The following is a 127,094-nucleotide window of genomic DNA, read 5'->3' as shown; positions in this document are numbered from 1 at the left end:
TTTCTTCGATCTCCAGACCCTAAGCCCCCTTATTTTAGGGCTTTAGGGTGTAACTAGGGCCGGGCCACGCTCTCGCGCTTAGCGAAAGCGAAATGAAGGTGTTAGGAGAAATGTGGAACCAACTGAGAGATCCTCACGAAACCCTCGCGGCGCGGAGGGAGGGGCGCGGGGCAGGAGGGGCGGGGCTAGGAGGCGGAACGTGCCAATCAGACGCTGTGACTTGGCGCGCGCCGGCGGAGGGAGGGGCGGGTTGGGAGCGCTCCGGTTCCGTTCTGTGCCTCTCTACGGTGGCCGAGAAAGGTTTGGGGCTGAGAGGGGTTGTCTTCTCTTTACAGCCTCCTTCGTTTCAGGTCTGTGCCTTCCCACCTTAGACTTTTGGTTTTCGGGCCTTTATAGTGCAGTTTAAAGGCCAAAGGGAATGAGCTCAGTACCTCCAGCCATCCTTCCAAATTTGGGATGTGAGGACGCCCCAGACCTGCAAGAGAGTAGCAGCCTCCCAGGGAGCTAGGTAGCGAGCACCTTTAAGGTGTGGTTGGTGGCCCAGGTGGAGGCCAGGGCCTTCCCACTACACCCCTCAAAAAACTCAGCCCATTAATGGGGACCCAAGGCCTGCTCAGGTGGGATAGTAGCCAATAGCGCCACCTTTGCAAAAAGACCCTTACTCCTGTGCATGGGAAGAGGAGAGAGACAGACTCAAGCTATTACAAATGTACAGGACAACCTCACTGAAGGGGATGGGAGAATGAAATGTACTCACCTAAGGGACTTTGGAAATGATGGCGTCTATAGGACTAAATCAGAAATAACTGCACATAACCAGGGTGCTCTAGTTGATAAAGTTATTTCTCACAGAGGTACGGGTTAATAATTCTGACACTGCTGTACATGCACGTTGGAACTGAACAGTGAAGTAAACAGAGGATGGTTGATGGGAGCTGGGTTTCTCAATGTTGGAGTGGGGATTTGGGGATAAGCAAGGGGAGAGGAGTAGAATGATCCATGCGGTAATGGAGTGGAGTTAGAGATAGCAGCATGGACAGACACGTGGCTCCCCAGTGCATCTGCCAGAGTGAGCCCCAGTAGACATGGATGGTGCTCACCGGTGCTCAGATAACAATCGCAGATTGGCAGGCAAGGGAGAAAACACAAACCTGAGCTATATAGCACCACCTTCTGGAATACAAAAGAAAGGTTTCTAATAGCCAGCCTGTTGAACCAAAGAAGACAAATGCTTAGTTAGGGAGGTATCTGCTACGTCAAATGTGAAAGCAGAAGTGCCTACCTACAAACACTATTTTAAAAATCAAGGAAATAATGCTATCACAAAAATAAAATAATAATTTTCCAGCAACTGAACACAAAGGCATGGAATATTGCAATCTAACTGATAATTCAAAATAGCTGTTATGAAGAAATCCAATGAGCTACAAGAAAGCTCAGAAAGACAATTCAATGAACGCAGGAATAAAATTAATAAACAGAAGGAGTTCTTTACCAAAAAGACTGAAATGATTTAAAAAAAAAAAAAAAAAGAACCAAACAAATTCTGGAGCTGAAGAATGCAGTGGAGAGCAACGGTGACAGGACAGACCAGATGGAAAAGAATAAGGTACTTGGAGGATACGAATATAGAAATAATTCAGTTAGAAGAAAGAGAACTAAAATTTTTATAAAGTGGAGAAACCCTACAAAAGCTACTTGATTCAATCAGAAAGACAAATATAAGAATAACTGGTGTACCAGGAGGAGACAGGAAGAAGGGGATAGAAAGCTTGTTTGAAGAAATAAAAGCTGGGAGGCAGGGGTACAGCTCAGTGGTATAACTCAGCATGCACACAGTCCTGGGGTCAATTCCCTAGTACCTCCATTAAAAAAAAAAAAAAAAAGCAAGAAAAGCTGAGAACTTTCCAAATCTGGGGAAGGACTTGGACATACAAGTCTATGAAGCTAATAGGAAACCCTATTATCTCAATGCAAAAAGACCTCTCCAAGACCTATTAAAATGAAAACTGTCAAAAATCAATGACAAAGAAAGAATCTTAAAGGCAGCCAGGGAAAAAAAAAGAAAGTAACCTAGAGAGGAATCCCCATCAGGCTCAGCTGATTTCTCAGCGAAAACTCTACAGGGCAGGAGAGAGAAGAACGACACATTCAAAGTACTGGAAGATAAAAACTTCTAGCCAAGAATACATTATCCCGCAAAGTTATCCTTCAGACACAAAGAGAAATAAAGTCTTTTCCAGACAAACAAAAGCTGAAGAGTTCACCACCCCTAGGTCTGTCTTGATAGATGCTAAAAGGAGTTCTTCGAGTTATGCTAATCAGAGAGTGAAGACACTACATAACACTCTGGTAAAGGTGAAAATAGAGCCAGAAATAGAAGACTATTATGGATCTTAAGTTAAGGAACTTAACTTTTAGTACCCAAAACTAATGTAATCACAATTGTCTTCTAAATGTGGAAGACAGACAGAAGAGTTGGAGTCCGGGAGATGTTAGAAAATGCTACACTGCTGGTTTTGAGGATGGAAGAAAAGCCAGGAACCAACGAATGCAGGTGTCTACTGGAGAGCCAAATAGGAAAGAGATGCAGTCTCTCCCGGAACATCCAGAACATACCCAGTCCTACAGACACATTTTTCTCTTAGCCTAGTAAGATGCATTTCAGGTTACTAACTTCTAGAACTGTAAAAGCATGTATTTGATGTTTTAAGCAACTATTACAGTAATTTGTTATAGTAGTAGAGGGAATTGAATACAGACATCTGTGCAATAAAATTTTGTCTTACAGAACTGAATTTAAGCTCTCCACTCATTTATGTAGTTTCCTTTGGGTAAAGCATTTTGTGTTGAAATTCTACATTAATAGAAAAAAGGAAAATTAAAGTCAGTTTAGAGATATTTGGCCCCATGAGCTGGTACAGAGAATTTCCCATTGCCTGACAGTTGATGTTCTGACTTTGAGGCCTTTGAGGGCCATTAAGACAGGCAAAGTAATTGATTATAATGTTGTCACTCATTCTCCTGCAAGTTTTGTCCAAATCATTTCTACATTGTTAACTCAGAGTTCATCCTTTTTATTTCTTTCCTCTCCTACTTTCTTTCAAGGCTTCTTTCACCCCAACAGATGGGTCTATACATGAGCCCGTGCGTGTTCATATACATGTGTGCTTATTTGAAAGAAAGATGTATACAAACTCACACACGTATAAATACATACATTCCTTACTCTTGAACGCTTTCTTTGAACTCAACAAAGGAATTCCACATCTCATTTATTCCTCACAACATCTGTCTGAAGTGATTATTATTTTATTTATTATGCTAAATATCTGCAGTTTATTTTGCGTCATTATACTCTAATAAATTAATTAAAAGGAAAAAGTGAAATGATGCCGGACTCACTTTACGATCTTGACCACAGGTAACTGAGTCGCACTGAACAGATGTGTGGTAAATGCCTTCTAACTGGGAAAAAGGAAACTGTTATTTATGGCTCTATGTGCAAAGGAGTCCAATTAAAGCAACTCCCATTCTAAAAGCTCATTTTCTTGTAAACAAGATTAACCTGTTTGATCTTATCTGGGTTTAAGACAGACAACACTACAGCAATACACAGGTTCCTGGGTGAGTCTTAGAAACACAATGCAAGACTGACAGCAAATTACAGACTCATGAGAGCTCAAAACAACTCCCCACCACTGCATCTCATTCAACAAAACATCACGTTCAACCATTTTATTTTCACATTTCGCATGCAGCCATAGCTAAAGATACAACCATCAAAGTGAATTTAATGAAGGGCAATCATAATAATCTACTGCTTATTTTCGTCTTTTGTTTGAAGTATTTTGATTACTTTGTCATTCAAGTTTTTACCAGGTAACTGTATTAAAAATGACTACGTTGATATTCCTTCCCAAGTACTCAGGAGAGCTTGCAAGAACATGCGTGTTTCTGAAGAGAAACTGCTGACCCTGAATCATACGACTAGGCAGGAATTCAGGTTCTGTGATGAGTCAGTTTTGATTATAAAACTAAAAAAATTCCTTTCTATATAGGAGATATATAATGGATGATATTATCCATTCACTGTCTCTCTAGTGTTTATGATAAAATTTAGAAAAGAATGAGATATTTTATTTGAAACAATGGAAAAAGTCATATTTGTAGCATCGTTTTAAGTTTTCAAGCAGAAACAGTCAGAAAATTCAGTGAGAAAACATGAAACATGCTAACTCTTCATCCCAATGAATAAATTCCGTTACTCAATGACATTGGTATCTATACTTCAGTGAGGAGACATACAGCTTGAAAATAAATTTAATGTATAGACATACAAAGTCTATTTTTAGATTTTCTTCATGATATTAAATGTTATCTCTGATTCTAAGGCTATATTAAGTCAATCTATTTATTCACATTTCTGTTTCTGTGTAGACACCATTAGAAGAAATGTATTTGATAATCAGTTATGTCAGTGACAACGGTAGGCAATGTGGACTAGAGCCTGAAAAAGAGTACAGGATCTTAATAAGGAGAATAAAAGGCAATGACAATAAACTAGTGTGTTAAAGTCTACGCTGTCAAGAAGGTCAGTTAAGGTAGTTATATACATAGGAATGACAGACACAAAAGTGAAAACCTGTGGTCTCAGATTGTCCTCTCCTATAAAATTATAGAAATGGCATAGTTACAAAGTTTAGTTTTTCCCACTGCAGTGGCAAAACTCACCATCATTCTTCTAGTAAAAGTAAAGGCATATTACATGCGGTAATATTTGTCATTTGAAAAGAAATTATTCTTAAGAAATAATTGTTGAGGGGGGAGATAATTAGGTTTGTGTATTTATTTATTTATTAATGGAGGTACTGGGGATTGAACCCAGGACCTCATGCATGCTATGCTAGGCATGCACTCTACCATTCTGCTATACCCTTCCTCCCTCAGAATGGCCGTCATTTAAAATCTACAAATAATAAGTGCCAAAGAGAGTGTAGAGAAGAAGGAACCCTTCTACACTGTTGATGATGAGCAGGCAAACTGGTGCAGCCAGTATGGAAAACAGTATGGAGGTTCCTTAAAAAACTAAAAATAGAGTTACCATATGATCCAGCAATCCCACTCCTGTACATGTATCCAGAGAAAACTCTAACTCGAAAAGATACAAGCACTCCAATGGTCATAGCGGCATTATTTACACTAGGAGATTTTCTGGGGTAAATGGATACCCTGCAACAGAAAGAGCCTGAGTAAAGACCCTGAGGAAGGAGATTGATACCCAAGACTCCAAATGGGGCCAGTGTGATGAGGGAAAGCAAGAAGGAATGGGATGAAAAATGTCAAAGAATGTTGGGAAACAAGATGGCTTCCTTGCTACAGCTGAAGCTTCAAGATACAGGCAGTCCCTCATTCACAAGTTGTTCCTTGCACTTCATTAATTTTGTTTGCAAGGAATGATGTCGAGTAGTAACAATCCTCTTATTTCCATCTGTTGGTTAACATTCTGGCATCTATATTAGGGTCACATTTTGGAGTATATGAGCTGGGTACCACTGTACTGTGAACTGCTAATGCCCTACAAAATATAAGTGCACATGTACGATCAACACACAACACACATACACACACTGAGTGCATTATGACTTTATGACTTCCCGGGGCCATGTTACTGTCAGGATCTTCTCATCACAGCCATGACAATTAGGAAATAATTGATCCAAGGGAAGCTGTCAACATCAGATTATTTTTACCCTAAAGAATATAGAAATAGCAACCAACCAAGTTCCAGCTGGTAAGCCTCCCGTGGACATGAAAACATGGGATTCCATATTCGTATGACCATTTTGTGTCCTGTATTTTAAGGAAACATAAAAAGCATTTCAAAAACAGGGAGAGGGGAAAGTTAATAGACATGTGTGGGAAAAAGAGATCTAAAATGCTCAGGAGATTCTTGAGAGACAATGATGGGGAGAAAGCTTCCTTGGTTCTGGCAGCATTCCAACCCCAGTTATATCCCCTCAATGCCCAGAATAACTAATAAAGCAGCAAAAACCAACCTGTCCTCAAGGGAAGGAGTATCTTACAATTTTAATACACCTTATTGGTTGAACGTTCCACTAGAAAAATCAGCAAAGGGAATATACCCTCAATTTACAACACAAAATTACAACAAACAACAATAATGGGGATTTTTAAAAGATGAAATGATAAAAAGACTTTCTAAGTGACGTTAAATGTAAAACTTTCAGAATCAGGCAACCATGTTTTAAGTATCAGATCTATCACATGTTAACTGTTTGTCTATGGAGAGCCAACTGAATTATTCCAAATGTTAAAATCTTTACTCAAATGGTGGGGATAGTGGTATCTATGCCCTTAGGTAGTCAACAGATTTAGTCAATATATGCAAAAAGTTTAGCATAGTTCCTTCCTCTGGATGACGATGGTGGTGACATGAGGCCAGATTTTTTATTCTATCTCTCAAATGTCTCCATTGCTTCCCACGACCAGGTAATAAAATAATTGTACAGTAAAGCTCTTTAGCACACCCGTTTTTCATATTAAATACCAATTTTTCATGTGAATTTTCAACATGCGATATACTATTGTGAAACATTTTATCTCAAGAACTGCTATTGCAAAGTTATATCGACTTCTTTTGGTCTGGGATTTCTAATCAATACAGACATGCTCAAATATACTCTATATTAAACATATTTTTTTAAATGCCTTTAGTTCACCGCAGAGGCTTCCAAACCTAATACTCTATTTTGCTACTCCTCTTAACTGCAAAACTCTTCAGACATAATTTTACTGGAACCACTTTACGCCTTCGATTGCTTCTTTATTCCCATCCCAGAGGACTTGCATTCCCATCATTTAATGGTAACCATGATTCTTGTATTTCTGAGTCCAAAGGACACTTCTCCTTTTAACATACTAAATAAGTTAATTATAAATTCATCAGTCTACCTAGCAAACAATCTCATGGCTCTGGGCTAGGCTGGTTCTTCTCTCAGTTGATCTCAGGTAAAAATTCTCCACTTCCCATCTCTCTGAACCTTTCCCGAAGAACCTACTGAGCTCTCAGACTCACCTGGATGGGGTCTTTGAGAGGAAGGTCCCTGTGTCGAAGTCTGAATTCCTCTCTGGATGGTTGATGATGGAGACTGAGGCGCTCTCTCTTATAGAGAGGACGGCAGAAAGGAGTGAAACATTAGCTTCTGAGCCAGATTTAGGAATCTAAAAGCAACAACCATGTCCTCTCCCATTCAAGGTTGCACATGCTGAGGAACTGCAGCACAGAAGATATTTACAGCTTCTCATGTCTGCTCATTAGGCACTGTTTTTAGTATTTATTAGTCTACTTCTGAGCACATCATTTCCTACAGGACACTGATCTGGCCCAAGGGGAAAATCTCCTGCTGATTGTATATTCCCAACAGACCAGATCAGAAGTCAGGGGACTCCAGTTTTTATTACTTTTCCTCCAGGAACTCCCCTGCCTTCCAAAGGTCTAACTTCCTGGCACCTTCTCCCAATCTCAAGTTAATGTATTCTCCAAGTCTAAGACTGAGGGTCCTGTGTTAAGTAGGTGTCATGGGCCTTTAAAGTATTGATCTGTGTCAGGGGAACAGCTCCTGATAGCTCTAGAAAATTATACCTCCTCAATGAGGATAAGGGGTGTTTTCCTTGGACAGAAACAAGGGGTACTATAACTGTTAGCTTCATGATTCTTTTGACAAATCAATTAGGAGCTTTATGCTTTTAACACAAATTAGTAACTGTCACTTAGAAATTATAAGATATAATTGGATCTTTTTATGCATCATGAACTGAACTTAGATTTTTATATGGATTGTCTCATCTAATTTTACTAAAGTCCATTCTCTGAGGTCCCTACTATTATGAATATCATTCTATATTTGCAGAAACTGGGCTTAGAAGGGTGAAGTAATCTGCCCAAAATTATTAAATGACTAAAGGATGAGATTTGATTGGAACTCCATCAAGATAGTTACAGTTCTCATGCTTGAAGTCAGTAGTTCCCGACCAGGGGTGACTTTGCCTGTAGGGACACTTAGCATTTTCTGGAGAAATCTTCAGTTGTCACAACTGGGAAAATGCCACACATTGGGTTGAGGCAAGTTTGCTGCTCAACATCCTACGATGCACAGGGCATTCCCACCACAAAGGATTGTCCAAGACAAAAGTCAACAGAGTGAGAAATACTATTCTAGACCCAAAGTTCTCCAACATTAATGTGTATTTGAATCACTTGGGATCTTGTCCAAATGCAGATTCTGATTCAGCAGATCTAGGCTGGGCCGAGAGAGTTTGCATTTGAAACTAGTTCCCAGTTGATACTGATGCTGCAGGTCCTGGTCTGTGGACCACTCTGAATAATTTGTTAACCATATATAGGTGGGCCCATTTAAAGAACTGTTTTCCATTGGTTTCTATGTCTATCTTTACACTAAAACCACCATGTCTTGATTACTGTACCTTTTGAGTAAGTTTTGAAGTCAGGTAGTGTAAGACCTCCTTTTGTTCTCTTTCCAAACCCTTTTGGCTCTTGTAGGTTCTTTGAATTACTATGTAAATGTTACATAATTGTCAATTCCTATCAAAACAATCCTTACAGGAATTTTAATTTGGATTTCACTGCATCACCAGGTCAGTTTAGGCAAACTTGACTTCTTAACCATGCTGAATCTTCCCATTCATTCACATGATGCAATAAGCAGAATTATGAGATAGCTTCATGATTTCTGTTCCTAGTATGCACACCCTGAATACATCTCCTCTTAGTGTGGACTGGTGGATTAACTCTCATGAGTAGGATATATTTTATTAAAAATAAAGGAATTTTGCATATACAATTCAAGTCTCAATTCAGTTTCCTTTGACTTAATCGAAAGGGAGTTTATACTGGCTTGGTCTGACCTAATCAGGTGAGCCCCTACCAAAGAAAGAAATTCAACTATGGGAGAGATTTTATTTCTGGTCTTTAAACAGTAAGCTGTTACACTGCAAAAGAAATGCCTCGGCAGGTCAGGCTGCTATAATAAAAATATCATAAACTGGAGACTTATCCACAAATGATATTTATTTCTCACAGTTCTGGAGGCTGAAAATCTGAGCTCATTCTACCAGTAAGGTCTGAGTCTGATGAAGGCTCTCTTCCAGGCTGCAGGTGGCTGATTTTTCCTTGTGTACTCACATAGTAGAAAAAGAACAAGCAAGATCTCTGGACTCTTCTCATAATGGCACTAATCCCATTTATGAGGGCCCCACCCATGACCTAGTTATCTCCCAAAATTCCCACCCCCCAAATACCATCACATTTCAACATATGAATTTGGGGAGGGACAAAAAGCTTCTGTCCATAATGTCACATGACTAGAACCTGAGGACAGCCTCTAAGATCTGAGAGAGAGCTTCATCTATAGCCAGCAAGACAAATATGTCTCAAGCTTATAAATACAAGGATATAAATTCTGTCCACACCTGAATGAGGAAGAGGATCCTGAAATCTGGAGTCCAACACAGCAAGGCCATCATCTTGACATTAGCATTGTGAGACCCTGGACCGAGAAATCAGTCACATCTACTTTAGATCTGCAGAGAGGAAAGATAAGAAAAAGAAGATAAGAAAATGATGATAGCAAAATGGTGGGCTAGAATGTCCCAACACTTGTCTCTCCTACAAAAACAATAAACAAGTTGATTAAAATAACAGTGGGAAAGCTCTGGACTACAATAAAGAGAAAGCAAAATTTTGTACAGTTCAAAAATCAAGGCTAAATAAGGAAGCACAGAAAGCATTTTACCTATGTCACCCCATTCCTCAGTCCAGAGTCATTTGGCACCAATACAGATCCTCTTGGAGGGATTTCACCCAAGGGAAGAGGGGAACGGGAGGATCCTAGAAATCCTTGTCAATACCGTGGTTATCTGCAGCTTCTGCAACCAAAAGTCTTCATCTTCCCAGCTGATGGAGCCGTCCACAGACTCCACTGCTGTATCTCCTGCCCAGGGCTAAAGATATCACTGCAGGCAGACAGTTGGGACTACCTAGTAAAGTTGAACATCTTCATAACCTATGATCTAGAGATTCCAATGGAATCTGTACAGCCTAGAAACACTCTTTCACATGTGATTTATTTGCAGTAAAGAATGGTTATGGTGGCATTGTTCAGTACAGGTAAAAATTGGAAAAATGCAAATGTCTATCAACAATGAATAATATTCCATTCATACCATGAAATGCTATATAGTAGTGAAAAAATTTTAACTTTCTTTATATTGAAGAATAGTTCAGGCGTACAACATAGTCATTCGATATTTTTATTCATTATATTCCATTAAAAGTTATCATAAAATACTGGCTATATTCCCTGTGCTGTACATTATATCCTTGTATCTTATTTTATACCTAGCAATTTGTACCTCTTAATCCACTTGTCCTATCTTGTCCCTCCCCACAGGTAACCACTAATTTGTTCTCTGTATTTATGAGTCTGTTTCTGTTTTGTTATATTCATTTGTTTCATTTATTTTTATTTTTATTTTTCCTACAATGCACCCCAGTCCCCCGCCGAACCTCCCGCCGCATCCCTACAGGCAGCCCCTTCCTCTCACCATCACCACCACCACCAGTCTGGCACCACCACCCTCCCGCGCTTAGAGGCAGGAGACCTGGCGTCTGGGGCCACCGCTCCGCGCGGTCCCGCCCCGTCCCCCCGTCCCCACCCGGCTGTGCTCCCTTGTCCTGCCCCGCATGGACTCGACCCTTACCTGCAGGAGACTCACTTCGAGGGCCCGCCGCCGCCGCCACCGCCACGGCCGCCCTCTCACGCCGCCCAGGCCGGGGCTTGGCGGTGCGCACGCACCCGGGGGCGCACGCACGCTGCCGCTGCGGGGCTACGTGGCCCGCGCTACCCCGACAGCCGCCGCCTAGGACTGCCGCCCCGCGGGTCCACCCCGAGGGCACGGTGAGTACGGGCGGACGGGGGCCTGGGAGGAGGGGGCTGGGGGAACTGGGAACGCACTGGGGGCTGGTGGGATAGAGACCCAGAGCCAGGGGACCAGGCTGTTTTCTGGGGCCAAGGGAGAGGAGGGACGAGGGAAAGGCCTGAAGAGCGGGGAGGAGAGTGCCTGGTGGTCCGTTGGAGTCAAAGATCAGGGTCTGGGAGGGGAACAGCCTGCAAGTCCGGAGGAGGTTTGGAAGAAGAAAAGAGCCTTCTTTCTCTGCCAAACGTGGAAATTTGGTGGGCTCAGAGAGGGTAATAATGACGTCCTCTCCCCACGGCCTTCCTTCCACAGCCACTTGCAGGCAGGACCCCGGGGGTAACGCGAGTGAAGTCCTCACTCGGCCGGCCATCTCAGGGCCCAGGGCTGGCCCTGCTGGCCCCAGGCGGTGGTGACCACCATTCTGCCGCTTCTGGCCCACGGGCGTCATTGCCATCTTCCAGGCAGTGCAGGTGTGTGGGGAGCGGGGTGGGGGAGGGAATGGAGGCAGAATATGGAGAGGAAGGCTCACTAGGTTTTTCTTATTCCCAGGGTGTGCTGGATGTTTGGGGGAGCATCTAAGAGGGAGGCTGAGGCGTGAGGCGGAGGTAGCAGCTCTCTGATCAGATCTTCTTCCCTCTCCCCTGAAGGGGTAAGCATGGCCTTGGCCCCGCAGAGATCTGGTGTCAGCCGAGAGGCCCCTTCACTCAAGGCCTGCCTTCATCTCTCTGGCGGTGGGCATAGCCGTGGTGCTCTGTACCATCCTCACCGTGGTCATCATCATCACTCCGCAGCACCATGAGAACTACTGGGATCGGTAAGGATGCTCTCAGCCCGGCCCCACCCTGCGCGTCTCAACTCCCTAAGCTCGTTTTGCCGCCAAGCCGCGGACCCAGTGGACGCGCTGCACACCCTCTTCTTAGGCCATCAGACTTCGTTACATCCTAAACTAAGCCTCCACGGAAACTCTCGCCTTGCGAGCCTGCTCCAAATCCAGTTCCTCATGAACCCCGCCAAAACGCGCACTAACAAGGGTGCCTCTTCCTGGGATCCCCACCAAATACCAGGCCCTCAGTCGCTCCAGGCCCCCACCCCCTCTAAATGCAGCAGCCCCTGCTGAGCTCCCTTGGTCACTCTTTTATTTTTTAGATTCCATATGTAAATCTTTTCTCTTTCTGACTTATTTCTCTAAGCATAATGCCCTCCGGGTCCATCCATGTTTTTGCAAATGGCAAAAGTTTGTTCTTCTTTTTTTTTTTTTTTACAACTGAGTAATATTCCATTGTATATATACCGCATCTTCTTTATCCATTCATTGATGAACACTTAGATTGCTTCTGTATCTTGGTTATTGTAAATAGTACTGCTCTGAACATTGGAATGCATGTATCTTTTTGAATTAGTGTTTTCATTTTCTGCAGCTGTTTAGCCAGAAGTGGAATTGCTAAATCATCTGTTAGTTCCATTTTATTTTTTTGAGGAACAGCCATATGGTTTCCATAGTGGCTACACCAATTTAAATTCCTACCAACAGTGCAAGAGGGTTCCCTTTTCTTCACATCCTTGCCAGTATTTATTATTTGTTTTCTTTGGATGATAGCCATTCTAACAGGTGTGAGTTGTTATCTCATTGTGGATTTGCATTTCCTTGATGATTAGGGATGTTGAACATCTTTTCATGTGCTTGTTTACCGTCTCTATGTCTTCTTTGGAAAAATGTCTATTCAGATATTCTGCCCATTTTTTAAACAGGTTGTTTATTTCATTTTGTTTTGATACTGAGTTGTATGAGCTGTTAATATATTTTGGATAATAGCCCCTTATCAGACACATGGTTTGCAAATATTTTTTCCTATTCAGTAGGTTGTCTTTTGTTTTGTTGATGGTTTCCTTTGGTGTGCAAAAGCTTTTAAGATTAGGTCCTATTTATTTATTTTTGCTTTTGTTTCCCTTGCCTTTGAGATAGATTAAAAAAAATATTGCTAAGGCTTATGTCAAAGAGTGTACTGCCTATATTTTTTTCTAGGAGTTTTATGGTTTCCAGTCTTACATTTAAGTCTTTAATCCATTTTCAGTTTATTTTTGTATATGGTGTGAGAAAATGTTCTAATTTTGTTCTTTTACATGTAGCTGTCTGTTTTCTCAACACTGCTTATTGAAGACACTGTCTTTTTCCCATTGTATATTCTTGCTTCCTTTGTTGTAGTGAAATGAATTGCAAATCAATCAATGTGATACACCACATTAAAAAAACAAAGGATAAAAATCACATGATCATCTCAATAGATGCAGGAAAAGCATTTGAATCTATTCTATTATGTGTCTAAGTGTCTGTTTTTGCAGTAACACCATACTGTTTTATTTATTTATTTTCATACTGTTTTAATTACTGTACCTTTGTAGTATAGTCTGAAGTTACAGAGTGTGGTACTGCCAACTTTGTTCTTTTTTTCTCAAGATTTCTTTGGCTATTTGTGTTTCCATACAAATTCTTTATCTGGTAAATTATTTATTTCTGTTTCATTAGCTGTTTTTTCAGCATTGTTTTTTTTTTTCTTGTTCTTTTGTTTGAAACAAATTCCTCTGTCTTCCTATTTTGCTTTTCTTTCTCCATCTTTGTAAAGTTTGGTGAAACTCTTACCTATTCATGTCCTGAATAGCTTCTTTCAAATGACTGCGACTGGCTCTTGGAGCATGTGAGATTTAGTGTGTGCCCTTTAAGAGTGGAGTTTCTATTTCCCACAGCCCTCTGGCTCTCCCCAAAGTAAGCCCCACTGGCTTTCAAAACCAAATGTTCTGAGGCTCATCTTCTTGGTGTAGATGGGGGTGCTGAATGTGGGGCTTGGACCCCTCACTCCTTTGGAAGAACCTCTGTAATACCATCTCTAACCGGGGGTATGTGTCTGGACTATACCACATCCCTGCCCTTCCTACCTGACTCACTGTGGTTCTGTGGTTCCTTTATGTTTTTAAGTACAGAAGATCTTTTCTGCTAGTCTTTGGGTTGCTATCATGGATAGTTGCTTTGTAAATAGTTGCAATTTTAGTGTGCCCATGGGAGGAGGTGCACTGCATTCTCTGCCATCTTTAGTTTGCCATCAAGAACTCCTGATTCTTGCCATAAATATTAACAGTGTTCTGAAATGTCAAACCAATGCAATAAGACAAATGTGAAATAGGCTTCATAAATTAATATTCTTAGGATAAATACAATTTTGGAAAAATCTTAAAAATTAAGGGACAAATCCTGAAAACTAATACGATGCTTCATAAATACAAAAAAATCAAAAGGTTTCCTAATATAATAGCAGTATGAGAGATATAATGTGGGAAATACCTTCAAGGAATTAAACCTAAGATACATTAAAATATTGTTATCAATAAATTAGCATAACCTGCAAAACTACAGGAAAGCTTACCTCCCAAAAGGCTGAAATATCTGAAGGCAAATTCTTGTTATTAGAATGGGAATCTGAACATAATAAATATGTCAATTCTTTCCAAATTAAATTTTAACTTTAATGGAATAGCCAGTAAATTCCATAGTATTTTTCTTGCAACAAGGCTAGATCATTCTAAAATTTATCTGGAAGAGTAAGCTGGTACTTGAAATAAAATTATTGTAGACAGAAATACCACTTTCTCTACTCGATATTTAAGCATTTTATGAAGATAGATAAATAAAAATATGGCACAAAAATTTGACAGCATGCTCACTTGAACAGCATGAAAATCATGGAATAGATGATCATTTATAAGAATATGATCAAGGAAATATCTTAATCCTAAAGACTGAGCAAGGTATACTTAAAGATTATTCTAAGACAAAATACATAAAATTAAAATCAATCAACACAATATTGTCATAAAGAAAACTTAGAAAGAGAACAAATGTCCAGAAGTGGGCAAGTATTTAGAGACCCATTTCCATTTATTAGACTATTTTGATCTTCTGAGAATGAACAATGTTGGAAAATGTACATTAGACTTTCTTCTGAAGAGTTTGTATTTAGACTCTGTATTTAGAAATCCCATTTTTATTCAGTATGTGTACGAGAAAATGATAAGATAAAAAAATGTAAACAGTGGTTATTAATATCCCTTAGCTGAAGGAGCAGCAAAGGTCCTTCAGGTAGCTAACGTAGAAATAACACAGGCACAATGAAAGATTTACGATTTTTACATTTTTAAATGATTTTCAAATTTCTGAGTCAAAGCCTGGGGGACTCAGCTGACTTTGTCCAACCCTTTGCTTCAGGTCTATAATGATGCTTCACTTAAATATAAATGGGGCCTTCTGATAGCCTGCTCCCCACAGACAGCATCTAAGGGAATAATCCTGACACTGGTGAGGAGACATACACTGGGGAGGCATGACGCCAAAACCAAATCTACTTTTTTTTTAGCTGCTTAGCGTCTAGAGAATTACAGTCCTCAGAGAACAGAGTAACAGTGAAGCAGTTTACTTAATGAGGCACAGTGAGGATTCGATCCTGGAAACCTCAGATATTGTAGTGGTTTTCTTTTTCGTACATCTTTGGCAATTTGGTTTAATCAGTAACAGAGAAAGCACAACTGTATCTCCCCAAGATCTGATGAGTGACTCTGCCTTCCTGCCCTTTCTGGGGGCAGAGCTCCCGTCCTTAACAGCTGTTCACAAAAGAAGCACAACAAGAATCAGGGAAAGTTTATTCTTCAGTGATACCATCTTGGGAAGCCAGAACATCTTTGTAAGTGCAGAAAAAAATGAGATATGGAGGGACGGTCCCCTTTTAATGGCATTTACTCCAAGGTGCCTAACAGAGGTCAAGAGGTAAAAGTTCAACAGTGCCAAGTCCTTCCAGTTTTATGACTCTAGACTTGGAAATAGCTTTAGCATCACTTGTGGCCTATTGTTTTGCAATATGGGTTATTTGCTTTGGCTTTCAGTTCAGTAGCATGGGCTGCCCTTTCCCCTCCATTGTCTCCTGTTTGTTTTCCACATTCATTTTAGCCTTTCCTTTTGTTTCTCTGTTTCTCTTTCATTATTAACAATTTCTATTCAAACTCATTCAGGAAATAACTATCAGGGATTACTCTAAATTGAACAATTAACTGTGTTCTGGAATAAAGAAAGCTCTCTCTGGGGCCAAAGCAGTGATTGTGCTGGAGACATGTTAGCCTCCTGTGATTGCAGAGCGAGAGATGATGAGAGACCGCAGAGATGGGATATAAGCAGTGGGAAAATAATTGATGTGCTGAGAGATAAAATGCACAAGAGTAAGCCAGCATTGCCAAATATTTGTTCATAGTTGGGGAACCAGAATTCAAAATCAGGGATTGCTAAGTTCCTGTGCTCAGTGGTCAGTGTTGGACATCTGTGAACACTGGCTAAGTAACAATAGGTGTGTGTGTGTGTGTGTGTGTGTGTGTGTGTGTGTGTGCATGCCATCTGCAGGTCCTTCAGTATGGATCCTTAATCACTCTTCTTATTTAAAAATTCAGTGTGCCCAGAGTATGTTCAGACAGTCCCCCTCAAATGCATAGATCTTGTCCTGCGGGCTTTCTTTTCCTCCTACCTGGACTTGGTCCCCCTTCTGCAGGGAACAGGGCCAGGGCAGCATCAGAGCTCCAGTCTTCCACTTGGTAAAGGAGGAGAATATTAATCTTGCATGTTATGTGACCCTCGCAGTTTACTTCACATGTCTGGACCTCAGTATTTATTATTTATTATCAAAACATTTATTTAAATTAGAGTTTCTCACTGTGACACTCTGAACATTTGGGGATGGATTTTTCTTTATTATAGGGGGCTGCTGTGTTTATTGTAAAACGTTGAGCAGTATGCCTGGACTGTTTTAACAGTGACAACCCAAAACGTCTCTAGACGTTGCCATGTATCCCCCGGTGAAAATCATTGGTCTAAGTGACCTTAAGACTCTTTCAGGGGGGAGGGTATAGCTCAGGTGGTAGAGCGCATGCCTAGCATGCCTGAGGTACTGGGTTCAATCCCTAGTACCTCCACAGAAAAATCAAATAAATAAATAAACCTAATTACCTCCCCCCTGCAAAGAAAAAAAAAAAATAAAAGGAAAGAAAGAAAGAAAAAGAAAAAAAAATCAACTAAAAATTATTTCAGCTACTAAACTAATTCAGCAAAAAAGTAGAACAAAACATCAACAAACAAAGACTCTTTCATACCCCCACTGCTGATGATTCTGGGGCTTCTGGTGGCCTTGACACATGCAGGGGGTGCCAGAGGTAGCTTCTCAGCCATCGGTCACTCTGAGCAGTGAATGAGAAGTTGCATTGCTACCTACACTCCTAGATTTTTCCTGTGAGTGGTACCATTGTTCAGCCTTCCCAGAATAATACGGAAATGAGGGGTTTTCAACCAGTAGCCGCAGTCCCAGCAACTGCGACTTCAGAAGCGTTTGTGTTTTCTCTCTGACCTCCTTTGCCGTGGTTTTATGGTTCCCATGGTGACTTGGATTTCTAAGGATACTTGTATATTCCATCTGCTACCTTAGGAAAGTGGACAACAACTTTTGACACCCACTAGACCTTGAGTTGTCAGCATCCACCTATCATGGCTTTAGCTGCATGCCTTTATCCCAATGACCTCAGGATACTAAGTCACAGTGTATTAGTTTCCTATTGCTGTGGCACAAATTATCACAAACGTAGCAGTTTAAAACAGCACTCATGATCTCACAGTCCCGTAGGCTAGCACTCTGGGTGGGATTGACAAGGTTCTCTGCTCAGGGTCTCCCGAAGCTGAAATCCAGGTGTTGGCTGGCCGGAGTTCTCATCTTGAGGCTCCAGGGGACTTCCTTCCAAGTTCATTCATGTGGAAGGCAGAATTTAATTACATGCAGTTGTAGGACTGTGGTCCCAACATCCTTACTGGTTGTTGGCTTAGGGCTGCTCTTGGTTCCTGGAGACCACCCATGTTCCTCACTGCTTGGCCCCGCAATCTTCAAGCCAGCCACAGTGCATCCAGCCACCTTTAGAAGTGCCCTGATTTCCTTTTCTGTTACCAGTCACAAGTAACTGCTTTTAAAGGGCTCAAGTCATCAGTTCACACTCACTCAGATGTCTCTCTACCTTAACTGATAGTAACTTAAATAATATCCACAAAATCCTTGTTGTCATGTTATATGACTTAATCATGGCAGTAATGCTGGGAGGTGAAGGTCAGGGAGGCCACCTTGGAATTCTGCCAACCACACATATCTTATAAAAGGCTGATAATAAGCCCTTTCTCAGAGAAGTGCTATGAAATAAAGCATATATAGTTATTCTGTTTCAACCCCAACTGGCTGAACAATTCAAGTCTGCCACCAACCACCCAGAATTAGTGTCCGACTCCACAGGTTTAAAGGTACAGTCTCCCATGAGACTGTCCCTACTTCACATACAAGCCTCAGATTCAGGGGTTCCCTGGGCCACCTACATTTATGACCAACTAGCTACAAATTCTGGAAATCTCTAGAACTCATCAGGTTCAATAAGTCATGAAAACAACATACAGAACTCACGAAAACACTACCCTAATGATTATCGTTTTATTAAAAAGGATACAACGCAGCAAGAGTCAGATGAAGGGACACAGAGTGAAGTCTGAAAAGGTTCCAAATGCAGAGCTTTCCTGCCCTACCTATCATATCAGGGTGGGACACCCTCCTGGCTTTTCAGTGTGTTCACTAACCAGGAAGGTTTTCTGATCACTGGTGTCCAGAGATTTTATTGGGGTCTCATTACATAGGCATGCTTAATTAAATCATCGGCCATGTACTTGAACCCAGTCTCCAGCCTCCTTCACCTCCCTGGAAATTGTGATGGCTCAAAGCCCCAAGCGTCTAATTCTATGGATTTGTTGATGACCAGCCCCCATCCAGAAGCCATCCAAAGGCCCAACCTAAGTCACATCATTAGCATACTAGGACACTCCTATCAATTGTGGAACTATAAGGGTTTTTTGACGCTCCACCTTAGCAACCCATAACCATAACCAGACACGTTCTTTCTTATACAACAGTAGTGTTTAATAGTTTATGTTTATATCACTGTCATTTCTCATCTTTTCATGTCCATGTATATGCTCTATGTTTACTTTCCCTTCTGCATCATGCCTTCTGACAGGTTAAATAATGTCCCCCAAAGATATCCAGGTCCACATCCCCAGAACCTGTGAATATACCTTCTATGGCAAAAAAGCGTTTTGCAGATGTGACTATGTTAAGACTATGTCAAGAATTTTGAGATGGGGAGATTACTCTGGGTTGTCTGGGTGAGCCCAGTCTAATTGTAGTGTTCCTTATAAGGGAGGCAGGAGATCAAGGAGACAGAGGCCGTGAGATGATGGAAACAAGAGCTCAGAGGAATGTGAGTAAAAGTCCAAAGAATCTATAGACAGGCTCCAGAAACTGGAAAAGACAGATCCCCCGCCAGAGCCTCCAGAAGGAGCCAGCCATAGCAACAATTTGACTTTAGCTCAGAGAAACTAATTTCAAATTTCTGCGGAACTGTAAGGAAATATATTGCTGTTGTTTTAAACAACCAGCAACTGGTAATTTGTCTACCTTGTAGCACTATGAGCATCAAATGAATTGACAAACATAAGCTGATTAGAACCGTGGCTGCATTCTTATTATCCATAAGCTTTATGTAAGATTTCTTATATAATTCTGCATTTCTATCAAGTTTTCCAGATGATGCTGGGGCTGTGGTTCCGTGGGTGACTTTGAAGAGCAAGGAGCTAGATAATCCTATCTCAGAGAAATGGTAGAAATCATGCTGGTTTTGAGGGATAAGATATGACTAGGGCCCAGATTGTAAACTGGAGTGGGGATGGTGGCAGAAAGAGATTGGCTGCATTTTTTAATCCTCTGAATTTTTCAGCTAAACTAACCATGATCCATTGACAAAACACAGGGATGTATTTATTTTATGTGTAAACTGTAATATTAACATTTATTTATATAACATGAAAAATATAATCAATACTAATTCCGTTGGTTGATAATGTCTGTTTGTATTTTTTATTGCATCGTTCAAGACAGTCACACCAGCTATATGGAACAAGAAAATCACACACAGTTTTCAGAATTTATTCTCCTCGGACTGTCAGAAGAGGCAGAGATGCAGCCTCTCCTCTTTTGGCTTTTCCTCTTCATGTACCTGATTACTTTTGCTGGAAACCTGCTCATCATTCTCACCACCCTCTTTGACTCCCACCTCCACACGCCCATGTACTTCTTCCTCTCCAACTTGTATTTTTCAGACATCTGTTTCACCTCCACCACCATCCCAAAGATGCTGCTGAACATCCACATCCAGAACAAAAGCATCACCTACAAAGGCTGCCTCACCCAGATGTATTTTTTCATCCTTTTTGCAGAACTGGACATTTTCCTCCTCTCTGTGATGGCCTATGACCGGTTCGTAGCCATCTGCCATCCACTGCACTACACAGCCATTATGAACCCCCATCTCTGTGGCTTGCTCTTGCTGGCATCTTGGACATTGAGTGTCCTGGACGCTTTGCTACGTGGTTTACTGGTGTTGCGGCTTTCCTTTTGTACTGACTTGGAGATCCCCCATTTCTTCTGTGAAATCAATCAGGTTATCCAACTTGCCTGTTCTGACACTCTCCTCAATGTCATAGAGATGTATTTTGCCACTGGGCTGTTGGGCATTATCCCCCTTTCTGGCATTATTGTTTCTTATTCTCGTATTTTCTCCTCCATACTGAGAATTACATCAACAAGCGGGAAGTATAAGGCATTTTCCACCTGCGGGTCTCATCTTTCCATTGTTTCCTTGTGTTATGGCACAGGTCTTGGGGTGTACCTCAGTTCTGCCGCTACCCAAAATTCCAGAGCCAGTGCAATAGCCTCTGTGATGTACACTGTGGTCACTCCAATGCTGAATCCATTTATTTACTCTCTAAGGAACAAGGACATAAAGAGGGCTCTTAAAAGTCTTGTCAGCACTGTCACTTTCAATGAGTGACAGGAATGTTTGTTTGCCTTGAGGCTGGAGACGTTCTCAGGAGTAGCCAAGAACAAGACTGGCATCCAAAAATCCTGACCTTTCTGCTATCTTCAGATATCTTTCTTTCTTTCTTTCTTTATCCCTATGTCCCTTAAATCAATAATATCACACTTTATGTGTTTTCTAACATTGACTTTTTTAGATTGCTTTGATATATTTCTTTCTTCATTGTCTTCAAACTTTTTCACTATTTCAGGTTTTTCCTTTCCAACTTTGGAAGGGAAGTAATTTGGGAAAATCCACTTATTTCAATTGATGTCTATTTCTCCAAATACATCCTCTTCAATGATCTTCTTTTTCGTGGCAGATGAGGTGTATAAATTTCAAGTAGATGGCAAAGAGTTGGAACTTAAGTTTTAATGCATGTTTACATTATTTATTTGTCTTTTTTTGTTAACTTTGAGTCAGTATTTCCTTCCGTATCCCTCCCTACCTTCAATTCATTTCAAGTTCAATTCATGAAAGTTTAGACTGTGATATACTTAATTATTTTATAAGCGCAATGAGAGATTTTAGTTCCCTCACTGGGAACGCTGTTATACAGCATTGCCACCTTAACAGTAGTAACATGTTATTTCAAGTAAAATAGCACAAAAATAACATAAAATTTTATGAGATGCATCTACAGAAGTGCTCAGAAGAATATTTATGGCTTCAAAAGCCTGTAATAGAAATGAAATGTTTACATCAGTAGTCTAGAGTCTACCTTAAGAAGCTAGGAAAAAGAACAAAATAACCCAAAGTACATTGAAGAAGGGAAATAATAAAGGTAAGTGCAGAAAGATATAAGAAGCAACAACCAAAAAAGCCAACATTTAATTTCTTGAAAACATTAATATAAAATTAGCAAGAAATATTAAGTAGAAAAAAGGGAAAACCCCACAAATTACTAGCATCAGTGAGATCATCGTAAATGCTCAGATATTAAAAGAATAATAATGAGTTACTGTAAACAACATTATGTCAATACATTTGACAGGTTACATGAACATATTTCTTGAAAAACAAATCTTAGTAAAACTAACTCAATAAGAAAGAGAAATGATGAAGAGCCTGAGACCTGTATGATAATTGTATTTGTAGTAAAAAAAAAACTGCCCAGTGAAGAAAACCTCAGGCCAGATGGTTTTACTGGTTAATTCTATTAAAAATATAATAGTAAAATGCTAATCTTAGACAGCCTCCTTTAGAAATGAGAGTAGGAGGGAACTCTTCCCATCTCATTTTACAAATTTAAAATAATCCTAATACCAGAAGCCAAAAATGATGTTCCAAGAAAACAAAAGTTCAGACTAATATCCCTAATGAACAATAATCCTTAATAAAATGTTGACAGTAAGAACAAGGAATATATAAATGCAATCTTGGTTTAACATTCAAAAAACAATCAATGAACTAAATAAGAAAACCATATGATCATCTTAATATATGTCAAAATTCAACATTCACATTTCAACTTTGAGGAAACTACAAACGGAAGGGAACCCTCTCAGCCTGTACAAAAGTACGCACTTCATACATAATTGTGACAGACTGAATGCTTTCCCCTTAAATGGCAAAAATATCCACCTTATCGTCTAAGATTTTGGTAACTTTAGTTTTAACATATACTCCAAATATATAAGGCATAGTATTATCATCCAAAGGTTATCCCCAGTTCGCATTGTTCTCTGGCTCTAACTTTTGAAGTTTTATTCTAATATTAATTTTACAATGTCTGACATCAAAGCATGAGAGTTCTAATGAGAAATAATCTTTTATTGTAATAAAAGCTATCAAGAAATTATTATCAGTAGAATTTGGTAAGGAATATGAGCCTAAGGAAGTTGCTTTTTATAACATAACATTTTATGCTTATGACTCCCTGGGAAATCCTTTACTTCTGTTTAGATGTGAAAATATATATATATATATACTTCTGCACTGGAGCCACAAGTTGGGGTATATAGTAAAAGAATGTCCACAGCTCATCAGCACTTTTTACACTGTTCTATATATTTCTTTGATTTTTCCTTCATTTCAGCAAATATTGAGTGAGTGCCAATTCTCTGCTAGTCTTGTTCTAAACACTGAGGATACAGCATCTAACAAGATGGTCAAGGTAGCTGCTCTCAAGGAGTTCACAGTCTAATTGGGGAAAATACAGGATCGGCAAACAAATTTTAAAACTTAGCAAAACTGCAATCAGAGGTAAGTGCTATGAGGAACATCTCACAGAAAAATAGGCTGAAGACTTACAGAGCTCGACAACACGGAGAATGGCAAGAGAGGACTATTTCTTACGATCTTTGTCCTTCTTTGTATTGGTGCACACCTGAGTCTGCAGTGATCCAGAGGCAGTCTTCATTTTATAAAAATCTATGATTTCTTCTTCCAGTTGTCTTCTCTCCTCCTCAAGTTTCATTGTCTCCTCTTGTTGGATTCTTTTAAGATGCTCAAACTTGTCCTGAAGCTGTGAAACAAATCTGCAGTTGTGACTCAAAGCACACTATGGTGGCACAGTCCCAGGAACCCAGTTCTTTTTTTCTGGTAGAAATCATTAGAGTAGAGCCTGATCTTAATAACAGTCTCAAAAATTCATGTTTAAAGTAAAAATTCGTATATGAAGTTTCTCCCAATTTTAATTTTAACTGTATCCCCATTGAATCAAATGTAATAAAACTCACAGCTATAAGCAACATTCAATTGGTAAAACACTTTACTTTTCCTTATGAGGTATATTTTCTCACTTTACCTTTCCCCCCAAATTTCTTCAAATAAAATTTGATAGATCCTCAGTCACTAAAAATACATACATTAAAATATAGCATGGGTTGTGAAACATTTGTTGAGATTTCAATTGATAAAGACCTTTTGAAAGTCTAATAATTTCCATGTGAAGTGAAATTAGCATAATTATAGAAAGAAACCAAAAAACCCTTATTCAGTTACTTTTTTTATTTACTTGCAAATTTTTATTTAATCTGTGGGATTTAAACCAAAAAAACCCTGTAAAGGAGATAATATCACCTTAGATTCCATTAGAGACAGGCATGGGTCTTTGATGTGACATTCAGCCATATAAGGATTGCTTGTATTCATCAAAGGAGGTGTGTTTTTTTTTTAAAGCTATAGAGCTTATCTGCTGTAAAACTATAAAGAACAGGCTTATTTGCAGTTTAACCTTCTGAAAAACAAATAGGCTAGGGCCTTCTACTGCCACAATATTAATTAGCTGGCTTATTTGGCTGTAAAGAACTCAAGTGCAGTGTTAACACTGGTGGCTCTCAATCCTAGGTGCCCATTAGAATCACTCAGTGAGCTTGTAAATTTACCAGTGCTCAGGCTGCACACAGATCAATTACATCAGAATGTCTCGAGCTAAAACCTAGACTCTGTGCTTTAAAAATTCCCTAGATGATTTTAGTGTGCAGCAAAGGTTGAGGTACGTGGTTCCAAATAAACATAACTTTTATCTCTACTGGAGTCAGCTGTCTCTGGTAATTACATTTTTGGACCTAAGAAGCAAATGAGCATCTAGGTACAAAGGCAAGGAGAATGATTGGAGAGGCTGGCAATGTGAGAATGTGGTATTTATAAATGATGGCAAAATCATTGAGAAAATTTTTACTTAAAGATGGGAGCATGAGGGTAGAAATCAGAGAAAGCTAAACTTTATCTTACTACATAAACATGTTAAAAATTAACTACTCTAGTGAGAGACTAAAAGTTTTCCTGCAAATCGGTTTCAAGATAAAGCCGTCCCCCCTCACCACTCCCTTTCAACATTGTACTGGAAGTCCTTGCTAATGCAAAAAAAGCAAGAGAAGGAAAATAAAACATATACAGATTGGGAAGAAAGACATAAAACTGTCTTTGTTCACAGATAATGTAATCATCTACATAGAAAATCCAAAAGAATTGACAAAAACTCCTGGAACAAATTGGAGATTATAGCAAGATGGCAAGATACAAAGTTAATATACAAAGATTAATTGCTTTCCTATATACCAGCAATGAACAAGTAGAATTTGAAGTAAAAAAACACAATGCTAATTGCATTAGCACCCCAAAAAAGAAATACTTGTATAAATCTAACAAAATATATGCAAGATCCATATGAGGAAAACTATAAAAGCTTGATGAAAAAAATTAGAGAAGAAAGCTAACTAAAGATTTCATGCTTATGGATAGGAAGATAATGTTGTCAAGATGTCAACTCTTCTCAACTTGATCTATAGACTCATTGCCATCCTAATCAAAATCCCAGCAATTTATTTTATAGATATTGACAAACTGATTCTAACGTTTTATGGCAAAACAAAAGATCCAGGATAACCAACACAATATTGAAGGAAAAGAACAAAGTTGAAGGATAGGTGACTGCCAGGTACATGAAAAAATGCTCAATATCACTGATCATCAGGGAAATGCAAGTCAAATTCACAATGAGATATCTCCTCACACCCTTCAAAATGGCTATTATCAAAAAGACAACACTTAACAAGTTCACAAAGATGTGAAGAGAAGGGAACACCTGGGCAGTGTTGGTGGGAATGTAAATTGATACAGCCACTATGGAAAACAGGATGGAGATTCCTATAAAAAAATTAAAAATAAAACTACCATATGATCCAGTAATTCCTCTTCTGGTTACTTTTCTGAAGAAAACCAAAACACTTAATTTGAAAAGATATATGCACCCCTATGTTCATTGTAGCATTATTTACAATAGCCAAGACATGGAAGCAACATTAACCACCAATAGATGGATGGACAAAGAAAATGTGGTATATGTATACAATTAAATATTACTCAGCCAGAGAAAAGAATGAAATCTTGCCTTTTGCAACAACATGGATGGAACTGGAGCGTATTACACTAAGTGAAATAAGTCAGATAGAGAGAGACAAATACCATATGATTTCACATATACATGGAATCTAAGAAACAATTCAAATGAACAAACATAATAAAATAGAAACACACTCGTAGATACAGAGAACAAACTGGTGGCTGCCAGAAGAGAGTGGAGTTAGGGGATGAGTGAAATAGGTAAAGGAGATTAAGAGATACAAACTTAAAATAAATGTCAGGGGATTTAATGTACAGCATGAGGAACAGAGTGAAAAATACTGTAATAGCTTTGTATGGTGACAGACATTAACAAGGACATCATGGTGATCATTTTGTAATGTATAAAAATATTGAATCACTGTTATATACCTGAAACTAATATAATATTGTAAGTCAGTTATACTTCAACTTAAAAAAATAAAAAAGCAAATTATCCAAGTATTATAGAAAAAATGACATTATAGACTGTAATTTTTAAAGGCTGTATTCAAAACATATATGGTAAACAGCTACTTTTTGAAGAATAGCAAGTATCCTCCAAAAAAATCATCCAAACTCTTGAGCTTAAAACCCCCAACTCACCTAAACTTGAATGCAAATTATATCCAACTAGCAATATTTACCTCTTTTTCAGCTTCTTTAAATGCTGCTTCTTTCTCCTTTACTCGCTGCATAAATTTCTGTTTCAACTCTTCTTCTTCCCTCTGACACTGATCAAAGAACTCCTGCCTTTTGGCTTCATAGATCTCTTGAAAACTAAAAAGAAATTTGTATTACCAGTATATTAAAATGTTAATATAAATAAACGTGTAAAATATATATTGTATGTTAAGTCACATATGAGAACATTTATCAGTATTCTCTCACGTATAGAATGAAAATGTCCATATCATGAGATGTTAAAAAGTGAGGTACCATATTAAATATGACTATAGAGAGTGTATACATAGAACATACTTGAATTTTGAAGCACTGTGTCAGTGATTTCTTTCTCCTACCATTTTTCATTATATCATACTTCTTCACATCTTCTAACAGCAAAATTTGAGGAAACTTCTAATTTATGAGGTTCTCAAAATAATAAAAATAAGGGAGGCATTTTTCAAAATAGGATTCATTTAAGATAGCTGGTTCAATTTTGGTTGTCTTCAGAGTTCCATAACTAAATATAACTAGATTGTTCTACACTGTCATACTTTTGCAGCACAAATCCTATCTCTCCTCAGTATAGCTAAGTACACCTGCCCTCAAACTATTTTCACTTCACTTCCATTGAAATCCAGTCCCCCAAAAACCGAGTTCCTCTGCTGAGTTTACAATTGAACTCTCTATCCAAAATGTTATTCTCTTGCTTGTCCAACACCTGTTCCCCTCAGGATTGAGGGGTATCAAAGAAGAAAGGGGACTAAAACCGAGCAGAATGCTGTGGGCCCTCCCTGGCACAAAAGCCTTTCTGTGTCCCCCAGTTTCTTGTTTGTAGGGAAGAGGCTTTCAGCCTCCTAGACCTTCCCTGGGTTTCAAAGGGCAGATTCAAACAGTTACTAATAAGGTTTCATACAGATCTTTGAGTTCTTCTACAGGAACTAAGGACCCCACCCAGGTGGAAGATGATAACTTCAGGCTGAGCACAAGCATGTGGACCCCAGACTGATTGGAACTGATGATTGAACACCACCCTGTTTTCTCACCGCCAACCAATCAGAGGGGGGTTACACACCCTGCAGCCCTCCCCCCAAATTTTGCCTATAAAAACTTCCTCCTGAAACCCATCGGAGAGTTCAGGTCTTTTTGAGCACAAGCCACCTATTCTCCTTGCATGGCCCTTGCAGTAAATCCTCCTCTGCTCTAAACTCCAACTTTTTGGTTTGTTTGGCCTCAGTATTTGGCGCATGAACTTGGGTTCAGCAATACCATAATGTTACACTGCTGCCTTTCCTCTTTGCTTCATCCAATCCTCAATATCCTTTGCCATCCTTCTCAATATCCTTTGTCATCTTATGCCAGTTTTTACTAATATTTGCAAATCTCCTTCCTGAGCTTCTGTTTCATATAAAATTGAGTTTTTCTTTTGGATACACATTTCAGCATGCACACCTATTGGGTGCGTATAGATGAGCCTTTGCTCATTGTTACATTGCTCCTATTAACTCTCTCCATCTAAGTCTGAGGATGATTAAAGAACATAAAATTCAGGATGGCCCAGGATGTTAGAAGTACAGCTATTCTCATTCCCAAATAATTGCGTCTCAGGGTTGTAGGGGGTTTCTAAGTCACTCATCAGCTTGTTCTGGCAAGAACTCCACTCACCTAACAGGCTGGTTGTCTGGACCCACGTCAGGAAAGCCCATTTTCTGAAGTTTGCAGCACCTATAACGTTCATAGTGCTGAGTGTGGGTTTGTTCTTTCAAGTCTTCTGTATTTGTACAAAGAAGCATGTCCCGGAGCTTAACAAAGTCACAGTGATTTTCATTTTCCACTAGGCAGAAAAATAATAAAGCCACACTTTTTATCAATCCCTGTCACTCTGATTAAGTATTATTGAATGAATGCAGGCTTGAAAAAACACATTTCAAGTAACAGCTAAGAGATCATTCTGATTAATAGCTGTAATTCCTTTAACCATGTAACTATGGTCATATGGTATATACCAAATACACGTAGAGCTTATTTATAGACCAGGAAACTTCCTTTAAATTTACTAGAAAAAGAATAAATAAGAAACAATGAAATAACATGTTATATTAGAATGTGGCATACGTTTTCATTAATAATTATGTTAGTATTTTTCAAAGTAGTCTCAAGATATTTTACAGTGTGCTAACAAAGAATATAATTTCACTAAAGCAAATAACTTTATTAACGTAAATTCTGCTAATGTAAAGGCCTTAACAATTGTGCATGATTTAGTTACTAAATTCCATTTATACACCATATTTATTAGAACGAATTAGTCAATTTTCAAAATCACTCAGTGAATTTACATGGCTCTCTCCTTTGTTGGTCATATCCAAAAGACTGATCACACTATATTTTGTATTGTGTATAATATTGTAACCAAATGTAGTATTCATTAAAATATGTTGTTTTAAGTATATTTCATAAATTTTAAAATGTATAATATATTAATTGAAAATAGCACCTGGAAACTAGTACAGATAGAGATAATCCGGTCCCCAATAGTTATTATCACAAATATATGACCCAGACATAAAAGACTGCGATTACAATATTCCAACTCACTGTGATGCTAGGTACCTAATATAAATATCTAGGTATAGTTTATCCAGAGTTAAGTTGTATTTCTTTATTTTAAAAATAGTTTACCGTCCTTTTTTCTAGTGACCATTTAAAATACTTTATAAATTAGGTAGTAATTTATGTAACAGGTTTTAAGTACTAGTATTTGTGCTTCAGCGTTGTTCAAAGTTCTTTTGTTAAAAGCACTTTTCAACATTCTGAACGTGATGGTTTGTGCATAGAAAGATACGGCAGATGGAGGTAAATGAGGGGGTTCTGCCCAGTCTCTGAATTTTTGCCTGAAGCACCATCCAGAAAAGTCCTATTATAAATTATAGTCAAAATAAGCGTTAGCTTAAATGAAACAGAATCTGTGCTCCTTACTAGAAACTTGCTGTTTAGCAAAAGTTACCAATAATGACTCAAGTTAAAATTATATTTTCAAATATAGGTTATATAATTTATATAATTTTTGTAATTATATATATTATTTAAACATAATCATCCCAGAGCAAGGCTGCTTATCTTTGTTATACTTACCTTGTAAAACTCCCCAGGGGTACTGACGGCCTCTGACCATCCTTTTTCCAACTTTCACTTCATCCATACTTCCTACTACAGCAAAAGGTAAGAGCCCCTAGAAAATAAGAACAGTGTTAATCATCCTTCCTTATACCGATATGGCTTACTCTGTTACTCTTATTTCTGTTATGGAAATAACAGAGACAAGAATGTCATAATAAATTTATTCAAATGAGGGATCTATCCTGCCTAGGATTTTATGACTTGGCAGTAAATACGTGCAAATTGATTGCTGTAAGGGTCAGTGTCAGAACACACATACAGCTGAAAGCTATCTACTGACTGCTGTCTAAAAGCAAGGCATTTTGCTGTGGGGAATACAAAGACGAAAGTTTAGATAGACATATTATTCTTCTCACATTATCTTTACCCTGAAACGTAATATGCAAATCACTTTTAACTTCAGTTACTTTTAAAAGTAATAAAACTGTAACTATAATAATTAATCAAAATGTTGTATAAAGTATATTAATAAATAATTCTATATAGAAAAATGGAAATCAACATAAAAAAGAAACAAAAAGCATTCAAATCAGAAAGGAATAAGTAAAACTATCTGTTCACAGATGGCATTTTAAAAATATTTTTTTAAATTGAGATATAAGTAGCATATTAGTTTCTAGTGTACAACATGATTCAATATTTGTATATATTGTAGAATGATCACCACAATAAGTCTAGTTAACATCCATCACCACAGTTACAGTTTTTTTCTTGGGATGAGATCTTTTTGGATCTACTCTCTTAGTACCTTTCAACTATACAATACAGTATTATTAACTACAGTCACCATGCTGTACATTATATCCTTAGGACTTATTTGTCTTATAACTGGAAATTTGTGCCTTTTGACACCTTCACCCATTTTGCCCACTCTCCACCCCTGCCACTGGGAACCATCCACTTTATCTGTGAATTCAGATTTTTGTTTGTTTGTCTTTTAGATTCCAAATATAAGTGAGATCATATGGTATTTATCTTTCTCGAGTCTGACTTATTTCACATAAGGTCCATCCTTGTTGTCATAAATGGTGAGATTTCATTCTTTTTATAGTTGAATAATATTCTAGTGAGTACATAACACACATGCCAAATCTTCTTTATCCATTCATCCATTGATGGATGCTTAGATTCCTTCCATGTCTTGATTATTGTAAATAATGCTGCAATGCACAGGCAATGAACAGATATCTTTTTACATTGATGTTTTCAGTTTCTTTGGAGAAATACCCAGAAATGGAATTGCTGGATCATATGGCATTTCTGTTTTTAATTATTTGAGGAAACTCCATACTGTTTTCCATAGTGGCTCTATGAATTTCCACACCCATCAATAGTGCACAAGGGTTTCCTTTTCTCTACATCGTCGCCAACATTTGTTATTTCTTGTCTTTTCAATAGTAGTCATTTTAACAACTGCGAGGTGATATCTTATTGTGACTTTGATTTGCATTTCCCTGATGATTGATGACGTTGAGCAAGTTTTCATGTGTGTGTTGGCCATCTGGGTGTCTTCCTTGGAAAAATATCTGTTCAGTTGCTTTTCCATTATTTAATTGGATTTGTTTGCTTTTTTACTATGAGTCACATGAGTTCTTTAGATATTTTGGATATTAACCACTTATCAGATATATAATTTGCAAATATTCTTTCCCATTCCATACGTTACCCTTTCATCCTGTTGATAGTTTCCTGTTCTGTGCAGAGCTTATTAATTTGATGTAGTTCTACTTGTTTATTTTTGATGTCAAATTCAAAAAATCATCACCAAAAGGGGAGGGGAATAGCTCAGTGGTAGAGTGTATGCTTAGCATGCATGAGGTCCTAGGTTCTATCCCCAGTATCTCCATTAAAAAAAAAAAATCACCAAAACCAATGTCGAGGAACTTACTGCCTGTATTTTCTTCTAGGAGCTTTATGGTTTCAGGCCTTACATTCAAGTCTTTAATTCATTTTGAGTTAATTTTTGTATATCATGTAAGATAGTGGTCCAGTTTCATTCTTACACATGTGGCTGTCCAGTTTCCCCATCACGATTTATTGAAGAAACTGCTCTTTCCTCATTGTATATTCTTGGATCCTTTGTGTTAAATTAATTAAGCATATAAGCATGGGTTTACTTCTGGGCTCTATATTCTGTTCCATTTATCTCTGTGTCTGTTTTTATGCCAATACCACACTGTTTTCATTATGATAACTTTGTTATAATTTGAAATCAGGAAGCATGATACTCCAGCTTTGGTCTTCTTTCCTGAGATTGCTGTGGCTAATCAAGATCTTTATGGTTCCACATGAGCTTGAAGATTTTTCTATTTCTGTGAAAACTTCCATTGGAATTTTGATAGGGATTTCATTAAATCTGTATATTGATTTAGGTAGTAGGGACACCTAAAAAATATTAATTTTTCCAATCCATGAGAATGGAATATCTTCCCATTTATTTGTGTCTTTTTCGATTTCTTTCATTAATTTCTTACAGTTTTCAGTGTGCAAATTTTTCAACCCCTTGATTAAGTTTATTTCTGGTTATTTTAGTCCTTTTGATGCAATTGTAAATGGGATTGTTTTCTTAGTTTCTCTTTCTGGTAGGCCATTATTTGTGTATAGAAATGTAACACATTTCTGTATATTAATTTTGTATCCTGCAAATTTACGAAATTAATTTATTAGTTCTAGTGGTATTTTGGTGGAATCTTTAGGTCTTCCTTTATATAACATCATGTCATCTTCAAATAATGACTGTTTTACTTTTTCTTTTCAATTTGGAATCCTTTTCTTTCTTTTTCTTGTCTGTTTGCTCTGACTAGAACCTCCAATACAATGTTGAATAAACGTGGTGAGATTGGCCATTCTTGTCTTGTTCCTGATCTTAGAGGAAATGCTTTCAGCTTTTCACCATTGAATATGATGTTAGCTGCAGGCTTGTCATATATGACCTTTATTATGTTGAGGTATGTTCCTTCCATACCAACTTTGTTGAGAGTTTTTATCATGAATATATGTTGAATTTTTCCAAAAGCTTTTTTTCCATCTATTGAGATGACTATATACTTTTTATTCTTCATTTTGTTAATGTGGTGTGACATGGTATTACATGTAGAAAAACTCTAAAGATTTCACAAAAACACTGTTTAAAGTAATAAATTAATTCAATAAAGTTACAGGATACAAAATCGACTCATAAAAATCAGTTGCATTTTTATACACTACCTGATCAACACAGAAAGAAAATTAAGAAAACAATTACATTTGCAATAATATTAAAAATAATAAAATACTTAGGAATAAACCTAACCAAAGAGGGACTTAAATACTGAAAACAACACAATGTTGCTGAAAGAAATTAAAAGATAAACAAACAAATGGAAATACATCTCATATTCATGAATCAGAAGACCTAATATTGTTAAGATATTTTATTACCCAAAGTGATCTACGAACTTCATACAATTCTTATCTACATCCCAATGGCATGTTTTGAAGGAATATAAAAATCCATCCAAAAATTTCATGTGAAATCTCAAGAGACCTTAATAGTCAAAAACATTTTGAAAAAGAAGAACAAAGTTGGAGGTTTTACACTTCCTGAATTCAAAATATATTACAAATGTACAGTTATCAAAGCAGATTGGTACTAGCATAAAGAAGACATAGAGACCAGTGGAATTAACTGGTCTTAAGCCCAGAATTAATCCACATGTACTTGGTCAAATAATCTTCAACAAAAGTGCCAAGACAACTAAATTGGAAAAGGAAAATTTCTTCAACATATGTTGCTAGAGAAACTGATTATCAACAGGCAAAAAAAAAAAAAAAAAAATGAAGTTGGCACCTTATCTTACACCATATAAAAAATTAACTCACAGTCAATTAAAGACCCAAATTTTTGACTCAAAATTATAAAAATACTAGAAGAAAACAAAGAGATTGGATTTGGCAATGATTTCTTTAAGACAGCAAAAACACGGGCAACAAAAGCAAAAATAAACAAATGGTACTACATCAAACTTAAAAACTTTTGTACAATCAAAATACATAATCAGAGTAAAAAGTAAAAAACTTATGTAATGGGATACCATTTTCAAACCACATTGGTTAGGGATTTAATATCCAGAATATATAAATAATTCCTGTAACTCAACAAAAGTTAATAAACAAATTTTAAATGGGCAAAAAATTTGAATAGACAGTTGTCCAAAGATGAATACAAATGGTGAAACAAGCATGTGAAAATATGTTCAACATCACTAACCATTAGAGAAATACAAAACAAATCCACAATGAGATATAACTTCACATCCATTAAGATAGCTTCTATTTTTTTTTTGACTTTAACAAGTGTCGGCAAAGGTGTAGAAGAAATGAAACCATTGTGCACTGATGGTGGAACTGTAAAATGGTGCAACTATTATAGAAAACAGTATTATTGTTCCTCAAAAAATTAAAAATGGAATTACCACATGATCCAACAATTAATTCTCCTTCCAGAAATATATCTGAAGAAATCAAAAGCAGGGTCTCAGAGAGATACTTGCACTCTGTGTTAACTGCAACATTATTCACAATAGCCAAGAGGTGGAAGCAAACCAAATGTCATGGACAAATGAACAGATAAACAATGGAATAAAACTTAGTCTTATAAAGGAAAGAAATCTTGTCAAACACTGCAATATGGATGAACCACCAAAGTTACTGGGCACATGCAGACTGCATAGGGATGACCCCACATAAGAACACCTCTTCAAGACCAGAATAAGTAACTGTTTCCCCTAAGTTAATAGAAACAGAGAAAGTTAAACAAAATGAAAAGACTGGAATTTGTTTCAAACAAAAGAACAAGAAAACAACCCTGAAAAAAACAACGAATGAAACAGAGATAAATAATTTACTGGATAAAGAATTCAAAGCATTAGTAATAAGAATGATAACTGAACTGGGGAAAAGAATAGATGAACACAATAAGAATTTTAACAAGGAGCTAGAAAAAAAATTTTTTTTAAAAAAAAGAGCCAATCAGACTTGAAGAATATAATAACTGAAATGAAAAACACACTAGGAGGAATTGACAGCAGATTAGGTGATATAGAAGAACATATAAGTGATATGGAACATAGAATAATGGAAATCACCCAATCAGAATAGCAAAAAGAAAAACAATTTAAAAAATGAGAACAGTTTAAGGGACCTGTGCAGCAACATGAGGTGTACTAACATTCACATTAAAGGGATCCCAGAAGAAGAGAGAGAAAAGAGTTGAAAATGTATCTGACAAAATTATGGCTGAAAACTTCCCAAACCTGAAGAAGGAAACAGATACCTAGGTACAGGAAGCACAGAGTCCCAAACAAGAGAACCCTAAAGAGACCCACAGCAATACATATCATAATTAAAATGGCAAAACTTGAATAAAAAGAGATAATTCTGAAGGCAGCAAAAGAAAACCAAATAGTCTCATACAAGGGAACCACCATAAGGCTATCAGCTGATTTTTCTACAGAAGCTTTGCAGGCCAGAAGGAAGTGGCAAAATATATTTAAAGCACTGAGGGGTAAAACCTACAACCTAGGATATTCTACCCAGAATGGTTACCATTCAAATTCAATGAGAGATAAAGAACATCTAAAACAAGCAAAAACTAAGAGTTAACCAATGCTAAACTGACCCTAAAAGAAGTGTTAGAGGGTCTTCTCTAAGTGGAAAAGAAAGGCTATAAGAGAAAATAAGAATCTATAGGAAAGGAAAAATCCTACTAGTAAAGGCAAATATATAGTAAGGGCTGTGGATCCATCATGTAAATAAGTTAGTATTAAGACTGAGATAAAAATTATAAAATTAACTATAACTGCAATAAACAATTAAGGGATAAGCATGAAGACATAAAATATAACATCAAACACAAAATGTGGGGGAGGGGAGAAAAATGTAGATCTTTTATAATGTGTTTGAACATAAATGACTACTAGTTTAAAACAAGTAGATCTAGTTATAGGTCCACATATATGAACCCCATGGTAACCACAAATCAAAAACCTACAATAAATACACAAAAACTAGAGAGAAGGAACACAGGGATACCACTGTAGAATGTCAGCAAACCACAAGGGAAAAGACTAAAAGAAAAAAGAACAGAGAGAGAAAAACCCATAAAACAAGTAACAAAATGGCAATAAGTACATACCTATCAATAATCACTTTAAGTGTCAGTGGACTGAATGGCTCCAATCAAAAGACATAGGGTGGCTGATTGGATAAAAGCAAGAAGACCCATCTATATACTGCCTACAAGAGACTCACTTCAGAGCTAAGAACACATACAGACTGAAAGTGAGGGGATGCAAATGGAAATGAAAAGAAAGCTGGGCTATCAATACTCACATAGACAAAGTCTATAACAAAAGACAAAGAAGGGCATTATATAATGATAAAGAAATCAATACAAGAAGAGGATATGATGTTTCTAAACAAATGTGCACTAAGTACATATAAAGATATAAAGCAAGTATTAACAGATATAAAGGGAGAAATTGACAATAATACAGTAATAGTAGTGATGTTAACATACCACTTACATCAACGGGCAGGTAAATCCAGACAGAATATTAACAAGGAAACAGTGGCCTTAAATAACACATTAGATCAATTGGACTTAATAGATATCTACAAGACTGTGCATCCAAAAACAGCAAAATCACATTCTTTTCAAGTGCACATGAGACATTATCCAGGATGGATCACCTGATAGACCACAAAACAAATCTTAACAAATTTAGGAGGATATAAACTATATCAAGCATGTTTTCTGACCACAGTGGTACAAAACTAGAAATCAACTACAGAAAGAAAAATAGGAAAAGGACAAAGATATGGAGACTATACAACATGTGACTAAAAACCAATGGGTCAATGATGAAATTAAAGAAGAAACCAGAAAATACCTTGAGACAATGAAAATGAAAATGCAACTTTCCAAAAATCTACAGGATGCAGCAAAAGATATTCTAAGAGGAAAGGTTATGGTGATACAGGTCTTCCTGAAAAAACAAGAAAAATACTCAAACCACTTAACCTACCAATTATACGGATTAGAAAAAGAAGAACAAACAAAGCCCGAAGTCAGCAGAAGAAAGGAATAATAAAGATCAGAGAGGAAATAAATGAAATAGAGACAAAAAAGATAAATGAAATCAACAGCTGGTTTTCTGAAAAGATAAACAAAATTGACAAGCCTTTAGACAGGCTCATTAAAAAAAGAGAGAGGACTCAAGTAAGCAAAATAAGAAGTGCAAGAGGAGAAACTACAATGAATAGTGCAGAGATACAAAAAAAATCATAAAAGAAAACCATGAATAGTTAAGCCAACAAATTGGACAACCTAGAAAAAATTGATAAATTCCTAGAAATATACAATCTTCCAAAACTGAATCAGAAGGAAATAGGTAATCTGATCAGACAAATCTCTAGGAGTGAAATTGAATCGGTGATCAAAAAACCCCTAGCAAACAGAAATTCAAGACTGGATAGCTTCAAAGGGTAATTCTACCAAACATACAAAGAAGAGCTAATACCAATCCTTCTCAAACTACTCCAAAAAATTGAAGAGGAGGGAGCACTCCCAAGTTCATTATGAGGCCACTGTCAGCCTGATAGTAAAACCAGACAGAGACACTACAAAAGAAGAAAATTACAGGGCAATATCTCAGACGAATATAAATGCAAAAATCCTCAAAAAGTATTAGGGAACTAAATTCAACAATATATAAAAAGAATCATAAACCATGATCAAATGGAATCCATCCCAGGGATGCAAGGATGGTTCGCTATCTGAAAAGCAATCAAAATGACACATCACATTAAAAAAATGAAGGATACAAATCTCATGATCATCTCAATAACCACAGAAATTGAAACCACAATGGATACCACCTCACATCTATTAAGGTAAGCTACTATTTTTAAAAAAGGGAACAAGTGTTGGCATGAATGTGGATAAACTGAAATCCTTGTGCACTTTTGGTGGGAATGTAAAATAATGCAGCCACTATGGAAAAACAGTATGGTGATCCTCAAGAAATTAAACATAGAATTACCATACAATCTGGCAATTCCACTTCTTGGCATATACCCAAGGGAACTGAAAGTAGGAATTCAAAGAGATATTTGCACAGACATAAAAAGACAAATACTATATAATTTCATTTAGTAGAAGTATCTTAAGTAATCAAATTCATAAGGACAGAAAGTACAATATGGTGGCCAGGGGCTGAGGGGAAGAGTAATGAGGAATTGTTTATTACAGAGTTTTAGTTTTGCAAGATGAAAAGAGTTCTGTGGATAGAAGGTGGTGATGATTGTAGCACAACATTTGTGAAGGTATAATGCCACTGGACTGTATCATTTAAAAGGTTTAAGATGGCAAATTTCTTGTTACGTGTATTTTACCACAATTTTTAAAACTCTTAGAAGAAAACTTGTAAGTAAACCTTTATTACTTTAGATTTGACAAAATATTCTTAGAAATGACATCAAAAGCACAAGCAACAACAAAAATAGATAAATTGGACTTCATCAATATTAAAAAGCTTATGTTTCAAAGAACATGAAAAATAAAGTGAAAATATGACAAACAGATTGGGAGAAAATATTTGCAAATCACATATCTCATAAGGAACTTGTATCCAGAGTATATAAAGAACTCTTACAATTCAATAATAAAAAGGCAAAAGCTCAACAAAAAATGGACAAAAGGTCTGAGTAAATGCTCCTCTTGGGAAGACATACTAATAGCCAGTAAAACCATGGAAACATGACCAAATGTTGTGTAATTTCATTCATATGATATATCTAGTGCAGAGGAATCTGAAGAGAGAGAAGTTGATTAGTGGTTTCCTAGGGTAGGTAGACAGGAGGGCTGACAGGTAGTAGGGGAGAGAAGCTAAAGAGTATGGAGTTTCTTTTCAAGATAATAAAAATATCCTAAATTTGTTTGTGGGGATGGTTGCACATATCTGTGAACAGACTAAATCGTATACTTAAATGGGTGAATCATATACTATGTAAACTATATCTCAACAAAACTATTTTTAAAAGCATTGATTCTCAGCAAACATTTTTCAAAATTGAGAAAGAAAAACATTCTCCCACACAGCATTTTGGAGAAAAATACCTTATTTATAGTGTCTTTGTTAGATACAAGTGACAATATATTACTCATATTGTTACTCATAAATTCTGTTTTCATTTCCACATGTAAAACAATTGACATTCAGTCGTTAGGAGCTTACATTCATTGAGGAGTTCACCTGAGCAGAAGTTTCATCATCTGTTGGGAACTGGTATATCTGGATGCCATTACTAACCAATTCACTCATGATCCTACACTTAAATTTCTGTAAATCGTTTTTAGAAATTGCATCTGCTTTGGCAATCAGTGGTACAATGTTCACCTATTAAGAAGGAAGCAAACAAAATATTACTATTGAGAATTTGTTATTAGTCCTGGAATTTTTACAGTCAAAACCTCACAATTTCTGACAACAAATTTTCATAACTAGATAATCACTATCACTAATCACTATCATGACTTCTTCACAAAATTGCTTTCCAAAATCGATTGGTACTTTTGAAGATTAATCGTTAATCAGAATTCAGGTTTAGAAGTCTTAATTTTCTTTCTCTTCTCAAATGTTCTTACACTTTCAACACATCTGGAGTTAGTAAAATGTAAACAGTAGAATGAGGTAGTCTATTTAATTCACTATCAGTTTTATTTCTTATTAAACTGAATGTTAAAAAAGTCAAAAGAGATCTTTCATCAAAATTGTAGAGCAGATTAATTCTTTCTACCTGTCATTCATTTGCAGCACCTTCTCTGTAAATCCATCTTAATCAATATCCAATTTTAACAGATCCTTATCCTATCTAGATGTCTTTGCAGATAGCTCTACTTGTATTTGCAAAAAAACACCTAAAAATAATGGACTTTTTTGTTACTATACTCGAAAGGCTGTGTGTGTGTATATGTGTGTAGCACCTAACAAAAAATGTTCACTTGTAATTTGTACAAAGAAATTATTTCTATATTGCATATTTGAGGTTGAATTTTGTGCTTTAAAGGATAACAGAGGGGAAAAGATGCATATGCATATTACAAAGTAACAGATTCATGTGTTCAGATGCCTTCAAGATTTGGATGATCTCAAAAGAAGTATCAAATCTTGATAGGTTGATGGATTTACCAGACACACCTTACTATCAATGTTCTTCATGGTCAATACATCAAGGGACTTCAGAGAATGTCCTGTAGGTGAAATGAAGTAAAGGCACACGTGGACACGGGAATCATGGTAGTCAGCGAAGGAACGTTTAATTTTCAGTTCTTCTTGAAGATAGGCCTCAAATTGAGCATCTATGTAGTTAACAATTGGCTGATAGCTGAAAAAAAATGATCATTTAAATATTTAGCTTAATAGATTAATAACATCTGAAATCTGCATTTTTACCACTTAATATGTATGTAATATGTGTACTCACTAGTTTGCCACAGTGATTAAAAATGTGTATAACATGTCCACACAAAGATAACAATTACAAACCAATTACAATTACAAACCAATAAAAAAGGCCCGTGCTTTATATTGTTTATAGAAATGGCAAAATGAGTTATCGGTTCAATGCAATCCCAATCAGAAACCAAATTTTTATATGTGTACATATGTGTAAATACAAAGAACCGAGAATGCTCAAGACATACTGAAAAACCAAGGAGATATATTCTTCATATATCAGGTCTTATTGTGAAGCTAAAATACTTAATACAGCATGGGATCAGCACAAGGATAAATAGATTAAGGCTGTTCTATGTCATGCGACTGACAAGGGCTTGATTTCCAGACTATATAAACAGCTCATACAACTCAAATAACAAAAACAAACAAACAAACAACTCAATCAAAAAATGGGCAGAAGACCTAAATAAACATTTCTCCAGTGAAGACATACAAATGGCCAATAGGCACAGGAAAAAATGCTCGATATCACTAATTATCAGAGAAATGCAAATCAAAATTACAATGAGGTATCACCTCACACTGGTCAAGATGGCCATCATTCAAAAGTCCACAAATGATAAATGCTGTAGAGAGTGTGGAGAAAAGGGAACCCTTGTCTGTTGGTGGGAATGTAGTTTGATGTAGTTGGGAAGTAGTATGGCGATTCCTTAAAAATCTAAAAATAGACTTACCATATGTTCCAGTAATCACCCTTCTGGGCATATATCCAGAGGAAACTCTAACTAGAAAAGATACATGCACCCCAATGTTCATAGCAGCACTATTTACAATAGCTAAGACAGATGTCTATTGACAGATGATTGGATAAAGAAGATATATATATATATAATCTCCAGATCCATCCATGTTGCTGCAAATGGCATTATTTTATTCTTTTTTATGACTGAGTAGTATTCCATTATATAAATATATCACAGCTTCTTATCCAGTCCTCTGTCTATGGACATTTAGGTTGTTTCCATGTCTTGTCTATTGTATATAGTGCTGCTCAGTCTGGCTAGAGGTTCAAAATTACTAATCTTTTCAAAGAACATGCTTTTGGTTTTACTGATTTTCTGACTTTTTTTCTGTTTTCGTAAATTTCTGCTCTACTGTAATTTTTCTTTTCTTTTTCTTGATTTAGGGTTAATTTGTTCTTATTTGTCTGGTTTAACATGGAAACCTACATCACTGATTAGTTCTTCCCTAATATAAGGATTTCATGCTATAAAAATGTACATGCTAAGCAGTACTTTTGCAGTATCCTATAGTTTTTTTTAAACTATGGGTCACCTAGCAGGAGATCTATTCTTATAACAAAATTTTAATTGTACAATAAAGTACTGTTAAATATAGGCACTAGGTTGTACAGAAGTTCTCCAGTTATCTCGCATAGCTGAAATTTTATACCCATTGAACAGTAATTCCCCATTTCTCCTTCCAACCACCACTGGCAACCAACATTTTATTCTGCTTCTGTGAATCTGACTAGTGGTTGTTATCTAAAAATGGAAATGTTCAACACCTGTGAGAAGCAGGTTATAACTTGAATAGAAAGAAGTTTACCTAGGACATTTGTTTTGGAATATCTATTAACTTGACCATAAATGTTTTATGTATTTCTTTATTATACATGATATATTTTAAAGAAATTTTCTCTGTGTTATTTCAAATGTATTTCAATTATTTCAAAAATTGAACGACTACATGGGATAAGGTCTGAGAGGACACCTACCAAACTCACAATAGGGGATATTTTTGGGAAAAGAAATGGTGCAAAGTGCTTAGGTTTGGCTAAGTGGGTTTTCATTTCATCTGGATTATTTAATTTTTTACAGAAATATATCCATATATGACTTGAATAGCTGATAGCAAACAAGCAACCCAACAAGTAAATAAATGGGAAAAATCCATTAAAAACATATGAGAAGCAACCCTATCATATAAAGGGTCTGTCATGGGTTGAATGGTAATCCCCAAAAGGATATGTCCGCATCCTAATCCTTAGAATCTGTAAATGTGATCTTGTTTGAAAAAAAGTCTTAAAAATATAATTAAGAAATTCAATACGAGATAACCCTGGATTAACTGAGTCCACCTTAAATTCAATAGCAAATGTCCTTAAAAGAGATGCATAGAGAGCAGAGAAGGCTATGTGAAGATGGAGGCAGAGATTGGACTGATGTAGCCAGAGGGAATGTCAACTACAAAAGCAAAGAAAGAGTCTCTCCTAGAGCTTGCTGAGAGTGTGGCCCTGCTAGTCCTTGATTTTTGACTTCTGGCCTCCTGAAAAGCCACTCAGTTTAAGGTAACTTCTTACGACAGACTCAGGAAATTAATAGAGAGGGCACCACCTCAGTCCACAATACAATGAAATGCATACAGTACATTAAGCATATCGACCCTAGGCTTAATCCTATATTAAAAAATACTTTCAGAAGTATTGACTATTAGTACTATAATAATATTCATTTTCTATATATTAATATTTAAAGCAATGTATCATTTGCCTTTGCTTCAAGTCTTTTCTCAGCTGTCTATTCTTTATATACAAGTGTCACACAAATTATTTTCATACTTGTTAGAACTTACATGTTTAAAAGGCTGTCTTTAACCAGTGGTGTGCTAGTGGTGTCTTTAACCAGTGGTGAATGTTTAAAACACAGCCCTCTAGGAGGGAAAAGAAAACTGATTTGTAGCATTTGCTGATCTCTGTGTTGTGAATACTCCCACCTTGGCTAATTTCAGACTACCCAAATGAGGTCATTAAATGTAGACTTGAGCACAACCTATTCTCAATAGCTTGTATGAACCAGTTTCAGCATATCACTACATATAACTAACCTAAGTCACACCAAAAAGGTCAATATATGGAAAAAAAAATTTTCACTCTAATGCTAACTTCAGTGAAGTAGAAAAGTATGATATATATTATCATGTATTATGATAATGAATATGCATCCATTTCACAAAAACTCTAAAGCTATTGCTATGTCACAGTTTATTTCCCTCTTACACAGATAGTTTAAATCTGACCCAAGAACTGTAAAAAGTCCCCATAGTACCAGAGGACAAGTAAGAAAATAAGTTAAAATGAACAGAAACCACATCAACAAATTTTTGTTATAATTGGTTAATTCCAAAATCTTGTAAGGAAATCAGAAAATTGGATTAAGAATCAATTTCATAATAAGATAATATTACTTAATTAGGAAATAATTAATATCTGGGAGAAAAAGTTTCAGTTGCCTTAGAAGAATATTACATCTTGACAGTAAATTCTTGAAATAAGGATAACTTTTAAATTAAAATAAGAGAGCACTCACCTGGCTTCCTTGTTCATTTGATCACCATATCCCACTGTTTTCACAACAGTTAATTTCAACTGAACATGGCTTTCCTGAAGTTCATAGGTCTGAACTTTAAGTCCAACATTTGAGTAGAAATGTGAGGATTTTTTGTCTTTCAAATTAGTATTGAACAATGTGTCAACCAATGTTGATTTTCCAATTCCAGTTTCCCCTGTATAAATACAGACACATCATAGGGACATAAGATGTCTGAGAAGAAGTAACACTCTGAACCCCTAGCGTGATTTAAAAGGTCCCAGATACTTCAAAGACTGGAATGTCCTTGAAAGTATACATACTACTCCTGACTCCTTCAGCCATTAACATAATATAGAAAGATAATATACAGAAAACTGTATCGGATCTAGAAGAGCACTGAAACATTTAAAGAAAAAATATCTAGGTAACATGACTAAGAAAATGAAAATACAAACATAGAGGTGTGGTCTTAAATTAACAGCACCAGTTATGTTGCTTAAGGAAAGTTGAAATAAGCATTTAGGAAAATTAAGAAATAATTCATGCGAGGGGTTTGGCACTTACCCACACAGAGAATATTAAAAGAAAATCCTTGTTGAACAGATTTGTTCACCAACTGATGAGGCAAACAATCAAAACCAAAATGACCAAGCATAGTTAAGCAGCGGGTATTATCTTCTTTTTGCTTGAAGAAAAAAATATGTATATATTTTTAATTAGAATAAGAAATATCATTTGAAAATATGATTATAATAACATATCAAAGAAATGGAATTGATTATCATTTCATAATCATACCTCAGACAAAATGCAAATGAAGTAAATTTGTCAGAAGAGAAATCTTTGTCCAGACACACAGATTTTGTCATCATTTTTATAGTGACTCTATCCTTGATCACACTCAAATAGACTATATTTCTAAATTTAAAAGTAAGAAATTAAAGAAATACCACAAGAAAACCCAGTGTGTTACTCTAAAATAATAAATTATTTTTTATAGAAAAAAGGAAACAACATTCTTTCATTCTGTTTCAGTGTAGCATTTTCAGGAAACCCAATATATGTTAATATATGTAAGAAAACCAAAGTTAATTTGAGTTTTTTAAAAAGCAACTAAAAAATTTGACTTCAAACTTGTTATATGCTCTCTGAGAACTTGTGTTACATCAAATTGTTAAAGGGATACACTGGTAATAACACCAGCCTAGAAAACTAGATATCCATCAATATTATACATACATTTACCAATCGATTATTTTTAAAAGAGGGAAAAAATAATTCAAAAAAGGCTTAACAATTTATATTAATCTTACCCTTGGAAATCTCTCCCAAATCACTAGAAAATTTCATAAATGCTTTATACAGAGAAGTGTTCAGTGTAGTCCTCTAACAACCAAATATATGACTCCCTGAAACAGAATGTCTAAGTAAATGATAATATATTTATTCAGGCACATACTGGAGCATTCTTAAGTCTCTAAAGATATTTATAAAGAATGCTTTAATAAATTGAAAAATGGTTACATGAAAATATTAAGTTAAAATGTAAGACATAAAATCGTGTGTACATTCTCAGCTTTTAGTGATATCAGAGTAACACAGCATTTTACCTTTCCTTACATTAACAATTAGAAAGAACTATTTGAAGCACTGGAATGGAAAGAAAAGGAAGCAGAAACAGGACTAAATCAAATTCTGGGAGTAAGGTTAAAATAATAGGTGAACTAGGTTTGTCCATGTATGCTCTTGAGGCTCCTCCCCTGTGAATGAGAAGCTTGGGAAGCAGAGCGCAGGCAAAGACTGACAATCCTGAGCTGTGAAGTCTAAGGTCAAAAGTTGGGGCTGACAAAATACTAGGATATTGAGAGAGAAATCCTGAAAGAGCAAGCCACAGAGCAGGGAGATCCAAATCTGCAAACTTAAGAATACTTGGCTGAATCTAACTCTGCACATGCAGGCATGACTACAAAAAATTGAGAGGGGCTGGCATTCCGAAAGTGCTGAGCTGGTATTTCAGCAGTGGTCCTGGGAAGACCTAAGGAGACAGAGTTTGGAGTTTAAATGTCTTCCAAGTTATATGTTTGGTAAACACTTAACTTAAAGTTTAAAAGGATTTGCTATAGGATTCAGGATTATGCTTTAAGTCAAAGGATTACTTGCAAGTAGAAGGGTATAACTAAGGTAAATCCATCTTTACAAAGAGTATCATGACTTGACAGGGTCCAAATGACCTGCCAGTAATCTAACTGCCTGCTAAAACAAAATTCAATACTTTTTAGAGAAATAAAATAATAGAACTCAGACTTTCTACCATACACCATACGTAATGCTCAATGCATAATGAAAATTACCAGATATGAAGAAGCAGAAAAAAATCTGTCCCATGAGCCAAGGAAAAACACAATCAATGGAAATAGCCAGACAATGAGGATACTGGAATTGATAAACACTGTAAGATAACTACTGTGAGTATATTTAAGAATCCACAGAAAAAAATGGATATAATGGGTGAAATGATAGATTATTTTAGATACACAAAAGGTAATGATACAGGAGTCAAAGCATACCACCAAAAAAAGTCATCAAACCACAAAAGAACATAGCAAGATAACACATAAAGAACAAAACAATTACAAAACAGAAACAATTAACAAAATAGCAGTAGTAAGTCCTTGCCTACCAAGACTTGCTTTAAATGTAAGTGGATTAATTCTCCAATAAAAAATCATAGAAGGCTGAATAGATTTTTTAAAAATTAAATGATATGCTGCCTACATGAGAGTAACTTTAGTTTTAGGAACACAATAGAAGGAGTAAAGTGACGGAAAAAGATATTTCAAGCAAATGGTTACCAAAAGAAAGTGAAAGCAGCTATACTTATTTCAAACAAAATAAACTAAATTATAATGATAAAGAGGACAATCCATCAAGAATATGTAATTATTATAAATATGCACTCAACATTGGGGCACTTAAATATACAAAGCAATTACTATCAGAACTAAAAGGAGAAAGAGAGACCAATGTAGTAGTAGTCAGGGACTCGAACACCCAACTCTCAACAATGGATAGACAGATCATCCAGACAGAGAACCAAAAAGGAAACAGATTTGAACAAAGCAATAGACCAAAGGGACCTAACAGGCATATAAAGTTCCATGTAACAGCTATCTAATACACATTTTTCTCAGATGCACACAAAACATTTTCTAGGATAGATCATACATTAAGCCACAGAACAAGTCTCAATGAATTCAAAATGACAGAAATAATATCAAGTATTATAGAGATATGTAAGACATTCACAGAAAACCACAAAACAATGATGAGCATGATTAAGGTAGAACTACATAAACAGAAACATGTATCATGTTTACATATTGGAAAAACTATTAGTACGAAGATGTCCTTTCTCCCCATATATATTAAAATACAATTTATAAAGCACAGGAGAATCTGTTTAAATGGCACCTGCTATCCAAATGTTGCATATTTGAGCATCAAAACTATTAATTGGATTATTGTTCTTCATATTCTAATTTCATATTCCTTTGTGCATTCCTACCACTTTCTGAATCACCCTGCTATGCGGCTGTTAATTAAGTTCAGCAGTAAGAGTAAAATAGATTCACTAAATCACATTTTTAGCATAAGTATTTTGAATAGTGTGGTCAACAATATGAAATTATTTAAAATTTTTTTCTTAACCAAGAAATCATAGAGTTAGTAGTCCTAAATAAGAGTATGCTTCCAAGATTTTGTTTGTTTTGTTTTGGGGAGGGTAATTAGGTTTGTTTGTTTGTTTGTTTGTTTTAGGTTTATTTATTTTTTAATGGAGGTACTGGAGATTGAACCCAGGACCTCATGCATGCTAAGCAAGCAGTCTACCAGCTGAGCTATATCCTCTCCCATTAAGATTTTTTGTAAAACATTCTTTGCATAGAAAATAAAATTATGCTATTTCTTTTTCCATAAGCATTCTAATATAGTAGGCATAGTGGATATAAGGAAACATTTATATTCAATGAACAGTTTCACTATGGTTAATATTAAAATTAATTTAATTCTCTTAATCAAAATAAGAGGTTAAATTTCAAACAGTTTACATCATGATTTACCCTAAGACAGAGTTCAACACACTTTGAGCTCTTTGAGATAGAATTTTGTTCATTTTACATTGTTAATTCCTAGCTCACAGCAGGTTCTCAATAGTCGCTAGTTGAATTAGTCTATGTTCAACGAACAGTTAATGATAGGGATGGGACCAACCAGGAATTCAGGAGTCAACAAAGAATTAATTTATAAAAAATTAATTAATAAATTAATAAAAAAATAAAATAATAATAATCAATAAAAATTAATAAAAATGGGGATTTTTTAATTTAGAGAGAGCATAGTTAGTAATACTAAATTGGAAGTACAATCAAATAAAAAATAAGAAAAAAATATTCAATTTCTTACTCTTTGTGCTCTTGGAAGAGAGGGTTTAATATATGTTGTAAATTCTGAGTTCTCTACTTACGAAGAGAACGTTCTGATCCATCTAATCTGAAGATTATATGTAATGTAACAATAATAGATTTTGACATTCCACCATTCCCTCTCTCCCAGACTCCCTTTTGACAGGCTTCCCTCATTTTTAAAACTAGATCAGGGAGGTACCAGATCAAAGTACTTTGTGTGTCCATAGAACAAAATATTGCCCATTTTCTTATCAGGAAAGGACCAGAAACCTTGGCCTCATTAACACTGAGTTTTCACCCAAAGAGCAAAAAGAACAAGTAGGGGTTTCCATAGTGTCATCACTCTTACTTAACAAATGTCTTCTGATGAGCCAAAAGTTCTTTCTTATGGTATGTATTTTTATAAAATGCCAATATAATCTATGTAGAACACTTAAATATTTCAGATTCTATTAATCTGGAATTTGTGATCATTCAGATCTTGTTCTTGAATTCACCTTTGCACCATCCACAAATAAAGCAAATTAAGAAGTAAACAAGGTAGGTATATAAAAATGTAAGGTATATAAAGATATATCTATATAAAATACAATATCATACTATTAAAGGATTATTTCATACACATTCACATGAAACTGAGGTGTTAATCATATACTATCTTAATCCCTCATGATAGCAAAGACACACAGACTATATCTGGCAAACAGGATAACGTAGCAGATGGGATTAAGTTATAGTCTGTAAATTATAAAGCACTCTACAAACTCTGACAAGCCTGCTTATCCTGTACTCACTGGACTCTTTTCCAGTGGCAAGGGAAGTCAGCTGAATAAGAAATTCACTTGTCATAGGGAACCTTTTGGACAGTCACTGGTGCCTGTTTTCCCTTGTGCAAAATGAAAACATTTGACCAAGTGAGCTTAAAATTCTTTCACGTGCTAATGTTCTACAAGTCAAGAGTCTTATTTATGAAGAGCCTACAATTTCAATGAAGTTCAATGAAACCATGTAGAAAAAATTAAAATCAATTAACATCATACTAATACCAAAATTATAGAAAAGTCAATAAATAATATAGGAATTCAGGGGGAGGGTACTTCAGTGATAGAGTGCATGCTTAGTATACATGAGGTCCTGGGTTCAATCCCCAGTATATCCGTTAAAAATGTTTAAAAATAAAATAAATAAATAAAATTACCTGCACTCCCCCCCAAAAAGCTTTAAAAATTAAGTGGAAATTTAAAAAAATAAAACTGTTAACAAAAACATTTACTTTTAGAAAAAGATAATATAAGAATTTGGAAGAAGGATAAATGACTGTGGTATGGCGTAGTGAAAGATGATTTAAAAAGACAGCAGATTGGCCCTTGAAGACAGGATAAGGTTTGTGTGGATGAGGTAAGTATTATGAACAAGAGGCAAATATGGCAACAGGCTTAGAGGTAGAATTATGGACTATGTGCTCTTGTGCCATAAGGAACTTGCCTATCTAAAGGGAAAGATTTAAATTGGGAAACTGAAGGAGGGAAAATTAGAAAGATAAAAAGGACCCCAGAAATAGAGAGTTTTGAATATGAGGCTAAGGAATATAGATTTTATCTAAATGGTGAAGGGCAGTAGCTGGAGATTTGAGCCAGAGAACAGCAGAAGGAAGAAGCATTTCAAACAGATGAATGGGGCACTTAGCATGCAGAGTGGCCTGGAAAGGAAACCAGGGCCAGAAGATAAGTTGTGAAGCCCCTTCCCTGATGAATGTGAGTGGTACTAAAACTATTGGTGTGAGTGGAAAAATAGTGAGATGAGTGAGACATTTTGAAAAAAAAGAATCAAAAGAACTTAATAACTAATGAGATACCGTGACCAGTTATAAGAAAGGCAGAAGAAAAAGCTAGTGTTTTTTTTATGAGAGCAAGATAAGTTTGAGTTTTGAAATTTTAGTTTTAAAGAAAGTATAGAAATACCCTGAATGCAGTTATAGTCATTTGAGCACAGTGGAGGCTTGAAGGAAGATAACATTTTAAAAATTAAAAAAACTAAAAAAAAAAAAAAAAAAGGCCTAAGAATAAGACAAGAATGACTCTCAGGAGGTGAAAAGAGATGCCTGAAAAGAAGATGAAGAGTGACCAGACAGGGAAACAGAAAAAAGTATCAACATACACTGTCAACTATAAAAACACTGTGACGAATGAGAAAACTACAGAAAATCTAAAAGAATTAAACATCTCATGTCGCATTTACAGCCCATGGCTTAATGGCAAGTGAATCTTAATAAAAACATAAAGAGAAAAAGGCGGCAAGAAACTTAGGTTGATTATAAGCGTAAAGATTTAATACTGTAATGTAACTGTAGAGGGAGAAAACCTATGGTGGTCAGTGTATCCAGATAAAGGATGGGCAGTCTGAACTTATCTCTGCTGGTTCAAACTTTCTTGGAAATTCATCTTGAACTCTAAGGACACTAGAACACTATACATCATCTCACATTTTGCATAGTTTCCAGATATGCTACTCTCTCTTTTAGTTTAAAATTTTCTATGAATTTCTATGTTTTCCATAGTAGAGGCTCACCTTAAAATGGAACTTGGTACAAGCTCCCACTCAGTAAGGTAATAAAAAAGCAGCCACTGGCCACTTCCTAAAATAACTTCATTTAAAAGTTATTTATTATCAGCACATAATGTTCCACAAGCATATGCATCAAAGTAGCATTATTCTTCTCACCTACTGGAGGTTCTGGAGTTTTCATTTGTAATTCTTTGGTGTTAAATAGGAACAGTCTTTTGCGCTATTAAAAGTGCCTGGAGACTCAAGAAACATGCGACATCGTTGACATTTAACTCTGATCAGTATAAAAGTTAATTCATGTGCAACCATAACAAACATGAGCCTTTATCATCTAGCTCTGAGTCAGTCAGTTTACTGAGTCAATATTCTGAAGCTACACAGTCTTACTGAAGTACAAAATGGAAAGTTCTCTTTGAAAGATATACTCAACTGTATCCTCATCATCCAGTGTTTGTGTAGACATACGCCTTGGTTTTTCTGCCATGTTAGACTGAAGAAGCTGAAAACAAAGAAACAAAAACCTTTAAAAGATTACTGTCAAGGGCTACATTCCTACAATATAATTTAGATCAATAAGGAAATCTAGTATAGACATTATCCCAGGTTTTGGCCTTCAGTCCACACTACTGACCTGTTTTAAATTGTGGCTATTTTGCTAGTCAGGCTTCTATATAATAAATAATATATAATATTCAACTTACAATGTCCAGTAATACATTTAATCATAAACACACAAAAAGCATCTAAAGAAAGGTAAGCTCCTTTTTGAAATCAAAAGGACAAAGAGCATTCTTCTTTAAAGAATTCTCTGGCCATGAGAAAGGGAAATAGGGAATTTTGCTTTTCTTTTTCTTTCTTTCTTTTTATTTTTGTGGTGAAGTATAGTTGATTTACAATATTAGTTTCAGGTGTACAACATAGTAATTCAGTATTTTTTTATAGATTGTACTCCATTTAAAACTGTTACAAAATAATGGCTATATTTCCCCATGCTGTACAATATATCCTTGCTGCTTATTTATTTCATACATAGTAGTTTGTGTCTCTGAATCGTATACCTCTATCTCGCCCCCTCTTCCCTCTTAAAAAGTGCTTAAAAAAAAAAAAAACAGAAAGACATTTATGATTACTTAACTTTCCAGAGTAACTTATCAGGTGGTCTTAGAATATACCTATTGAAGGAGAATTGGGAAAGCAGAGCTTATAAAAATCTAAATAATGCCCTTAGACACAGAACCAAATTCATGATAGTTGTCATTCAGGAAGCACTTACTACGCACCTCGCATTGTGCTGCGTGCTTATGTGCTTTACCTCCTTCGGTCCTCTCAGTAGATGTGATACACATATTTTCATTGCCATATGCCGTAAGAGAAAACTCAGAATCAGAAAAATTAAGTACTTACTTGCCCAAGATTTGAGCTATGCAGCAGATGCAGGTCTGAGCTGACTCCAAAGCTGGTGCTCTTTCTTCTGTCCCCAGTTGTGGACCAAATATTCACTGTGTTTGCAACAGTTTGGAACAAGGGAGGAGAGATACAAGAGAGTATGCTGTGCTGATTTCTAAGCAGCATCGCCTGAGAAGGACACGCTACCCTACTTTTGAGTACAACACAAAGACACTGAGACTGAGGCTAATGGTAAATAGTATTTTCTAACACAGACAGTGTTTTGTTTTATGGTATGGTTTACTCTAGTCTAATATATATGAAGGTTCTATGTTATTTAGCAGAACATTAATGCTGGTTAATGCAATGATTCCCAGGCTATCATTGCAATCAACAGTGAACACTTAAACCACTGAAAAAGGGTTGTCTCTTAACTTCTCATACTTATCCTATCTCATAATTTGAAGTAAGTTACTATAAAGTTGACTCTCAAGTTTGTTATGCAGATGAAAAAACTCTAGAGATCTAATGTACAGCATGGTGACTATAATTAATAGTACTGTATAGTACACTTAAAATTTGCTGAACGAATAGTCTCTCCCCAGCACACGCACACAAACCCCAGTGGTATCTATGTGAAATGATGGATATGTTAGCTTGATTGTGGTAAACATTTCACAATATATATGTATAGCAAAACATCACATTGTACACTTTAAATATATACAATTTTTATTTGTCAATTATATCTCAATAAAGCTGGGAAAAAAGAGAATTATTTTTTAAAAATATCTCTGTGTATCTGCTGACTTTTTGGCAAGTCTGCAGAAGACAGTTTGAAAACTAGAGATACAATTACCTTGTATTTTAAAACCTAATTAATGGTGCCTTAAACACACAGGGATTTGCTTCCCTCACGTAAATGTAGAACAGAGGTTTACAAAGTATGGTCCTTGGGCCCCTGGGGATCCCTGACACTGTTTCAGGGGGCCCATAGGGTCACTTTTTTTCTAATAATACTAAGTTTGTTTTTTCCACTGTGTTGATATTTGCACTGAAGCAATGGTGGGTAAAACTGCTGCTCCTTCAATCAAGGCAGTGAGTACCCATTTCGCACGTACACCACATACAAGTGTGATGGGTCTCTTGAGTAAAACAAGTTATGTGATTGTGAGAAATAGTAACTCCTTATTTTATGGCACACCAATTTCAACTGCAAAAACAACTAACAAATACTAGCTTTTTAGGCTTGCTTATTTCTAAGATAGTTTCTTGAAAATGATTGAAGTGTGCTTTGTAACATGAAGGAAAATAACTGAAAAATATGTTGTAAATGATACAATTTGAGCTTTCTTGGAGAACTTGTATCCACCATCATGATCTTGACAGCTCCCTAATACAAACTTTCCCAGAAAGATTAGTGACGATATTAACAAACATAAAATTTTTGTATTGTATAATGAAATATGTCAGCATTAAATAAACTAGGGTCTTCCAACCTCAAATTTATTGACATTTGGGGCTGTGTAGTCTTTTGTTGTGGAAGGCTGTTCTGTGCGTTGTAAGATGTTTAGCAGGATCTCTGGCCTCTACCCAGTGGATGTCAGTAGCAATCCCGGAATGTGACAACCAAACCTCTTTCTAGACTTTGCCAAATATTTCCTGGAGGGTGAAATCACACCCAGCTGAGAACCACTGAGTTAGATAACTCAGAAAACAGATATTTTCCAAATGGCCAGCATGTGACATTACAAAGTCATACATGACACTGTACACCTGAAACTAACATTGTAAGTCAACTACACTTAAATTAAAAAAAAAAAACAAAACAGTCATACGTGAGTTCAAGATCCATTTGGAAAGTAAGATAGACCAACAGATTTTAATGCAATAAAACAAAAAGTGTATAAACATGTTTTCGGAATCTATCTTGCAACTAATCTTGTCAAGTTTTGGTGGCATATTGAAGAATATTCACAATTATGCGAGAAGACTTATTAAAGGATTCCTTTTCCCAACTACATATCTAAATGAAGCCAGATTTTCTTCAGAAACATCAACCAAGACAATACACTTCAAAAGTTTGAATGTAGAAACAGATATAAGAAGTCAGCTGTTTTATTAATTGTTTTGAAAAACACGTAACATAAAATTTACCACCTTAATTTCAGTGGTATTCAATACATTCACATTGTTGGACGACCATAAGCACCATCTACCTCTAGAACTCTTTTCATTGTCTCAAGTTGACATTTTATAGTTGTTAAACAGTAGCTGGCTCTCTCCATCCCACCTCCAGCCCCTGGCAACAATTGTAATTTCTGTCAATGTCAGAATTTAACTACTCTAGGTATCTCATATAAGTGGAATCATACAGTATTTGTCCTCTTGTGACTGAATTATTTCACTCAGCATAATGTCTTCAAGGTTCATCCATGTTGTAGCATGTTTCAGAATTTCCTTCCTTTTTAAGGCTGAATGATATTCCATGGTATGTATACATATACCACATTTTGCTTATTCATTCATCTGTCAATGAACGGTGGGTTTCTCCTACTTTTGTCTATTGTGAATAATGCTGCAAAAAATAGGGGGATGCAAACATCTCTTTGAGACCCTGTTTTCAATTCTCTTGACTATCTACCCAGAAGTGGAATTGCTGGATCATATTGTAATTCTATGTTTAATTTTTTGAAAAATTCCACGGCAGCCGTACCATTTTACATTTCCACCAGTAGCACACAAAGATTCCAGTCATTCCACATCATTGCCAACACTTACACTTTCTGTTTTTTTAATAGTAGCCATCCTAGTGGGTGTGAATTGGCATCTCTTGTGGTTTTTGACTTGCATTTCCCTAATGATTAGTGATGCTGAACATCTTTTCATGTGCTTATTGGTCATCTGTATACCTTGTTAGAAGAAACGTCTATTCACTTCCTTTGCCCATATTAAAATCTGGTTGTCTGTTTATTTGTTGTTGATTTGTAGGATTTTTTTTATATATTCTGGATATTAAACCCTTATTGGATATATGATTTGTAAATATTTTCTCCCATTTTGTGGATTGCCTTTTTACTCTATTACTACCGTCCTTTGGTATACAAAACTGTTTATTTAAGTTAAGTTTATTTATTTTTTCTTTTATTGCCTGTGCTTTTCATGTCACATAGAAGAAATAATCGCCAAGAACAATGTCATGAAGTTTCACTCCTATGTTTTTTCTAAGAGTTTTATAATTTTAGTTCTCACGTTTAGGATTTTGATTCATTTTGAATTAATTTTTGTATTTCGTGTAAGGCTAGGGTCCAGTTTCACTCTCTGTATATGAATATCCAGTTTTCCCAACACTATCTTTTGAAAGGTGTCTCCTTTCCCCATTGAAGGCTAGCAGTAACAGATGAACCTTTGCAATGGATTTTGGTGAATCCCAAATAAGCAAAATGTTATCCCCATTAAAAGAATTCCGTTCTCCTCATCAGTAGCCCCACATTACCAAAAAAAAAATTATATCCAATTATTACTATTATAGCTCGAGTTTCGTCAGTATAAAATCGGGGAGAGGGCGGTATTTCAGGACTGAGGAGAGCGACGGCTTGCGTGGTCACCTTGGGGACGGAGCAGTGACACCGCCCGGGAGCCAGGCAATCCAACGTTTCCGATTGGCAGAGGCTATGGGAGGGTCCTCAGCCCTCTGAGAACTCGCAGTTCTGTGAGCGCTGGGATGGGGGCCCGGGCCTCCGGGGTTAGCGCGGCCCAGGAGAGAAGCAGACCCGGGGAGCGGGTGGGAGTCCGGAGTCCGGCGTGTGGGAAGCGGTCGGCAGGGCGCCGCTGACGCATGCGTATCGGGGAGCCCAAGCCAGCGCGGCGCGGCCGCCATTGCTGGGAGGCTTTCGTCAGAGTCCGCCTGGCCCCGGCGGCTGGTCCAGCCTCAGGGGCCCAGTCACTGGGCGTCATTGGCTCAGACATCGGGCCCTCGTCACCCTCTCCCGCCTCGGTCGGGACAGGCGGCGGCGGCTGCAGCGGCGGCGGCGCGTAAGGGGGCGGAGCCGCCCGCGGCGCCCTTTGTCCGTGGAGGCGGGTGAGTGCGGCGCCCGCGGGCCCGGCGGCGGGCGAGGGGGCAGGGCGGGCGGCGGCCCGGGGGTCCCGACACGGAGACCCCCCGCGGTGCCCTCTGGCTTCTTGGAGACCCCGTGCCCCTGCTTCGATGGGAAGGCCTCCCCCATTCCCAAGATTACAATACAAACCTCTTTTTTTCTATTTCCTTCTGCAATTTATTTTTGCATAGGCATGGGTGGGTCTTAGTTTTTGAAGTTTTCCCCCATTTCAAGAGTATTAAAACATTCACCTTTATTTTCTTCTAATACTTTTACAGAATTTTAAACAGCTTCCCCCCCCCCTTTTTTTTTTACATTTAACCTATATTTTATTGGGCATTAATTTCGTGATAAGGTGTTAGGTAGTAATACGCCTTTCCGCCCCATGGTCTTGCCATCGTCTGTTCTCCCACTGAATTGATATGACACTTTTATTCTACTCTTGAGACGTGTGTATACTTGGGTTCGTTTCTAGGCTGTTTCACTGTTCTCAGTTTCTGCATTGATACCATTTTGTTTCCGTTTAAAATATGTTTTAATCTGGGGGCAGAGTAAGTCCTCTTTAAATATGTATAATGAGCTTTCTATTTCTTTTACTTGCTTTAGATTGTGGGGAATGTAACAGGTACAAAAATGATCATTTTCTAAGAGACAGAATAGATCCCAGCACTTAGTAGGTGCTCTTATTAAATGAAGAATGTTGAAAGTCACTCTGTTGCTGAAAAGTTTTATACCCTTCCCTGCTGCCATCGGGACAATGTTTTAGTTTCTTAGCAATGCCCTCAAAGCCCTTTACGACCCTGGTATTGCATACTGCTTTGCCTTCCATCCTTGCACTTCATGCTCTCACCATACCGAACAGGACACAGAACCCTCTGGGGAAAATTCGTTAATTTAATTATATCAGAATTTTAAAATTTTGTATTTGAAACAAAGGGCTAAAAACAAGAGACGTGAAGGAAATGTTTGCAACATGTGTTAGAGAAAAAGGATTAGTGTCCATAATATGTAAAGAGACTTGCTTTTTAAAAAAAGAAAATATGGCAAAGGATATGCACAGCAATTTATAGAAGAAATACAGGAAACCAATAAACAAAAAACGTGCTTAACCTCATAAGTAACCCTAGAATGCAAATGAAGACAAAGATTTTTTCACCCATTAGACTGGCAAAATATTAAAATATCAGTGATACAGTGTTGAAAAAAGTGCAGGGGGGAAGGGCACGGGTTGTACACCGGTTGTACAGTTGAAGTATTTTGAATGGCAATTTGACTATACCTTCCAAAATGTTAAATGAGCTCACTCAGTGGCTCAGAAATTCTGTTCTAAGATCTGTCGTGCAGAAATACTTGCACAGGTACCGAAGGATGTATGTACAAAGATGTTTATTATAATATTGTTTGTAATTTGAGAAATGGATACAGCTTAAATGTTCACTTTGGATATGGTTAAATATATTGTGGTAGATTGGTACAGTGGAATATAATGGTACTATAAAACAATAAGTTTATTGTGAAGTTAACAGACGGGGAAAGATCTCTAGGACATTTAGTGAATAAAGGATGTTGCAGAACAATGCATATGGTATGGTGTGCATTGCTGGTTACTGTCTGTGTTCAGAGATCCCCAGGACCACCCTCGTGTTTAGTGATGTTCTAGAAGGACTCAAAGAACTCAGCAAAACTGTTATACTCACAGTAAGATGAGTATCACAGTGAAAGGATATAGATTAAAACCAGCAATGAAAAAAGACGTGTAGGGCAGGGTCCAGGAGAGACCAGGTGCGAGCTTCCAGCTGTCCTCTGTCAATGGCCTGGTGCAGCTAGTGCTTAATTATCCCAGCAATGACATGTGGTCGTATGTAGGCAGTATTGCCAAGCAGGAAAGCTCATTCAAACCTGGGTGTCCAGAGTATTTATTGGAAGTTGGTCATGTAGGCATGGCTGAGCACCCATTTTGCTGACCTCCAGTCTCCAGCTCCTCCAGTGGGCAAGCTGATATCACATTGCCCGAAGTTCCCACCATAAATCTCATTGGTCAGGTAGACAGGATGTTTCAGGGGCTTATAGATTATCTACCAGGAGCCAGGTCAGGGTTAAACCTTTCTGTGGAATGTGCAGAGTTTGGACCATCCAGACCGGCTCAGTTAATCCTTCACTGCACACTATACTCTGTAATAAAGAACTCTTGCAAATCAATAAGAAAAACATAACATGGTAGAAAAGTGGACTAGTAACACCAAAGAGTAATTTATAAAAGAAAAAATACAAAAACTAAAAATATTAAAGCTCTACCTCACATGTTATCTAACAATTGCATATTAAAGCAGCAATTAAATACTATTTGTGTATTATATTTTAAAAGAATGATACCTAACATTGGCCAGTGTCACTGTCATACATTGTTGAAGAGTATGTAAAATGGTACAACCTTCTGGAACACCTTTTGCCTCGTTTCCTTTTTACTCAGCAGTTCCACTTCTAGGAATTTATCCTCAGGAAATAGGCAAAATTTTGCCAAAACTGTACAGTTTTGCTGTTGTCTGTATCCAGAAAGAAAGAAGGAAATAGAGGGAGGGAGGGAGGAAAGAAAAAAGGAAGCTAAATGTCTATTAATAATAAAACTTTAATAAATTTTGGGTATTACACACAATGAAATGCACTATGAATCCTTTTTTTAAATGAATATTTTGATTTTTGTTTTCTATCATGAAGTGATATACACAATATTATCAATTAAACTCCAGGTTTCAAGATAGAAAATTACATGCGTAATAATAACACATGCCATATTATAAAGTGTGTGTGTGTGTGTGTGTGTGTGTTTGCATAGAAAAAGCCTGAAAGGATATATCCTCAAAATAATAACTGGTTATCTCTGGGTGATGACATTGTAAGTGATTTTCTTTATGCTTTTCTATATTTGCTAAAATTTTTGTTTTACTGTTTGTCAGAAAATAAAATGAAGGTACTTCCCTGGTAGAGAAGGGGTGTGGAGAGAGATGTGTCTGGCTGCAGCGTGAGGAAAATGTTGGACTAAAATCAAGGACCAGTTAGACGGGGGTGGCAGTAATCAAAGTGAGAGGTGATAGTGGTCTGAATCAAGGTAGTGGGAGTGAAGCTGAAACATTCGCTACAGGTTTTAGGAGGTAAATTTACCAGGATTTGACTTTTGATTGGGGAGAGAGACTAAGGGAAAGAAAGAGAAGTCAGGAATGGCGTTCAGCTTTCAGGCTTGGTTGTACTATTCATTGAGTTAGGGAATATATTAGAATAAGAATAATATGTGAAATATATAAATACTGCTAACTATGTGCTGTTTATGTCCTAAATATTTACAAATACGTAGTCCCTTAATTCTCACAACAAACCTGCGAGGTAGGTACTATTATCCATAGTTTTACAGATGAGGAAGTGCAGGCATAGGGAGGTCGAGTAACTTACCCAACCAGCCTCACACAGCTAGTAAGCTGTGGAGCTGGGAGTCAAGCCAGTCAGTGTGGCTATAGGGTCAAGTGTTCTGACATACTTTACTCAATAGCAAATATATGGCAAGAGGCTGAAGAAGAATGAGTTTTGGACATGGTAGGCTTGAGAAATCTGAGGGACATTTACATGAGGATGTCTGGTAAGATGGTTGGGCATATATGTGGTTATGTAGCTCAGAAAAGATGGTCAGTGAAACCATGGAGGGAACAAGAGTAGATTTTGGGAAACCCTAAGGGCCAACAATATAGGGATGATAGGCAGCGGAGAAGGGATTAGAGCACAGCCCACTGAAAGACCATGGAAGTAAAGCAAGGCACAGCTGTCAGCAGTATCAGATACCGTCAGAGCTCAGGAAAGTACGAAGTAATGAGGCCCATTGCATGAACTATAAAGGGGGTTTTGCTGTTCTTTGACCAGAGCAATTTCAGTGGAGTGCTGATGGCAGAACAGAAGTAAGATTACAGAGAACTGAAAAATACATGGGTAATGAGAAGTAAAGACAAGTATTGACAATCCTTTGAGGAGTTCTGGCCTTGAAAACAGAAAGGATGGTAGTTGCAAAGGGGTGTAAAGCCAGTGAAAGTTTTTAATGTTGGGAGAGACATTAAATGATTTCAAATGATGAGAGGAAGGAATCAATAAAAGTGAAAGATAAAGTTGAAGATACAGGAATGAAAAGATACGCGCTAGATTCAGGCTTGCAGGGAGGCTGGAGAGAATGTACTGATTCCAGGGAAGAAATACTTTATAGTGCAAATTCCTGGGCCAGTATTACCTCCAGAGGTGCTATTTCAAATTAGATCTAGGATAGGACCAGCGAATCTGCTTTTCAACAAATACCATGATTCAAGTGATCTTCAGACTACACTTTAAAGAACGCTGCTCTTTTTTCTATTTTCTCCCCATCTATTAAGCCACTACTCCTGCCTTCACTTTCTTCCCCATCCAGTCTAGAACCTAGGTCTCCTGATTTGCAGTCTAGTGTTTTGTAAGGTAAAAAAGATTTCAGAAGTGGTTCGGCCCTGAAATTGGGTGACTGAAGTAGAATGAGGATGGAAATCATTGGAATTGAGGGCGTAAAGGAAATGAAAAGCTCTGATAGTCGTTCTGAGTTCTTGGCTTGCATCAAAATCTCCTGTAGGGCATTTTAAAAATATGTGGATACCAGGATTCATCTCAACAGATTCTGATTTAGTAGCTTTTAGATTGAGCCTGGCTAAATACATCTGCTGACTCTGGTGCCTCTTGTTACAGGTGCTCAACCTGAAACTGTATCTTACAAGATCCCTGCCAGGAGACAGATTTGAATATCATAGTGAAGTCTGTACCCGAAGGATTGATGCCTTTAGGGGGAAAAAACAGCGCAATAGCCATCTTCAGGAGCCTCTGCATCTCAACTCTACATGAACAAGGCAAGATTCTGAGGGTGGCTGCCCCTGGGAAGCAGAAATCATTCTTGTGGATATCCATTGGCTCCTGACACTCTAATGAGATGAAGCGCCTGTAATACCTGGGAGCGACTGTTTCCCATAAGGCACTGGAAAATCAGCCTTCAAGGACTGACAATATGGAAGCTGTTAGTACTGGTCTGTCTCCTGACTGTCATGCTGGAAGAGAACAAGGCTTTGGTGACACAACAGCTTAAGAACCGCAAAGAGGTGTAGTCATCCTGGTGGAGGGCTGAATCCAGGTACTCAAAAAGGAAGGTGAGCATTCAGAAAAATGAAAAGAGTGAAATCTCCTTCATCTGTTAGAAGGATCATCTTAAAGAGAGTAGAGGAGAGAGATCTCTGGAGTTTGAATTTGGGGATAATTACACAGTAAGAATTGGTCCTAAACATATGTTCCCTCCATCACCTCGTCTCAGCCGTTCTCATCTCCCACTCAGAATCACTTGGAAACGTCAGAATTTAAAATGCTGTTACCTAGGCGTACCCCAGACCATTAAATCCAAATCTCTGGGAACAAACGCTAAGCATTGGCATCTTTGAAAAATTCCCCAAGTGTGTAGCTACACTACTCAGTTCTCTTGAGCTTCCCATATGTCACAACCACTGGGGTTGTACCACAGAGGGGAGAAAGTCCTGCTTTAAATTCCTCAATGTGATAGAGGAACAAGGATGTCACAGTTAGGTCACCCAGCCTTTAAGTTTATATCTTAGAGGCTTCTCTCTAAACTGTCTGCCTTCTTAATGCAAAGCAAAAGCTCCAAGGTTTAGGTTCAGCCTTAATATTGTCTATTGACAAGATGCTTCCTTTCTCTTTTTCCCAGTGATGCCTTCTCAGAATGCTCTGCTTCCCCAAGAAGGAAACATGGAGGAGAAGGAAATGATTGTTGGGTCACAGATAGTCAGTTCTCAGGTAAGCTCATTTTCCTCCTCTGAAATGCTGTTGCAGTTCTCAGAATGTGGTTCTTCTATTTTTCAACCCTCAGAAGTGCTAAGCCCCCCAAATCCAGAGCCCTTGAGACTCTTCTGACTCTTCTAATCTCTCCAGGGTGTTTCCCATTCACCTTATGTGCCCCTTCATAGCTCTTCTCTCCTGTCAGCATTTTTACCAGATCACAGACTCATGTCTGTGCTAGATGTTGTAAAGGCAACACAGGAAGCTACAGACCATCTTTTAATCACCCTTCCCTTAAACAGCTCACTAGAATTTAAACAACACTTGTCATTCTGTCTGTAAGCAATGAATGATGCCCATGTCACTGTGACTGCTTGGAGATAATGGGATTATTAATATACCTGAGGACATCTGTTGCCATAGGTTAATGCTTATCGAGGATCTGTTGTATCTCTTCCAAAACCTGTGCAAGCCTGTTGTTACTATTTGATTAAGTACTATGTAAACCAGTGAGGTATAAGTGTGACAAGAAGCTGTTTCTGTGAAAACTAGTTGAATGCTTTAGAAAGACTCAACAAATGCCAGTCACCTTATAAAATACTGCCATCAAATTAGGTGTGAGCAGAACTGTAAAACATTGAAGGAAAATCATAAAAATATCAGAGGATTCTACACCTATATTATTTCCTAAGAGTCGTTTGCTTGTTCTGCTTTAACCAAGCAGAAACTGATGCTTTATGGATATGGGCACTCGGTCACTTAGATCGCTTTCATAGGAAAGTGATATCAAAAGATAAGGGAATAAATGTACGTTCATGTGTTTTAAGTTTTAAAAAGTTTAAAATACCTTTTATAGATCTCCACTTGAACCAGCTCTTTTGCTTACACACTAGATACCAGTCTTGATTGCTTCTGAAAGGAGGACTGTTCCATATTATATGAGATAATCATTATCCGTAGGTAGCAAATAAACTCATTGGAGGAGATTTTTAAAAGCCGGCATCACCCAGTTAATATTCAGAAAAGTGTAATGTAAGATGCTGTTATGAATGCCAAAGACAGCAAATACAGCAGGTGCTCAGAGAGGGGAGGAATCGATTAAGACTGGAAGGGTAAGGGAAGACTTCATGAAGAAGGGGGAATTTGAATTTGTGCTGATGTCAGGTAGGGCTTGGAGGTTAGAGAAGACAGGAAATAAAACTTGAGCAAGAGCAGGGACGATAAGGCGACTGTCAGCTGGAGCGGAGCTTTTTTTGGTATGTCAGTGCTTTGGGATCTTTGGGCTACAAGGAATAGAGTCATTCGGTTTACTCTTAATTGTAAGGCTCCCCACAGACAGAGATAGAAAGACGTAGAGGACTCAGGTAGCATATCTGCTTCTTGGTGTTCTAGCCAGAGGAGTTTGCTTTAATTTCCAAGAACCATTTATTGTATTCAGAAGGGAGGTGATTCCTTCATTCAGCAAACATTTTTTGGGCAGTTGCTATGTGCCAGAAATTGTGCATGACATCAGATGGACATCCGTGAGTGAGCAAAACAGACATGGTCCTAAACCCAAGTTCTTTAGTCTAGCAGAGACAGACATTCAGCAAATATACTAAGAAATTGCAGATTGAGATGTTTATTATATACACAGTAAGAATAAGGTGCTGTGAATAGACATTAGGGTATTAGACAAGAACTCTGGGGAAGCAAAATTTAAGATGAGAGGTGAAGGAGAATATAGGAGTTATAAAAAGTAGGTGGAAAAGAGCATTTTAGACATATGCTAAAAATCATGTGCAAAAACTGTGGGTATATTTGAGAAATCAGAAGGAGTGGAGGGAGAGAGGGACTTGGAGGAAGCTTGGAGAAGTATGCAGGAGCTAAGTACACAGGGTTTTATGGCCATGAAAAGAAGTTTGGGTTTTATTCTAGGTGCAGTGGAAAGCCTTTTGGGGGAATTTAAGCAATGTAGTAACATAATAAGTAACTGAATTCCACTTTAAACATCACCCTGGTGCATGCTACATAGTAAGTGAATTTATGAGACGCAAGAATGAAAAGGGGAGAGAACCCTTAGAAACCTATTGCAGTATTCTAGATGATGGAAAGTAATATCTTAAAACTAGAAGGTGGAAAAAACTAGGTGGCTTTGAGTGCTTTGCTTTGAACAGCAGAGGATTTGAGTGTTTTGCTTTAGGAAACAGCAGAGATTAGCAAGAGGGATAAAGACAAAGGAGGAAAAAAGATGACTTCAGAAAATGTAGCCCAGGAAATACCCAGGTAACAGTAAATCAGATCATGTCATTCCTCTGCTCAAAATGCATGGCTCCCATTTCACTCAGGGTAAAAGCCAAACTCCTTATGATGGCCTCAACAGTCCTGCAGAATCTGGACCTGTTACCTCTCTGACTTCATCAGTTATTTCTCCCCCTCGCTCATTCCACTCCAGCTTCGTTGGCCACCTTCTTCTTCCTTGAACATGCCAAACACACCCTTGCCTTTGCACCATTAACTTTTCAAGTCTTTTCTCAATTGTCACCTCTTAAATGACATCTTTCCTGACCACTTTATGTAAAATCACAACTGCTTCACCTCCACATTCTCAAACCCTCTTTACTCTTTTTTCTTAAAACATATTGCGTAATTTACCCAGTTTTCATGTTTATTGTCTACTTTCCCCTACTAGAATGTAAGTGTAATAGGGAAGATAATTTTAGTCTCTTTTGTTCTCTAGTGTATCCCAAGCACCATAGTTGGCACATAGAAAGCACTGAGTAAATACCTGTTGAACAGATAGGAATTTAGCATATGATAAAGGTCACATCTCAGACCAGTGGTGAAAAGATGATTTATTCAATAACTGATGTTGGTATTTCTGGGAAGCCTTCTGGAAAAAGATAAAGGTGAATTCATACCTTATACTTTACATCAGAATAGTCTTTAAAAAATTGATCAAAGATTTAAATGTGAAAAATTAAGCCATAGAAGTTACACAAGAAAAAAATGGGAGACTTCCTTTATAACCTTCACTGAGTAAAGACTTCTAATTACAACTGAGAATCCAAAAGCCATAAAAGATTGATGGGTTCAACTCTTTTAAAATACCCAAAAATCTGTATAAGAAAAAAAAAACTACAAGCAAAGTAAAAAGACATGTCAAATTGAGAAATATTTTTGCTACTCAAATTGCAGTGGGATAGTCTCTCTGATATATAAAACACTCCTCTAAATCAGCTAAGAGATTAGGAGTGCAGTAGAAAACTGTACAAACAACATAAAAAGACAGTTCACAGGAAGGAAAATTCAGGTGCATCTTTAACAGGAAAAATGTTCATCTGTACTTGTAACAAGAGAAAATTTAAATTAGAACTAGAGAAGGCTTGCCCTTTTATCACTATCTCTGTATTTCCCATGAGTTTGATATTTTCCACAAGCTCGGCAAAGTTGTGGGGGAGACAGGCTCTCTTACATTGCTGGTGTAAGTGTGTGGAGATTGCGCTTTCAGAAAAAAGACCAAATGTCTCCCATCCAAGATGCTTCCTTTATAATGTGACTTTTTTTTTTTTTTAAATTTTTGGCCAGTGTAATTAGGTTGGTTCCTTCCTTCCTTCCTTCCTTCCCTTCTTTCTGTCTGTCTTTCTGTCTTTCTTTCCAGTGGAGGTACTGGGAACTGAACCCAGGACCTCATGCATGCCAAGCACATACTCTACCACTGAGCTATACCCTCTTCCTACAGTATGACTTTGACATTCATCCCATCAAGATACATACCAAGGTCTGTTCCCTCCATTGAATCTGTGCAAACTTGTGACCCATAAAAGTGAAAGTATGTGACTTTCAAGGCAGGTCATAAAAGGCAGTAAGACTTCCACCTCATTCTCTTGGGACGCTTGCTCTAAATCCAGCCACCTTGCCATGGAAAATAAACCCCACAAAACAAAAAAGAGCTCATTGAGAAGCCTGCATGGAGAGAAACCAAGGCACACAGCCCTGGCTGAGCTCTCAGGTAAAAGCCAGTACCAACTTGCCAGCCGTGAGAGCGAGCCATCTTGAAAGTGGATTCTCTAATCTGCAGTCAAGCCCTCCCAGCTGATGCCACGTAGAGCAGAGGCAAGCTGACCCACTAAGCTATGCCCAAACTGCAGGTTTGTGAGCAAAATCAATGATAGTTGCTGTTTTGATCCCCCAGGTTTTGAAGTGGTTTGTTATGAAGCAATAGATAAATAACTTTACAGATTTTGTTACCTGGAAGTGGTGTGCTGCCAAAACAGACACAGACCGTATGGCATTGGCTTTGCAACAGAGCCAGTTGAGCAATGAGCAGAAGACGGAAAGGAAAAGGTCATTAGTGAAATCATAAAGGGCCTCAGGGAGAGTTAATGGAGGCCCCAGAGGACCTTTCACAGGGCTTAAAGGATAATTAGGAAAATACTGTTATGAACCGGAGGAAAGGGGACACTCAAAGAAAGAATTTTGGTCAACGTCACCTTCAGTAACAAGAAAAATAGGAAATATACTTAATCAGACTCAATGATCTATTTAAGGGGATTTTCAGGTAGAAGATTGAAAGTGCCGGCTGGCAGCTTCTGGCTGCCTAGAGTAAAATGTAAGAGGAAAAAGATAAGCTAAATAAAGAACTGTTAAATATAAAGGAGCCAGACATGAGAAGGTGCTCAGCATTGCTAACCATCAGGGAAGTGCATATCAGTCTCACAGTGAGAGATCACCTCACACTGTCAGAGTGGGTATCATCGAAAAGAACAAATAACAAATCTTGGTGAGGATGTGGAGAAAAGGGAACCCTTCTACACTGTTGATGGGAATGTAAATTGGTGCAGTCATTGTGGAAAACAGTATAGAGGTTTCTAAAAAAACTAAAAATAGAACTGTCATATGACCAGCAATTCCACTTCTGGGTACATATCCAGAAAAAAAAAAAAACACAGAAACACTAATTCAAAAAGATACATGCACCCCAATGTTCATAGCACCATTAATTACAATTGCCGAGATATGAAAGCAACCTATGTCCATCAACGGATGAATGGATGAAGAAGTGGCATATATACATACACACACACACACACACACACACACACACTCACACACACTCACAGTGAAATAGTACTCAGCCATAAAAAAGAATTAAATTTTGCCATTTGCAGCAACACGGATGGACTTGGAGGATATTATGCTGAGTGAGGTAAGAAAGAAAAAGACAAATACTGTATGATCCCACTTAAGTGTGGAATTTTAAAAATACAACAAACTAATTAATGAATACAACAAAAAAGAAGCAGACTCACTGATACAGAGAACAAACTAGTAGTTACTGATGGGGAGGGGCAATATAGGGGTAGAGGAATAAGAGGTACAAATTATTATGTATAAAATAGGCTATAAGGATATGTTGTACAACACAGGGGATGTAACCAGTATTTTATAGTAACTGTAAGTGGGCTATAACCTTTAAAATTTGCAAATCACTATATTGTACACCTGTAACTTATATATATAATATTGCATATCAGCTATACTTCAATTTCTAAAAGTCAAAAAAAAAAAAAGGAACCAGGAATTACTGAGTTTGAAAATAAAACTGTTTCTCATTTACACCTCTCAATATATACCCAGCTCAGGTACATTTTAAGATTGCTATGTACTGCTGTTTACTTGAATGGGAGAGACTCTGATGGGTATTTCTATGCCTCTCCCACCATTTTGAGTTTGTGAAGGATAGAGGGTGGGGCCAAATAACTATTTCTTTAGTTTACAGAAGGAAAAAAAGAGGGAAAGCTTGCAAAGAACCATTTCTAAGAAACTACACTCCAACAACCTCATCTGCATGTGGACCTGATTTATGTGACAAGATCCTGGACTTCAAACTAATGCCAAATGGGATGAAATGTGGGGGTCGTGGGGAAGAAGATGAGCATATTTTACATGTGGGAGGAATGTGAGTTTTTATGTTCACATTGTATTTTCTGAAAATGGCACAGTTTCTCACATTACATAGGCTCCTCTCATACTATGATTTAAATACACTTTCTATCAAGAGATGTGAGACTGTTCCTTCCCCTTGGATCTTGGCAGGCTTGTGACTGTGGTGGAACTGAAACTGTGATTCTTGAGGCTGAGTGATGAAAGGTTGGGAATTTTGCATTTGGGGTCCAACTATGATGAAGCCCAAGCAGCCTATGGAGAGGCCTCTCTGGAGAGAACCTGAGGCCCTTGGCTGAGCTCCCAGCCAGCAGCCAGCACCAACTTGTCAGCCATATAAATGAAGCCATCTTAAAAGTGAATCCTACAGCCCAAAGTTGAGCCACCCCGGCTGAAACAAAATGGAATAAAGATAAGCTAGTCCCGCTAAATCCTGCCCATGTTACAGATTCTGTGAGCAAAATAAATGGTTGTTGTTGATTTGAGCTACTAAATTTTGGGGTGATTTGTTATATAGCAATAGTTAATTACAGAGTATAAGTAGATACAACCCCGATGGAGATCAACTTGACAATATTTATCAAAATTGCAGATTCATATACTCTTTTACCAGACATCCTATTTGGGGGATGGATTCTGTAGATAGACTTACCTGCAACTGCAAAATAACATACATACAAGATAATTCATTGCAGCATTATTTGTAGTAGCAGAAGAGTAGAAAGCAGCTAAAATGTCTATAATAGATGAGTTAAATTATGGAACATTCACACAGAATACCATGCAGCTATAAAAAAAATAAGGAAGATATCTATGAACTGATGTGGAGGGATTTCCAGGATAAACTGTTCAGTGAAAAAAACAGTGCAAAAGAGTATCTGTAATTTGCTACTTTTGTGTAAGAAAGAAGAGGAAATAAAAATATGCATATAAATGTGTCTACTCCTTTGAGCAAAAAGATACTGGAAGGATAAACTTGAGTCTAATGAGATTGGTTACTTGCAGGGCTTGGCTGAGGATGGGGTGAAAAAGACAGGAAATGGAGGGTCAGTACGGGAGGAGGGCTTAAAATGAATACAAACAGAACCAAGTGAATCCAACTGTATTTCAAATTACTGATAGAGCCACACTAAAAATGAGTCAACTTTTGAACCTAAATGTTTATACCCTGTATCCTCAGGCTAAAAGCAAAACAGTTCTAAATACTGAACTCTCATTTGTAGGCTTCTTTCCTATAGGAGCATGTGTTAGCAACTCTGGAACCACTTTCTTTACATTCTAGGGTTGAACAAACAAGTAAATAAAGTGTGCATAATGAGAGCCAGGTTTCTCCCCGTCAGAGAAAGGAGTTACAGATACGAAAAGAGAGAAGGATAGAATGAACGCTGCTATGTTGGATTAGAATTAGAAGTATCAGTGTGGTCTCACAGGTTTTAATACACGTAGCTACATACAGAATTGGATATGGAGTTGTGTGTGTATGCACGCATATACACGTACACGTATGCATTCATCATTTTATATATCTTTCCCAGTTACAAACTCTGAGAAGGCCTAGAAGCAATGATACTCCAGTAGCATTGAGCACATCTAGTGCATGGATCTTGGTTTCTAAATGCCATTCTCCATTAAAAGGAACCAGACATAGCCACTCAGTATTTGACAACAGAGCAGGATGTGACAGACTGTGACCCTGTAGATCCTCTGGTGGGAAGCAGAGCTGCTCAGTATTTGACCATTAGAAGGAATCAAGGATCCTTGGAGAAGTGGCTGATTTCAGGCTTGAGGCAGGAAAAGCACAAGATGAACACTGAAAGAAATCTTTCTGTCCCAAAGAGTAAAGAAGTACTCAAAGAATGATAGGTACGTTTCAGAAGGACACAGAAGCCAGTTTCAAGAGGCTTCCACTGGCTAAATCCAGGGCAATCTGAGCATTAAAATAGTGATAGTAAATGATTATAACTTACTGAATAAGTAAATAAACCTACCTCATATAAATTAATGAGTGAATGAGAAGGTAAACCTCTTCAGCACAGTAGAAAGCCAACTAATAGTGTCCAAGAGTAATGGCATTAGAAAAGTATCATTTGGCAACCGTTATAATTACAGTTGATTCAGGCAAGAATTATGGTAAAAGCTAAAACAAGTGGGTGAAAGTTTGAGGAGGAACAAGATATTTACACAGTCTCAGAGTATCTTCCCCACAAGAAACTTAGTAATTACAGAATTCAACAGTAATCTTCCAGTGGAAATTACTGGTAAATAACCACCATAACCAAGGTAATCAAAGTCTGCATTACCAGTAATGGAACTAGACAACAGTGTGTGCTTCCTGAAAACAATTCACTGAGAAGAGCCCGGCGTCGTTCCTGGACTATTCCTGCTGTAAGTGCATGGTGCCCATCACTCATGACGAGACATTCGATAAGCCCAAATTGAGGCTTAGCCTACAAAATAACTAGCCTGTACTTTCAAAATGCCAGTGTTCTGAAATACAGAGAAAGGCTGGGAAACTGCTGCAGATTAAAGGAGCCAAGAGATACAAGAGAACCAAAAATCTTGAATTTTCTTTTGTTGGGACATTTAGTGAAATCTGAACAAATACATAGTTTAGACAACAGCACTGTATCGGTGTTAATTTCCATAATTTTGACCACCGTACTATTGTTATGTAAGAGAATTCCTTGTTTTTAGAAAATAAACACCAATTTTTTTAGGGGTTAGGGGGCATCACCTCTGCAGCTTACTCTAAAACAGTCCAGAAAAAATTACAGAGAGAGAGAAGAAGGGAGAGGAGAGGGAGGAGTTTGTTTAATTATTCTTGCAACTTTTCTTTAAGTCTGAAATGATACAAAAGAATTTTTAAGTTTAAAAACAATAATGAGGACATTCTCTATTTCCTAATATGTCTAAGATGGAAAGCTTTCCAGCATTAATTGTTAAGTTAAAAAGCAATGTATAAAATATGCACTTTGGAGGTTAAAAAAAGTAGGAGGAAATTAGAATCATACTCATATTTGCATTAAGAATTCTGGGGAAATATACTAAAAGCTGTAAATTGTGATCATTGGGAGTAGGAGCTGGACAAGAAGGAAAGAAGCATGGAGAGAATCTTTTTTTTTTTTTTTACTAAATATTCTTTTGTGTGTTTTTGTTTCTAAACCATATTATTATCTACCTAAAAATAGAATTCAAATAAGAATATGCAAAAAAAGAAGAAAATAAAAAAGAAACAGGTAACCAATTGCAAGATCATCATTAGAAGGTTTAGAAGGAAAGGGAAGTTGTAGGCAAGGAACTGATTAAAACAGCCCAAAAGAACTGCAGATGTGGACAGTAAAGAATGTAGGCTGTAATTCATAGTTTTCCACATCCCTGTGCTATATTCATGAAGCATGCGGAAAACTGAATGGAAGTTAAATATCGCAAGAGGGAAGATATTCTTAGAAGCGGAAAAGACATCCCTGTGGTCTGATGGAAAGAGCACAGGCTTTAGAATAAGATTTAAGATGAAATTCTGTTGCTCCCATCTACCAGCTGTATGTCCTTGGATAAATTACTTAATTTCGTCTAGCCTCGGTGACTCATCTCTGCACATTGCCTATGTCAATTGAAATGTATTTTAGAAAGATATATTAATCAAGGCATGAAAATTAATTTAAATAAAATGCCAATACCATACTTAAATATTGAATTTTAACTTACGGGAAAAAGCATTTATTCGGAACACCACACTCCTGAAGAATTGAGTTATTGTAGTATGAAGTGAGTGATATTTTGTTGGGGGTGTAGGGGGTGTAAAAAGCCTACAAGGAAGCATTATTCCATGCATGTTTTTATATTTTATCTTGAAAGTTTATAGAAAGGTACTCATTGTCCAAGTTTTGACCTGGATTAATCAGAGCCCTGAAGACTCAGCATAATGGTTTAGACATCCTAACCTTTGCCTACTGCTGCACTTTTGCCTCTTCCCATAAGAGCCCCTGTAAGAAAACAGTTTCTGGCTGAGCAGGGATTTCCTTTGTGTTTCAGGAATCACTGACATTCCAGGATGTGGCTGTGAATTTCACCAGAGAGGAGTGGGACCAGCTGTACCCTGCTCAGAAGAACCTCTACCGAGACGTGATGCTGGAGAACTATAGGAATCTGGTTGCTCTGGGTAAGGACAGCATCCCTGTAAACCTGGAAATCATTATACACAGGTTTATTTCCCTAAGTAGTGAAAACGTTCAGAGCTTTTGTGACTGTAGTTTAGAAGGGCAGGGTGGAAGAATGCTAATCAGTCTTGGAGACAGACCTCTGTTTCCTACTTTCTCCTCGGGTGAGAGGTCTTGACTCTGAAATGAGTAGCTTTACTTTGCTGTTGAAACCTCCCCCTTCCGAATCCAGATGCTGTAAAGATTTAAAAGGTCGGAAATGAGTTCTGAGAGAGATTTTTGTTCCCAGTATAAAATTCTAAGACATACATTTTCCCAATGAATAGGGCATCAGCTTTATAAGCCTGAAGTGATCACTCAGTTGGAGCAAGAGGAGCAGTGGATGATGGAAAGAGACAGCCCACTGGACACACACCCAGGTAAGAAGCCAGTATTCAGGTATTTGCTGCTCAGGGAAGGAAAATAGTCGCTTTTGAAATAGTTTACTGAGTGTGCTCTAAATGTCTCCCTCTGGGATTTAAAGCATACTGAAGCCTTTTTTAAAAATTCAGTTTATATTTGACATCTTTCCAAAGTGGACATGACTCTTATTTTTTCTGGTGAAACAGGTAACATGTACTTACTATTAAAAAATTTATACAACACCGAAGTTATTTTGAAGGTATTAGTTTAAATATCCATAAATACCTTAATGTTGTGAATCTCTATGTAGCATTCTCTTTCTCTTGTTTACTTATACATCCTCTTGATATTCTTTAAAGCTTTCCTTTCCATATCAAAAATCCTCTGCCATTTTTACCTATTTTTCATTCTCTCTTTTTCTTTTTATTATCAAACTCTGTAAACTTGTCTAAAACCCATAACCTCAGTTCTAATTCTCTTGCTCACCTTTGTGGTATAACCCTTACCCTACCTGTATTACTAAAATTGTTTTCTTGGAGATTAGCACTACCTTTCTTCCAGTCAAATGCAGTGGCTAAAAACCCAGTTATTGTCTCTTATGATCATGTTGCATTTGACTGTTTTGACTTTACTTTCTTAAAATTTTCTTCCACCCTGGCTTGTGATACACACTGTTCTTATCTCTTCCAGCCTCTCCCGTCTGTTCCTTTACTACCTTCTCTCCCTCTTGTTCTTCTAAAGGCATGTCTTCCTGTGGACTTGGTGTTTACTCTGTACAGCGCTTTTAAGTAGCCTTTCTGTGTCATTTTCCCATTTCTACATTTCTGACCTTAGCACTTCACCCACATTGTCTGCCCAGATTTTCAGCCATATTTTTGTTTATGACTGTCATGCTATCATTTTAATTAAGTATCTCAAAACCTGGATCTGATGACTTTCTACTCTCTTCTTTAAAGCAACTCACTAAATATGAGACTTCTTTTTTTTTTAATGGGGGTAGGTAATTAGATTGATTGATTAATTGATTTTTCAAACAAGGGTACTGGGAATTGAACCCAGGACCTCATGAATGCTAGGCATGCACTCTACCACAGAGCTATACCCTCCCCCCAAATATGAGACTTCTTGACCAAGAAAAAACCCCAAAACCAAAAACCTTAGCTCTCTTTTGTTGGCATACCATGTACAATGCTCTTCCTGGTTATATTATTAGCAAACAGTTGGCTGATAAATATATGCCAGATACTGAGTTGGTCATTTTCCATTCTGGTCTATTAAGCCAGGTTAACCTACCTCATCTCTATCTAGTTCCACCGCTGAGTCTTTGCTCTCACACCTTGTTTCATCATTTAGACTTGGTTTTCGGTCATTCAGACTTTAGTTTTTTCAAGTTGACTTTCACTTGGCCATCCTTGTTTTTAGTGCTCTAGGTTACCTTAGGTAGGAAACTTTGTTCCTATTTCAGCCTCACTGAACCTGAATTTTGACCTGACCGCTGCTGGCTTTCCAGTGCGCTAAGCCCATTTAGAGGCTGATTATTAAAACATTTTGTCCAGAACCCCTAGCACTTTCCCTGACAACACTGGGTAACATTATTTCCATGAGCCTTCGCACTCTGGAAACTGGGGAGTAGGAAACTAAAGAGGAAAATGAAAAACTCCCTTTCCAGGTGAGTCACCAGGTAGGTACCTACAACAGAAAGCAGAGCTGTTCTTTCCCGTAGGTACCTATGCTGCCGTGTATAGGATCCACACTGTCTTCCGTTATGTCCCTACCCACAGACCCCCAACTAGAGAAAATAATTGCTAACTTAAGGAAATTTCCAGACTTCATTATGCAACAATATGTGGATGTCCAAGGCTTTTGTTTCAAAGATCAGCTTGAACAAGTGATTTCTTCATATCCTCGTCAGAGCAGGCAACCTAGCAGTATCCTTCAAGGAGACTGCTTGCATTTTTGCATTATCCTGTGAGTCACAATCAACGGCTCCTCTTATGAGGATGTGGTAGAACATTTCTGTTGACTGAGGGACTGAGATAGAATGATATGGCTTGTGCGACCTAATTCTGGTGTGCCCTCTGGGGTATGGCTGTCTCATTGTTATTAACATCTGCTGATGTCTATTTATCTAGAAATTCTCTTCTTAGCTAAGATGAGATATGGAAAATGTCCAATGGATTTAGCAACAAAAAGGTTAGGAATGTTATTAATGAGAGAAATGACAGAGCAGTGATTAGCAGAACAATCAGTTTCTACATTATTGAATGAACAGGAGGCAAAAAAGTGGAGCTAGTACGCATACGTATGCAGTACCCCTGCAAGAAGCTAGACTGAGAAGGGGAGACACTAAGGAGGATAATCGCCAGAACAGGAGGTAGTGGCAAAAGAGGGTCGTTCTGAGCAGGAATGATTTCAGCTTATTTATGGTGCTGAAAGGAAGGAGCTGGTAGAGAAGGTAAGCAGAAAATAGATACAAAAGTTGGAGCCAGGTTCCAGAGAGAGAGGACTGGGGTTGGAGAGAAGGAGATTAGGGGGATTTTATATGCCTCAGGTTTGTTGGGGGAAGTTTAGGGGAGCTCACAATTGGTGATTTCTGGGTTTTGGTAAAGTAGGAAGCGAGGTCCTCTGTTGAATGTAAAAGCATTGGGAGGAGAAGTAGAGAACTCTGAGGAGCACTTGCTGTAGTTTGCTCAGGTCAGTGGAAGCAGACCAAAGATGAATAAAGGGCTGACCGAGCAGCTTTGAGGGTGCAAATGAGATTTTGCCCTACACACATGCGGTTTCTAATTTCCACGGGCATGCCGTTTCTCCTGTTATGTTCAGCACTGGAACGGACTTTAGAGCCCAGGCTGAGGGCCCATTAGACGGGTGGAACTAAAGGAGGAAAACTGACAGTTGATTCAAGTGATTTGCCATAAAGACCAAAAAAGTAAAGTAAGACCTGAAGAGGTCTGAAAACTGGAAGACAACAGAGGAGCCAAGGAAATGGAGGTCTAGATAGGTCAGAAAGTAACTGAATACAAACATGAGTCCACTCATTGGGCAAAAGTGTGACACTGAGTTTGAGATTCCTTATGTGGAGTGCAGTTCAGTTACCACAGTATAGCCAGGTATATAGATTGTTGAAGTGGAGTGAAGGTCAAGGCACAGACAACTACCAGTTAGAAAATAAGATGGAAAAGAAGAGCCTCTTTAACAACAAGTAAAAAGATAAAACATCCAGAAACAAACTTACAATGAGAAATGTGCAGCACCTGCATGAGGACAACTTTAGAACACTTCTGACAGACGCAAAAATAAACTTGAATAAATGGGCATACCAAGATGTCATTGTCCCTAAAACACTTGAACTCTCATAAAAAGTACCTATACACTTTTGGGAGGATCTAGATAAGCTCATTTGAAAGTTTATATGGAAAAGCCAAAACACAAAAATAATCAGGAAAACTCTGAAAGAGAAAACAATATGGGGAATTATCGCTACTAGGTAATATCAGTAAAATTTCCCTGGTTAAAATAAAGCAGAACAACTGAACAGAATAGAAAATCCAGAAGTAGACCCAGATAGATGCAGAAATTTGGTGTATGATAAAGGCATCATTTCAAATTAGGAGGGGAAGGGTGGACATCTTAATAAATGGTGGTGAGGCAACTGATACTTAAAAGGTAGACCTTTTAATAAATAGTGGATAGCCATCTGGAAAGAGACAAAATTGGATCTATAACTAACTCCTTAAACCAAGATAAACTCCAAAGGGGTCAGAAACTTAGATGTAAAACGTGAAACCGTAAAAGACCTGGAAGAAAATATAGGAGAAATCTTTTATAACCTAGAAGTGGGGAAGTGTTTTCAGAAGACTATGATTCAAAATCTAGAAGCCATGAAAGAAAAGATTCATACATTAAACATACACAAATCCCCATATTCTACTTAGTTTAGAATAATAAGCAAAGTAAAAAGGTAAGTAGCAATGGAGGAAGATATTTGCAACTTATATCAAAGGAGCTAATTTCCCATTAGTATGTAAAGGGCTCCTCTAATCAGTGAGGCAAACAGCCCAATAGAAAAATGCAGAAATATCAACAGGTCTTAGATAAAGGAGTGCAAACACCTTTAACATAGGAAAAAATGTTCAGTCTCACTCATGATAAGACAAACCCAAATTGAAACTACACCAGGTTGCCTTTTCTTGCCTGTCAGATTAGCAAGTCTAAAAGTTTAGTAACACACACTATTGATGAGTCCATAGGGAAGAAAGCGCTCTCATACAGTTGCTAGTATAAGATGAACCACCAGTCAACAAAAGGATGTCTTAGACTAATGAAGGCGCTCCCTTTCCAGATACTCTGTTTGGCACTGTAGATTCTTTGGATGAACAAAACTTAGATGAGACACACATTTTTGTAAAAGTAATTAAAACAGAAATGTATGGCCCACAAAACCTTAAATATTTACTATATGACCCTTTACTTTAAGAAAAAGCTTGCTAATGTCTGCTAAAGCAATAGTTCCTAATTATTTGTGTCCTCCACTCTCATTAAGATACGAATTTTTAAAGCAACCTGTTAAGATCGATATAATCTGTAAAACTGAAACTTTCCAAACGTTTACCCTTATCACTATGTCTGATGAACTCTGATATTTCCTGTTCCTTTTTTAGCCTATTCTGTTTCAGTTTTTATTCATTTCTACCCAGTGATTAATATCATAACCCACTATAAATTGTGGCACATTTTTTTAAATTAACAAAAGAGAACTGGAAACATCACAATGCTTTTGAAAGTAGAAAAGAAACTTTGAAAAATTTATTTTCTTCCCTACTTTTCTCCCTAATTTTTCCTTTTCTTCCACCTTCTTTCCCTCGCCGTCTCTGTTCTTCTTTCCTTTTGTGTTTCCTTCCTTCCTGCTTCCTGAATAATTCGTTCAAAAGGCATTGGGTAGGCCTGAGCAGGGTAAGGGCCTGCCTGGCGAGGCCTGCAGTGGTGCAGAAGGCCTTGGAGGGTGTTGTTCAGATCGCCCCGTGGTGTCACAATATGCTGACCAAAGGCGTGTCTAGAAGGTATCCTTTCTTAGATGCAAAGAAGGTCATACAGGCCCTAGAAATCTAATTTTATTAAAAGCCCGTAAGCCCCTAGGGTTGTTCCAGGAAGTGCAGAATCACTGGGGACAGATGGTAACCACACTGAGACTAGGGTAGTCTGTGTAAATCCCCTGTTTTTCTTTATGAAGACCCTTAGGCCCCTGCATATAACAGAAGCTTGATGAACTCCTGCCATAAGCTGGAGAGCCTTAGTCTCGAGCTGTGACAGAGATATTACACTCACGTAACCTAGGATTTGGGCACAAGATAGATTGCATGTCATTCTCACAATGTAGGCAGGGAAAGCTCTTCTGCTTCCATGTCTGAAAACACTTTCTTCCCAAGCAGCACTGTTGCCTGTGATCTCAGATGCCGGGGGGCTGGGCAGTGTAAGGCCGGATAGGAGAGGAGGCAGAAGTACGAAGTAGGGCTTGGAGGTTTCAGTGAATGACTGGGCTTCTAGACAGGTAAAGTCACACCAGGAAGGGAGTGGACAGTGGGTAATGCGTGAACAAGCACCTCTATGTGCTCTCACACACGTGCTTGATGGGGGTATTCATGCTTATCAGTGTCTACCCTCCTTTTAAGGTCAGTGGCAGTCATGTCTGCTAACGTGGGGGCTCAGGTTAGGTGAGGAGCTGGAGCAAAGGGACTAGAGTTTGTTCCTCAAAACTGCTTTAAAGCCCAAGATCATCGTCTCAATCTGGAGTCTAGACCCTGTCCCCTAGCGTCCCACTGGGATGTAGATAGGCAGCCCTGTGATTGAAGATCTGACGTGCCTTGAGGGTGTCCACAACTAGGAAGCAGTGCCTGCGAAGTCCTTGCACAGTCACTCCCCACAGTATGTCGATCGGGCTGCCCTGTTTCCGGGGATAAACAAAAGTTCTGGGAGCTGGGCCTCAGGGAATGAATGCCCTAAACTCTGCTTCTAGGCTGTAGGAGCCTAGAGTTCTATGCTTACCTGTGGTTCCAGGAGCCAGGTCAGCAGCCTGCAGATTTTGGTGCTAAGAGAATATGAAAGACAGTCTTCAGAGCTCCAGCCAATTATTCCAACCATTTTAGAGTCAAAGTCCCTGAGCAGACAAAAGCATTTCATCTGAAAATAAAGTGGTCCAGTTGATAACTTGGTTAAAATAATAATTTGGTTTAAAAATGAATCTTTTAAAACACTATTTTTTCCACATATAATTTAATTTCAGACCAGAGTAAGTTTATAACTTTCTGATTGGACTTTTTTTAAATTTCTATTGCCTGTTCAGCCAACTAATTCCTCTTGTTGTTCTGTCTGTGATAACAGGAAGTCCAATATAATCCAAATGTGAATTGACTTTGGTACATCCATAAAATTGGATATTTTACAGTCCTTTAAAAATTATATGGAAATGTGTTTGTTGGCATGGAAATGTGTTCATGATATGCAATAATGTAAAAAAAGTAAACTACAAAACAGAATTATAGCAGAATTCCATTTTATTTTCCCAGGACAGTTGCTGGCATAATTATTAACAGTGCCCCCTTTTACTGCCAGATGTCCTTGATGACAGTCACTTGTGCCAGCTTTGGTACCACCCATACAGCCCTGATACACATTCCCTGTGGTTGGAAGACCAAGACTAGTGCATGACTCACGTCTGAGAAAGCTAAAGCAGCCCAGGCCTGGCGACAGCTGCCTGATGAGCTGGCTTTGGTGGGTGAGTCATGAGAAGCTGTTGAGATAAGGTCAGTCTGCACTACCCCAGGTTTTGTTGGGACAAGGTCTTATGAGTGTTTTTCATGAGTCAGCTAACATGATCTTGGATCTTATCGAATAGGATTCATGCCCTAAGGCTGGTCCCAAGGGATTACCCAAAATAGAGATATCTGTCTAGATCATGGAAATGACAGGAGAGCGAGGGGTCCAGCTAGAACCTTCCAAGAATCATAAAAGTTCCCAAAAGTGAGTCTATTTTAAACATCCACCAAGATGAGAATGTGAAGCCACCCAGTCGTACAAAAACTGGCCCATCTCTTAACCCCTCCTCCCTCCACACAGCTCCTACCCTGCAACTCCTGTTAGAACGGAACTAAACAAGAGTTAGTAAAGGAAGAGGTGTGCAGGGAGATAGTTAAGGGGAGGAAGAAGTAGAGTAGAAGCAGGAAAAAGACTAGCAGGGAGGGAGTAGGGAGTGGGGACGAGGCAGGCAGGGAGAGAGGAGGAGGAATATGACTCTGTAACAGCCCAAGGAAGGGGAGAGGGACCAACTGTGAAGTTTTGACTATTACACGTGACTGAACATTTTGACTACTGAACAGAGACTGTGTTTGTGATTTATTGCAACAGTAGAAGTATGTTACCTAGGAATGAGGGGAAGAGCCATGGGATCTGCCCAGATCTTCATCCAGAAGCAAAGGATAAAGTTTAAAGAGGTGGTGGGGGACTGAAATAAAATTTTGTTTTTATCACAATCCATGCATCATGCTTGTTCAAAATATGTTTTACATTTATATTTGTGTGAATATAAAAGAAATCCGCAAGAGAGGCTTCAAACTGTCAACAATGATTACATTTAGGGGTTGGAATTCTAACTTTACACGTTTCCACATTACTTGAATAGATTTACTGTAAGCAAGTATTAGTTTTCTCTTTTTAAATAACAGATTAAAAATAGGAAGAAATACTTTTAAAATAAACAAGTGGTTGGAGTTACAATAGAATAATCTGCAGATGAGATTTAGAAAGTCTTAGACTTGGACCTGCCTAAGTACAGTCCTTCCTCTGATGTCTCCCGTCTCTGAACATAGATCTTACTCTGATACTTCATTTTCTCCTTTCCATTTCCTTTCAACTGTGGATACTCCTGAATGATCTCTTCTTTTTATGATTACCACACATATTTTAAAACTTCCCCCTGCTCATTGCTTCTTGTCATCCTTTTATAGTGTTTCCCCTTGTTACATGGCTGTATTTCAGAACTTTTAATGCCACATTTGGCATTTGGCAATTCATTATGTAATAATTTCTTTTACAAAATGTAGAATGCTGCAGAATACTTTTTGTGTGTTCTGAATTTCTTTTAGATGGGGAGAATAGACCAGAGATCAAAAAATCAACTCAAAACCAGAATATTTCTGATGAAAATCAAACCCATGACGTGATAATGGAGAGACTCACAGGAGATAGTTTCTGGTACTCCATCTTAGGTGGACTCTGGGATTTTGATTACCAGTTAGAATTTAACCGAGAAAACCAGCAGAGACATTTAGGACAAGTATCTTTCACCCACAAAAGGATCACACAAGAGAGAAGCCTTGAATGTAATCGATTTGGGGAAAACTATAATCTGAACTCAAACCTTATTGTTCATCAGAGAATTCCTTCAATTAAAATACCCCTTAATTCTGACACACAAAGAAATAGCATCAAACATCATTCAGACTTGATTTACTATCAGAGAAACTATGTAAGGGAGGATCCTTATGAGTATAATGAGTGTGGAAAAGTCTTCAATCAACATATTCTTCTTCCTAATCACGTTCATGCTAAAGGGAAACCCAGTGAATGTGGGAAGGCCTTCAGCCAAAACTCATCTCTTGCTCAACCTCAGATAGTCCTCACAGGAGAGAAGCCCTATAAGTGTGATGAATGTGGGAAAAGATTCAGCCAGAGGATACATCTTATTCAACATCAGAGGATTCACACGGGAGAAAAACCTTTTATATGCAATGAGTGTGGGAAAGCCTTCCGTCAGCATTCATCCTTCACTCAGCATCTGAGAATTCATACTGGAGAGAAGCCCTATAAATGCAATCAGTGTGGTAAAGCCTTTAGCCGTATCACATCCCTTACTGAGCATCATAGACTTCATACTGGAGAGAAGCCTTATGAATGTAGTTTCTGTGGGAAAGCCTTCAGCCAGAGGACACATCTTAATCAGCATGAGAGGACTCATACAGGAGAGAAGCCCTATAAATGTAATGAATGTGACAAAGCCTTCAGCCAGAGTGCACACCTTAATCAACACAGAAAAATCCATACTCGGGAGAAATTATGTGAATATAATAAATGTGAGAAAACTTTAAGCCACAATCCTTCACTTACTGAGCAGCACATAACTCAGAATTTTTAGCTTTGTCCTGGGCAGGGAGGGGGAATCATTTGAATATATAAAAGTAAGAAAATTTTGGTCAGAACTTTTCATCCCATTCAATATCAAATTATTCATGGTGGAGAGAAATCTTATAAATAAACTTTTGATGCATAGAAACCAAGTAAGTTTAGACCTTAAACTAGTAGCATATTATATTCCCAGGAAAGGTTATAAATAGTGAAAATAATTTATTTCGTAAACAAGGTTATATTAGTAGTCATGTTCCAAACTTTTTTTAATGACCAGAAATCCTGTAGGCAATAACCTACAATTATTCTCTGTGATTTTTATGGCATAAGGTTTTTAAATTGATTAATCAAGCCAATGATGTAATATAACCAGTCACATAAACTTGAAATAAACAGAAAAGAACAATGTTTCTCAAACTTCAGTCATTTATGGGCATTCTTTACAGATATTTACCATATTTAGTGTTTACTTAATATTTTTCTTTAAACAGATTCAGAATTTTGAGTCTTGTCCTGGAAAGTATTATTTATGGAATTATAAGTTTTATATGCTAATTGCATTCTAATTTCCATCAAAAATAAATATATAACTTTGAGATTGAAAATACCCAGTGGTTTACTACCTAAATCTTCTGTACCATTATTATAAAAGCAATGTGATAGGATATGGCAATATTATGTTATTTTTTGGAATCCTTGTATTATTTTCATCAAACAAGTCCTAGGATCTTTAAGAAGAGTCTAGGAGGAAACTGAAGGTCTTATTGATGAACTTTGAAAAGTGATTCAGAGAAGTCTGCTTTTCTAAGCTGGTATTGTAGTTTGAAATTTCCCTATAGCAAACATAGGTTTTTGGATTTAAATGGTTATTTCTGTTATATTTGCAGGTTTGAATAGAGAGGAGGTTTTATTTTATAATGACCTTAGGGGCTTTATAAGAATCCCTGCACCTCCCTGCATCACTGTGGAAGACAAGAAGTAGGGAACTATGCCAGAGCGAATGGTGGTGCCACGTTGAGGCTGAGAACCAGGGAAGAGCCTTATTGACTTATATAAACAGCTAAAGCAGTGTTACTAGTTAGCTTAATAATTCATCTTATTTATTGTAATGTATTTATGTAACACCTTTTTCCAAAAAAGAATTTAAGGTGGTTTAATTTGATTTTTATGATTACTGCCTTGTTTGACAGAAACCACATTTTGATGTTACAAAGCATTGTAAATATACACTGTCATAACCATGAATTGCTGCAGCTGTGGGCCTGCTTCTGTTTCTTGGCTTTCTGTTTTTCTCTCAGTCTTCCCAGGCATGGCTGAAGAAGCCATGAGGCTAAGGTAGGAATGCAGTCTCCTGCTTTCTCGCCTTTCTTCTAACATATCTCCCAGCTCAAGACTTCCCCAGTTTTTTTCCCTGTGAAGGACTAGATTTTATAGGTCTTAACTGAAAGCTAAAATTATTTAAAAATTTTTTTAATTAAAACACGAAAAACCAAGAAAGCAATGAAATGCACTCATTTCATCATGGAAGTAAAATTTTTCAAAGTACATTTAACGTCCCATCATTCAGTGGATGAAATAGTTACTAAAACCCTGGGTTACTGTAGTCAGGGAGGATTTCTAATAGTGTTTTGTGTTCAGAAATCTGTATAGTGGAGATCTATTTCCAGTTCTGGAAGTGTCTCTTCACTAAAAGGAGCTACATTTAACATTTATTTGCCCTAAGGAGGCAGAGTATAGAGCACTCAGGTTTCAGGAAGAGTGAGTGAGCCAAGATGAAGTCTCAGACTGCAGAGGTATGTATTAAAATAAGTAATGATTAATTACAAGTTGTGAAGCCTTTGATCAAAGTTTTAATTTTGCAACCAAGGAAAAAAAAAACAAACCCTGAGTAATCCACAAAGAGTGCTAAGGACTTCAATACAAGGCAGTGTGTCTCAGCACAGGTGAATAAGGAGAGCAGGATGGGGTTTTTGGAAGAGGATCAGCAGAATTTGGACAGTCCCAAAAAAGAGGAGTCTGGGATGAAGAAGACCACAGTTGGTCATGGATTTTCACCAATTCTTCATAAATAGGAATTGTAAAATTAAAAGTCTATTACATATACTTAGGGTCATAAATGATTATGCTTCTGTTAACTGTAAGCTATGTCATTCTGGTGTGAATTCATTCTCGTGTCCTTTGTTCTTGTCAAAATGTTCCAAGTTAAGTGGATACTAATTATGGTCATCACATCAAAATACTGGTGCTCAGAGCAGGGGAGGCACAGGAGTAGTAGTCATTCAGAAACCTGTTGCTATGACGTATTTCTGTTTAGGAGGCCGAGATGTTACCCTTTCACATATATTAGTTCATTTGGTCCATCCAACCAGGTGCTGTTGCCTTTCTCATGTCAAAAGAGATACTTAAGTTTAGACATAATAAGTGATTTATTATTTAGGGTCTCCTGGACTGAAATGTCACTAGAACATGGATCATCTTACTCCTAATCCAGTGGATACAAACAGTGCCTGGAACAATGTTTTATAACACTCTGAAAACATTTGATAAATATATTAAAATTGATAAATTGAGAGATTTAAAATTAATAGATTGAGAGATTGCTGCTCAACACCAAAATTGAGAGATTGCTGCTCAACACTCTCCTTCTCAGAACCTCAGAATATATTACAGTATCATCATGTTGATACATTCTTTTATGTCCAAAGGTCTTACAGGCTTAGAGAAAAATACTAATTTGGATTTTGATTAATGTTCAATTTATTAATTTAAGAAACCAACTGACATTCTTTAAGCAGCCAGCATTCCTCTAATTATTCATAGATGTGCAAATAATAAATAAAAACCTAAGAATTTCTAAAATTAGATACCCCTACTCTTTTAGACACTGACCAGATTTAAACACATTTAAACGTTTCATTATATAGTTTAAAAATGTGGGGGGAGGGTAGAGCTCAGTGGTAGAGTGTTGCTTAGCGTGCTTGAGGTCCTGGTTTCAATCCCCAGCCCCTCCATAAATAAATAAACTTAATTAACTCCCCTCCAAATGTTTTTAAAAATAAATAAAATAAATTGTACAAAAATTAAAATGTTAAAAAAAAAAAACCCAGGACTTTATAGAAAACCTTAAATACTCCACCAGAAAACTATTAGAGCTAATAAATGAATTCAGTAAAGTCACAGGATACAAGACTAATATACAGAAACCTGTTGCATTTCTAAACACTAATAATGAACTATCAGAAGGAGAAATAAAACAATAATCCCATTTACAATCACATCAAAAAGAATAAAATGCCCACGGAATAAATTTAACCAAGGAGGTGAAAGACTTACACTCTGTAAACTATAAGATATTGATGAAGGAAACTGAAAACTTTACAAATAAATGGAAAGATATTCCATGTTCATGGATTGGAAGAATTAATATGTTAAGATGTCCATACTACCCAAAGCAATCTATAGATTTAATGCACCCCCTCTATCAAAATAACCCATGACATTTTTCACTGGAACAAATAATCCTAAAATTTGTAGGGAACCACAAAAGACCCTGAGTAGCAAAAGAAGACTTGAGAAACAAGAACAAAGCCAGAGGTATCTGTCTCCCTGACTCTAGACTATACTACAAAGCTGCAGTACAAAACAGTGTGGTCCTGGCACAGAAACATACATACAAACTGATGGAATAGAGAATAGAGGGCCCAAAAATACACCCACACACTTATGGTCAATTAATCTATGAAAAATGTAGCAAGAATATACAATGGAGAAAAGGTAATCTCTTCAACGAGTGGTGCTGGAAAATTGGACAGCCACATGTAAAAATAAAAATGGATCATTTTCTCATACCTTATAAAAAATAAACTCAAAATGATTAAGGACCTCAACATAAGATCTGAAAACATAAAACTCCTAGAAGAAAACATAGGCAGAACACAGAAGAAAACATGACATAGGTCTTTGTGATTTTTTGGGGGGTGGGAATCTTTCTCTTCAGGCAACGGAAACAAAAGCAAAAATAAAAAATGGGAATCAAACTTGAAAGCTTCTGCATAACAAAGGAAACCATCAACAAAACAAAAAAGCAACCTATTAAATAGGAGAAGATGTTTGCAAATGATATGTGTGGTAAGGGGTTAATATCCAAAATATATAAAGAACTTATACAACTTGATATGTAAAAAAAAAAAAAAAATTTAAAAAAGGCAGAGGACCTGAATAGGCATTTTTCTATACAGATGGCCATACAAGAACATGAAAAATATGTTCAACATTACTAATCATCAGGGGAATGCACATCAAAATCACAATGAGATATCACCTCAAACCTGTCAAAATGACTATTATAAAAAAGTCTACAGATAACAAATGTTGGCCAGGATGTGGAGAAAAGGAAACCCTAGTACACTGTTGGTGAGAATGTAAATTGGTGCTGCCACTGTGAAAAAACTAAGGAGTTTCCTTAAAAAACTAAAAATAGAACTACCCTGTGATCCAGCAGTTCCACTTCTGGGTATATCTCTGAAGAAAATGAAAACAATAATTCAAAAAGATATATGCACTCCAGTTTTCTTTGCACCCAAATCATAAAGGAAGAAGTAGAATTGTTGTTATTTGTAGATGATATGATCTTATCCTTAAAGCTCCTAGAAGAAAACAAAGAGAAGAAGCTCCTTGACACTGGTCTTGGCTGTGACTATTTGGATATGTCACCAAAAGCAACAAAAGCAAAAGTCAACAAGCAAGGCTACATCAAACTAAAAAGCTTTTGCACAGCAAAAGAAACGGTCAACAAAATGAAAAGGCATCCTACGGAATTAGGGAAAATATTTGCAAACCATATATCATGTAAGAGGTTAATATCCAAAATATATAAAGAACTCATAAACTCAGTAGTGAAACAACAAACATTCCAGTTTAAAATGGGCAGGGGAACTAAATACACATTTTCAAATAAGACATTCAAAAGGCCAACCAGTACATGAAAAGATACCATCCCTAATTATCAGGGAAATGCAAATTAAAACCACAATGAACTATCACCTCACACCTGTTCCATTTGATGGAATGGCTACCATCAAATAGACAAGGGATAACAAATGCTGATGAGGATCTGGAGAAAAGAAAAACATGTTGCACTGTTGTTGAGAATGTAAATTGGCCCAACCACTATGGAAAAAAATAAAAATAGAACTACCACATGATCCAGCAATTCCATTTCCTGGTATGTATTCAAAGAAAACAAAAACACTAACTCAAAAAGATATATGCACCCCCATGTTCACTGCAGCACTATTTACAATAGCCAAGACATGGAATGGACAAAGAAAGGTGTGTTTTTGTGTCTATAGATACATAGTAGATCCTATTCAGCCATTAAAAAAAGATGGAATACTTGCCATTTGCTACAACATGGATGGACCTTGAGGGCACTATACTAAAGTGAAATAAGTCAGACAGAGAAAAACAAATACCATAGGATCTCACTTATATGTGGAATCTAAAACAAAACCAAAATCACAGATACAGAGAAAAGATTGGTGTTTGCCAGAGGCAGGGGTCAGGGGTGAGCAAAATGGGTTAAGGTGGTCAAAAGGTGCAAGTTTCAGTTATAAAATAAATAAGTCCTTGGGATGTAATGTACAGCCAGGTGCCTGTAGTTAATACTGTATTGTATATAACCATCCTTCATTGAGCTTCACAGATACTACATTCTTTTATAAATTGAAGGTTCATGGCAACCCTCCATTGTCAGATGATAGTTAGCACTTTTTAGCAACAAAGTATTTTAATGTATTTTTAGATTATATCTTTTTTTTATTAAAATATAGTCAGTTTACAATGTGTCAGTTTCTGGTGTACAGCATAATGTTTTAGTCATATATATACATACACATATTCTTTTTCATTATAGGTTACAAGATACTGAATATGGTTCCCTGTGCTATGCAATATAAACTTGATGTTTACCTATATTACAGTAGTTAGCATCTGCAAATCTCGAACTCCCAGTTTATCCCTTCCCACCTCCTTTTCCCCCAGTAACCATAAGTTTTCTTATCATTTGTCTTCTACGTCTGTGAGTCTGTTTCTGTTTTGTAAGTAAGTTCATTTGTGTCTTTTTTTTTTTTTTTAGATTCCACATGTAAGTGATATCATATGGTATTTTTCCTTCTCTTTCTGGCTTCACTTAGAATAATGATCTCCAGGTGCATCCATGCTGCTACAAATGACATTATTTTATTCTTTTTTATGGCTGAGTAGTATTCCATTGTAGACATATACTATGTTGGTTTCATGTCTTAGTTATTGTAAATAGTGCAGCTATGAACACTGGGGTCCATGTATCTTTCTAGTTAGAGTTCCTTCCAGATAAATGCCCAGGAGTGAGATTGCTGGATCATATGGTAAGTCTATTTTTTGTTTTTTGAGGAATCTCCATACTGTTTTCCATAATGGCTGCACCAAACTGCATTCCACCAACAGGTTAGGAGGGTTCCCTTTTCTCCACAGCCTCTCCAGCATTTATCATTTGTGGACTTTTTAATGATGGCCATTCTGACTGATGTGAGGTGATACCTCATTGTAGTTTTGATTTGCATTTCTCTGGTAATTAGAGATATTAAACATTTTTTCATGTGCCTATTGGCGATTTGTATGCCTTCATTGGAGAATTTCTTGTTTAGGCCTTCTGCCCATTTTTGGATTGGGTTGTTTGGTTTTTTTATTATTAAGTTGTATGAGCTGTTTGTATATTCTGGAAATTAAGCCCTTGTCAGTCTCATCATTTGCAAATGTATCCTCCCATTCCATAGGTTGTCTTTTCTTTTTGTTTATGGTTTCCTTTGCTGTGCAAAAGCTTATGAATTTAATTAGGTCTCATTTGTTTATTTTGCTTTTATTTCTATTGTCTATGTAGAGTGCCCTAGGAGAACATTGCTAAGATTTATGTCAGAAAATGTTTTGCCTATGTTTTCTTCTAGGAGGTTTATAATGTCTTATGTTTAAGTCTTTAAGCCATTTTGAGTTTATTTTTTGTGTATGGTGTGAGGGAGCATTCTAACTTCATTGATTTACATGTGGCTGTCCAGATTTCCCAACACCACTTGCTGAAGAGACTGTCTTTTCTCCATTGTATATTCTTGCCTCCTTTGTCAAAGATTAATTGACTGTAAGTGTGTGGGTTTAGAAGAAAGTACTTTTTAAAAAGATGCGTACATTGTTTTTTCAGACATAATGCCATTGCACACTTAATATACTGCAGTATAGTATAAGCATAACTTTTATATGCACTGGAAACCAAAAAATTCATGTGACTTGCATTATTGTGAACCCATAATATCTCAAGATATGCCTATATTTGAAAGTTGCTAAGGAGTAAATCTTAAAACTTCTCGTCAAAGAAAAAAGAAATTCTATGTGTGGTGTTGGATGTTAACTAGATTCATTGCGGTGATCGTTTCACAATATATACAAATATTGAATCATTGTGTTGTACACCTGAAACAAAAATAATGTTATATGTCAACTGTATCTCAAAAAACAAAAAAGATCACAAAAAAGTTACCATATGATCCAGCAATCCCACTTCTGGATATAGATCCAAAAGAAATGAAAACAAGATATCCTAAACATATCTGCATTTCCATGTTTATTGCAGCAGCATTCATAAAAGCCAAGATATGGAAACAACTTTAATGCCCATCCACTGATGAATGGAGAAAGGAATGTGATGTATATACACAAAACACCATATGTATGTACATGTATGTATGTATGTATATATATGTATACACACACACACAAAATGCCATAGACTGACTTACAGAAACAGAAATTTATTGCTTACAGTTCTGGAAGCTGGCAAATCCAAGATCAAGATGCTAAAAGATCTGTATTTAATAAGGGCCCACTTGCTGGTTCATAGACAGTGCCTTCTTGCTGTCCCCTCACAGGGTAGAATAGCGCAAAGGTGCTTTCTTGGAGTCCTTTTATAAGAGAGATTGAATCCTATTTGTGAGGGCAAAGCCTAATCACTTCCCCAAACCCCATCTCCTAGTATGTTCACCGTAGGGTTAAGATTCAAGATGTATGAAGTCTGGAAGGCCACAAGCATTCACACAATAGCAGTGACCATGAAAAGAAATGGATGAAAAGGATAGGTTGAGGCGAGGGGGAAAGAGAGAGAGAGGGAGAGAAGGAGAGGGAAACTGAATATGAGAATGAATAATATGTTTATAGGTTATGGGTTAGGGGACTGGATGGCTGGCCAAGAAGCTTATCAAATGTGGGGAGTTTTTACTCCTTTCCAAAAGCATCTAATTCATGTCTTACACCATGAATGACTGCATGTTGTTTTCCATTTTCCAAATGCCAGCTTCTTTATAGGTTAATTTTCTGTAGGTGCAAGCAGCAGGCATTGATTCTAGCTGAACAGTCTCTTCAGGACACCTCCCACAGGATGCAGAAGCTCCAGCCACCTCCCATCCTCCAGTCGAAACACTCAAGATTTATATTCCTGGAAGATAATCTGATTGGTTCAGCATGGGTCATGTGCTCAAGGATGACAGAGCCCTTTGATTGGCAGACCCATCGAGACTGCAGACACAGAAATAGGGATGGTTTCACAAAGGCAAATCAAGCTGTTTTTACCCCAGAAGACAGAAAGGACATGAAGAGGTGACAGGACCCTCTTAGATCCTCCAAAATGATATAAAGTTTACCTTAAACTGAGGACATTTAAGATACAGCAGGTGCAGAAAGAAGCCTTTTCAGAGCATTCCTTATCTGACCAAAGGCAGAGCTTTCTGAGAGAGAGAAGCTGCCATAAATCACCTCTTAGGGTAGATTTTAGCCAGGAAGGAGACCAACCAGCCACTGGCTCCAGGATGAGAAACTGCATAAACAAACATTATCACAAACTGCTATACTTTTCATTGTTTTCATAAAAGCCTATCTACCTTTCCTAAAAGTCCATTTGTTTTCCCAGAGGCCCTTTCTGCCTCCTTCCTTTCCCCTGTTAAGTTGGTATATAAACTCCTATTTCTAGTTGTGCAGGAGTCTCTTCATCTGAACGCTCCTGCATGTGTGTGCAAATAAACCTTGTCTTCTCTCCTGGTAACTTATTAGCATTCACAGCCCCACCACCAACACTCAGACCTAAGTTAGTAAAGGGAAAGTTTTCCTCCCAAAAAGGGGTGGCAAAACAACAGATGCTTATTATCACTTTGATGGTGTGGAATGATTTTGATTTGTGTTTTTAAAAATCACTCTGAGTACATCTTTGGTGTCATTAGCAAGTAAAGTTTTAAGCTCTCTTGTAAAAGAAAGGGGTTTACGTTCATAGCTAGAGGGAAATATGGTATACTGGAAAAGTTTTTGTTTATATGAAATAAGGCATATTAAGCAATTAATCACTTTCATTGAAAAATAGCTCCCAATTCTGAAATGTCTAACATCTCACACTCTCCCCACCACCATCTCTCCTTTTAAATACACTGCTAAGTGTGCCCTTGGCCTTAATTCTTCATCTGAATCCGCATTTCAGTCTAATGATACCAGCACTTTTTTGCTATGCATTAGCTCCCTCCTAGTCTAACAGTTTCCTAATATGTTCCCAGTCTTCCTTCTATCTGAGAAGGCATCATCAAGCAGCCTGCTTATGACCCATCCAAGGGCTTCACAATTGGCACATATATATACGTACCCACACCAGACTTTCCTCCATCTCACAGATATTGAGAATTAACATCTGAAATCATACTAGACATAAAAATCTGCATAAGTTTAGTCTCAAAAGCAACTGCTGGGGATTAAAAACGCCTAAGGATTTCCATCTCAGCATTTGGCAGCGGCAAGTGTTTCAATGTTTGATGAATGAATTACGTTCCTTTGATTTGGAAGGTCTTGTCCAATGCCAGGGAGCTCAACATAAAAAGAGGAAGCCAAGTGGAATAGGAAAAGGAAAGGCCGGAATCCCCCAAGCTCCCGCCGCCCTGCGGGTGCGGAAAGGAGAGGTCAAAGTTGCTGGCTGACCCACGGTCCGCGGCCCCGCTGAAGGGGGAGTGGGCGGAGCCCTGCCTTTAACCCCGCCCAGAGCTGAGGGAACTCGGGTCCAATGAGAGGACAGTCAGGGGCGGAGCCATCTGCGTGCGACGTGACGCCATCTCGCTCCGGTCGGCGCTCCGCAGGCGGCGCTCTCGGAACTGTGGAGTCCAGAGGTGACCGCAGGCCGCGAGCCGCTGCTGCCCGGGTGGAATCCGGGGCGAGAAGCGCCGCCGCGTGGGAGACCTCCAGGCGAGTTGAGGCGAGTTGCCTTACCCCGGGGTTTTCGGGGCGGAGGGATCGATCACCTCCAGCCTTACCCAGACCGGGCCGCATGGACTTAGTATTAATTGATCTTGAAAGCAGTCTGAAGTCAAAGTCTCCTCCGGTGGGGAGGGCACCCCGGCCGGGTTGCCTTTGGGAAGAGGCAACCCAGCGGGATGGAAAAAATAAGGGACACCAGTAAGGCCAGCGTTATTCTCGCTGTTGAGCGCCTTGTAGGTTAAATCCTCAAAGCGCTCCTGTGAGTAAGCCCTGTTTGCAGAGGAGGAAGCTGAGGCTTGGAGAGATTAAAATTACAGCTTTGTTAACAGTATAAAGATGGGAGGTTGGGTAGTTAAGGAAACACTGAAACGTGTGAGCATCTCTAAAGTGATGATTCTAGAAGGCCAATAGAACTTGTTTCTGAACTTGGGCCGTTCTAGTGACGAAATTCATTTGGCGACTCACAACTACCAGAATATTAAACTTTGAAATTTGTTTTCAGGTGACCAAAGCCACATAATGTCAGTAGTTCGTTCATACGTCCATGCCAAATGGATCGTGGGGAAGGTGATTGGGACAGCAATGCAAAAAACTGCTAAAGTGAGAGTGACCAGACTTGTTCTGGATCCCTATTTATTAAAGGTAAGGAACAGCTCTGTCATCACCAGCATGTTCTGGATTCTGAGCAGAAAAACATTTCCCAGTCAGTAAAGATGCACTGAGCATCTGCTGCAAACCAGACATTGGGCTGGTCGCTGGACATAACAAGGTGAATTCAATCATGGTTCATACTCACATTTTAGAGACACAGACTTAATTCAACCTGATAAATGCTGTAATTGTTCAATGAGCAAAGTACTGTGGGAGCAGAAAATAGACTCCTCATTCTTACTGCCCAGGTTGCTGAAGGGGAGCATTCTTGATTATAAGACATTTGAGCTGAATTTCAAAAAGGATTTTATCCAGAGGACCAGGTTGGGGGCAGGAGTGGGTGGGGGGAATCATTCTAGGCTTGATGAAGAGTTTGTGGAAGTTCTTTTAGCCATGTATTGACCTAAAACAAATAGACTTACAGTTATTTCTGCAGCAAAAATGGGTTTATTCGAGATCAGCAGAGAATTGCAGTTCAGGGTGTGCAGTCATGATGAGCCACGTGCGTGTCCCCCTCAAAAGTGAACAGGAGACCAGAAAGTGTTATTACCCCTGGGAAGGGAAGTTGGGAGGGGCAAGGTAAGCAGGGCCCATGGCTTTTCCTTGGATGAATTGTTGCCGGGAAAGAAGACAAGGTCTTTCTTGCTGTGGCGTGGGCTCTGCTGTCCTCACAGGGTGTGAGAGCTTCCTCTTCTGGTCTCCTGACTGTTCAATTGAGGTTTCTGTTTATTAATTTCTTACACGTGAAAGGGCTTGACATTCTACTGGAGCAGCAAGTGGTTTGGCAGGGTTGAGCCCAGAGCTTGGCCCTAAGTAGGCACGGTTGTTGAGTAAATGCAAGAACATGTGGAGATGGACTCTGAAGGGGCTTTTATGTTGTATTTTGGATTTCACCCTATAAGCAAAGGACACAGAGATGGAGATGAGGACTGGAGGTGAGGAAATGGAAATGGGTAAGGAGGCTATTGCAAAAGTCTAGGGTGGGAATGATAAGGAACCAAACAGTCCTTGGAGCAGTGTGGATGGAGTGGAAAAAGTCAATTTTAGAAAAGAAGGGTTAGAGTTCTTGATTTCATAGATGGGCAAGGGAGGGAGGGGAGCACGCCAAGGATGTTTCTGCATTCCAGGTTGGGCACACTGGTACGGACAAATGCTGTTTGCTGTTTAGGATCAAAAACACAGGAGCAGACTCACAGACATAGAAAACAAATGTATGGTTACCAGGAGGAGAAGAGGGTGGGAAGGGTTAAATTGGGGGTTCGAGATTTGCAGGTACTAACTAATATATATATAAAGTAAGCAAGTTTCTGCTGTGGAGCACAGGGAACTCTATTCAATATCTTGTAGTAACCTATAATGAAAAAGAATAGGACAAGGAATATATGTATGACTGAAACATTATGCCATACACCAGAAAAAACTGATACAACATTGTAAACTGACAGTACTTCAATTAAAAAAAAACCAACAAAATAACACAGGAGCAAGCTGAAGAGTGACGGCATGATTATTGGCCCTAGAATCGAAGACCTTAGTTTGAGTTCTGGCTATTGTTTACTGGCTGTACACATTACTTAGCCTGCCTGAGCTCGTCTTTCTCTTCTCACCTGTCACATGGGAATGTCTGCTGCAGCAGGGTTGGTTGGTATGAGGAATAGATATTCTAGTTCTCACCTGTAGCTTGTTTGCAATACTTTGAGGCTTGGTGCTAAGTGCTTTATGTACATTGTAACGTTCCATTCTCTTGATAACTTTAGAGGGCCAGGTATTGGAGCCTCATTTTATGGTGAAAAAAAAACAGCTGGGAGTGGTTAAGCGACTTGTCCCAAATTACACAGCTAGTGTTGAGATAACGTGTTTATAGGCCAGAGAGACAGCTCTACTGGGAAGGAAGAGTTCAAATAGTATAGAAAAGGCAGGGGGAGGGTATAGCTCTGTGATGGAGTGGGTGCTTAGCATGCATGAGGCCCTGGTTCAATCCCCAGTACCTCCGTTAAAAAAAAAATTTTTTTTAATGCTAAAAATAAATTAATTAATTAAATATTGTATTTTAAAAAATCATGTAGAAAAGGATGGTAATTGGGGGGGGGGGATGGATAGCTCAAGTGGTAGAATGTGTGCTTAGCATGCATGAGGTCCTAGGTTCAATCCCCAGTACCTCCTCTAAAAGTAAAAGAATAAATAAACCTAATTACTTCCCCCCAAAAAAAATTATTAAAAAAAAAAATTAAAGAATGATAACTGATAGAGCAAGGGTGCTGCAAGGAATAGACTGGAGAACTCGGGGACAGGATTAGCTCTGGGAAAGTCACTGCTGTGTTCCAGAAATTGAGCAGCTAATTTTTGTATTGGAAGCCTCCTTAAGTATATATATATGTATTTTCCCCCAAGTCTCAGCTTGTTTTCTGCCCCCCACTTTTTCATATTCTCTGCTGCGTTGCCAGACCACTGGTGGGAACCACTGATTTGTCCCTCCTTCTCTCAACAGTATTATAATAAGCGAAAAACCTACTTTGCTCACGATGCTCTTCAGCAGTGCACAGTTGGGGATATCGTGCTTCTCAAAGCTCTACCTGTCGCGCGAACGAAGCACGTGAAACATGAACTGGCTGAGATCGTTTTCAAAGTTGGACAAGTCATAGATCCGGTGACCGGAAAGCCCTGTGCAGGAACTACCTACCTAGAGAGTCCGGTCAGTTTGGAAACCGCCCACCTAACCAAAAACCTGGGGGAACTCGATCTCTCTTCAGCACAGTGAAGGAGGCTTGGAGGATTGGAAGATGGAGACAAAGGGAAAGATGTATCAGTTTGCTTTATGAAAAAAATTTTCTAAGTTTCATCATAAACCGTCCAATTTCTCTTCTGGTATTTATGAAATAGCTAAAAGTGAATGAAGTAAAGACCTTGTTATAATGTTTCATAAAGGTTTATGGTCATGTTTCAAATTTCCTTCTCAGTGAACATACTTTCCTGTTCACTAAGTGTACATTGTTTTGTAAGCTAACTATTTTAGAAGGTGTATTTTTTTTCTTTTTTTATTCAAAGGAATCTTGAATTTATCTTAGAACCTTTATTTTGGGAGAAGAAAACCTTTTGATATCATACACAGATAAGAGCACGTTAACTGAACATTTATTTTGGATGGTTTACATTCAAAATTAATTTAATTTTTTTCTCTGATTTAACCAATTCCAAATGGAAATAATTAACATGTTTGGGTCAGACTTTATCAGATTGAAGTCTGTATTAATAAGAATGTTGACATATAGAAAATAAAACTTAAAAATTCTGTCCTTTTTCTTTTATCCTTTATCCTAGGCTAGATTAAGTAGGAATGAGTTCTTACAGTCTGATACATTGACGAAGTTGTAGAACTTCTCACACAGGCATTTGAGTTGGAGAGTTTCAGAGTTTGCTGTTCATTGATAAACTGTGATGACTTTCGTGATGAAACATTGAGCTAAATATTTCAGTTTTCTGGCTCCTAGAAAGAGACTTGGAGCATATTTCAACCTTAGTTACTATGTGTATTATTCCAGCACGGGGTTTCAATACTGATCATAGGCACTGCCCACCCTCTCGGGGCTCATAATCTGGGGAAGTAGCACAGGTACCTTCATGGAAAACACACAAGCACATGGGTGCCTGAGAAATTAGGGTAACTTTCCAGAAGAGATGAGCGAGTGCTAGAACTGAATCTTAAAGGAAGAGTGTCCAGGTTTGTGCATGAGGCATCTGGAAAGGGCATTCCAGGCAGAGGGAAGGAGGGTCAGGTCCTCAAAGGCTGAGAGAAAGGGGCATAGCAAGGGGTCTGGAAGCAGTGAGCACCACTAAGACACTGAACAAGGGTGGAACTCAGAGAAAAAGGCAGGAATGATTAGTTGGGGTGGGTTATTTAATGTTTTAAAGAATGATAGAATTAGATGCACATTTCAGTAAAGTAGTAGCATCTGTGTGAGGAACAGACTGAATGGGAAAGATGAGAGGTAGGGGACTGAGCTGTTCTAAGATTGGTCCTAAGGCATAAATTGAGTTGGGCAGGGAAGATGAAAAGAAGTTAGAAGATACTCCAAAGTAGAACTCTCAGGGCTTGGCATCAGGGAGCGTGTGCAAAAGGGAGGCATCTAAGAGTGTTTCTCTGGTGGGCTATGTGGTACCGGTTACCCTGGAGGGGACAAGACACATAAAGCTCAAATATTTTAAATGCTTTACATGTATCATTTTTATCTTAACATAGATATTTTCCTTGAAAATCTTCGTGTTAAAATTGATGCTCCAGGAAGATGCCCCAGGTTTATCCTATGGTGTTGTAACCTAAGCCACATCCCTGTGAAGTAAGAGTCCCTCCCTCCCCCCAGTAAAACGCGTTGGGTTAATGGAACTTCAGAGCAAAATGATAGTGGAGGAAAAGAAGTGCACAATGAGCGGCCTAATCCTAAGTAACACGAAAGCCAGGTCAGCAAAGAAATGCCTACCAAGTTTACATTTAAGGAAACTGGATTTGAAAGCATGTGTCTCCTGAAGTGGAGATGAGAAATCGGGGGAATGTGTGAGACAGTCCCATCGACACCACTGGCTGGAAGAGGCCCTGCCCCGCCCCCACCCCGTAGAGGATGGAGACATGTCCTTTCCGCCGTGGGGAGAGCTCACTTCAGCCTCCCTATTGGGTCTCCAGCCTCGACGGCCTCACTAAGCATGAGCCAGTTGAGATCAGGAACTCCCTCGGCCACACAGCTTCTGGCCTGTCCCTGTGTGCCTTGACCTCTTCCACGGGCTCCTTTCCACCAGATGCCTCTCTCTGGAGCAAATCCTTGTTGCCACTCCTCCATCCATAGGACCCATTTCGGTCCTCCTTGGTGGCTCCTTGCCGTATTAACATGTTCAAATAGTGCCCTAGTCAGAAACTCCTGCACCCCTGGAGCCCCTTCTTCCTTCCTTCACCTCCAAGATTACCAGCTTCCGAGAACCTCTCAGTCCACAAACCCAGTTCCTGCCCCGACCCCTCCTACATGGAGACCTGCCTGGGTAGCAGAGACCATTCAGCTACTCAGGCCTGAGGACGTTTTCTTCTTGACCTTGACTCCCCTCGGTGGCAGGAGCCTCTGATCCTCCCAGTTTCTTCCCCTTTTCTCACCATCTAGCTCCCTTTCTGCCAGTCTTGTCTTGGTTACAGTTTTCCTGATTACATCTGTGGCTCTTTTATCTTACCGCAGGATACATTCCCCCAGCAGTGCCATCCTGACTCGCCTTCAAGTTGTTCCCTTGGCCGGCTGGAGTTGTCCTCCCTGGTCCCACCGGTCAACTGCTCTTCTCTTGGGACCGCACAGTTGTGCCATCTCCCCAGGGTCTACCCTCCACTTCACAGGCACCGCCGGTTACGTGCTCTCTCGTCCTTTTGTGAACGTCTGCGTTTCAACACCTGACACACTGCAATCATTTCACATCCAGCCCCACTAGTCTGGGGCGGCTTGAGCGCAGGGATGGAACGCAGCCCTCCACTGCTGAAAGCAGTAACAACGGAATCCTGAGACCATGAGGGAACTTGAGTAGGTTTCCATCCAGAATGCCTTTATTAAAGCGTAATTTATTTTTGAAAAGGCAATATATTTACATAGTGCAAAATCCAAAAGGTATTCGGGGAGAAGCCCGCCTCCCAGTTTTTGCCCCCAGGCCCTAGATTCCACTAGGAACCGTGCTACTCTCTACTTGTGGCTCCCTCCACGTACATTCAAGCCTTGCCCTCATTTCTTTGCGGCACCCTGTGCTGAGCACCGAGCTCCTTTCGCTGGAGCTTGTCTCGCAGTCGTTCCTCTCCGGCCTCGCGCTCCTTTCTCGCAGCGGCGGAACCTCGGCGCCGGGACGCACAGTAGACCCGGCCTCCGCGGCCACGCGCCCCGCTCCCCCTGGCGGCCGCGCCCTGCACTGCAGCGGCCGTGCGCCCTGCCCCGCCCCGCCCCGCCCCGCCCCCATCTCCGCGGGCCCGGTCGGGGGAGGGGTCGCGGCGGCGGCGGCGGCGTCAGCGGAGGCCCGGGTGGTGGGAGTCGAGGCGCCGGAGCAAGATGGCGGCCCGAGTGCTGCGCGCCGGCAGAGCGGCTTCGGCCGGTGGCCTCCTGCAGCGGGCCGCCCCCTGCAGCCTCCTGCCCAGGCTCCGGTGAGCAGCGCCGCCCTTTCCGGGAGCGGCCAGGGAGGGGCCGCCGCGGGGCGGAGGGCGCGGGGTCCCCGGCGCGGGTCACCGCCCCGGCCCGGGCGCGCTCCCACGGGGCAGGGCCGCCCCGGCTGCGGGGCGGCGGGACCAAGGCCGCAGTCGGCACGGTGGGGCGAGCCGGAACCGCGGCAGGGTGGGAGCGCCAGCCTGGCGGGCTAGGCTCAAGGTCACGGCCGGAATGGCCCTCGGCTCCGGAACCACGTCCGCCCGCCGTGCCGGCCCGGCCTGCAGGACCTTGACCCGGCGCGACCCGGAGCCCTGGCCCAGCGGCGGGTGCGCGGCTGAGGCCGCAGGCCCTGAACTTGGCCCCCAGGGGCTCCCGCCTGACTTCCTGAGAACGCTTCCCGCCCGCGCAAAGCCTGTGTCTGCATCTGCAAATGGCAGTAGACACACCACTCACCTAGGTTGCTGTGAGGAAGAAACGTAGTAACGCGTCGCCCCGGTGAAGGTCGGGGAATTAGTGAAGCCGTCTCAGCCCTACGAACAGTCGTTGACTTGCATTTAAAAGTAGGTAGTGGATCCAAATTATGTACAATTATCAGCACTAGGTAGCCGTTGAGTTCAGTTTAAACTTTTTTTCCTGCCCTCATTGGATGAAATATTCGGTTTTTTGGATCCATCGCTGACATAGCCATGTCCCATTTTCCAAAATGAAAAACCAAAGCCCGTACTAACTTACACGTCGATTTGCTTTGTCGGTTTCATTACATTGGGTAATTTAAATTTTACCTTTTTGTTTGATTTTAATTAAATTGTGAGCCTGTAGAAAAAAAAACAGTTGGTACTTAAAAATGAAGAAGGAAAGAACTACCTATTTGTTAAACTCTTAACATAGGCGAAGGAGCTTTATATGATATGGCTTATTTAATGTAATCCTATTAGCAATTTTAAGTAAGTAAGAGGATCTGCATTTTAGGGATGAGAAGGAACCTCAAAGAGCTTGAGACGCATGGCTGGAAAAGGCATTTGAACCCAAGTTTTTCAGGCTTCCGGCCCAGCGCCCTTCCCAGAACTGAAGCTCAACTTGTGTTTCCAAATTTGATGTTTATGTTTCCAGGTTTAACAGATCAACCTCCTTTCATTTTTATTCTGTTACTGCGTATCTACTGTTTTATTTTTTCACACAGGTGATTTAAACTTCTATTCTTTGCAAAAAAGACAGCTGATATTGAAGGTGTTCACCTAAAGTGCCCAAGGTCACTTGAAGCAAGTAAACTGGAGATTCGGACCTGGGTCCACCCAGTACCCCCACTTCCTGCTGGGGCCAAATGCTCTTGCCCCTGGAGTCCCTGTCTGTATACAGTCTGTTGGTTCTTTGATTATTCTCTCAGGTCCCCTGTCCCTTCTGACGGCTCCTTCTTGGGCTCTTGTCTGCCTTAACTGTAAGGTGTTCTTTAGGACTCAGTCTAGACCTGGTTAATTCATTAATTCTATCAAATAGTGAATGTATGATGTCTTTGAAGCTCTGGAACTGAGCATAATTGCCATGGTCATGGCAGAGGTGAAAACCCATATGAATTTACAGATCAAGGTAGGTGTCGTGGGAGGAAATCAGGGAACCTCCAGCATGAGGTCATAGAAGGCCTCTCTGAGAAGGTGACATTCAGCTGAGACCTAAGGGTCCGTGTCCATGAGAGCCCTGAATGGGAGAAGTCAGGTGTGCTGGGAAACCCCAGAAAAATCTAGGAGGCAGGAATGAAGGGACAGCAAAGGACAGGTGGAGAGGAGCAGGGGCCGGGTAATTCCAGGCCTTAAAAGCCATTTAGAGAACTTGGATTTTATTCTGAGAGCCATGGAAGACATTTAAAGGTATAAACTCTAGTGTGACATGATCCGATGTATGTTTCTAAAAGTTCCATCTGACTTCGAAAAGAGGACAGGACCAGGGTAGTTAATAGCCAACAGGATGGATGCTGGTTCTATTTACTGAGAGTTGTTTGTTCCGTAGGTCAGAGTGCCCAGCACGTGCCAGGTGCTGCTGGGAAACCTCAGTGAATGAGGTGCACCAGGTGCCTGCCATCTAGGAGCTTGCTAGTAATTCAGAGGAGGAGGAACAGATGTGGGGTGGGGAGGGGGGCGGATCCAGGGCAGTTTTGAGCCTGACGAAGTTTGAGATGGCTGTCAGCTATTCAGATGGAAAGGCCAAGTAGGCAGTTGGCTGACTGGACCTGCATGACTCCTTAAAGGAGATGTCTGGACACCATCTGAGAGTTGTCAACATATAGGAATGCAAAATGTTGACAGATCCATGGGTTTCAATATACTGTTTTGTATTTGAAATTTTTCATAATAAAATGCTTTTTAAACTACAGGAATGGATGAGATTGAGGATAGAGAAGGAGCTGAGAAACAGGTCCTGGGATGTGTTGACATTTACAGGCTGGATGTAGGAAAGAGGCAGCAAGGGAGACTGAGAAGGGGCAGCTGTGAGGTCATTGTTGTGGGTCAGTGCCCAGGAGAGGTGATTCAAGGAGGGAGGGGTTCAGCTATGCCTGATGCCGCTAAAAGGTTAAGTAAGACAACAGAAGAAAACCGCGTTTGCCAGCAGGGGTGCTGTGGGTGACCTTGCATTAGTGGTTTCAGAGGGGAACAAGGAAGTCTTCCCTGGGAGACTTAACTTGCCAGCACATCTGACTTAGCTCTGCCCAGTGCCAGGCCCTCCACTCAGCCGCTTATGGAACATTGCACTCGTGTCCCACAGGTGCCAGAACAGGCTGTGTACCCAGAATTTAACTCATCTTCCTCCTGCAAAGCCTCCTTGCTTCTCCTGGGTGTTTCCCCCCAGTAATGGAACATTTTCCATTTAGTGGTCCAGGCCAGAAAGTCTTCCCTAAGCCCATCTACTCAGTTGCTTGACCTGTTAGTTCTGCCTCCAGCATGTCTGGACTCCACCCTCTGTATCCACACTCCCCCAGCTCATCTCTGGCAGCATATCTGGGCTGAATTCCTACAAAGAGCGTGGACTTGAAGCCACTGGTGAGGGGGACAACTAAAGAATCTGAGCAGGACGTTTTCCTACTAGAAAGAGCTCTATGACACGAACCGTGACTAATCTCTCATCCCTTCCATCCCACCCCTACCAAGAAAACCTCTAAAAAAAATTTGGGGGGATATTGGGGACATTTTAATGTGGGGTGGATATTAGATTTAGAATCACTATTTTCCTTAGATGTGACATTAGTGTCATGGTTTTGTCCTTGTTCTTAGGAGATGCATGCATGTATTTAGAGATGGAGGGTCATTATGTCTGCACTCTAGTTTCAAATGGTTTGGTAAAGATAAAAAAGCAAATATGTATATATAAAGACTAAAGATGATAAAATGTTTATTTTCCATCTAGATGAGGGCATAGAGGCCTTCATTATACTGTCCTTTCATCATCTGTGAAGTTTTTAAAAAATGAAGTTAGGGAATAGCTCTCTCTAGCAGCTATTGGGGAAGACAGATTGATTGGGGTTAGCAGGCGGGTTGGTGGTGGGGAGGGGATTCTTGTAGCTTCTTGCTTTAATGCCAGACTCTTCTTTGGCTCCAGCCCTTCAGTCCCCTCCCTTTGCCCTCAGCCATATTCACACACTCCTGCTTTGGCCAAGAGTAGAGTTCTGCATCCTAGGATGTCCTTCCTCCCATGGGCATCACCCTGACAAACCGCTCTCCATCTTTCATGTCCTCAGCTCAGCAAGTGCCTCTTCAGAGAGTTGGTCCATGTCCCCCTCAGGCCGACCCAGACTCCACTTCCTCTGCCCCCACCCCCGCCGTACCCTGTCTCCATGGAGAGCCTGCTTCCTCTTCCTTGGGTTGTGATCATGTTTGACTGCTCCCACCAGCTCTGAAGTCAGGGCCAAGCTTATTCATCTTTGTATCCTCTGCCTGGCCCAGTGCCTGGCACGTACGGTGCGCAGTCAGTTGGTATTTGGTGATCAAATGACCAAAGCCACTTAAACCACTGCTGCCTCCTATGGTCTCGATGTTAAATGTATTTCTCTTCCATAATTTGCTCCAACTAAACCAAAACACCGTCTTGTACACCTAATCAGGGCCCAAGTCTTCTCCTTTTCACCTCAGCAATGTCTTTTGAATGTATTCTTTCCCCATCATCCCTTTTGTTATCATCTTAACCCATGACCATCTTTTGGTCCATCCAGTAGGCACCGAATGCCTCCTTTGTGCCTGGTGCTGCTGGGCTGGGCAGCCCACCAGGGACCCGTGTTCCTTGCCCTTCTTGCTGCATGCAGTCCGCCCACCGCACCACTGCCAGGCTGCTTTTTCCACTTAGATCTTTTCTGAGAACTTGCGAGCATTGCACCAGGTACCGGATAAAGTCCAGCTGACAGGCATGGTGCATGGGAGCCCAGCCTCCCGCCCCCCTTGCACTCCCGTGGTCTCTTCCCCTGTTCTCCCACACCGTGTTCTCTTGTCTCCCTGAACTCTTTGCTGTTCCAGAAATACACCATACAGCTTCACAACTCCGCAGCCCTGAACATGTTGTTCCCTTTGACTGGAATTATCACCAGCTTTGTCCACCTGTCTTGCTTGTCCTCCAAGACAGAGCTGGACTGTCTCCACTGGAGTCCCTCCCACTCCTTGCAGACCAAGGCCAAGGCCAAGACTGTTCATTCCCCCCTGGTTCCCACAGTGTGTGTGTGAGTCTCTAATGTCCGTGACTGCTTCAGCTGTTTACCAGGAGGTTTTTCCCATGAGGCCGGGCAGGCAAGGCATCTGGTTCATCTTTATATCCACCGAGCCAGGCACGCAACGCTTACTCTGTTGAAAGTCTAGTGTTTTGCAGGATGTGCTGCCCTCCACCCCACCCTCTGTAAAGTGCCACGCAATGCTTATGTGATGTTATAAAGACAGCTGATCATGGTATTTGTCCCTCAGTAAGGATCGTCCATCCAGGTCTTATCACCCTGACAGCTGTTGGCATGGCCACTTCTACCCTTTTCCATGATTCAGCTTGGACAGCTAGATGGACTGGGCACGTGAGGCACTTTGGTCACCTGCCACTCGGAAGATATGAGTTCGATGGTCAGGTGAGGCTAACACTGGGCTAGTCTGTTTTTCATTTGTCAAGACAATTGCTGCCCAAATTTGACAAGCAAACAACACTGAGGTTCTTGTGTGTGTCCTGTGATGTTGACTGTTTCTTAGGTTAATCTTTAGTTTACAAAGTGTCCCACCCCTCACTTCATTTTACCTGGCCTAAAGTAAATCCCTCTGGTATTATTAAAACATGGAATGAACATCCACTTGGGGAGATTTATGTGGGGGAGGCATCCCTTATTAGTGGAAATATTTTGAAATGTATAGTTAGATCTGGATTTGATTTTTATCTTGCCACTTCTTTGCTCAGATTGTGTAAACTCTGTGAGCCAATCCTTAAAATGAAATACAACAATACCTACATTGCTAGATTGTTCCAAGGATTAAATGAGATGACCTTAAACAACCTGCCTAGTCCAGTGCCTAGCAGGAAGCATGTGCTTTCTCATTTGTAATCCCCTTACATTCTAAAGAGGAAGAGAAAAATTTGGATTTTTTTCCCCTCCAGATTTAGTCTGCCAATAAATCTTTATTATGTTCTCTTATCTTGTAAAGTATTAAATATCAACATGTGTGCGCATGCTTATCTATGCATTTCTGAAAAGATCCATTAAGAACTATTAGTAGTGGTTGCTTTGGTGAGTACTTCTTAGTGAAATTCCCCAGTGCTGATATTTTTAGAAACTTATTGTGCCCCACTCCTACTTGTTCGTAATTGTTATTCCTGAACTCTTAAAATGTATTTAATCGAAAAAAAATTTTTTGAACACAATCTCTGTTTGGTAAATTTAAAATCTAAAACAAAGAAAAAACAGGAATTATACAAAGTCCTAGTAATAAATCTTAAAACTTTCTACTTTGTATAGCACTAATTTTATATGCCTGCCATGTTACTTCATAATATTATTCAAGCAAATATTCCAAAATGTGGTGTGCTTGAAACATTTTAAACAAATTGACAAAATGTTTGTATTTTTATTGAAATAAATTTTACCATGATTCGTTTGGAGAATTGCCTTCTTCAGAATTAGTTTATAGAACCGAAGAATGAATTGAAAACAGAGATGGAGGAGGGTATAGCTCAAGTGGTAGAGCACATGCTTAGCATGCATGAAGTCCTGGGTTCAATCCCCAGTATTTCCATCTAAATAATTACCTCCTTCCCCTAAAGCCAAAAAACTAACCAACTAAAAAAAAAAAAAAAAAAAAAAAAGAATGATTTTGGTTTTTGCTAAAGGGCTAATAGTTTTTAGATATTATTGCTTTTAATTTTAAAAGGTTTTTTTAAGTAGTTTAAAAAGATTTTTAATCTTCTACTGTTAATCGGGTGCTGTCCTATGTGCTTTAAAAGTGTGTTTCCTGAGGTATGAGGTTAAACGTGTACTTAAAAATGTACAAAAGTGAAAACCACGGTCAGTATAGATGTTCTCTGGAGAAAGCTGTGTCTCTCCCAGTTTAATCCTGTCCTTCCTTCGGGGATACCACCATTAACAGTTTCCTTAATTCTAAGGAATTTTAATATATAATTAAAGCAAAATGGAAGAATTTCCAACTTCATTTTACAAATACCACTTAGGACTATACATTTTTGTGCTGTGCACTTACAAGAAAAATTACATATACTGGTAGTGTTATTTTGCTTATTCAGTATAAGCCTGCTGCTTTTTAATCTTGAAAGACTTGGAAAAAATGCTTTTATATTTCTTGATCATTACTGTATTTACAGAAAATGTTTTATCATTAATTTCATATTTGGATATTAGATGTTTATATATTTGTAAGCTTCCATCAGTCAAAAAAAGTCTTTATCTGGTTTTTAGCTATTTGTGATCCTATGAATTGGTTTTTAAGTGAAAAGAACATAATGGGAGAAAATGGCTCTGTAATGTTTGTTAATTAAAGCAGCAAGTTGACTTTGTAAGCAAAAAAAAGAAAAAGGTTGCCATTGTAACACGTGAAATTTAGAATTCTAAAATTTCTAATGCACCATAGTTGAATAAGAATAGGACTTTGTATTATTTAATGTGGAATCCACATATTCATCTCATGAGAGTTTTCCTTGCCTCTTGTTTAAACTCCCCTTCCTCAATACCTGAGGTCACTCTCTTTTCCCCTTATGTTTGCTTTGTGGTATCTGTGTTCTTAAGCACGCCTGTTAAGCAGATTGAAAGGAATCTGTAGAAAACCATCTAATGTGTCTGAGAGAGCCCCCAGAAAATGCTCCCCCTGGCCTGTCAGCAGCCCGACCTCCTTTTGAAGCACTGGATAAGATCTGAGCACTTATATTGGTCACTTGCATATTATTACCTAGTCCTAGCATATCACCGCCTTTGGTGTGATCTAGCAGAGGACGGGAGAGATCATTTATGTGGATGTCAATTAAAGATCAAAACAATAAAGAGTGTGCTGTGATAGTCCTGGCCAGAGGGGATGGTCATCAGCTATACAAGGGATCATGCAGAAACACTGGGCACAGACTCAAAAGGCTCCATCCTGTGTGATTCCATACATAAGACATTCTGGAAAAGGCAAACTACAGGAACGTAGAACAGATCAGTGGTTGCATGCAGCTGGAAGAGCTGATTATAGGAGGAGGAATTTTAGGGGGTAAAGGAACTGTTGCATCCCCTACTGTGGTGGTGGTTACATGAGTTTATGTGCATTTGTCAAAACTTGTAGAACTGTATGTCCAAAGAAGAGTGACTTTACTGTACATGAATCTGAATTAAAGTGGAGAAGAAGGGACGCGGTTTGTCGTCTGATTGTGGTTATGTGAAGTTAAGAAGAGGATAAATCTTGACCAGGTTTTAATTTTTAAAATCTTGTTCTCAGGTTATGTATACCTGTATACCTTACCCATAAAAGAGTTTCTAAACTTGCACTTCTAGGTATTTTAGCTAATTTTAAGTATAAAAATAATATACATATGTGGAAAATTCTCAAATGGTCCAGAAGGTTATTCTGCGAAAGTGGAAAATCTCTACTCCCACCCCAAGCCCAGTCGCATTCCCTAGATGTCATCACTGTTAGCAGTTCACTTTGTGCTTGTGGTCCTGTCCTGTGCCTGCTTTTTCTGCATAATTCATCTTAGAGAGACCAACCATGTATCCGTGCATGATTTTGGATATGCCTCGGTTAATTTAACCAGTCCCCATTAATGGATTCCAAATTGCCTGTATCAGGAACAAACTGGAAACAAGGCAGTAATAAGGAAGGCTCTCCTGCATTTGGATCTGTGCGCCTGTCTAAATATAGCTGCCTGTAGGACATAAGTTCAAGTGCAATTATTGGGCCGAAAGGCCTATGCAGTTATAATTTCGATATAGATAATGCCACACTGCCCTCTAGGGAGGTTCCGCAAATTTGTCATCCCACTAGCAGGCATGTGGGAGTTAAACATGCACTTAAAATTTCACAGGTGAAGTGTAGTTTGTTACTTCAGTCACATTTATCCTCACTTTCTGATAGCATGTATAGTAGAAATGCAGCAATAAGATGAAAATTAACTAGTTATTTATATGTTAATGAAGTCTGTATTCTTAGGTTTTTGTGACCGTTAAAAATCTTGATTCTAAGGTTAGTTTAGGGGTAAAGTAATTTTTTTAAAGTAATCCTTTAATTTTAAGTATATTTCTTCCCACATTTTTTATTGTGGTAGGGTACATAGCATAAGCATGGCCATTTTAGCCCTCTAAGTGCACAGTTCTGTGGCGTTTATCACACTCTCGTTATTATACAAGCATCACCGCCATCCACCTCCAGAACCTTTTCATCTTCCCAAACTGGAGCTCCTTACCCCTTTATCCCTAGCCACCCATCATTCTATTTCTTTCTCTGTGAATTTGACTGCTCTAGGTTTCCGTGTGTGTTCTTCCAATGTTGAAGATTTGAAGGGAGGAAGAACACGTAGCGGAAGTTGCAGAGATAAACGTGAGAACTCCCCCAGGAGCGCCTGAAGTTACTTCCCCACTTTGCGTTTAGAGTGCACGCTGTCGGGATGGAAGGTGGGCATGTGGTATCCCAGCTTCTAGGATACTTGCTCAAGGCGTGTCGGCTGAATGGGTTGATGAATTGATGAAAACAGCGTACTACGCGACACAACCTAGAGACGCTGAAATCTCTCCCTCTGATGAAGCTCACGTTTTTGCGTTTGTTATTCCATAGGAGATTGACATCTTCCAATAACAGACCTCGAGAAGACAGCTGGTTAAAATCCTTATTTGTCCGGAAAGTTGATCCAAGAAAAGATGCTCACTCTAATCTCCTAGCCAAAAAGGAAACAAGCAGTCTGTACAAATTACAGTGTGAGTCATAGGTTTGCTATCTTCATAGTTGACTTTTTTCCCTCTGTTCGTAAGTTTATCGTTGAATTTTCTTTTGTTTCAGTTCACAATGTTAAACCGGAATGCCTAGAAGCATACAACAAAATTTGGTGTGTATACCAAACTATCCTTTACTTGGGGAAAAATAACACTTTTAGTATCTGTTGATCGAGCTAACCCTTGAGAGCAGAGCAGGCACATTCACACCACTTCTTAAAGCTCAGAGACTCTTAAATTGAGCTCTGCGTGGGATTACCAAGGGCGTTTTGATTTTAGGCACTCAGTCAGCTAAGTCATCACACAGGCTGTCAGACTGGGGATGGTACTAGACTCCTAAGGTTGGAAGGAACCTTGCAGGGCTGTCTAGCCTGTCTGCCCATCCAGACTGCAGCCCCTCCTGACTGCTGCCTCTGCTTAAATACATCCGTATCTTCCATCTCTGGGCAGCTTCCAGTGTTAGGAGTTAGAGCTGTGACCTCCATTGTTTCCAGTTTTACCCCTAAGTAGCACCACCATGTGAGAGCCCCTTCTGTGGTAGATTGTAGCCACCATTTCTTCCCAAATCTTCCGTTCCCAGGATTCGGGTCCCTCCAGCAGATTCTCATATGATGTGAATTCCATGTGCTCTTGTAGAATTTATTAACTTTAAAGAGATTTAAGTGCATCGGTTCTTAAGTTAATAGAAATAGCGTTTTAATGATCAATTGTCAGCAAATATAATTTAAAAGCATTTTCTTCACCTTTCATGTCTGCTGCTTTCATGAGAAAGCAAATGATTTTGTCACCAGAATCAGGTTAACTTTCAGAAGCAAAAAAAAAAAAAAAAAAACTTTTGTTGTTTTATTTTTGGAGGTGGTTCGTGAAATGTAACCTTAGCATAGTTTCTCACTCACCTCAGCACAGTTCTCTTTATTTAAAAAAATGCCCTAAAACGAAGCAGATGCTTTTTTCTGAATCTTTTCTCATAAAATGAAAATTTTCTGAATGGATTATCTTTTCTGCCCTGCTTTTGTCGCTTCATCTCCTGCCCCAGATTTCTGGCTGTCTGTTCATATTTCTATTTGGATGTCTTGCTCTCCCTTCACACTCAATGTGTAGACTCACCTTGCCCTCCCAGTTTCCCCATGTGTGGCGCGCCCCGTGGTTTTGACTCTTTCCGTAGTTTTTTGTGATGAGTTGGTCCCTAAGGGCTGCGCGTTCTTCACTTGCTGTGTTTGTTGTTTCTCTGTGCTTGTTCCCCCTCCAGCTCCCTCTCTAGGCCTGCTGAGGCCCGTGTCCTTCTGACTGCCCTCTGGGCTTGACGCTGTACCTGTGCCCCACCCCGCTGCAGTCCGTTACCTAAACGTTCGTCACAGTGATCTGCTTGAGTTCTCTTTTCTCCTCTCTGAAACTTTCAGCAGCTCCCTGTTTCCAGTACATAAAAACTTAACTCTTACCCGATTTTTAGGAGCCCAAATAATGAGGTTCTGCCCAACCCATCAAGCTCCTTGTGCAAGTGCTCCCGACCTTACAGCCTCGGTTCACCTGGGTCTTCTGTACAGACATCCATCTCCACACCCCACCGCCGGGCTCCAGTTCTGGGTTGTTTGCCTCCCACTCAAGTCATGTGGCAGAAAGGAAGCCCATTTCCCTCTCCCTAACATAATCCATCTTTCCCCACCCCCATTTCTGTCAACCCCATGTTATTTCTGAACGTTCAGGGGTCATACAGCAGATAGATTTAGTATCAGATCTAAATTTTTAAAGTCAGTGCTGCCCTTCAAAAAATACATGTGGTTTGATCATTGTATTGGGTCACAGAAACATTTTTGAGTTTTCAGTTAGACTGAAGACCATTCAGAGCTTTTCTCTTAACTGTTCATATGCCCAATCCTGGTGTCCCAGCATCTGGTGCTGATAATTAGCTTGGTATTGCTGGGTTTCAGCAAATAATTTGAACAGGTTCCATTCCTGACCCTTGAGATCTTTTTGCATCCATTGTTGAGTCTGTATTATACTCATAATTTATTCAAACAGCCTGCAGGTCTCAGCTTTGCTCTTGGTCCTACACAGTGTGCCTCTCCCCTTTGCCTTTCCCTGTCCGTTAGAGCCTGTGCTATAAGAAGGGCTCCACGGAACCAGGCTGTGACACCTCTGTCAGATTAACACACGGCCATGACCGTGTCCAGTCAGTGGTCATGGGTATGTCCAGTGTGAGATTATGTGAGATCTTTCAGATCCCCTCAGCCGGTTGCATTGAGTAGAAGTGAATTTATGATTCACGTTGTATCTTTCGTTTGGCTGCTTCTGCCACGTTGACGCCCTTGGGACTGTTGGGGTGGGGTTGCTTCCAGCCCGTGCTGGGTTCCGGCTCCGTTGTCTTCCTCCTCGAGGCCTGCTCATCCTCTGCCTTCCAGGCTGCTTCTGCTCTCTCCCCTTCTCTGCACATTACTTTCGGCCCTTTTCTTCTTCCGCCTTCTTTTTCTACTGTTCCCATTTCTCTCATTCTTCCTATCTTTGGAACCAGCAGGACTTAGCCTTTATAAACCTCACCATTCCTAAGTGCTTTTTTTTTTTTCCTCCTGAAACAGCAAATAGTAGACTAGGAATTTGGGAACCATTGGCTCTTCTTTATCATTTTTATCACTATGCTTGAGTTCCTTACCACCGTTGTAGAGAGCTGAGGTGTCAGTCACCTAAGCTTCTGATAAGCGGGATGTCAGAGTACAACAGAATTCAGCTAAAAGGGTAATTCTGCACATCATTTTTATTGTAATGTATTCTGAGGTCAGTTGTCAGAACACAGAATAGATCCTTTATTGATCATCTGTTGTCCACCTGGAATAATTTTGTTGGTTGTTTAATTAGTGTTGCTGTTTCTTCTCTTTAAGTCAAGAGGTGTTGCCAAAGATTCATGAAGACAAACATTACCCTTGTACTTTGGTGGGGACTTGGAACACGTGGTATGGCGAGCAGGATCAAGCTGGTAGGAAGCAGAAGTCTTTGGAATAAACACTTGTTCCTTAAGCCTTGACTGTAATTACTTAACTGATTCTTAACGTAATGCTTGTTTTTATAATCAAAGCTTTCAAAGTCTCAGTCTAGTCTTCTAGTTAAAGTAGTATCTCCAGTAATTCATTGCAAAAACTCCTTTTTAAAAAATTTTTCATATTTGAATCTCTTATTGAAACTTGATGGTGTGACTCAGGGGCCAACACATGGCACACTGTAGTTTTGTGCTGTGTTAGCATTGTGCATATCTGGAGCATTTTCAAGATAAGAGTATCATGAAAGTCTAAATGTATGTTACCTTCTAAAAATGTATTTCAGTTCACCTCTGGAGGTATGAAGGAGGCTATCCAGCCCTCACGGAGGTCATGAGTAAACTCAGAGAAAATCAGGTAATCTTGAAAAATGTTTGCTTGTTCAGACTAACGATGTAGTAGATATTAGTACAGAATTAAGTGACTCTTTTCTGTCATCAGTTTCTGTTAGTGAACTGTTAGTTTTTTACGGTAAAAATGTTATTATTTGGACTCTTGAGGTTGTATTTAAACGTAGAGTAACCAGTTGTAACACTATTAAAATAACAGTTCTTATTGTGAAAGTCAGTTTTACTTTGAAACTGATTAGCTGGTACTTTGAAACCGGTAAGTCAGCACCACAGACACAGCCAGCTGTGAGCACCTAACACTTACCTGTCGCGGAGCTGCCAGCCACGCCTCCTTTACCTGGGCTGACTTTGCTGTCCGCCCCTCCTTTCACTAACAGGTGTGTGTTAATGGAGAAGATTTTAACAGCCACACCTTATTAGGAAAGAAAACCTTTTGTGTAGGTTCCTAGTCCATATATAAATGGCTTTGGGGTTATCTGATGCTGTGAGGTCTTCTTGTCACCTCCATTAGTACGCTGTCAAACACTGTTGGGAGAACCTGAAAACGTAGGAAATTAAATGTGTTTACGTTGTCATTTAAATAATTAGAATGACTGTGTGGTTTGTCATCTAAACCTGGACGCTTTTGGGAGTGAAGGGGATGCTATAGTCATTATACCAGTTCAACAAGATGTAAACTGGGATGGCCTCAGGCCCACTGGACCCTGTTTGTAATAGTATTCCGTCAGAGGAGGAACATAAATGTTACCAGGGTTTATATATAAGTATTAGAAGATTTCATGAGCACACTTTTTCACTCACAGGAATTTGTAGAGTTCCGCAAGGCGAGAAGCAACATGCTGCTCTCAAGGAGGAATCAGCTGCTGCTGGAGTTCAGCTTCTGGAATGAGCCTGTCCCACGGTCAGGACCGAATATATATGAGCTCCGATCTTACCAGCTCCGAGTAAGTGCTGAAGTGGGGGTTAGCCATCCCCTCGTCCTCCGTGCGCGGGAACGTGCACGCCTGCTGCTGAGCAGACCGCGGGCGCCGGGCACGCTGTGTGACGTGTGTTTGGCATGTATTCTCCCCGTCCGGTCCTTTGTTGTAATCTTTCTTTTTCATTCCTTCTCTTCTGCTAAGCTTGTTGGTTTTTTATAATCTTACACATACCATTTATTATTTGACATTTTCCACATAATGTTCCTGTTTTTTAAGAGGAAAGACCTAAAATGCAGGACCAGGTAGATTATATAGCATCTGTTGTCATTGAACTGGAGCAGCTAATGCGCGTGTGACTGTTGCGCACGTTATGTAGCACCCTAAGAGGACAGGGGAGCCCTATTTGTTTGACTTTCTAGATACTGACCTACTAAGTGACTACTAAAAGGAAAGGCCCAGATAGCAACGTGGTTAAAAGGAATATGTGTCAGTAGACCTCAGTGTTCTATTGCGCAGTATTATACTAGGAAAAAAATCAAGGGATATCCTTGCTAGGTTTACTTAAGTGGGATTGTTTTAAAATGTCACAGTAAAGTCTGAATGGGTACTAACACGTCAGTCATGACTTCAGTACCTCTGGAGGATGGGCCTGACTGCGGTTTTCATACCCGTAGTTGGATGACTTACCTCTCACGCTGTGTGCACGTCATCATCTTAGATGAAACTGTAGGCTGTCCCTCCCACTGAGGGGTAGGTATGGACACAGTGAACGTATTACTTTGTTACCTTTTTTTTAAATTTGTTAGATCTCCCTTTATTAAAAGTTAATTTTTAAGTTAATCTTGCCATTTGATATTTCTTATACTGCTGTTTCCATATTTCTTCACAGAAGAACTAACAAACCAAATCCAAATCTCTTTTCAGCCAGGAACCATGATTGAATGGGGCAATTACTGGTGAGTATATTACCAAATTGTGAGTTTGTAAGCCTTATAAATAGATTATTTTAGGCCATAGTGTTAATTCTAGAACTAAAATCTGGGAATGATGTCATGATTTGATACTAGACTGTTATTTTGTTTAACATATTTGTATTATGAATTTTTTCAACTATATACAGAACTAAAGAGAATAATACCATAGGTCCCCCCTTCCACGCCCATTACTTAGCTTTAGTAATTATCAGCATGTGGCCAGTCTTGCTTAGGTCTAAGTCCCCCAACCCAGAGTATTCAGAAGCAAGTCCCAGACAACATACCATTTCATCTGTAAATATTCTAGCATATATCTCTAAGATAAGGACTTTTTTTTAAACAAAACCCCAGTGTTGCATGAGGTTACTTCATATTCTTCTTGGATATTATGTTTTCTGAAATACTGCTTTTGTCACATAAACAGAGCACCACAATGATATGACTGCTTCTTTTTTTCTTCTTAGTTTAATTAGCAAAATACCAATTTTTCCCCAAACTGATCTGTAGATTCGGCAGAATCCCAGTCAAAATCCCAGCAGCCTTTAGAAATGCAAAGGCCCCAGAATAGCTAAAACAACCTTGAAAAGGAGGAACAAAGTTGGAGGGCTCACACATCTCGATTTAAAAATTGACTACAAAGCTAGAGTAATCAAGATAGCGTGGTACTGGTATAAGGACAGACATGGATCAATGGACTAGAACTGAAAGACAAGAAAGAAGTTCTCACGGATGTGAGCAGTTGGCTTTTGACAAATGTACCAAGGCACTTCAGTGGGGACAGAGAGTCTTTTCATCAAAGGTTCCTGAGACAACTGGATATCCTTGCAAAAAGCAGAATTTAGACCCCCTAGCTCACATTATATACAAAAATTACCTGAAAATGAACTGTAGACCTAAATGCAAGAGCTAAAATACAACACTTTCAGAAGAAAACATGAGAGAAAATCTTTGTGACCTAGCATTAGGCAGAGTTCTTAGATACAACACCAAAATCACAATCCATAAAAAAAAATTGATAAATTATAATTCATCAAAATTAAAAGCTTTTGTATTTCAAAGGATACAATTTTTAAAATTAAAAGACAAGTCACAGGCTGGGAGAAAATTTTGCAGATCACAGATGTGATAAAGGACTCGTATCTTGAATATATACAGAAATCCTACAACTCAATAACAAGAACATAAATAACCCAATTTAAAAGTGGCCAAAGGACTTGAATAGACAATTCTCCAAAGATACACAAATAGCCAAAAAGCATAGGAAAAGATGTTCAGCATCACTAATCATGAGAGAAATGCAAATCAAAATGACAATTAGATACCATCCATCTCATAGCCTTTAGGAGGGCCGTTGTCAAAAGGACGGAAAATAAGAAATGTTGGTGAAGATACAGAGAAATTGGAATCCTTGTGCACTGTAGGTAGGAATATAAAATGGTGCAGCCAGTATGGAAGACAGTACAGAGGCTCTTCAAAACATTAAAAATAGCACTACTGTATGACCCAGCTATCCTGCTTCTTGTTATATATTCAGAAAAATTCAAAGCAACATCTCAGAGAGATTTGCACACCCATGTTCATCACAGCAGTGTTCACAGTAGGTAAGAGATGGAAGCAACCCAAATATCAATCCAAAGATGAAAATATGTTTAAAAAAAAAAAAACAGTAAAAAAAATTGTGGCATATACATACTATGGAAGATTATGCAGCCTTTAAAAAGGAAATCCTACCACATGCAGGGTGAACCTTGAGAACATTACAAAATAAACCAGTCACAAAGGACAAATTCTGTATGACTCCACTAATACAAAGTTCCTAAAGCAGAAAATGAAAAGGTGGTTTCTAGGGGCTAGCTGGAGGGGGGTTGGTGTTTAGTGGGTATGGTGTTTCGGTTTTGCAAGATGAAAAAGTTCTAGAGATCTGTTGCACAACAATGTGAATATACTTGGCACTGCTGACCTGGACAGTTGAAAATGGTTGAGGCAAATTTCACAGTAGGTGTTTTTTTTCCACGATAAAGAATAAAATCATAAATCTGAAAAAAAAATTTTTAATGGGCAAAGAATTTGAATAGACATTTCCTCAGAGGAGTTCTATAAATGCCTAATAAGCACATGAAAAAGTGCTCAACATCCTTAGTCCTGATGGAGGTGGAGAGTAAACCTCAGTGAGATGCCACCTCGTGCCTACGGGGATGGCTGTAACAATGGACGGTGCAGCAAGTGCTGATGAAGTTGTAGATGAATTGGTACCTTTGTACGCTGCTGTTGAGAATGTAAAATGGTACAGCCACTTTGGAAAAGGAGAACTGTGACCTTTTTTTTTCCTTTTTTTTTTCTCACGTTCAATGGCACTTTATTTTTTTAACACCTTTATTGGGGTATGGTTCCCGTACAGTAAACTATATGTAATTCAGGTGTACAATTTGATGAATTTTGATAAACGTATATACCAGTGAAACCACAGCCACAATCAAGATAGCTAACATTTCCATCACCCCTCTAGAGGTGCAGTTTTCAAATTCCCAGTTCATCCCTTCCCACCCCCTCTATCCCCTGGTAACCATAAGTTTGTTCTCTATGTCTGTGAGTCTGTTTCTGTTTTGTAGATAAGTCCATTTGTGTCCTTTTTTAGATTCCACATATAAGCGATGTCATATGGCATTTTTCTTTCTCTTTCTGGCTTCACTTAGAATGACTGTCTCCAGGTCCATTCATGTTGCTACAAATGGCATTATTTTATTCTTTTTTTTTTGGCTGAGCAGTATTCCATGTGTGTATATATATATATATATATACACACACACACACGCATACATACATACATACATATACCTTACACACCACATCTTTATCCAGTCATCTATTGATGAACATTTAGTTTGCTTCCATGTCTTGGCTAAATAGTGCTGCTGTGAACATTGAGGTGCATGTATCTTTTTGAATTATATTTTTCTCCAGATATATGCCCAGGTGTGGGATTGCTGGATCATATGGCAAGTCTATTTTTAGTTTTTTAAGTTCTCTCCATACTGTCCCCCATAGTGGCTGCACCAGTTTACATTCCCACCAACAGTGTAAAAAGATTCGTTTTTCTCTGCACGCTTCCCAGCATTTATCGTTTGTAGACTTTTTGATAATGGCCGTTCTGACTGGTATGAGGTGATATCTCATTGTAGTTTTGATTTGCATTTCTCTAACAATTAGTGATGTTGAGCCTCTTTTCATGTGTTTGTTGGCTGTCTGTCTTCTTTGGAGCAATGTCTATTTAGGTCTAATGTCCATTTTTTGATTGGGTTGCATTTTTTTTGATATTAAGGTGTATGAGCTGTTTGTATACTTTGGAAATCAGTCCCTTGCCGGTCACATCATTTGCAAATATTTTCTCCCATTCTGTAGGTTGTCTTTTCATTTTGTTGATGGTATCCTTAGCTTTGCAAAAGTTTTTAAAAGCTTTTAAGTTTAATTAGATCCCATTTGTTTATTTTTGCTTTTATTTCCATTATTCCAGGAGCTGGTTCAAAAAATACAGTGCTGTGATTTATGCACAAGAGTGTTCTCCCTATGTTTTCCTCTAGGAGTTTTACAGTATTTGGTCTTACATTTAAATCTCTTTGAGTTTATTTTTGTATATGGTGTTAGAGAATGTTCTCGTTTCAGTCTTGTACGAGTAGCTGTCTGGTTTTCCCAGCACCACTTATTGAAGAGACTGTCGAGAACCGTGACTTTTTACTTACTTTCAATTTATATATGTTCTGCTTTTTTCAATTAATGATATTTCTTGCTTTGGACTAGATAATTTATTCCTAAGTTCTCTTCTACCTCAAAAAAAAAAAAAACAGTTCTGTGATCTTTTTGTCTGGTGAATCTTTTCTTCTTAGGTCATCAAAGGCTAAGTAATACAAGGTAGAATTCCTTTTCATTTGAAACCTGATAAATACATATTTGATTGTATACTATTACTGTAGGCACCATTTCATTGAGGAATTTAGGGTACGTGTAAGAATTTAGTTGCCCACAGAATAGGCTCGCTCAGGTCTACTTTTCCATGTTACTAATGGAGACTTGCCCACCATGGAATCCATAAGGAAGTACTGAGGTTTTAAAATTATTTATAAAGCCAGTTCAGCATTCAGTTTATATTTTGGCACATAGGTAACTATATAAGATGGTGATCTTCTCTTCAGTACGTGCTTCTGATTATTTCCAGGCTAAGGCAGGTATGTTTTCTTTGCCTACTGTAAGTGAATGAGAAAAATCCAGAATGAAATGAACAATCCTGAATATTTATCACTGTGGATGAAACTTAGGCTTTTTTTTTTCCCTTTCAGTTAGAATGCACGTTAAAGTGATTTGGTTAATTTCAATAATTACTAATCAGATTTGTAATTTCTGTGAAGATTATGATCATTTAATATTAAAAGTAAGCTTAAAGAAGTTAACATCCCTTTGGAGGTAACCTGGGGGGCAATAGCGAGAGATCCCTCCTTCACCACAGAAAAACCGGAGAGCGTGGGTTCCCTTCACGGAGCTGAACACCTGGTGAATGAGAGCTGAGGTGTGTACAGCGGTCCTCAGGAGCCTGGCTTCCTGCTCCCCCCACCCCCGCAGGCCGCCCTTGCTCTGACTCCTCACCCCACTTTGAGATGTTCTGATTCAGTTCCTATGCCGTTTACTCTAAGAAGAGAATGCACTGGTCAGGCCAACTCAAGTATCTTGTCTCTCCCTGTGGATACTAGTAGATTGATACCCTTGTTCACAGCCTCCAGCTCTTTTAAATGAATTAGAATGAATATATCTTCCCAAGTCCTGTCCACTCCGGGACCCTGCTGTGACTGAGACAGCAGACCAAAGCCTGGGCAGAATTGATGCCAATGCACTGGGCAGCGTGTGGCCTGGAGTCTCCTGCGAGGCTCAGGCTGTGACCTCCCTATATACTTGAAGCTGCTTCCTTCATTTTCAACTTTGAATCTAGAAAACTGCTTTTGGAAAAACATACAGGTTTTTACAACTTGTTTGGGATTTCAGGTGCATGACTAAATATAAAGTTCTGGTGCAAATATGAAAGAAGGTGTTTAAAGAGCTGATACCTTTTGTAGCAGGAAATCTTACAAAGCAAAGTTTGAGACAAGTGCTAATTTTTAACCAACTTAATGACAATTTCATATTATACATGTTGACACACGTATATACACACCTTCCTGCACACATAGTACATAATGAATGCCACTTGTTACTTATTTTTCTACCAGTTTGCTCAGGTAAAGGGGAAAGAGGCAGCTTCAGTCTGGACAGCGGTGGTAGTGACGGTGTATTGCCAGGAAGCTCACTTCCGTGGTTCTCCCATGTGCTGTCCCAGGGTCGCAGAGTCCCCCCTGTGGATCAGAGAGCTTGCATGTTTCTCAGAGTTTACTGTCTGCAGCTGCTTTAAAGGTGTGCTTCTGTCATCTTTGTTTTAAGCCCCATTCTTGAGGGAAGGTCCCTGTGGCATCTTGGGTGTCCTAGGATCCAGAATTCCTTCACTTTCTCTCGGTGTAGTCTGGGGACAGCAACTCTTTTCAAGTTGACAGGTCCTATCCTCTGCCAATTTTCTTGACTTCACGTCAAGAATCAGCAGTGCAACCATGTATCCTCATGTTGTTTTTATAGTTATCAATTACTTTCCACTTCTCACAAAGATGACTAATACAGCTACAGAAAGGTACATTTACATCTCATGTACATTAAAATAACTTTCTAATGCATTCGATAATTTAAAAATTATCCTTCGTTCTGAACAACTTGCGCTGAGTATGGAGGACACACACTGGTGGGTTTTTTTAACATACCTGGTTCAGTGTCTGAACTTTGTTTCTTCTCTTGCAGGGCTCGTGCCATCCGCTTCAGGCAGGACGGGAATGAAGCCGTCGGAGGATTCTTCTCTCAGATTGGGCAGCTGTATATGGTGCATCATCTTTGGGGTATGTTTTTTTCCCTTCATTTTTGTGTTCCTGGGATTTCAAAGTTCATCGGTAAGTAGGTTGTCCCGGGCAGTAAAGCGTGTTTCATGTCAAGAGCATTAAACACTGTAGCCGATCCAGACCGTCCCAGATGGAAGGCAGGTGCCGGGCCACCTGGAACAGACGAGGTCAGTGGTGAAAGGGCCACAGACTCGTGGCGTGTTGGCAGCTAGTGGGCGTGAGAGCGGGATGAGAGGTGACGCGAGCAGCCCCAGGAGACGGAAGACGATAAAGCAACAGCACCTTTCCCAGAGTCCCCGCCTCCCTGAGCGGAACGCCCTGCCGCCCCGCCGCCCCCTCCGAGCTGGTCCTGCGTTTCACCTGGAGAGGAGGTCCCCGAGCGCCCACTGCCCACCTGCATCTGGCTCCATGTCCAGACGCCCTTCTCCCGCCTTTTCCTTCCCCACCCACTTTGGTTTGGCATCTTCTTTGTGTTTTTCGGGGCCTGACTCAGATGGTCCCACTGGTCCCCAAGTGAACGTCACTGTCCCACTGAGCCCCCAGAGCCTGGTGTTGTGTGTGGTCACAGTGGTGGCTTGTCTCCCTGTTGGAACAGGAGCTGGGTCTCAGTGACAGCTTAGTACCTTGTGGGCACATTTGTAAATGGTTATTAAAATTAAAAAGATGAAAAGCGTGACTCATTTCCAAACCATAGTAGTTAACTGAGGTGTTGGTTTGCCCTGTTTGGTCTCATCACGCGCTGCAGTGTTGTCTGCCTGCTGGGCTAGCGGGAGGTTTGGGGACCAGGTGACCCGTCTGACAAGTGAGAATGCAAACCTGAGTGGCGCGCACGACCTCGAGTTACCGTGGGTGTACTCCTGACACATAGAGGGGTAGAAAGTTACGTATTGGGGGAAGTCAGCAGAAGGTGGAATATCTAGACGAGACTGACAGGTAATGGGGGAAGGACGGGCTGGAAGTGATGGAGACACAGGAAATTATGAAAACTGCTCAGAAGACTACCAGTCGTGCTGACGGGCTGAATGGAGGGGGCCTGCTGGGGACCTGGGTCTGAATGGGTGAGTAGAGGGAAGAAAAGTCATTTTCACGTTGTGCTCCCGAGCCCTCCCCTGCAAACCCGCAGGGCCTGGGGAAGAGACCCCATCCAGACCCCTGCCAGGCCCTGCACACCTCAGCCGCACAGCCTGGGCTTCCCTGGCATCTGAGGGAGTGAAACTGCGTGGACGGCTGAGACCGCGAGCGGCCTCCGCTCCCCGGGTATCGGGGGCGGCGCTGTTCTAGGGAGCGGCTTTCTAACCCGCCAAGGTTTGACCTCCTAAGTATCAGAGTTTTCAAACATAGTAGATTTGCAAATGGATCTTTTAAAAATGTGTTGGTGTCCCTACCTTTTGAGGTTATACTAAATATAATTTAACCTTTATGGGTTTGCAGTAGGAATGAAGTAGTTTTTATTATTGTTTTTTAAATAGCATATGGTCTGTCCAAAGGATATAAACTGTGGAAAGACAGATCCCTCCCCTTCCTCAGCCTGGAGGGGCCTCTGAGGGTGGCCCCTGCGCAGCCGCCCTGGCGGCCCTCTGTCCAGATGGGAGCCCAGGGCCTTGGCTCCAGGCGGAGGGCAGGCCGCACGTACACTTGGTTCACAGCAGTGCCCGTAGCATGTCCAGACAGGACTCTGGGGAAAGGAGCCTGGAATTTACACTCCATTACTAGTAGAAGAGAGAAATTTTGTCTTTAGATGGTCAAATTGCTAGGCCCCCAGGGTTTGGTAGGTCTTCTTTTAAGAGGAGGAAGCCCCAAAACAGAAGCAGACACTCGTGTCTCGGCTGACACTCAGAGACCCCCCCAGCAGATGCCTATAGGAGGAGATTCCCTAGTAGGCGTTTGGGAGGATCTGGCACAGGTTGGGAATCAGAAACCAAGGCACCTGAGCTGTACTCATGACCCCAAGGGATACCTGAGCTGTACTCATGACCCCAAGGACCCTGACCCTTTGCCCAGGCTCTTCCCTCCACCCAGAGTGCCTCTCTCTCCCGTTCCTGCGTGTCGATGACAAAATGTCCTTTTCAACTTTGAAGACCCCCTTGGTCACATCACACCTTCAGGGCAGCTCTCCCTCATCAGCTCCATCTTCCCTGTTGAGACTTTTTGTCCACTGCAGTGCACAGTCCCTCCCCCAGGTGTTCTAGTGCTTTATGTATGTTGAGAAAAATTGAACCTAGTATTTTCTTGTCTATAATCTGACAGTTTCTGGTTATGGATTTAACATGTTACTGAGGAAGCTCACTTGGTTTGTAAAGGTGTGTCTCAGATCCACTAGACTGTAAAACTTGAGAGCAGACTGTTTCACTTCTCCCACAAGGCCCAACATACTTTTGTTCAGAATAACCAGCTCACAATTATCCCAGCTTAGTACTAAATTCCCAAGGTATAGATGGTCCGTGACTTAGGATGATTCAACTTACAGTTTTTCAATCTTACGATGGTGCAAAAGTGATCCACATTCTGTAGAAACTGTACTTCGAATTTTGAACTTTGATCTGTTCCTGGGCTAGCGATACACAGTCAGATACTGTCCCGTGATGCTGGGTAGCTCCCAGGCAGCCCCGCGATCACAGGGTAAACAACCGAGATACACTTAACAACCATTCTGTACCCAGACAGCCCTTCTGGTTTTCATTTTCAGTGCAGTGTTCAATAAAGTACATGAGCTAGTCAGTACCTTATTATAAAATAGGCTTTGTGTCAGATGATTTTGCCCCATTGTAGGCTAAGGTAAGCGTTCTGAGCACGTTTCAGTTAGGTGAGGCTAAGCTAGGATGATCTGGTAGGTTAGATGTGTTAAACACATTTTTGATTTACAATGTTTTCAACTTACGATGGGTTTATTGGGACTGTAACCCCATCTTAAGTCGAGGGAGCTCTGTAAGCTCTCTGAGAAAATTAGATGAGCAGCTGATCAACACTTAATGGATATACAGTTGACCCTTGAACAACATGGGTTTGAACTTCATGGGTCCACTTATCTGCAGGTTTTTTCAGTAAATACCGTACTACACAATCCACAGTTGGTTGAATCCAAGGATGTGGAACCATGGACACAGAGATGTCTGTGACTATTTCAGTATGGAACTTGAGCAACTGCGGATTTTGGTATCTGTGGCGGGTCCTGGAACCAATCAGTCCCCCAGTGTGGAAGGCCAACTGTACTAGTAGAACCTGGGGCATCATGTTTGGTTTAAGTCTTTTTAAAATTTAGGTGGGGAGGACAGTAATTAGGTTTATTTATTTATTTAATGGAGATACTGGAGATTGAACCCAGGACCTCATGCATGCTAAGCATGCGCTCTACCACTGAGCTACACCCTCCACGCTTTGGTTTAAGTCTTAATTCTTCCATGTGGCTTTTTTTTAAGCTTACAGGGATCTTCAGAGCAGGGAAGACATACGGAACGCAGCATGGCATAAACATGGCTGGGAGGAGCTGGTGTATTACACAGGTAATATTTTAATAGGTGTACGACATTTCGTTTTTCTCGTCGGTTTGTTTTACATTCTTTCACCCAGAAGCTAACGTATATTTTTAAATAGTATGTCGCTCTAGGGATAATGAATCATAAGGTTGAGGGGATAGGGAAATAGATTTTTCATAGTTATGTGACTTTTTTTCAATAGAGAGTATTTATTCTTTCAAGTACATATGTTGTCTGGTACAGTTTTCAGACCCTTGTATGTTGTAAATTTGACATTACCTTTTTTGGTACAGTTCTGTATTCTCTGAAAATTTATGAAACAAATTCTTTTCTAAGCTTTCCCTTTCTCAGCAAAATTGTCCATTCTCCAAAACTTTATAATATGGCAATTTAAAATTTTGAGACTTTGATAATTTAGACCTTCTATACGTACATGTGTGTGCGTGTGCACACACATGTACACCAGTGCACGTGTACCCACATACATACATACCATGAAATCCTAGTTGCTTGATTTTTTAGCAGAAAACAACCAGGCTGAATACTACCCAGAGATACCAGCGCAGTTAATAAGTACCACCCCTGGTGCATGTCAGGTACATTTAAGCCTGTATACTACCAAGAAAATCAAAGAGTAGTTTGTTCTGGAAAATAACTACTATCTTGTCTTTTTAGTCAATAAAACTATGTGACTCTGCTGCTGATTCTTACTTTCATCAGCTTCCAGAGACCTGTTTTACTAGTCAGCAGTGACAGTCTTCCAAGTGCAGTGTGTTTGTCCCTTTATTACAGGATATTACTTGTTTTTGTATAAATTTTATTTCAGTTAAGAGAACCTTTTGAGAAAGCACCCTTTTTCTCACGATGTGGACTTTTCTAATTTCCTACAAGTGAAACACATCTCCCAACCAGATGTCTTAATTTTAGTAACATCTTCCAGGATGCTAGCTGGTCTACCGTTAGGTTGTGTATTTTCCACCCGAGGTCAGTCCTAAATATTCGAACACTCTATTCTGATTTCAAGCAGCATGTCTTCTGAACATTCTCAGCAACCTATCTGTTAATGTAGATCTCCTGTAATCTGTCTAGAAAAGAATAAGCCCGGTAATCTTGATCCTTGTTTTCAGTCCCACTTATTCAGGAAATGGAATCCAGAATCATGATCCCACAGAAGACCTCACCCCTCCAGTAAAGCTACAGGATTTAGATGTGCCTACATAAGTGATGTGACAAGTACTTGTCATAAATTAATTTGAACTGTATATCAAGTGAAAAAGAAACACTGAAGTGTAAACCGCTGTATATAGCTTGTAAGAGACCTCTTTTCTTTACAATTTACATCATCACAAGAAGGGAAACTCCTGCCGCCGGGCTGACTGTACCAGCGCTCTGTAGTCCTCCGACATCCCTGCCTTACACCACCGAGCCACCCCTCCCCGCCCTCCAGGAAGCGAGGGCCCAAATTAAAATCTGATCATCTCCAAATGAGAATCTAGCCATGGAAAAAAGTTAGCCATTTCTTTATAAAAAGCAAATCTGTTTTATAATTACAGATTTTTAGACAAATTTCTTGTATCAGGAAGAAATATAAATTTTGTTTCTCTAGCATTTTTTCTGAGTCTCAGATTAGGAACAAATTATGAGTGTACCGAATACCTGAAAATGTTCTCATTCACTCATTTTTAATATTGGCATAGTAAACAGTGTGTCATTACTAAGCTGGTAGTGGTTGTCAACTATATTTAATCAGTAACTCAGTCTCCACATCATGTTTTGTGACGTCTTTACATGAGGGGGGGGGGAAATGGCTTGAATGTGTGTATCATATGTGACTTTGAAATGAACACCTTGAATAGCACTAATTTTTATTTGTAATATTTTTCTATAACAAAACGAGTAGCCCCAGGAAAAGAGGTTTTATTTTGTAAACAATCATTTGTGACCTCAGACATTCTGTGGTTGTTACTTCAGTAAGCTCACAGCAGATGCTTCCAGGATCGGGTATGAGGGTGGTGCATGTTGAGATGTAAATCGGCATAGAGCTGCACACTTTGGCTTTGTTTGATTTAGTTTTTTACTCTAGTATGCCAATTTTGTGACTAATGTGAAAGTCCTGTTGAAATGAAAAATTATGTCTGACCTCCAGATTAAAGAATTTATGTCAAAATAAAGTGTGAATAAATCTCATATCAAATGTCAAGCTTTTACATGTGAGTGGTTTTCTCCAAGAACATATAAAAGTCAATAAAAATCCTCTTAATTTTCACATATTACATGTTTGTGATTTTTTTTTTTTTTAATGAACTATTGCTGAGAATGACCTTGTCGCTCTTAAAAAATAGTCCCAGTTCAGTGGGCCTGTGTGAGTCTACAGAGGGAAATATTGAGCTCACGGGCCGCTCCTTCCGGCCCTGTGGCAGGGCGTTACAGGGAGCGGGTGTTTGGGTACCAGTGTGTCGTGTCATGGTGTCCGGGGGGTTGGGGCTGTCGGCGGGGAAGTCCAGGCTCTGCTTCTTGATGGGGTACTTACCCTTTTTGGTGCTGAGTTCCTTAATCTGTAAAATGGGGAGGTTGAATCCGATGGCCTTTAGTCCCTTCAGCTCTGAATTTCTGTAACTGGCTCTTGGCGCCACAGGAAGCAGGAGGTGGGGAGAGGGTGTAGCAGGCTCTGGCACAGAAACCCTGCATTTCAGCCCCAGCTATTCTGCTGACTAGGTGCTCAGAGCATGTTTGCAGGATGTGAATGAAAGAATGATTTAAATGAAACTGCTTCCTAAACTACTTAAAGAAAAATGGTAGAATTTGTATTACTATTAACAGTAATCTAGTTATTCAGAACTGAAAAAAAATACGCTGGGAACAAAAGGAATTTTCACTTCAAAATTGTGTGGACTTGTAAAGGAAACAAACCCTGCAGAAGTCAGGAATCTTCTACCATTCAGTGGTGTATTGGGGTTCTCCAGAGAAACAGAACCAATCGGATATCTAGATACAGATATATTTAAGAGGGGATTTATTATAGGAACTGGCTAGTGCTATTATGGAAGCCAAGAAGTCTCATAGTCTGCTGTTTGCCAGCTGGAGAACCAAGGAACCCAATGGTATGATTCAGTCCAAGTTCAAAGACCTGAGAATCAGGGGGAGCTGATGGTGTAACTCCCAGTCTGAGGTCAAAGGCCAAAGAACCTACTATCAAAGCAAAAGGTGGATATCCCAAATCAAACAGAGAGTGAATTTGTCCTTCCCTCACCTTTTTTGTTCCATTCAGGCCCCGAATGGGTGGGGTGATATCCACTCACACTGGGGAGAGCAATGCACTTTAGTCTGCTGAATCAAATGCTAATCTCTTCCAGAAAAACCCTCACAGACACACCCAGATATAAAGTTTTACCAGCTATCTGGGCATCCTTTAAGGCCGGTCAGGTTGACACATTAACCATCACAACGGGGCTCAAGGTCTTTCCCAAATGGCCTCATCCACCCAGCTCCCCATCTACTGGCCATTCAGTATCTGATGAGAATAAGAACCAGAGTGTCCAGGTGCCAAATAGAACATTCAAGAATGATACTTTTTAAAGACATGGTTAGACACCTGATTTCAATGTAATCAATAAAGAGACTTGCTAGAATTATGACCGATTATATTTAACATAACATAACCAAATAATCCTCGTACCGTCTTTTACTGAAATCACACATATTATTTTACTAGCATCCTGACATGTTTCCCTTATTTTAGTAGCTTTAATTACATTCTTAATCTCTAGGAAAAATTAAGAGGCAAATAATTGTGAACTGTTGTTATGTCAGCATTTTCTGTTTGGAAACTTATGTTTTTGTCTTCCTCTCCTAAGCCGGGCAAAGGTAGGTAAATTTAGACCTGCCCAGCAATTAATGTTTCAATATTTTGTAAATGACTCATAGTGAGTTTTCTTCATTTAACTTAGTTTCAAGTACCAAAATCTGGAAAGACTATTTTAGACAGACAATTCCAAAACATGATTATTCCTGAAGCGTTTACCCAAAACCTCTTATCTTGTTCACATTTACTTCCCTTGAAAGGTTTTTTTCACCGTGAGTTACCTTTTTGCTGACAAATTTGCAACAGCTATAATAAGATCTTATCTGACTTCTAGTAAGTCTAGGTACAACAGAAGTATTATACTAAACACTGATGACTGTGAAGACATTTCCATATTAAACCAACAAACTGAAGCTTGTTCAAAGATTTCAATACCAGACAGCAATTTAATACTGAATATTTCCCAGATCACATGAA

At 39.0% G+C, this 127,094-nt stretch overlaps 5 protein-coding genes across 11 annotated transcripts; 4 read left to right on the top strand and 1 right to left on the bottom strand.

Moving 5' to 3' along the window:
• Positions 1-10,888: 10,888 nt before the first annotated feature.
• On the top strand, positions 10,889-82,834 carry ZNF713 (zinc finger protein 713). Of its 3 annotated transcripts, XM_045508340.2 has the most exons (7): positions 10,889-11,000; positions 11,667-11,833; positions 60,840-61,291; positions 61,858-61,946; positions 71,886-72,012; positions 72,337-72,429; positions 80,551-82,834. In XM_045508340.2, the coding sequence occupies exons 4-7, from the start codon at positions 61,860-61,862 to the stop codon at positions 81,597-81,599; spliced, it is 1,356 nt and encodes a 451-aa protein (XP_045364296.1). In that variant the 5' UTR covers positions 10,889-11,000; positions 11,667-11,833; positions 60,840-61,291; positions 61,858-61,859; the 3' UTR covers positions 81,600-82,834. The 3 variants fall into 3 exon arrangements, with proteins under 3 accessions (XP_045364296.1, XP_074202117.1, XP_074202116.1); XM_074346016.1 differs by lacking the exons at positions 10,889-11,000; positions 11,667-11,833 and adding an exon at positions 55,663-56,080 and having other exon boundaries at positions 60,840-61,275; XM_074346015.1 differs by lacking the exons at positions 10,889-11,000; positions 11,667-11,833 and adding an exon at positions 55,664-56,080.
• LOC105082870 (olfactory receptor 7A17-like) lies at positions 15,852-21,012 on the top strand. The gene has a single exon (XM_010972556.2). It carries the CDS (start codon positions 20,023-20,025, stop codon positions 21,010-21,012), a length of 990 nt encoding a protein of 329 aa, XP_010970858.2. The 5' UTR covers positions 15,852-20,022.
• Positions 22,682-53,510, bottom strand: SEPTIN14 (septin 14). The gene is made up of 9 exons (XM_010972398.3): positions 51,044-53,510; positions 44,150-44,270; positions 43,583-43,778; positions 39,954-40,140; positions 38,991-39,152; positions 29,668-29,764; positions 28,198-28,366; positions 26,514-26,646; positions 22,682-23,506 (listed from the first exon to the last, which is right to left on the bottom strand). Exons 1-9 carry the CDS (start codon positions 51,095-51,097, stop codon positions 23,327-23,329), a joined length of 1,299 nt encoding a protein of 432 aa, XP_010970700.1. The 5' UTR covers positions 51,098-53,510; the 3' UTR covers positions 22,682-23,326.
• Positions 82,835-91,728: 8,894 nt separating the features above from the next.
• MRPS17 (mitochondrial ribosomal protein S17) lies at positions 91,729-95,837 on the top strand. 2 transcript variants are annotated; one of them, XM_010972397.3, is made up of 3 exons: positions 91,729-91,885; positions 92,400-92,539; positions 95,037-95,837. In XM_010972397.3, exons 2-3 carry the CDS (start codon positions 92,417-92,419, stop codon positions 95,304-95,306), a joined length of 393 nt encoding a protein of 130 aa, XP_010970699.1. In that variant the 5' UTR covers positions 91,729-91,885; positions 92,400-92,416; the 3' UTR covers positions 95,307-95,837. The 2 variants fall into 2 exon arrangements, with proteins under 2 accessions (XP_010970699.1, XP_010970698.1); XM_010972396.3 differs by having other exon boundaries at positions 91,732-91,895.
• A 2,678-nt stretch (positions 95,838-98,515) lies between these two features.
• Positions 98,516-125,085, top strand: NIPSNAP2 (nipsnap homolog 2). Of its 4 annotated transcripts, none has more exons than XM_074346018.1 (10): positions 98,517-98,699; positions 107,958-108,097; positions 108,180-108,225; positions 110,986-111,080; positions 111,425-111,495; positions 112,292-112,432; positions 113,333-113,364; positions 119,248-119,342; positions 122,766-122,842; positions 123,943-125,085. In XM_074346018.1, the coding sequence occupies exons 1-10, from the start codon at positions 98,608-98,610 to the stop codon at positions 123,976-123,978; spliced, it is 825 nt and encodes a 274-aa protein (XP_074202119.1). In that variant the 5' UTR covers positions 98,517-98,607; the 3' UTR covers positions 123,979-125,085. The 4 variants fall into 4 exon arrangements, with proteins under 4 accessions (XP_074202120.1, XP_074202121.1, XP_074202119.1 ...); XM_074346017.1 differs by having other exon boundaries at positions 98,520-98,699; positions 122,759-122,842; XM_074346019.1 differs by lacking the exons at positions 122,766-122,842; positions 123,943-125,085 and adding an exon at positions 119,454-120,018 and having other exon boundaries at positions 98,516-98,699.
• Positions 125,086-127,094: the final 2,009 nt, after the last annotated feature.

This window comes from Camelus bactrianus, chromosome 18, assembly GCF_048773025.1.
Source record: "Camelus bactrianus isolate YW-2024 breed Bactrian camel chromosome 18, ASM4877302v1, whole genome shotgun sequence".
Lineage (NCBI taxonomy): Eukaryota > Metazoa > Chordata > Mammalia > Artiodactyla > Camelidae > Camelus > Camelus bactrianus.
Note: the sequence above shows the minus strand (reverse complement) of the source record. Positions and strands in the feature narration are given on the sequence as shown.

Coding starts and splice junctions, on each gene's coding strand:
- LOC105082870 (XM_010972556.2), top strand. CDS start 20,023: ATGTCTGTTTGTATTTTTTATTGCATCGTTCAAGACAGTCACACCAGC.
- MRPS17 (XM_010972397.3), top strand. CDS start 92,417: ATGTCAGTAGTTCGTTCATACGTCCATGCCAAATGGATCGTGGGGAAG. Junction 92,540..95,036: donor TGGATCCCTATTTATTAAAG/GTAAGGAACAGC, acceptor TTCTCTCAACAG/TATTATAATAAGCGAAAAAC.
- SEPTIN14 (XM_010972398.3), bottom strand. CDS start 51,097: ATGGCAGAAAAACCAAGGCGTATGTCTACACAAACACTGGATGATGAG. Junction 40,141..43,582: donor CAAATGAACAAGGAAGCCAG/GTGAGTGCTCTC, acceptor ATTTTTTTTCAG/CTATCAGCCAATTGTTAACT. Junction 26,647..28,197: donor CCAGACAACCAGCCTGTTAG/GTGAGTGGAGTT, acceptor ATTTCTTTTTAG/TTTTCAAGAGATCTATGAAG.
- NIPSNAP2 (XM_074346017.1), top strand. CDS start 98,608: ATGGCGGCCCGAGTGCTGCGCGCCGGCAGAGCGGCTTCGGCCGGTGGC. Junction 111,081..111,424: donor TGGCGAGCAGGATCAAGCTG/GTAGGAAGCAGA, acceptor AATGTATTTCAG/TTCACCTCTGGAGGTATGAA. Junction 112,433..113,332: donor TCCGATCTTACCAGCTCCGA/GTAAGTGCTGAA, acceptor ATCTCTTTTCAG/CCAGGAACCATGATTGAATG.
- ZNF713 (XM_045508340.2), top strand. CDS start 61,860: ATGCCTTCTCAGAATGCTCTGCTTCCCCAAGAAGGAAACATGGAGGAG. Junction 61,947..71,885: donor CACAGATAGTCAGTTCTCAG/GTAAGCTCATTT, acceptor TTTGTGTTTCAG/GAATCACTGACATTCCAGGA. Junction 72,013..72,336: donor TAGGAATCTGGTTGCTCTGG/GTAAGGACAGCA, acceptor CCCAATGAATAG/GGCATCAGCTTTATAAGCCT.